General features: G+C 39.9%; 8 protein-coding genes and 1 non-coding gene across 25 annotated transcripts; 2 read left to right on the top strand and 7 right to left on the bottom strand.

Annotated features, from left to right (window-relative positions):
* Window positions 1–12,974: 12,974 nt before the first annotated feature.
* Window positions 12,975–33,706, bottom strand: LOC147330738 (inter-alpha-trypsin inhibitor heavy chain H3-like). Its single transcript, XM_086292505.1, has 20 exons — window positions 33,497–33,706; window positions 32,973–33,133; window positions 32,739–32,843; window positions 30,645–30,807; window positions 30,440–30,550; window positions 29,223–29,351; window positions 28,991–29,107; window positions 28,728–28,896; window positions 28,524–28,634; window positions 28,188–28,369; window positions 27,904–28,083; window positions 27,691–27,812; window positions 26,525–26,769; window positions 26,004–26,060; window positions 25,833–25,874; window positions 25,239–25,349; window positions 24,982–25,159; window positions 18,308–18,456; window positions 18,024–18,108; window positions 12,975–17,932 (listed from the first exon to the last, which is right to left on the bottom strand). Exons 1-20 carry the CDS (start codon window positions 33,566–33,568, stop codon window positions 17,818–17,820), a joined length of 2,604 nt encoding a protein of 867 aa, XP_086148631.1. The 5' UTR covers window positions 33,569–33,706; the 3' UTR covers window positions 12,975–17,817.
* Window positions 33,707–39,614: 5,908 nt separating this feature from the next.
* Window positions 39,615–51,133, bottom strand: LOC147330737 (inter-alpha-trypsin inhibitor heavy chain H3-like). Of its 4 annotated transcripts, none has more exons than XM_086292501.1 (22): window positions 50,971–51,133; window positions 49,996–50,156; window positions 49,760–49,864; window positions 49,342–49,504; window positions 49,136–49,246; window positions 47,199–47,327; window positions 46,966–47,082; window positions 46,703–46,871; window positions 46,499–46,609; window positions 46,163–46,344; window positions 45,880–46,059; window positions 45,671–45,792; window positions 44,948–45,096; window positions 44,549–44,593; window positions 44,251–44,337; window positions 43,837–43,893; window positions 43,292–43,360; window positions 42,808–42,915; window positions 42,484–42,652; window positions 40,156–40,304; window positions 39,876–39,960; window positions 39,615–39,786 (listed from the first exon to the last, which is right to left on the bottom strand). In XM_086292501.1, exons 1-22 carry the CDS (start codon window positions 51,040–51,042, stop codon window positions 39,672–39,674), a joined length of 2,655 nt encoding a protein of 884 aa, XP_086148627.1. In that variant the 5' UTR covers window positions 51,043–51,133; the 3' UTR covers window positions 39,615–39,671. The 4 variants fall into 4 exon arrangements, with proteins under 4 accessions (XP_086148627.1, XP_086148626.1, XP_086148628.1 ...); XM_086292500.1 differs by having other exon boundaries at window positions 44,915–45,096; window positions 50,971–51,132; XM_086292502.1 differs by lacking the exon at window positions 44,251–44,337 and having other exon boundaries at window positions 44,915–45,096.
* A 3,941-nt stretch (window positions 51,134–55,074) lies between these two features.
* On the bottom strand, window positions 55,075–77,896 carry wnk2 (WNK lysine deficient protein kinase 2). 11 transcript variants are annotated; one of them, XM_086292497.1, is made up of 30 exons: window positions 76,310–77,896; window positions 71,337–71,509; window positions 70,634–70,854; window positions 69,748–69,905; window positions 69,050–69,138; window positions 68,619–68,838; window positions 67,508–67,778; window positions 66,383–66,663; window positions 65,381–66,271; window positions 64,863–64,976; window positions 64,410–64,442; window positions 64,099–64,215; window positions 63,537–63,947; window positions 62,673–63,365; window positions 61,482–61,531; window positions 61,181–61,343; window positions 60,972–61,088; window positions 60,708–60,878; window positions 60,586–60,628; window positions 60,330–60,485; window positions 59,270–60,126; window positions 59,009–59,066; window positions 58,834–58,898; window positions 58,131–58,714; window positions 57,794–58,020; window positions 57,467–57,697; window positions 57,221–57,319; window positions 56,473–56,517; window positions 56,035–56,357; window positions 55,075–55,651 (listed from the first exon to the last, which is right to left on the bottom strand). In XM_086292497.1, the coding sequence occupies exons 1-30, from the start codon at window positions 76,973–76,975 to the stop codon at window positions 55,349–55,351; spliced, it is 7,830 nt and encodes a 2,609-aa protein (XP_086148623.1). In that variant the 5' UTR covers window positions 76,976–77,896; the 3' UTR covers window positions 55,075–55,348. The 11 variants fall into 11 exon arrangements, with proteins under 11 accessions (XP_086148623.1, XP_086148614.1, XP_086148613.1 ...); XM_086292488.1 differs by lacking the exon at window positions 64,099–64,215; XM_086292487.1 differs by lacking the exon at window positions 64,410–64,442.
* Window positions 77,897–80,881: 2,985 nt separating this feature from the next.
* On the top strand, window positions 80,882–91,233 carry ninj1 (ninjurin 1). Its single transcript, XM_086292486.1, has 3 exons — window positions 80,882–81,193; window positions 85,591–85,828; window positions 87,945–91,233. The coding sequence occupies exons 1-3, from the start codon at window positions 81,137–81,139 to the stop codon at window positions 88,085–88,087; spliced, it is 438 nt and encodes a 145-aa protein (XP_086148612.1). The 5' UTR covers window positions 80,882–81,136; the 3' UTR covers window positions 88,088–91,233.
* Window positions 91,234–91,245: 12 nt separating this feature from the next.
* Window positions 91,246–95,362, bottom strand: card19 (caspase recruitment domain family, member 19). The gene is made up of 6 exons (XM_086292485.1): window positions 95,280–95,362; window positions 94,758–94,897; window positions 93,692–93,848; window positions 93,498–93,560; window positions 93,175–93,240; window positions 91,246–93,039 (listed from the first exon to the last, which is right to left on the bottom strand). Exons 1-6 carry the CDS (start codon window positions 95,284–95,286, stop codon window positions 92,930–92,932), a joined length of 543 nt encoding a protein of 180 aa, XP_086148611.1. The 5' UTR covers window positions 95,287–95,362; the 3' UTR covers window positions 91,246–92,929.
* On the bottom strand, window positions 91,927–92,054 carry LOC147330734 (U6atac minor spliceosomal RNA). Its single transcript, XR_015129323.1, has one exon. It is a non-coding gene; the product is annotated as a U6atac minor spliceosomal RNA (small nuclear RNA).
* A 774-nt stretch (window positions 95,363–96,136) lies between the features above and the next one.
* LOC147330732 (protein bicaudal D homolog 2-like) lies at window positions 96,137–105,295 on the bottom strand. Its single transcript, XM_086292478.1, has 8 exons — window positions 104,763–105,295; window positions 101,897–102,109; window positions 101,170–101,322; window positions 100,391–100,855; window positions 98,735–99,736; window positions 98,447–98,598; window positions 97,744–97,975; window positions 96,137–97,389 (listed from the first exon to the last, which is right to left on the bottom strand). The coding sequence occupies exons 1-8, from the start codon at window positions 105,000–105,002 to the stop codon at window positions 97,387–97,389; spliced, it is 2,460 nt and encodes an 819-aa protein (XP_086148604.1). The 5' UTR covers window positions 105,003–105,295; the 3' UTR covers window positions 96,137–97,386.
* LOC147330731 (uncharacterized) lies at window positions 104,665–111,810 on the top strand. Of its 4 annotated transcripts, none has more exons than XM_086292481.1 (8): window positions 104,665–107,031; window positions 107,252–107,291; window positions 107,392–107,463; window positions 107,562–107,630; window positions 107,770–107,820; window positions 107,917–107,979; window positions 108,085–108,160; window positions 110,573–111,810. In XM_086292481.1, the coding sequence occupies exons 1-8, from the start codon at window positions 107,029–107,031 to the stop codon at window positions 110,604–110,606; spliced, it is 408 nt and encodes a 135-aa protein (XP_086148607.1). In that variant the 5' UTR covers window positions 104,665–107,028; the 3' UTR covers window positions 110,607–111,810. The 4 variants fall into 4 exon arrangements, with proteins under 4 accessions (XP_086148607.1, XP_086148609.1, XP_086148606.1 ...); XM_086292483.1 differs by having other exon boundaries at window positions 108,567–111,810; XM_086292480.1 differs by lacking the exon at window positions 110,573–111,810 and having other exon boundaries at window positions 108,085–108,557.
* LOC147330730 (transketolase-like) lies at window positions 110,940–122,388 on the bottom strand. The gene is made up of 14 exons (XM_086292479.1): window positions 121,259–122,388; window positions 119,716–119,833; window positions 119,511–119,624; window positions 119,314–119,411; window positions 118,388–118,579; window positions 118,078–118,196; window positions 117,723–117,919; window positions 115,979–116,143; window positions 114,462–114,618; window positions 113,842–113,972; window positions 113,672–113,755; window positions 113,445–113,538; window positions 113,003–113,125; window positions 110,940–112,082 (listed from the first exon to the last, which is right to left on the bottom strand). Exons 1-14 carry the CDS (start codon window positions 121,363–121,365, stop codon window positions 111,895–111,897), a joined length of 1,887 nt encoding a protein of 628 aa, XP_086148605.1. The 5' UTR covers window positions 121,366–122,388; the 3' UTR covers window positions 110,940–111,894.
* Between the last annotated feature and the right edge of the window lie 4,124 nt (window positions 122,389–126,512).

Here is a 126,512-nt window from a genome sequence, read left to right as displayed (position 1 = left end):
TAAATAACAATTAGCTAATGTTGTTCATGAGACTAAAGTCATATCACTTTGGTAATGTAAATATAATATGGCCAATATTATAGTTATTATATTAATCATTATTAGCTATTACAGCAGTGAACATGAACTCTGTGTCAAATACTGAGCCTCAGTACAGATTCAAGTTGCAGTTATTTATATGTCTTATCACCTTAAATCTTCACTCAAAGACAAGTATCTTTGACAGTGCATATATAGGTGTATCATATATATGAGACAAATGTTGTTCCTTCAGTGTGTTGGCATTACTAAATTTGGCTCATTGCTTACATATATTTATAAAAAGAAAATGTACGAGCTGTGATAACTGTTTCTGATAAAATGAAGAGTAGACTGATATATTGAATATTCCTTCATTGGGTGAGAAAATCAGACCATGTCATAACTGCTTTAAGTCATACAGAATAGATATCAGAGCCTTAAACAGGCTGACTTCTGCTAAATGGGTCAAACTGGGCAGAAAGTATACAAACACATAACATCCTTATAGAATATGATGTAACACTATAGATCAGCTTACCTCAGAATATATAAAGCATATAAACAATTACAGCAATATGATGCAACAAACACAGAAGTGCTACTAATCCAAAATACTCAAAGCTTCATAGAACTGAAACAAACATTTATTTTTAGCTCCATTCTGCTGCTGATACATACTTTAGGTTTCTGAATATTACACTTGTTGCTGCCTTTCATAGTGTGTAACTTGAAGGCCCTGAGTACTTTCTCCCACACTGAAAACACTGGAATGATAAAATTATTTGAACATTACCTAATAAGACTGATTCAGGACAGACAATTAGTTATGTTAAACTTTCCTAGCAGTCCTTCAAAAACAGGGAACAGTCTGTCTATTCTCTCCATCTGTCAGCTGCTGCTGGCTCTTCCTCCTCCTCTTCCACACACACTGCTGAGTTTGTCCTGGTGGATCATCAGGGGTGCAAAGCCTCACAGATGATGGTAAATGGTAAATGGCCTGCATTTGTATAGCGCTTTTCTAGTCCATAGGACCCCAAAGCGCTTTACACTACATTCAGTCATTCACCCATTCACACACACATTCACACACTGGCGATAGCAAGCTACATTGTAGCCACAGCCACCCTGGGGCGCACTGACAGAGGCGAGGCTGCCGGACACTGGCGCCACCAGGCCCTCTGACCACCACCAGTAGGCAAACATGGGGTTAGTATCTTGCCCAAGGACATTTGGCATGCAGCCAGGAGGCAGCCTGGGATCGAACCACCGCCCTTCTGATTAGTGGCTGACCTGCTCTGCCACCTGAGCTACAGCCACCCGTGGTTGCAGTAGCTGGGTCCCTCAGTCTGTCCTCACTCTGGACACGTGCAGTTGTCACACATGGAAATCAAATGTGTGATAAGCTGCAGGATTCAAACACAAGTGTAACTTATAAATGAATGTTCATACTTTTATTACACAATCAGAGAGAAAGAAAAAGAGAGAGAGTGCAGGACAGACAGACAGGTGACAGTCTCAGGTGTACACACTAGAGATGGCACGATACCACTTTTTTATGTCCGATACCGATACCGATATCATAAATTTGGATATCTGCCGATACCGATATGAATCCGATATAGTGTTTGATGCAGTGTGGGAAAAAAAATGCACAGAAATCAATTATTTTTCAAGAAATATTAAATAGATTCAACATCTTTCTTCAACAAAATTGCAGACTGCACAGATGGTACCTTCACAAAGGAAAAAGTACTATAGCTTACTAGGGTATATATATATATATATATTAGACTTAATAGTTACTATATACAGTAATGGACTTCTATTCATTTTGCATCAAATTAAAACTTTGGCTGTCAGATAATTATTTATTAAAAGCTAGACATTTTAAATGAGAATAAGAAAGAAAAGTATGTCTTTGTGCCCCCTTTTCCCTGTTAATGCCCTATCGGCCCCCCTGGCTAAACTTTGCTAGATCCGCCCCTGCACAGTTACCAGCCGTCAGCTACGTAGAAAAAGATCCTCGAGTAGAAAGTAATAATAAATAAATTCTAACAACAGCTGATCAAGCTTAAACGTGCTGCTGTTGTTCAGCCGCTGGTTTCCTCTTTCTGGTGCAAAGTGGGCCAAAAGCAAACAAGAGAGACGTACTCCCGACAGAAAAGCCAATCAGCTGATCGTTAAGCAGTTTCATGATTGAAGTAGCAGCAAGAACAGGCAGTCGTTTGTTAAGCTTAACGCAGGAATGCTTTACAAACATTCAGAGATGGACTTACACACTTGCTTTACTTCTCTCGGGATAACTTTGTCAGAGATGAAATGCCGGGTTGCTAGCGAAGCTCCACATGCTATCCAGACCACCGACAGGTCCCGCATGCCACAGCCGCTCTATCACGTGATGCATACTGCTCCGACGTGCTAACGTTCTGAGGTGAGTTACGGCGTGTTGCAAGTTTTGTGAGGTGCTTTCGTGATATTTAATGGATCGGATTACATTTTTTATTTTTCTCCGATATCCGATCCAGTAATTTAGGTCAGTATCGGACCGATACCGATACGTAATATCGGATCGGTCCATCTCTAGTACACACTGCTACAAAACAGCACAAAAGAAGGAGGATTGTGTTATTACGAAACAAGAAGAGTTCCCAGATGGTACAGTGGACACATGTGTGACTCCTGTGATTAAAGCATCTTTCTTTCAGCTTAACGAGTGAACCGTCAGCTCATTCAAACACACGTTAAAGTCCGTTTGGCTCGACACCACCGAACAGAGGCAGCAATATAACATAGCTAACATTAACAGTGCAGTGGATCCTGCTTATGCTGTGATATTCAGGACTGCAAACCGAGCAGCATTATATGGAGCGCCAGGACTGCCATAATGAATTAATTAAATACACCATTAAATAATTATTTAAATGTGGCAATAATTAATTAAAATTGGAATTAATTAATTAAATAAATAGTTATGACACATGTAATTAATTAATTATTGACACATTTAATTAATTATTGATACATTTAATTAATTAATTATTGACACAATTAATAATAAATAATTAATAAACTCAGGGGGCGGGGTTAACGCTGCCCATGCAGCTTCTCTAACATTTGATTGGTTGCCGTGCAAAGTAAGTCAAAACAGGTCGATCCTAGATAATCGATTGCTTGTGTAGACTTGGGGCAGCCAGGTATCCCAGAATGCAGATCAAATCACAGGCAGCAACGGTGGTGGTGTAGTTTTAAAATGCCCCGTTTTTCTGTCACCAACTACACTTTTAACAGTGTTTTAGCCGCGAATGTCGCGCCGTATGTCTGGTCAGGTTGTCAACATAGAACATGTTTGCAAAAGTGCTCAGATGTTTTCAGAGATTTCACTAGCTCTGCTAACAGTTAGCATGCAGAGCGCACCGAGGGGGTACATTAACCGGTTTGTTTACATATTCCACTCTCCGTGTTCCACATGTTGCATTCGCAGATTCTCATTTTCACCGAACGATCGTCTCTTTCCGCCTGGTCTTGTGTCTCTGTGCTTCTGTAACATAAAGAACGAGCTGACATTTTTCTCACGAAACCAGCGATCAGCTCAACAGACCCTCATCTGCATCCTCCTCCTCATCTGTCAGCTGTTTAACACCTGCTGCTAATTCAAGAAACACGCCTACGTTACCTGGTGATAGTCACAGTTTAACTGGGCAGCCGGTGCTCGATATAAAGCAATGTCAGCGCATTTTTCTGCACAAGATCAGTAAATATAGTGTTTTCCCCGAGCGCAGAGCTGCTGGAGCTTGTTTCCTTACAGAGCACTTTATAGGCGAACCAGCTTCATCAGCGGCTGATGTCCAATCACCGGCACACAGCTTTGAAACCTCACCTTAGTTTTAGCTCTCAGTGGTTAATCGCTGGACTTCATTCACTCAGGTTCTGTCTGTCGGGTCACATTTACTTCACTGTTTTATTTACAACTGAGCAAATCGGTTTGGCTGAGGTTAAAGTTACGTTTCATAACTGCATAGTTTCACAGACGTTTAATGGTTCACTGGCACATGTGTTAGACTGAACTATTCGCTTTTCTTTATCTGGTGTGTTTTGGATTTAACAGTTACGGTTGCCCCTAGAGACAATGCACGTACAAACTCCAAAACACTTGCAAACTCCAAAACACTTGCAAACTCCAAAACACATGCAAACCCCAAAACACTTGCAAACCCCAAAACACTTGCAAACCCCAAAACACATGCAAACTCCAAAACACAACGGAAGTGCTCCAGGACGCTAGGGGCAGTGTTGAGCTTTTGTTACCTAATAACTACACAAGCCAGGAAGTACCAATGACCGGATTTGGGCTGTATCCCAATTCAGGGTCTGCAGCCTTAAAGCCCGCATTTTAAGGCCGATTACGTCACAGCGACACGACGGAGGCTCTCCCAATTCAAAGGCTGCTCGAAATGCGGTCCTCAAATGCGTCCTTAATTTCCCTGAATTTTAAGGATGGGTCGGTGTAGCCTTCATGGCCCAACATATCCGAGATTTCATAGCGCGGCGGTGGTGTGGATAATTTTGCCGAAAAAACGGCGGAAGCGGAGCCGCCGAAGAGTAAACTTTCAGAAGTAAGTACTGAATATTATGTCACATATTTATGCGCAAATGTTTTTATATTGAAGAACATTAAAACATTACTGTTGGTCACATGTCAGGAAAGTTATGTGACATTAGCGATGTTTGTACTAACTTGGTTTTAAAGCCTTTACTTAAAAATATACGCCGTTCAATAGTTGACTTTAATCTTACAGAGAATGTGATGAATTTATGGATAATTAAAGTCAGTCATATATCCACAAACACAACAAGCTGAAAGTCAGTGATGCTATGGAGCGCCAGGACTGCCATAATGAATTAATTAAATACACCATTAAATAATTAATTAAATGTGGCAATAATTAATTAAAATTGGAATTAATTAAATAAATGTAATTAATTAATTATTGACACATTTAATTAATTATTGATATATTTAATTAATTATTTAATGATATATTTATTTATTTCATTTTGGCATCTCTCATCATGAAATAATTTTATCTGTCAGCCTCACCCATCAAACTCAGGGGGCGGGGTTAACGCTGATCGAGTCAAAACCATTGCTTTGGCCTGGTGGCCATTGTTTCGAGCACACAACAACCGGCATGTGGAAGCTAACAGAACTGAACTTTGAAAAACCCTGTTTGTGTGTCACCAAATACCGTTTTAATATTTTTTAGCCGAGAATGTAGTGGTTTAATCTTCATGTGTCTGGTCGGTTTGTCAAGATACAGCCTCTTTACAAAAGTGCTTCGATGATTTCGGAGATGTCTGCCCAGTCTCACGGCAAAGCGTGGGATAGACCCGCTCGCCTCGCAAGCAATCCCACCGACAAAGCGCAGGCCCCGGTACACAGCTGTAGTAACCCCCGCTGACTTCTTGTACTGAGGTTATATTTATCGTGTTTTATTTCCTCATGTTCTTATGTGTCCTACGTGTTTCAGTCGCCAATTCTGAATTATAACTAACATTAAAAACATGTTTAAGGAGGAGAGACAGCAAATAAATCTGTTTAACATCTGATCTTTGGGTTTTTGTTCAGTAATCAGCGTGACCTGTGTATAAACGCATAAAAGAGATAACGTTGGTGTTTCTGTCATGTAGTAACTGCTGGCTTTAACTGTACAAAGGTTGTTCGACACTATGAAACACATACAGACTTCATGATGTTCGGCTAATATTTTTATAGTGAATATTAATCATGAGGGTAAACGGCCCTGTACACCACGGAGCGAGGTCAGCATATCCACGATATCCTCAGCTCCATGAGTTAACACAGAGTTTCCCAGCTGACTATCTAACTGCCAACTATTCCAGAGACGTGAAAATATACAGCATAAAGAAAAGTGTAAGAGACCCAGCAGCAGATTAGAATAACAGTTATACATTTAATAAATCACCAAATGAATCCAAGAACCGAGCAAACCTGTTCCGACAATTTGAGTTTGTATTCCCTCTGCACAGCTGCAGACTCGCTGCTGTTTAAATGTTTGAAAAGGAAGATTAGATATAAACAAACGTCAAACATAGACTCAGTCTGCCTTCACATTTGATATGAGGCCAGCACGTATAGTGGCTGTGTCCTGTTTTAAGATCATATACAGTGGGGCAAAAAAGTATTTAGTCAGCCACCGATTGTGCAAGTTCCCCACTTAAAATGATGACAGAGGTCAGTAATTTGCACCAGAGGTACACGTCAACTGTGAGAGACAGAATGTGAAAAATAAATCCATGAATCCACATGGTAGGATTTGTAAAGAATTTATTCGTAAATCAGGGTGGAAAATAAGTATTTGGTCAATAACAAAAATACAACTCAATACTTTGTAACATAACCTTTGTTGGCAATAACAGAGGTCAAACGTTTACTATAGGTCTTTACCAGGTTTGCACACACAGTAGCTGGTATTTTGGCCCATTCCTCCATGCAGATCTTCTCGAGAGCAGTGATGTTTTGGGGCTGTCGCCGAGCAACACGGACTTTCAACTCCCGCCACAGATTTTCTATGGGGTTGAGGTCTGGAGACTGGCTAGGCCACTCCAGGACTTTCAAATGCTTCTTACGGAGCCACTCCTTTGTTGCCCGGGCGGTGTGTTTTGGATCATTGTCATGTTGGAAGACCCAGCCTCGTTTCATCTTCAAAGTTCTCACTGATGGAAGGAGGTTTTGGCTCAAAATCTCACGATACATGGCCCCATTCATTCTGTCCTTAACACGGATCAGTCGTCCTGTCCCCTTGGCAGAAAAACAGCCCCATAGCATGATGTTTCCACCCCCATGCTTCACAGTAGGTATGGTGTTCTTGGGATGCAACTCAGTATTCTTCTTCCTCCAAACACGACGAGTTGAGTTTATACCAAAAAGTTCTACTTTGGTTTCATCTGACCACATGATATTCTCCCAATCCTCTGCTGTATCATCCATGTGCTCTCTGGCAAACTTCAGACGGGCCTGGACATGCACTGGCTTCAGCAGTGGAACACGTCTGGCACTGCGGGATTTGATTCCCTGCCGTTGTAGTGTGTTACTGATGGTGACCTTTGTTACTTTGGTCCCAGCTCTCTGCAGGTGGTTCTGGGATCTTTGCTCACCGTTCTCATGATCATTTTGACCCCACGGGATGAGATCTTGCGTGGAGCCCCAGATCGTGGGAGATTATCTGTGGTCTTGTATGTCTTCCATTTTCTGATGATTGCTCCCACAGTTGATTTCTTCACACCAAGCTGCTTGCCTATTGTAGATTCACTCTTCCCAGTCTGGTGCAGGTCTACAATACTTTTCCTGGTGTCCTTCGAAAGCTCTTTGGTCTTGGCCATGGCGGAGTTTGGAGTCTGACTGTTTGAGGCTGTGGACAGGTGTCTTTTATACAGATGATGAGTTCAAACAGGTGCCATTCATACAGGTAACGAGTGGGGGACAGAAAAGCTTCTTACAGAAGACATTACAGGTCTGTGAGAGCCAGAGATTTTCCTTGTTTGAGGTGACCAAATACTTATTTTCCACCCTGATTTACGAATGAATTCTTTACAAATCCTACCATGTGAATTCATGGATTTTTTTTTCACATTCTGTCTCTCACAGTTGAAGTGTACCTCTGGTGCAAATTACTGACCTCTGTCATCATTTTAAGTGGGGGAACTTGCACAATCGGTGGCTGACTAAATACTTTTTTGCCCCACTGTATGTAAAATTGTTGTCTGACCTCCGTCGATCCAGCCGCTCAGAGTCCGTGGTTACCATGGTTACTGCATAAGCAGCTATAATGTTAACAGCTGGCACTGAGGAAACCTACCGGCAGCATGGGTGTTTATGTTTGTCATTGCAAAAGAACTGTCTGAATGGTTAACTGAAGTTAGCTTGGATAAATTATAGTTAAGGAGTATCACAGATAATGCCTACGTGAGCTGTGCGACTGTTCACCACACTGAAATCAGCAGGCTATTACTGAAATACACGTGCTATATCATAAACTATGATATAAATAGGGAGGTCCTATTAACATGTTTAGTTTTAAAGGACACCTTCCTGCCTTTAGTCTCCTTCATGAGCAGTATTAGTTTTCTTCTAACATCCAGAAGTCTGAACGATGTGTTTCATAGTTTGTAACAAGCCTTTGACAGGTAAACATAACATGACCGAAAAAGCAAAAAAAAAAAAAGAGAGAGAGAGAGAGTGTTGACATAAGAAGAGAAAATGCTCTCAATTATGGAGACAGGCAAATGGTTCATTTATGTTTGATGTGTGTTTATTCCTCCCTAAATATCGTCGGTGAAGTTTGCCATGCACGTCAGATTTTCCTGCGCATTTTTTATGCCTCTGCCAACAGAGAGAGAAAAAAAATCACATTCTAACAGACAGCTGGTGCTTAGAATACAGTTGAATAACTATTAAAAAACAGTTGATATAATATTTCTGTCCAGGTTGCAGACTTTATGATGAACATGCTGTTGCAAACCCTGCTCCTCTCGGTGGAAATGCGCCTTCTCTTTCCTCTTTGTATAAAAACATTTTAAAAGTCAGTTTAATCTCAAAATTCACTGTTTACGGTGGCCCCTAGAGACAAGGCACATACAAACTTCAAATCACGTACGAACTCTGAAGCATACAAACTCCAAAACACGTACAAACTCCGAAGCACGTAAAAACTCAGAAGCACATAAAAACTCAAAACACGTACAAAAGACAACAGAAGTGCTCCAGGATGCTAGGTGCAGTGTTGAGGTTTTGTTATCTTGTGGCTACACAAGCCAGCAAGTACCAACGACCGGATTTGGTGTGTGGTAGTAACAGGTAAATGAACTTTTTTTTTTAAATTATTTGAATATATATGAGTGCCTGTGTATAATTACACAAACAATACACACATGCTTTCAATTGTGTAATTTAAGTGATCTAGTAGCTCTGCTTTGGAAGTTCAGTTCATGCTAGAAATGTGTTTTGGAGTTTGTACGTGTTTTGTCTCTAGGGGCCACCGCATATATTTATATATAAACATATATAAATAAAATCACTTTTTTTAACGTTAGTAATTCCTTTTGTGCATAATTTTATATTATTGTTAATAATAAATTAATTAAAGCAACAAAACAACCTGAAGAGCCGGTTCAGAGCCGAAAGAGCCAGCTCTTTTTAGTGAGCTGAACCGAAAGAGCTAGTGATGTTCGATTCGTGAACGAATCGTTCAATACTCGAGAATCACTTTACTGACTTGTGAATCATGATTCACAAGCCCAACTGACTCACTGACTCATCCCTGTTGCTGTTAGCAAACTAATTCCATTAGTAGAAATATATCTAGCTTATATTAAAATTGTGGGGGGAAAACAACAGTCAGTTTCGTAACAAAAGCATTTCTGCTCTGAACTGGAAGAAAAAACCCTGAGTAGAAGCTCACATCAAGAAAATAGCTCCTCGGTTCAGAGTAGGGGTGGGTTCTTATAATCGATTCATCGATTAAAATCGATTCTGGCTTGGATAACGTAAAATCGATTCATTAAAATCCTGAATCGATTTTTTAATATAAATTTATTTTGCCCAAAATGCCAGAATCTCAGGTGAAATCTCACAAAATTTCAAGAACCACCAAACAGTTAAGACAGTAAATGAGAGCAGGAACACGGATTCTGCACAAAGACTTAAACACACAGCGCGACCCGCGGATCAGAATCAGTTAGATGTCGCCTTTCTCACGGTCGGGGCTGAAAGCCGACAGCTCGCTGACTCTGATCTGTCGGCGGGTCTGCGCATTGTGTGCACGCCCTTTATGCGCCGATTCTAAAGCTGTTAGTTTGATCTCTCTCCAAACAATATTGACCGAACCAGCAGCAAAAGAAGATCCAAACGCTTCACATAAACATCGTCATGAATTCACTCAGACTTTTACTGTTTTGCTTCCACTGCGATGCACAGCTCTCTCTCTGTACTTCAAGAACAGTTTCCCTTTCTTCATTATTCGCTTGCTTGTTACGCACAAGTCTACTGTTGTTTACAGGCTGTCGGCCGCTGTTTTTTCCCTTTTACATTCTTCCGAAAAGAAAACCTCATTTCTGCTGTTCAATACTGAACAAATTTAAACTTTTTAAAATTATTCAAAATGCAAAACGCTGTGTCTGTAATAAAACCGCTGTAACTTCAGAGGTGATGTTCATATGTTGATTAATGGTTTTCTTTCGTTTTTGATGTACTGCAGAATATTTTTATAAAATCCCAGGCCAGGAAAACCACCTTCATGTTTTTCTGTGTTTTATCCTACTTTGACACAAAGGCCTCTGCTGTGATGCTCACACCTGTGATAAAGTCTTGCGTGTGTCAGCTTCCTTTTTATTGATACAAAAATATGTAAATGTACTGATCTGAATTATAATATTTCTGACTGTCAAAATTTCCCAGATTTAAATCGAATCGAATTAAATCGAATCGTGGATCGAATCGATTCGGGGCCTTGTGAATCGGAATTGAATCGATTCTAGAAATCAGTGACGATACCCAGCCCTAGTTCAGAGTAGCATCGCGCTGCTAACATGCTAACAACACATTTGAGCTACTCACCCCCTCGCTTCCTGTGCTGAATCATAAGCGAATAACTCAAGACTCGCTCACCCCTCCCTCCTGTGCTGAATCAAAGAGCGAGCGAACGAATCACTCACTCACCCCCTCCCTCCTGGCTCACAGCTTCTTCTTCTTCTTGGTTGGCCACCAATGTTAAGGCGCATTACCGCCCCCTGCCTCACAGCGCAGTGGACATTTAGATGAGAAAATATATATTTGACACACTTAAGGAAAATACTAATACAATACAAATAAACAAAATAAATGTTTATTAAGCAATTTTGATAGGAAGTTGCTTAATTTTAGAAATGTTTTTGCTCTTTTTTCTCTATAAAATCATTCATCTTAGCAGTGGGATTTACATGAAAAGGGAAACAAATTAAGTTTGAGTGAAAATGTAAAATTTTTGCACTCTCTGGTCAACTGACTCAGTGAATCAAATGACTAAAAAATCCGATTCACTTTGGTGAGGGACTCATTAACACTCGATTCAGTAAAAAGAATCAAATTTACCATCACTAGAAAGAGCCGAATCTCTAAAAAGATCCGGAAATCCCATCACTACTACACAGTAGGGAAACCACAGAAGCAATCGCAGCAGCAGCAGCAGCAGCAGCAATTATAATAATATTTTTTTTACCAGTTTATGAAAGAATTTCCAAAACCAGATTTGTGGAAAGTGGCAAAATTTCCAGTTAACTCTGTCAAACGCTGTTTCTACATCTAGAGACAATATTGTGGTTTCAGTGCTTTTACTACATTAATAGTCTATTAAATTACGTAATCTACGTATTTTTGTTTATGAGTACCTCCCTTTCATGAAACCAGTTAGCTTAGGATGTATTATTTTTGTCTTCTCTTTGAGAGAACTTTGCGGATTATTTTGAAATCTACATTAATAATGAAATATAGGGTCTTTGCCTGGTCTTAGCAGGAGACTAATGTCAGCAAAATTCATATTTGGTGGTAGTTTGTCATTTTCTGCAACATTCTGTAGAATACTGGTGCCAGAATTGTCCTGAATTCTTTACAGAATTCTGCTGGAAATCCATCTGAACCTGGAGCCTTATAATTGGGCATACTTTTCAGCGCTTCCTGAAATCACTAGATGTTAGCGGTGAATCCAGTGCAATTGCTTGACTGTCTGGTAACTTTGGAAGGGTTACATTGTCAAGAAGTGGATCAGTTTCATTTTTAGATGTGTTTATGAATATAAAGGTGAATAGAACGTTTTATACAAATCCCTAAAAATATTTTCTATTCTTTCAGGCTAATATACTGTGTGCCCAGATAAGTATTTAACATCACATAGAGTTCTTTCTTTATTTTTAACTGGTTAGGTAGAAGTCATTACCATGTTCAAAAAATTTTTACTGAGAATTGTGGGTTTTTTTTAATGAATAATTTCATTTAATTCTAGTTTTGTTTTATGTATTTTGCTACGTATTTCCTGTTCCTAGCCGGACACGTAGGCTTCTTCTAAGGATTTTGTGTTTTTTTCAAATTCCAGACTATTTTTGTGTTCTCCTTTCTTCTTATGGAATGAGAGATAAATTTTTTTATCTATCATCACAGCTTTCCCTGCTTACCAGAGAACAGATGCCGATGTTCGAAGCAGGTCATTATAGTCTAAATGTAAAGTCTACCCCTTTAAAAAAAAAAAAAAAAAAAAATTAATAAATTCTTCGTCTTTGAGCAATGAGGCATTAAATCTCCAGTTTTTACTTGGCGGAATGTTCTTCTTATGTATTAGTATTAAAGATACAGGAGCATGATAGCTGACAGCTGTAGGATGCATCTCAGTGTCTGAAATGTTGCAGTAAAAAAAAGTGTGGAAGAATGAGGGGTCATCAACATTATGGCCATATATACTTAAAATACATTTTTTTTTTTGTTAAGTATTGATAATTTAATGATTAGAAATTTACCCTCTGGATCTATAACTGTATTGAGTACTATTTACTATGTCTAGAGTTCTAGCAGGCTGAGAACACATTAGGAAATGTAGGTGTTTTAAGTTAATTTGTAGCTGTGACAGGTCTATGAGTCTCTTGTAATAAAATGGCATCTGCCTGTAGTTTTTTAAGCTGGTTAAATATTTTTAACCTCTTTTCTCTAGAGGCAGCTCTATGCCAGCTGATGTGCACCATATCAACCGGGATGACATCTCGGGAGCCTCCTTGGATGTGTAAACAAACTTATATCTTTAAAAGAACAATATGCTGTCCTCACTAAAGTTTGTTGCAGGCAACGTAATTTCAGCTAGCTTAACATTCTTTATTCCCAGCACTTCATCCTACAAGAACAAGAAACAGGCTGCTTGTTGTGTTTGGCAGGATTTAATGATGAAAATAAATTCTCTCTCTCTCTCTCTTTTTTGTAAAACTGTACAAAGAAAAGGAATATAAAATACACAATGAAGACATGTTCCATTACACTGGGAGACTATCATTGCTCTAGTGAAAGATACATGACCACAGATGAAGCATCTGCTGAAAAAATACAAGCATCTACCAGCCTTCATATGCTTTAACTCAAAATAGTGTCAAAACTTACTAATACACATTAAATGTATAGGAACTTATGGATGAAGTCGATATTGTGCCCATATGGAAAAGATATATATAAATCTTGTAAAGTTTGTATCTGTCTTGTGTGAAACTTGAAAAGCATATAAGAGTGAAAACAGATATAAGATCCCTTGAAAAATTATATAATGAAACTTGTATGTTTTGGATACTTACTAAAACAATGTATGAAAGTAATGAGAAAGTGGCCACTTTCATGAGTAAATCATGTAAGCCTTATATGATTTAGTAATCACATGTAAGTTTTTACTATTTCTTTTCCATATGGGTGGACTTTAACACCAGGATTGCAGAGATTGCCATCAGATTACAAATTTATGAAGGGGACGACTTGTGATGACAGTGGTGGCATAGCAACTGGTCACTGCGGATTTTATGTGAAAGCTGTAGATGTCCCAGTCATCCTGAGAAAAAACGACAGGCTTAACCAATCTCATTGACTGGTTTCAGTGGAATTTCATTGGTCTCACTGCAAAAACCTTCAAATTATTTTTCATCTAGTCTTCATGGCACACACGCAAAAGAGCATGACACTCACTTACATTTATTTGCTGAAGACCAACTTTTTATGCATCATAAGGGGAGTTATTAGAAACATCCAACACATGTTTCCATAGTTCAAACAACCAAACAAGCCAAATTTACTTTAACCAATCAACACCATCATCAAATAACAAGCCTGAACAATTAAAATGAGATCTGTGATTGTGGATGCACAGAAAGGATAATGAAGACATACAAACACATACAGTTAGAAATTCTTCACTTCATGGGACATTACATTATTTCATATTGCTTAGCAGAATACTTCATCTTACCCCAATCCTTCTTTTTATCTCCAAACTAATGCACAACTGCCAGTGTTAATGTGTCAGCTGACTTGTACACAAACACCACACATGAACAACATGATATAATCCTGAGAATAGTCATGAGAACCTTCAACCCCCACAGAGTTTGGTGTTGAACTGACAGAAAGATGCTGAGACGCAAAATATTCAATCACACACCTCAGATATCTCATTATTTGTGAAATATGAATTGCAGAGGTACATAAAAAGTTTGTTTTGTTTTCTTTTGTTTTTGGCTTTTAAACTATTTATTTAACTCTTTATATTTAATTTTTAATTATGGATCCTTAAAGTGGTGCTATGGCCATTTATGTATTTTGACCCTGTTTGGCAGTGTGGAAGCCAAAGCCAGCTGCAGCCCAATGAGAGTGAACTGCACCACAGTTCTCCCCATGATGCCTCCTAGCAGAGCACAAACACAGATGAAACTGTATTTTGAAGTCAAACAAGGACAAGATTATTGTGTACATAATTTTTTTTAACGGGCAAACTTTCTCTCCCTCTTCTTTCACCTCCCACCCACGCAAGATACTCCCCCAAAGCAGTTATTTACCAGAAATCCAGCAGTTTCGGTAAACTTTATTGTTGACACTGAGGGTCAAACCAGTGCACATCACAAGGACTTTGTGGCAACAAAGTCCTTGTGATGTGCACAGTTTTTTGTTGTTGTTTTTTTTTCATAAAGAAAACATTTTCTTAAATAAAATAATTACAGTCCAATCTCAAACCAAATCAAATAATATCAAATAAGTAAATATATATATATATATATTGTGTTGTGACTATATATATCTTTGTTACGGTAAACTAGGGGACTCAAGCGCGGGACTCCGTTGCTTAAAGAAAGAAAGAGGAATTCATTTACAAATGCCAGATGATATGTACAACAATGAATAAGGTGCTATGTACAATAGTGCAAGAGTTGGGTCTCCAGGGGATCCAAGGGACAGGAATGGGGAAAACACTCTCACTTCTGTTCTGTCACACACAACGTTTTGCGAGCCACTCTGCTCTCATTCACACTCAAGTATCCACAAGGAATAGGAACAGGTCCAGGGTGTCTAAACACAACGAGAAGGCAAATTAGAACAAATGCACAATCCAAGAGAGTGATGCAAGCAGTCTCAAAGCCGGGGTTTCACTGACACAAGTCAAACAATGATTCAGCAATGAGTAGCCTCGCTTCTTCCCTTTAAGTAGTGGCAGGTTAATGACACGCCGGTGTTTATCATCCTACAGGTGTGTAGGCCAAAGGCAGAAACCCATAATGAGTTCTGCCCAGGCGACAGTGGGAGAGAGAGAACGAAGGAGAGAGAACAAGAGAGAAAGCAAAACAACAACAAAGCCCATTTGCTGCTGAATATTCCTCAGGCTGGTCTGCCGGGCCGTGACAAGTACTCTGTCGAACATGATAAAGCCCAAATAGCAAAGAGAAATTAAAATGCATGCCACGAAAGAGTTCGGGTCTTAGGACATTAATTAACACAATATCTGAATTAATATGATCTGGTACACCCAGTGTCCTCCTTTAGACTCACCCCTGTTCCCTTCAGCAGTCTGGTATCAGACTAAGTTAACAGTTCATCTGAATATTTTAATACAACTTCTGGAGGCTTACTGAAGCTTTTTTGCTGTGTAAAAAAAACCAAAAAACAGCATTGGATGGAGTTCGCTTTCCATCATGTTGGAGTTTGTGGATCGGGTCCTTTGATGAAGAACTCCCAGCTTTAATGTGAATTTACATCAAAAAGTAAAAACCCATATTACAGGTGATATAGTCAAAACTTTCAAAGAGATAGTTGTAATTATAAGCCCAGTTAATAGTTTTACAACATTATATTGACTTTGACTGATGTATCATTTTATTCGAGTAAAAATGCATTACATGTACTTTTAGCACAAAATTAATAAAACCTAACAAACAACAATATTTTTCTGCAATTTTAAACCTCATTGTTTTAACTATTTACCGATACACTGTAAATAAAACACTGATTTACAGCAGTGTTTGACAATATTGATAGGTCATTTTACTGTTTTTATTCAGGTAAAGTCTGTCAAATCTGTTGTGTAATGTATCCTGTGGCTATAGAAATGGCTTTTAACGTTTGAAAAAAGTAACACTGATAATCTCAAAGATGATCATGCGTTGCATTATATGAAATGTAGGCATCTGTATTTCTTTCACATTTTAGAAATATATCATAAACTGAAGTTTGAAATACATGTCTTTATGTGTTTGACCCTGAAATCCTTTGAAAAATCCCTAAAGTGTATAAAGGACAAGTTTTAAAGAGTTTTGGTGAACTGACAAAAAAATCTTGTTAAACGTAAAGGTTTAACAAGATTTAAACTTTGGGAAATGAGGACACACAAACAGTATATAAATGCAACTGTTTGCTTAAGTTCACAAACTGCACTGATCAGTTTATTTAAGGGTGTTTTCTCAAGAAATATAAGTACTGTTTTGACTAAAACAGTCATACTTGTTGGACATCCTTGAATCAAGTATGCTTTAATATTTTGTATTTGCAGTATGAGGCAAACGATATGAGGCCAGCAGCTAATAAGTGTTGTAAGACGATTTCTCTGTTAATGATATTTAACCAAGATTTAAAATGATTTGAATTTGTGATTGATATGCAAACGTTCTACAGCAGAGGTGGGCAAACTACGGCCTGCAGGACACATCTGGCCTTTTGGTCTTTTTAGTCTGGCCTGCCAAAGATTGCTACAGAATTGCCCAAATCAAATAATATAATAATTATGACTACATTCATTTGACTGACATTCCACCAGGTGATGCATTAGGCAGAGTTGCAATTGGAACTGATTGATCTCCAATGTGACATTGCCTTAGGAGAAGTTCAACTTTCTTAAACTGGATGAGTTTTATACTTTATTAAGACCAACAAAATCTACAAAAATCCAGAAGCTGACACGGAGGATGCTGATGTTTTTGGCGCTACGTGTGTGTGTTTGTGAACAGTCTTTTAGTGTGATGAACACCAACAAAAGAACCCCACAGGTCCCATTTGAGTGATGAACACCTCCGATCTGTTCTGAGAATTGCCACAACAAAACTAACGCCAGACTTTGATGCACTGGCAAAAAAGGTTGATCAACCACACTGTTACCACTAAAAGTAAATGTAAGTATTAACACTGAAATTCCTTTGTAAACAATGAATGGCGAACCCGACCACATTGTCATACTTTCCAGCACAGTGTAGCCCCTGAGTTTGCACAACCCTTTTCTACAGTATAACTCTCTTTCAGACAAATCACCCAGCAAAGCATATTTCATTTAACTAAAATAATCTAATTAGTTTTAACTTTCTGTTTAACAACAAAGTGTAGAATAAATGCCTATTAATCTCTTAATAGTAATCTCTTAATCTCTAACCTCTTACTCTATCTATTGTCATTTATTAGATTTGGGTCAGATTAGAAACTTCACTGAAGTAACACAGTGGATTTTTTCTGTGTAATCGTTTCATTAGAATTCACATGGTTAGATGTATTATTTTGGCACCACAATCTCCAAATCCATATTTCTTTATTTTCTTTCTTTCTTTAATAAAATTATGTAGACATGAGCCATTTTGCAATCTGGGATACTTTATTTGTTCATTTGAACAGGTGGAAGGACATTTTCCACAGTAAGAAAATGTTTTCTCTACTTTTAAACCAAATATTTTCTAGTAATTCAGCATAGTTCACACTTAAAGTTGTGCCACGAAAAAACCTGCCAGTGGCCTCTGCAGGGCAGAATCAGCAGACATAAGCCAGCAGTTCTTTGTGACAGGAGGGTCGACACTGTAGTCAGTAGCGTTGTCACTACAAAAGCAAAACAAGCTCATGTCTTGGTGGAATCTTAAACAGTTTTATGTTTTGAATGAATAAACTGTAAACATTACAAAAAATTTACCTTGTAACATCTATCTCTTGGTTTTTAATCTTTAGTTTTGTGACAGGAACTTGCTGCACCACCTCATACACTGCTGGCTTTACAGCTGGAAAAAGGGAGTAAAACAATGAAACAAGAACTGACACTGAAAACCAGATACTAAAACAGACACAGCAACAAGGTACTTTTACAGAAACCACTTATGCTCAGTGCAAACTTTGTTAATATTCTTAACATGACACTGACAAATTCATTTATTTCTTAAGCAATGAACAAAGTATGTGCATGCATGTCGTTTCACTCACCTAAAAGTCCTTCGATGTCGTTGGTTGAGGGTTGCTGTCTTAAAACAGGCCAAAGGAGTCTTTGGCCATTTTTCTCATGTTGTGAGATGACCAGGAGAATGTCATCAGATGCAATGTGAATTTCAGTGTCGCGCACAATCACTGTCACACTGGAAAAATATGGACTTTATATGAATATTTTAAAGCTCTTTGAAGATTTTAAAAACCTTTACAGATCATTTCACTAGTCTTGGCTGACTACTGTCCGACTGAGGGCTGTAATAGACATTTCACAATGTCACAACTCCATGTAATCCAACAAACTTGCTTCTACCTGGAAGGTACAACAAGGCAATGATACGGTAATAGAAACTTTTCTAAGCTTGACAAAAGCTAGTGTCATTGAAAATAAGTCAAGTCACTTTTTGTGGTTCACCATGAGTGTGCAGGGCCTTTGATTCAAGCATTGGTTGTAAAAAAAAAATTCATGAAATTAATGAAAACTTTATAAATATTACAATCCCAAAATATCAGCACACACCTTTGGATTTCCTGCTACTCGATCGAAGATTGATAATCGTCACTTATGTATCTTCACTTGGGTGTTTCTGTATAGATCTGCATACATGCATGCATCCCTGACAGTGTTTTGATGATTGTCCTACAGGCCTGTCCTCCAAGCCTCTGGGAAATCTGGATGTGCATGTGCTCTAGTGCAGCTGCCAGGCATCTCGATACCTGGTGGTGTGTCAAGTTGTATCTTCTATGTGTCAGACTGGTATTACAAGCAATCAGTAGCTGTGTCCCAATACAGGGGCTGCATCCTTCGGAGGCCGCATTTGAAGGCCGATTATGTCCCAGCCAGGTGACGAAGGCTGTCCCAATTCGAGGGCTGCTCCAAATGCGGCCCACAAATGTGTCCTCCTATTCCCCCGATTTGAAGGATGGGTCAAGTGGTCAGGCCCAGCATATCCCAGGATTCATAGCACAGCGGTGGATAGTTTTTGTTTGGTTTTTTTTGAAAAAAATGGCCAATGGCTGAAGGGGGGCAGCCGAAGAGTACATATTTAAAATTAAGTATTGAATTTTATATCACTTATTTATGTGGCGATGCAAATGTTTTAATTAGAGATGGCACGATACCACTTTTTTATGTCCGATACCGATATCATAAATTTGGATATCTGCCGATACCAATATGAATCCGATATAGTGTTTTTTAATCAACAAAACTGTTTTTTAAAATATCTTGCTGCATTTTGTATAAGTTCATACTCAAGTTTAAAACAACAACTACACTAAAGCTATTCTGTTATACCTGTATGCAAAAAAAAAAATTTCATAGTTCAGCAATACTGATCAATCTAATAAACTTAAACCTACACCATCCTCCCTATTCTGGCATTTTAAAGAGTACTTAGCGTAAATATTAAGCAACCTAACTAATAGGGTTCCAACTCCCAGCAACAACAAAAATAAATAAATAAAAAATGGGGAACCACCCCTCATGCTCCACCTCATGATGCTTAATCGACGTAATCAACCTTAATTTGATGCAGTGTGAAAAAAAATGCACAGAAATCAATTATTTTTCAAGAAATATTAAATAGATTCAACATCTTTCTTCAACAAAATTGCAGACTGCACAGGTGGTACCTTCCCAAAGGAAAATGTACTATAGCTTACTAGGGTATATATATTAGACTTAATAGTTACTATATACAGTAATGGACTTCTATTCATTTTGCATCAAATTAAAACTTTGGGTGTCAGATAATTATTTATTAAAAGCTAGACATTTTAAATGAGAATAAGAAAGAAAAGTATGTCTTTGTGCCCCCTTTTCCCTGTTAATGTCCTATCGGCCCCCCTGGCTAAACTTTGCTAGATCCGCCCCTGCACAGTTACCAGCCGTCAGCTACATAGAAAAAGATCCTCGAGTAGAAAGTAATATTAAATAAATTCTAACAACAGCTGATCAAGCTTAAACGTGCTGCTGTTGTTTATCCACTGGTTTCCTCTTTCTGGTGCAAAGTGGGCCAAAAACAAACAAGAGAGACCGACTCGCGACAGAAAAGCCGATCAGCTGATCATTAAGCAGTTTCATGATTGAAGTAGCAGCAAGAAGAGGCAGTCGCTTGTTAAGCTTAACGCAGGAATGCTTTACATTCAGAGATGGACTTACACACTTTCTTTACTTCTCTCGGGGATAACTTTGTCAGAGATGAAATGCCGGGTTGCTAGCGAAGCTCCACATGCTATCCAGACCACCGACAGGTCCCGCATGCCACAGCCGCTCTATCACGTGATGCATACTGCTCCGACGTGCTAACGTTCTGAGGTGAGTTACGGCGTGTTGCAAGTTTTGTGAGGTGCTTTCGTGATATTTAATGGATCGGATTACATTTTTTATTTTTCTCCGATATCCGATCCAGTAATTTAGGTCAGTATCGGACCGATACCGATACGTAATATCGGATCGGTCCATCTCTAGTTTTAATAACAAAGAACATTAAAACATTAAAACATTACTGTTGGCCACATGGTGGCAACGTCACGTGACATTAGTGATGTTAGTGCCAACGGTTCACTTGTTAAGCTAAAAAAAAGGTGCTTTAGTCATAGGAGCCAAACATGTGGCCAATGTACCGACTGGGCCGGCAGCCTTAACATGAAATTTCCCCTTGTGGGACTAATAAAGGTATCTTATCTTATTTAGTACTCCTTATATAACAAACAGAAAATACTCATTCTCTGTTGCTGTTTTTAGTAGTGTTTGCCACCTGAGACTTTCACCTTTCTGTCTGTCCTGCACTTTTCCCTTCTCTCTCTTTTTCTTTCTCTCTGATTGTTAAATAAAAGAATAAGCATAAGTTACAAGTGTGTTTGAATCCTACAGCTTATTGCACATTTGATTTCCATGTTTGAGAACTGCAAGTCGCCAGAGTGAGGACAGACTAAGGAACCCGCTGCTGCAGATCATCTGTGAGGTTTTGCACCCCTGATGACCCACCAGGACAAACTAAGCAGAGTCTGAGGAAGAGGTAAATGGTAAATGGCCTGTATTTGTATAGTTCTTTACTTAGTCCCTAAGGACCCCAAAGAGGAGGAGGAAGAGCCAGCACCAGCTGAGAGAGAGTGTTCCCTCTTTGTGAAGGACTGCTAGAAATGTTTAAAATAACCAATTGTCTGTCCTAATTATCAGTCTTATTAGGTAATGTTAAAATGAGTTTATCATTCAACTGTTTTTAGAGTCAGAAAAAGTATTCAAGGCCTTCAAGTTAAAAACTATGAAGGCAGTAAAACATGTTTATATTAGGGAATATTTAATATATTAGTCTACATTTTCATTTTTCATTTTATCACAAACAGACAGTTATCCCAGCTCATAGATTTTCTTTTTACCCATATATGTAAGCATTCAGACAAATTTAATAATGCCAACATATTTACAAAACAATATTTATCTCTCTTATATACAATACATCTATATTTACACTATAAAAGATGTACTGTGTTTGAGATGAAGATATAAAGTGATAGGAATAAATAAATGCAACTTGAATCTTTATTAAAGCTCAGTATTTGAAACACAGTTCAAGTTCAGTGCTGTATGTTTTTAATTTAATACAATAAATTTAATATTGACCATATCATATTTACATGACCAAAATGAGATGGCACAAGTCTCATGAACAACATTAGTTGTTATTACTAATTGTTACTAATTGTTATTTATTACCTAATCTTAAAATTATTGTTTGGTATAGAAATGAAGCCCAACAATCATGTTTTTAAAGTCCTGTGGTCTCAGCCTCAGATACTTAACAAATAAAAAAAACCTCATGAAACAAGAAAAAGATGATTTTTTTTGCCTTCATTCTGTCAAACCATCCTCTATAAAACGTTTCTAGCGGCTAGAAGCATGGTTGCTGGGCAACCTGAGCAGTGCGACTAAGGCTAGACAATCCCATTTAACAGCCTCAGACTTCTGGCCTTCTCAGCCTTCGAAGGACCCAGCTTACGTAGACAGCGGAGGCTGAATCCTTCGAAAGATGCGATTCCTGAATTGGGACACAGCTAATACGTGCTTGAGACTGACTGGAACTGAACAGTGGGGACAGGATGGGACAGGTGATGGAAGGATATCATATGTTGTATGGCTAAAGAAGCTTATCCCATTTGTCTCCGCAGGCCATTTTAAGATGATGCTTCGATCAGTGGTTGTTGATCAATGGTCAGGACAATTTGCATATCAATGGCCAAGAAACTGACCTCACAGCCCATTGTTCATTCAGTGCTAGTTTCAGTCATTGTGCAAATGTACTGTTTATAAGGTTTGGGAAACTTGCAGTCAACTGAGACTGGAAAGGTCACTTGGATGAGTGACAAATTTCTGCCACTGAAAACGCTGATGATGAAAAGAATCTATTATTGCTGTATAAATTGAATTGAATTGGATGAACAGAATTAATTTTTTGGCCTTTCTGCAAGGTGTTCCTAGCTTTTCCCATCCAAAACCTTTTTTGTCCTGGTATATTTGCCTTACAATATTCCAATATTGAAGAGTTGCTGTTGCATCCAGAAATTATTTTGTTGGATTCTTTTTCTTTCCTGTTACTAAAGAGTGAGACCTCTCACCACCATGTTCTTGGTTTCTCTGGGTATCTCAGCTTGAGAGCTTGTGTGTTGGATGGTTAAAGCAAATGACATAATTTGAGCCTTTTAAAAAATATAAAGTAAATATTGTGCTACAAAGCTTATACACTGCTACTGATGTGTTTGTAGTTGTGATAGAAATTAACCTTTTATTTTAATTTTATGGCAGACATGTTTAAATTAGTGAGATTTGGCCAAATCTCACAAAATACTCCGTACAAAAAAGTGTAGAATCAAAATAATAAACGGCCCAAACTGCCCTTTTAAGGTTTCATTTCCCAGCAAATGTTTTGTCATATATATAACTGACATCAGAGATGTATATACTGATTGCCTCATGTAAATCCTGGGAAAAGAACTGAATAAGGGCACACATCTGTAAACAATACTGTGAGAACATACGTTTTGACCATTACAGTGGAGCAAAAAAGTATTTAGTCAGCCACTGATTGTGCAAGTTCCCCCACCTAAAATGATGACAGAGGTCAGTAATTTGCACCAGAGGTACACTTCAACTGTGAGAGACAGAATGTGAAAACTAAATCCATGAATCCACATGGTAGGATTTGTAAAGAATTTATTCGTAAATCAGGGTGGAAAATAAGAATTTGGTCAATAACAAAAATACAACTCAATACTTTGTAACATAACCTTTGTTGGCAATAACAGAGGTCAAACGTTTACTATAGGTCTTTACCAGGTTTGCACAAACAGTAGCTGGTGTTTTGGCCCATTCCTCCATGCAGATCTTCTCGAGAGCAGTGATGTTTTGGGGCTGTCGCCGAGCAACACGGACTTTCAACTCCCGCCACAGATTTTCTATGGGGTTGAGGTCTGGAGACTGGCTAGGCCACTCCAGGACTTTCAAATGCTTCTTACGGAGCCACTCCTTTGTTGCCCGGGCGGTGTGTTTTGGATCATTGTCATGTTGGAAGACCCAGCCTCGTTTCATCTTCAAAGTTCTCACTGATGGAAGGAGGTTTTGGCTCAAAATCTCACGATACATGGCCCCATTCATTCTGTCCTTAACACGGATCAGTCGTCCTGTCCCCTTGGCAGAAAAACAGCCCCATAGCATGATGTTTCCACCCCCATGCTTCACAGTAGGTATGGTGTTCTTGGGATGCAACTCAGTATTCTTCTTCCTCCAAACACGACGAGTTGAGTTTATACCAAAAAGTTCTACTTTGGTTTCATCTGACCACATGACATTCTCCCAATCCTCTGCTGTATCATCCATGTGCTCTCTGGCAAACTTCAGACGGGCCTGGACATGCACTGGCTTCAGCAGCGGAACACGTCTGGCACTGCGGGATTTGATTCCCTGCCGTTGTAGTGTGTTACTGATGGTGACCTTTGTTACTTTGGTCCCAGCTCTCTGCAGGTCATTCACCAGGTCCCCCCGTGTGCTTCTGGGATCTTTGCTCACCGTTCTCATCATCATTTTGACCCCACGGGATGAGATCTTGCGTGGAGCCCCAGATCGTGGGAGATTATCAGTGGTCTTGTATGTCTTCCATTTTCTGATGATTGCTCCCACAGTTGATTTTTTCACACCAAGCTGCTTGCCTATTGTAGATTCACTCTTCCCAGTCTGGTGCAGGTCTACAATACTTTTCCTGGTGTCCTTCGAAAGCTCTTTGGTCTTGGCCATGGCGGAGTTTGGAGTCTGACTGTTTGAGGCTGTGGACAGGTGTCTTTTATACAGATGATGAGTTCAAACAGGTGCCATTCATACAGGTAACGAGTGGGGGACAGAAAAGCGTCTTACAGAAGACGTTACAGGTCTGTGAGAGCCAGAGATTTTCCTTGTTTGAGGTGACCAAATACTTATTTTCCACCCTGATTTACGGATAAATTCTTTACAAATCCTACCATGTGAATTCATGGATTTTTTTTTTCACATTCTGTCTCTCACAGTTGAAGTGTACCTCTGGTGCAAATTACTGACCTCTGTCATCATTTTAAGTGGGGGAACTTGCACAATCGGTGGCTGACTAAATACTTTTTTGCCCCACTGTATATTGCAAAATCACCTGCCAACTGTTGAGGGATCCTGTCCAGCAGCTTGATATGTCACCGTCTGTCCATCTCGTACAGTGACTCTCTGTGATTCAGCATCAACCTCAACATGCTGATGAGTTTTGAGGTGTATAAAAATTTTGCTGAAACCTCCAGTTGCAATTGAATCTAGCTCACCATTAACAGACAGGTCTAGAACAAAAGAGAAATGCTGCTGTTTAACCACTAGGGGAGAAATATGAAAATACTCACAAGAAAGACTACTACTGACCTCTGCTGGGGTGGTGAAATAGTTTAAGGATTATAGCTCCACTGAAGTCAAAGCAAAGTGGAACAGTCTGATTCCCAGTTGAGTTGAGCAAAAACCTGTGGAGAAGAGGAGCTGGAGGTATAGAGACAAAAAGTTAGACTGGAATCTGAAAATAAAGACCTGTGCAATCAACACCTACTCAACTCTTTTAATGCATTGGGCATTTTTGAATTTTTTTTTCAGAGTTTTGGAAAAGTAAACATAAAACACTTCTTTAATTTTACATACTTTGTCTATTTCACAATTCTGAAAATGAATCAATTTTTATATTAAAAAAAAAAAAGTTTCCCATGCAGTCATAGAATGTTAGAAAACTTGCCTTAAGTTAAGAAAGTGTCATGGTGATATAGATTTTTTTAAATTTTCACCTATAAATACAAGTTTTCCAATAAAAGTGTAAGAGACTTTATCATGCATAGCACTAAAGACCATTTTATCCAAAAATTGTTTTTCCCCTTTTCTTTTTTTTTTGAGGATTTTTTTTTCCAAAGTCCCCTCTTTAAAGTCTTTGATTTTCTTAGAAAAAAAAAGTATTCCATCTATGCAATACAGTACCGTCAGTTACTTCAATTGGGATATGGGTAGCCTTTAAATAACCTGCAAATAATTTAAACAGCACTAGTTACATAGCAGAAAATTTCAGATCTCTGGTTGACATTGCATGACAATAAAAAATCTTTGACTGTCTTAGAACAAAAAAAGTATTCCATGTATGCAATACAGTACCTGCATCTACATAGAGCACGTCATCGTAGGAGCTAAACCCATAATGTAAATCAGCAGCTGTAAAAAACATTTACACACATTACATAAAGTTAATATTGCTAGAGGCAATGCAGGGGACATAATAATAAATAAGGATAACTAATTCATTTATAATTGAGTTTAATTAATGCTTTTACTAACATCCATGCCCTGACACTAAAGTTCTTAACTAAATCTTTAAATAGCTCACTCACTCACACACACACACACACACACACACACACACACCTTTAGTGGTGTCTCCCATGGGGATTTCTAATCCTATGCGGCAGGTGTTCCTGTACACTAACCTAGCCACTTGTACCACCCAATTTAAGCTGCCTCAGCTTGCATCTTACATCCTGCTTCTGTCTGACTCACATCTATTTGACTCAGTCTATTTCATACTCCCTTTCTTTCATTCACAGAACATCTCTGTACTGTAAGCAATCGTCTCCTCAGCTGAACTGATGAATGTTGTTGTATTGGTTTGATTTGCTCACCAGAATGAACCCGCCCACTAGAACCCCCACTAGCAGGAGTAAAGTGTGCTAAATTGGGTTGACCTCCTGGCGACTGCCATCTCCGTGATGTTTCACCTTCCTTTGGTTTATGAAGCACATCTGTGTTTTCTCCTGGAGGCTTTGTGACCACCATAGATGTGAGAGGGGTCACAAAACTGTACTTCAGTGACAGCTCCATAGCTTCCTTCTTCACTTTCTCTTTCTCAGGTCCAGATAATTGAAGCCTGTGTGACAAAGTGTAAAATGGTTTTGTATGTAACTTCACACATTACAGGTTTTAAGCTGAATCCATGTCCTAAAATATGTATCTAAGAGATTTTCTTCACTGAAAGTCAATTCAGCAAAGTTCATAAAAAAACACACAATCTATTGTTTGTTACAGGCAAAATACAGTCTTGCCAAATCATAGAGATCCATTACCAGACCATAGACAGCTTTGCTGTCTATATTGTCCAAATCCTTAGCTTCTGAGAAACATACTTGTATGATTAAGTGTAAAAACTCTGCCTTTAAAAAGATGTGAAAAACATTGTTTTTGAAATTTAAGGAGATGAGTGATGATGAACAAACATAATTGTACTAATATAATTTTATGTGGGAGATGTACATGACTATTTAATAGAAAGGTAAGAAATGGAGATGTTGATGTCAAACTATTCAACACTGAAGAGAACACAGTTTATTACTGCAGGCATATTATCTGATGTCCCTTTAACAGACTTCTACTTGGAATTTTGGGACTTAATTTCAACCTGCTGCCCTGATCTAACAAACTTAAAACATATTGTGTTACTGCAGTTCACCTGTCTTTCTGACACCTTGTATATTCAAATTTCATTCTATACATTCAAGTTTCAGTCTGTATGTTTACATTTAATTCTATATATTCAGACATCCATTCAATATATCCAGACTTTTCTTATAATGTATATATAATGTGATCCTAAACAGCATTCAATGATTATATATGCTTAAAATATCAGAAAAATAAACAAAGAAAAGTATAAAATAAATACAGTTTTATATTTTTTTTTTATTTTATAGTGTTTTGAAGACACTGATGTAGAGGTAGAAATTTTAAAGACATAACAGCTGATAACACATTTCAGAGTCATACAAGGAAAGATGCTGTAAGTCAAACTCACTCTTTGTCCAGAAGCTGTTTAACTGTGAGGTACGCCCAAACCCTCTGGATACGGTCATCAGACACTGTTTGAGTGGATTCCACGGTTTCATTTGGATTAGAGAATATTATTCTTCTATTACTCTGTAATAATTTAAATGCAATGTAATGTCAGTCAACAGGGAAAACGGTTTAAGAAGAGTACTCCTGATGAGTCCTGTGGATTGATTCTTACCGAAATGGCCACAACTTGAGGGGTGAAGGTTTCAATATTATTATCTGTGATCTGTCCGGTCACCACAATCTCAGAACCATTATAATACTGACTGAACTTAGTCTGGGTTAGATTGGTCGCACCCACATAGATCATTGTCACATCTGTCAGTAGAGGTGTGGCCACCTCTTCATAGAAACCCTGTTGACATACAGTGTGGAAGTGATACAAATCATGCTTTTTTCTTCTTTCAATTCTCAGGGGTTTCAAATCACATAAAAGAAGAGCATGCATAATTTAAATACCTTCAGCTGTAAATCAGCATCAGAGTCTTCATAAATCCGTCGTGCCACACCGTTATTTTGCAGCGACATTTTCTCAAGGAAATTGAAATTAACATCAAAACCGAAACCGAGACAGTACAGTGGGAATTTGCCTGCAATAGCCTGTCTTACATTTGACTGGATTTTCTCCAGATTTGTCACCCCTGAAAAGAGACGAGACATACCCAGTTCAGCTCAGAAACAATGTAGTCTCATAATTCATAATAAATCAGGACTTTTAACCACAATAAGCTCATAAAGATCTCGGTTTCATGAAATATTTGTGTACATTTGTTTACAGATGTGTTTTATTACAACCTGAGGTTGGGTCTCCATCTGTGAGAAGTATAAGGATAGATGCTGAACCTTCTCTGTTATGTGCATTCAGCATACGTGCTCCTTGCAGCACTGCTTCATTTATGTCTGTGGCTGAAATGCAACAACAACAAATGCATTTTCAGTACTGCTATTCTCCTCCCAACTGTTGATATTCCAAAATGTGTATTTACTGCAACTTCTCACATCCTCTGTCTTGAATATTGCGTGCAAAGTTTTTGGCACTTTCCAGGTTTTTGCTGTTGGCCTGAACGAGTTCTCGCTTCCAGTAAGAAATTCTGTCATCAAAAGTGATCAGACCAAAGTGATCATCTTCTGCCAGATCATTCAGAATGTGGATTAATGCGGTCCTAGTCTGGGTAAGAAAACATAATTCATGGCTACATATTGTTTTTCTTTTCATTAAAAATGTAAAATAATATCAGAAACTGACCCTTCAAATACTTTACCTGCTCAATTTTTCTGCCCCCCATTGAGCCACTTTGATCAATAACAAAGACGACATTTTTTGGTATCCGTGGAAGATCAGATGGTGCAAAATGATGAACAAAGTACCCGTCAGATTTCTAAGGCGGCGTTATGAAAAAAAACAAAAAACAAAACTTGATTGGTTATAGGATTATTCAAGAAGCTTTTTAGCCCAAGTCATACGGTTTGTGTTGCTAAAAGACCAGGGTTTACCTTGATGTGTCCCAGTCCATTATCCCTGTTAACGTCATAAACAATAACCAAATCTCCATTCATACCCTGATCTCCACAGCTGTCACACATTTTCTGTTGGTCGACTGTTGGATAGAAATACACCCACGCCTGGAAACAGAGTGAATCAGAGTTTAGGAACTTGGTAGAGAGAGATGTCAGTGATTTTATTTTCTGTTTTCCTTTTTGGGCTGATATTTGTATTGTTAAAAATCCTAAATGAAACATTGTCAGAATTACTACTTTGTCTCAAATTAACGCAACATGACTTTACATACAAAGAGTGTTGGAGAAGCCCAACCTTTAGAAGAAAATGGAATGAGAATGTATTCAAGGATCAAAACATTAAACCAGATGTCATTAACAGGTGGACCATGGTCCAGGTTTTGAAAAAGCATTGGATGTGAGTTTAGCCATCCCATTACTACTCAGCCAATCAACTCTGTGGATTCCAGGTGATAAACACTGGTCTCTACAGTGCCAATAGTTGAGATGTAGTAAGTTGAAAGGATAGTATAAGAAGAAAAGATACAACACATGCAGTTTTACCTGCGCTTTAGGCAATTATAAACTGCCTGAAAGAGCAGTTTGTAAGAACTGATCTTTCCACTCTCTGGATTCAAATGGTTCCTGGGACAACTTTTTCAGGTTTAAGGAAAGTAGCCTTATGTATCCTGACAATGTTTGGCTCCACACACAAAAGCAAGGCAGTTTTGTCCAAAGTGAACATAATCAAACTAATCATCAGTGTGCACCTCCACAGGTGTATGAGAATTTTAAGCAATGTTCAGTTCTATGCTGTGTGACCAATAATCATTTTGGAATTATTTTTCAAATTATTTGTCAAAAGGTTTTGCAATTGTACTGATTTCATTTGATTTGACAGTCTAAAATCGCAAACGAAATAATTTCACATTATGATAATCCGGATCTTTGCTTAAAGAAATGTTAGCTGAATACCCCTGCTTTCAACCCAATTCTTCTGTACAATGATGAGAAATGAGCTATAATTTTGGAAGAAATATCATCATTACCGTAATGGTTATTTGTGCATTTTGATCATTTTATAATCATACATTTTACACTCTGAGATTAAGCTGCGTCTTACTGCAAATTAATAATGATCTGTTAGTACCTCACACTGTCTATTAGAAAGCTGATAATTGTTTTACTGTTCTACAACAAAAAGATTTCAGTACCTGTTTATCTGCATGTGTTTTGGTGATGGCATTAGCGAGGGCGTTGGTGCTCAGGCCTCCTTTCACATCGATGAAACTGATGCCGGCTTCTTCATGAATGTACACATCCACCTGGTAATAAATACAATAAAGTAAAATAAAAGATCTCATCATGTGTGCTGTTATCTCAGCATTTTCCACTAATAGATACCAAAAAGACAGTCACCTTGAAGTCTCTGACAGGCTGCATGGGTCGAGCATGAATTTGCAGCTCGTATTTGCCATGTGTGCGTTTCATCAGTTCCTCATATGTGAGTTCAAAAGTGACCTTTTTGTGAGCAGCCACAGTTACAGAGGTCTTAAATTCCTCCAGTGTCCTCCCTACAGAACTAAAGCAGAAACAATAATCATTTTACTAAATTGTAATTATGGCTGTAGTTTGAACTTGAAAAGGGAATAAGATTAACTCAAATTATGTTTTCCTATTCACAATTAACATTATTTTAGAAAAAAAAGAAAGAAGAGAAACCAGAACAGAACAAGCTAATTTTGAATGACAGTTCCTTGATCATTAATATTAAATTGTCATGACCATTGATTAACAACCACTGATCAAAGTCCATGGATCAAAGACCACTGATCAATGGCCATGAGTACCATTCACAGAGAGTTGGGGAATGGCTGCAATTACACCATTGTAAGATGGCAAAAGATGTAACCTTAGCCCCCCAGGGAACTTGATCCTTGGGGTGGACCAATTTTTGGTGCAGCGTGCTTTGGGGTTTAAAAGCCACAAAGATGGGATGTTTAGAAAAAATGTGTTTTAACTATTCTGATACTCCTGACACACACGGGATCACCAACGGTTTTCACTTAGGCAGCAGTTGTCCTTCTCTCCTGGATCAGCTGGAGCTTTCTTTAGGCGCCTTCCCAGCTTTAGCAAATGTCCAGCTGGGATAGCCACATTTACTCAGGGCCTTCTTGATGTGATGCTCTTCTGCTTCCCTGGCTGCTGTATCTGTGGGGATAGTGTTTGCTCTGTGTTGTAGCATCCCGATAACACCCAGTTTGTGCTCCAGTGGATGATGAGAGTCAAACCTAGTGATTATAGTGTACACTGCTAAGTGCCATGAGGATTGCCATGATTTATACATCGGGGAAACTAAACAACTTCTGGCGAAGCGAATGGCACAAAGCAGAAGGTGAGGATGTAAAAATTCTGGACAAGGAGAAAAGCTGGTTTGAGTGAGGAGTCAAGGAGGCCATTCACGTGAAAAGGGAAAGACCATCTCTGAATTGAGGCGAGGGCCTAAGGGTACATCTTTCGCCATCTTACAATGCTGTGATTGCAGCCATTTCCCAACTCTCTGTGAATGGTACTCATGGGCCTTGATCAGTGGTTGTGGATCAATGGTCATGACAATTTGCATATTAATGATCAAGGAACTGACCTCACAGCCCATTGTTCATTCAGTGGGCTAGTTTTATTGTGCAAATGTACTGTTTATAAGATTGCGGATAAGTGACGAAATATTTCTCCCACTGAAAATGTTACGTCCAAATGAACAGAATCAACCTTTTGGGCGTATTTTGTGTCATGGTCCAGGTGTGTGCCACTGTGTCTCCCTCCGAGCCGGCATCTCCACCCCTGGGAGGGGCCTCAGTGTTCTGCTGATTGCTCACACCTGTGGGTAATTTAGCCGGGGACTTCTCAGCTAACCCTACCACACCAAGCTGCCAAACACTAATCTCTGCCGAAGAGCTCCAACCCAGACGCTGGACCACCTGACAGTCCCATGGGCTGTTCACCCGAACCACCTGCCTGCCTCCCTGCCTCTACGCCAGGAATTTCGGACCACACACCCGGACCACTCACCCCTGCACGTCACCACCGACCACCCGCGGCAAGTACGCAGTACGAAGGAAGATTCAGAACAAACAGCTTATCCATATTTCTCCTGAACCATACCTGAACGTCTGTACTCTATTTACAGTGACTCTGACCCTTTCCCTGGACCCAGTGTGTGACTCTCCCTCCAGCCCAATCCCTGGAACGGCTGTTTCCACTGACCAAGACCAGATTGACCCCTTTAATTCAGTTGTGGCACTTCGCACTTGTTAACCTCACTTTCCAGTTTATGAACACTTACTGAGTAAATAAACGTCGTCTCTAAAACTACTTACGTGCTGTTCGGCGTCCAGCATTTGAGTCCTTTCACTTTTGAGGCGGCCTCGGCCGTGACAATTTTGCTTCTTTTTTATCCAAAAGAGCACTCAGTGTATTTGTACAATATGTATAATTTAATCATTTAGTTAATACCTGACAAGTCCAGCACTTTCACCACGGGACACAGCTTCAGTGTACTGCTGCTGAGCTTGCTCCTTAGCTTTCACAACACCATCATAAACCTGGCCATCAATAAACCTGAAGAGGACCAAGAAAAGATCTTGTGTGAATACACACTACTGAGTATCCTGTACTTTGTTCTTTAGTGTAGAATTCTTTATTTGCAAATGTCTCTGGATCGTTACAGATCCTTTTAACTTCACACACATTCGAAATTTACTGATGAAGGCATTCTTGGGAATCCGAACATGGAATTCAATTTCCTTTGACTCGTTCATACGATTGGCCACACGGCTTGTGATGACAGTGGTGGCATAACGACTGGTCACTGTGGAGTTGAAGTGAAAGCTGTAGATGTCCCAGTCATCCTGAGCAAACACAGGGGGCACATTTCACAGAAAACCTAACTCTCTCCAGGTCTTTCCAATGTCCAAATAACATGACAGTATTACAAGTTATAAAAAAACCCACATGTATATGAATAAATCACTTAATCAAATAATCAGAAAGGCCAATTTATCCTTAACCTAGCACTGACCAACACCTTTATTAAATGCCAAGCTCTAAACATTAAAATAAATTAATAGACCACTTTTTACCCTGATCTCAGACAAAGGATAAAGTAAACATGTGCACACAGTCAGTATTTCTTCACTTCAAAGGATATTACATTATCTTCTATTCTGTTCCCTTGAAGTGCTCTTTTGGTCCTTTGGGTCTACTGAACTTACCTTGTTTGGCAGCGTGGAAGCCAAAGCAAAAAGGAGTCCTATGAGTGTGATTTTCACCACAGTTCTCCCCATGATGCCTCTAACCAAAATACCAGCAAAGCAGCTGATACGCTCTTTTAACCTTAAACAAGGACACTGTTATTATGCACAAAGTTTTTTTAAAGGGCAAACTCACTCGCTTACACAAACATCCCCTCACACAAACATTCCCCGTAAACAGTAATTTACTGCTTACCCAGCACTTTATTAGACCTTTAATGTTTACATTGAGGGTCAAACCTGTGCACTTGAGCCAAACGAGGCCAAACTTTGATCCCACAGCTGTCTTTTTCATTTGTGATAAGCAATAGCACTCTGACAAATCAAAGTGAAAGATATATAGTAACAATCTAGCTTTTCACTATTGGTGAATTTGAGTAATATTATTGTCTCAGAACAAAAAAAGTTTATTTGCAAGTATGAACAGTTTTTTTAAAACAGTATGAATGTGACAAGGACTGGAGTACGGAGCCACACAAGGGACAGAAAAAAAAATTAAGATGAACTTTTGCGAGTGCTCACAAAACTTCTGCAAGATCTCGCAAATGTTTTGGGCGCACCCTTCAGAGGCCACCGGCTCGTCGACCAGGAGGTCGAGGCACAATGTGCCGGGAGTGCGGTGTTCCCCCTGGTTGTAATGAGCCTAGCTTTTTTAAAATATGTGATGTCTTGATGAACCGAGCAGATTTTTTTTTTCTTTTGGGGGGGGGTATATATATATATATATATATACACCCAGCACGCCCCTGCGGGCGGTTTTATCCTTCAAGCTCCTCTACCAGAGGCCTGGGAGCTTGAGGGTCCTGCGCAGTATCTTAGCTGTTCCCAGGACTGCGCTCTTCTGGACAGAGATCTCCGATGTTATTCCCGGGATCTGCTGGAGCCACTCGCCTAGCTTGGGAGTCACCGCACCTAGTGCTCCGATTACCACGGGGACCACCGTTACCTTCACCCTCCACATCCTCTCGAGCTCTTCTCTGAGCCCTTGGTATTTCTCCAGCTTCTCGTGTTCCTTCTTCCTGATATTGCTGTCATTCGGAACCGCTACATCGATCACTACGGCCGTCTTCTTCTGTTTGTCTACCACCACTATGTCCGGTTGGTTAGCCACCACCATTTTGTCCGTCTGTATCTGGAAGTCCCACAGGATCTTAGCTCGGTCATTCTCCACCACCCTTGGGGGCATCTCCCATTTTGACCTCGGGACTTCCAGATTATACTCGGCACAGATGTTCCTGTACACTATGCCGGCCACTTGGTTATGGCGTTCCATGTATGCCTTGCCTGCTAGCATCTTGCACCCTGCTGTTATGTGCTGGATTGTCTCTGGGGCATCTTTACACAGCCTGCACCTGGGGTCTTGCCTGGTGTGATAGACCCCAGCCTCTATGGATCTTGTGCTCAGAGCTTGTTCTTGTGCTGCCATGATTAGTGCCTCTGTGCTGTCTTTCAGTCCAGCTTTGTCCAGCCACTGGTAGGATTTCTGGATATCAGCCACCTCCTCTACCTGCCGGTGATACATACCGTGCAGGGGCCTGTCCTTCCATGATGGTTCCTCGTCTCCCTCCTCTTTCTTGGGTTTCTGCTGCCTGAGGTATTCACTGAGCACTCGGTCAGTTGGGGCCATCTTCCCAATGTATTCTTGGATGTTCGTTGTCTCATCCTGGACTGTGGTGCTGACACTCACCAGTCCCCGGCCCCCTTCCTTCCGCTTAGCGTACAGCCTCAGGGTGCTGGACTTGGGGTGAAACCCTCCATGCATGGTAAGGAGCTTTCTTGTCTTTATGTCAGTGGCTTCTATCTCCTCCTTTGGCCAGCCTATTACCCCAGCAGGGTACCTGATCACGGGCAGGGCGTACGTGTTGATGGCCCGGATCTTGTTCTTACCATTCAGCTGACTCCTCAGGACTTGCCTGACCCTCTGCAGGTACTTGGTGGTTGCAGCTTTTCTAGCGGCCTCTTCATGGTTCCCATTCGCCTGCGGGATCCCCAGGTACTTGTAACTGTCCTCTATGTCTGCAATGTTGCCTTCTGGTAGTTCAATCCCCTCAGTTCTGACTACCTTCCCTCTCTTTGTTACCATCCGACTACACTTCTCCAGTCCGAATGACATTCCAATGTCATTGCTGTATAGCCTGGTAGTGTGGATCAGTGAATCAATGTCTCGTTCACTCTTGGCATACAGCTTGATGTCATCCATGTACAGGAGGTGGCTGACAACTGCTCCGTTCCGTAGTCGGTATCCGTAGCCAGTCTTGTTAATGATCTCACTGAGGTGACTGTTCTGTCTACCAGTAGCTGGTGTTTTGCGCCTCTGGTATTCTTGCCAATTCCTTTCTGTGTCCCGCTCATGTATTGACCCATGTGCCTGTTCATCTTAGCCGATATGATGCCTGACAGGAGCTTCCATGTAGTACTGAGGCAGGTTATTGGTCGGCAGTTGGAGGGGACCGGTCCCTTCTTGGGGTCCTTGGGGATCAGGACCGTCCGACCTTCGGTTAGCCATTCCGGGTGTCTCTCGTTAACTAGCAGCTGGTTCATTTGTGCTGCCAGACGCTCGTGGAGTGCAGTCAGCTTCTTTAGCCAGTAGGCGTGAACCATGTCGGGCCCTGGTGCTGTCCAACTCTTCATACTGGAGACCCTTTCTTGGATATCTGCCACTGTGATGGTTACTGGACCCTGTTCAGGGAGGTCGCTGTGGTCTGCCCTCAGATCCTCTAGCCACTGAGAATTGCCGTTATGGGTTGCGTCCTTCTCCCATATGCCCTTCCAGTATTGCTCCGTCTCCAGCCTTGGTGGTGCTGTTCTCTTATTGTTCCCTTGCCACTGAGAGTACACCTTTACTGGTTCTGTGGAGAACAGCTGGTTTATTCTCCTGCCTTCTATCTCTCTGGTGTACCTCCTCAAGCGGCTGGCCAAGGCTGTGAGTCTTTGCTTGGCAGTTTCCAAGGCCTCAGGTATGGACAGCTTGCTGTATTTCTTATGCACCTTCTTTGTCGCACCTTTCTGCAACTCCGTTAGTTGGCTAACCTCCCTCCGTGCTACTTTGATCTTGTCCTCTAGCCTCCTTCTCCATGGAGGGTACTGCCCCTTGTGGCTGTTCAACTTGTAGCCAAGCATCTCACTGATCACTGCTGCCGTATATATATATATATATATATATATATATATATATATATATATATATATATATAGATAGATATATATAGATAGATATAGATATATATATATATATACCCCCAAACTATTATGTCTCAACCAAGTGCTGTATGTTTTTTATATTTTCGGTAGTGTGTCACACAAACAGCAAATGTTGTCAAAAAAGTAAGAAATCTTTGGGGGTGCTTTGATTCATTTTGGGCTAAAGACGGCCCTGCCTGAAAATATAATAAAAGTTTATTTTGCGACCCAGAAAGAGTAATATTAAAACTAAGTAGCTGCCGCCATTGTTGGAAACTGGAACTGGCTGGGCCACGCTATGAATTCTGCGATATGGTTTTTCAATTTTGTTGTCCGGGTGGAAAATCGGGAGAAATTCGGGAGAATGGTGGCTCCGGGAGATTTTTGGGAGGAGCACTGAAATTCGGGATTCTCCCGGAAAAATCGGGAGGGCTGGCATGTATGTACTGGAGACGTCTGGGAAAGCATGAAAAAAAGAGAGATGTGATGTAAATTTTTGTCAAAAATGTCATTTATGACCGGCACCTACCAAGTGATTTGCTATGGGAGGTAATAAAATCTATTACAATTATAAATGTTATCACATTTAATTCAATTCAATCTTATTTATATAGCGCCAAATCACAACAACAGTTGCCTCAAGGCGCTTTATATTATACAGTAGATCCTACAATAATAGATACTGAGAAAACCCCAAAAATCATATGATAGGGGATCATAGTGGGAAGGAAAAACTCCCTTTTAACAGGAAGTTTTGGGCACACGTTATTTTCATAACTGCTTTTGTGTGTGTGTGTGTGTGTGTGTGTGTGTGTGTGTGTGTGTGTGTGTGTGTGTGTGTGTGTGTGTGTAAACAATATTTAACTTTTCACCATTGTGCCCATGAGGCCCTGCAACATTTTGCTGCTCAGCCAGACACCCAACACAAACAACAGGGCATTTACAATGGTACCAGTGCAGCTTTGGATATATGTTTGCAGAGTCCATAAAACAGCTGAAAAAACTCTGGAAGAACAATGGGCTTTAAATTCTGCCCCAGAACTGAAGCTCTACCGGTTAAAAGTCGTGAAGTTTCTAAACTGCTAACAACCAGAGTCACTTTGACAACCTCTGACTGGGCAGTATTGATTTTGACTGTCACCCCCAAGATTAATACGAGCCTGAGAGAGATGCATCAATAAGGAGCGGCCCAGACCAGAGATGAGCAGATAGATAAAAAAAAAAGACATCATCAAAAACTGTCAGTACCAGGCTCTAATCCAGAGTCCAAACTTTTTCTATCAGTGTCTTTGGAAAAAGTAATGGCTATTTCCTTGGTTTCTTTGGTTACTTTTCCTCGTAAAATAAAAAGACAAAGCTGCTTTTCAGGCAATATCCCCACTCTGGGCAGGTTGGTGTGAGGTCTATCAATAAATAGCCATGCGGTTCTTTGGTGGTGTCTTCAAAACTCTCCAAGAAGAAATGTTGGAGTCCAGGAAATATTTAACAAGCTAACGTATTAATCTGTTATTAAATGTGGAGGTTTTGAATAACAGTACGTAAGTACTGTTCATCCTGATGGTTTTGCTGTGTTTACCTTGCAAAAATACAAAACGACTGAGCATCATGACACTAATGTTTTTATGATGTCTGTAATGTGTAAAAATACAGACCACCTTTGGTTGATTTAAGTTTGACAAATGACATTGCCCAAAAAACCAAAATGATCCTGGTGCGAGGGAAACAAACTTTCATCTTCAAACAAATTAGGCAAGCCTTTAATGAATTTAATCCTGGCCATCTTGGCCATGAAACGTGAACATGAAGAAACCATAGATGACCTGGACAGTGTTGGAGTCATCATCAAAGGTGTAAGTGCTTTACAACCTTGTTAGCATTGCACATGCCCTTACCATTTTATTTGGCCACATGTATTCATTGGACTTACCCAATGAATACATGTGGCCACAAATGTTTGTGGTTGAAGAAATTCTGGAACATTCCTGGATGGGATCTGGCCTTAACAAAGGCTCAAAACTAAACGAAAACAATTTGAGGGAATGTGTAGACAAGATATGGTAAGTAGACTGTGGAGGATTAAAGACCTTCTGTAAACCTTGTCATACAAACTCCCAGTCAGAATATCATGCAGGGACCACCAGAGTCCAGAATAAACCGGATAAGAGGTCAGTATCACCAAACCTTTATACAATTTTATGACTAAAAAGGATTTGCAATAAAATGTGACTATCACAGTGAAAGGCCACTAATGATTTACAGAGTACTTTTAATGGTGCAACCTGCCAGCAATGTAGCATCACCTAATAACTCAATCTAGCCAGCAGAAAAATTATGGGTGCTTTTCTTTAACCAAATCCACCCTAAATAAATGCGATCCCATGGGGACACTTATTACATCCACTAAGTGCTTTGCTAAGGAAATAATTGGTGGCACATTGCTGTGAGGTGTTTGGACATTTCTTAATTAATATTGCAGCAGGTCCAGTTTACATAAAGACAAAACCAAGGAAAAAAGAATCAGTTTTAAAATACGACCCTCACTCTAAAACAAACTAGAGAGAAGAAAAACAGTGGCACAATCACATGTGCAGCCCATCCTCCAACTGACTATGCTTGCTGCACAACATGATTAATGTCCTTTCACTCATTACTTGAATCATACTGAAGGGCAGTATTATCGCAAAGTGCTTGAATGACAACGCGATCTACTCAGCATGGACTTCAAAACATTGTAACATCCCAAAACCACAATTTTCAACAACTACACATCTAAACAGAAGAAGACACTTTCTGCTACTTCCTCTTTTATTACCTTCCTTTGATGCCCTGGGTCCTAAAGCCTTTCCCATTACATAGACATACATTCTGAGACCAACACTGAATAAGTTTCAAAATGCTCTTTTTTTAAACTGATACTTTTTATTTCTTCATGTTTGTAATTCAGCACAGTTCACACTTAAAGTTGTGCCACGGAAAAATCTGCCAGTGGCCTCTGCAGGGCAGAGTCAGCAGACATAAGCCAGCAGTTCTTTGTGACAGGAGGGTCGATGCTGTAATCAGTAGCGTTGTCACTACAAAAGGAGAAAAAAAGATTATAGGTGGAATCTTAAACGGCTTTCTGTTTTGAATGAAGAAACTGAAAACATTACAAAAAACATACCTTGTAACATCTATCTCTTGGTTTTTAATCTTTAGTTTTGTGACAGGAACTTGCTGCACCACCTCATACACTGCAGGCTTTACAGCTGGAAAAAAGGGAGTAAAACAATAAAATAGGACCTGACATTTAGAATCAGATACTAAAACAGACACAGCATCAAGATATTTTTACAGAAAACACCACTGCTGGTTGTAAACGGGTTTTTCTTAACTACTGTATATACACAATTTTCCAGCTCATGCAGTGAATATTCACACATACACAAAAACCTTCCACTCACCTAAAAGTCCTTCAGAGTCGTTGGCCGAGCGATGCTTTTTTAAAACTGGCCAAAGGAATTTGTTGCCATTCTTCTCATGAACTAAGATCACCAGGCGCATCTTTCCAGCTGTAACATGTATTTTCTTGTTGTGCACAACCACTGTCACACTGCAAGGATATGGAGTTTATTTGAACTTTTTAAAGCTCTGTAAAGTTTCTGAGCATTTCACATATTTTGGCAGATTTTTGTTCTGCACATAATACAATAATAATGAAACTTCTGTAATATGAGAGGGTGCACAGGCTGACTATCATGCCTAAGAGCAAATTCATCTTGAAACTTGAAAGGTTTGCTAGTCTCACAAGATCCCTTTAGTTACACCAGTCAAGACATACTATAGGCCTATTTTTCCACAGGCAACACGTTCAAAGATGCACAGCATCATATCGTTGAATGAGGCAAGTTGTATAGTTTTGTGTGCTGCATTAGAGTAGAAAAGTGCTGTGTAAAAACTGGTCCATTTATCATTGGCTAATGAGTTATCAGTTAAAAGTCATTTGCCAGTAAGTGTGTGGTTTCCCAGTCAGGCCTACCCCTCCTTATCACATCTCGTCTTTCCAACTAAATTCCAGGCTTTAAAACAAAATTTCAGAAATTAACAGGTGACATAATTTGATGCTATATCGCCAAAGAAAAAAATAGTTACTCTCAATCGTTTCATATTTATCATAACGTCCTAAATCGTAATTTGCTTAGATAAGTAGCAATAGGAATAATATTGTTTTAAAAATTTACCACCTTTTTTAAATCTTTTTTTCTGCAATTAGCAGGCACTGCTGTGATGCCTGCCAAATGCTGCAGTGGGCTCCTGACAGCCTTGTGTTCAGATTACACTTCCAAAACTATTAAAGGCATTACAAAGGGCCACAATTTTATGGATTATAATGAAATGAAAGATGAAAATTGTTTCCCAAAACAAAGCTAAGGAGAAAGTGACCAAGATGTACAAACACGAACACCAACAAAGACGAATCTTGTAATTCTGAAGATGAGAAGAGTTTCTGTCACTGACAAAAAAAATTGTTCCACTTTTGTGGGTGTACAGAACCTTTAATGTAAGCATGAGTTTTAAAAAGCATTATAAGAATAATGTTGTGCAGCCAATTTGCTCTGCATTTATAAACTACTAACCTTGTTGAAGGGTCTGCTTACCAAACTAGATCTCACTAAAAACATTTCATATGTTTAATCGGTACAAATAAAAATCTGTGATAACTCCATTTGTTGCGTGTTTATTCTCTTGTTCAGTCTGAAAAGTCTGAAAACTCTTGTTCAGTAAGAAAAGAAGACCAGACACCAGCGAGGGAGGATAAGAAGGACAGACGCAACAACATTGTCATCCCCTATGTAGCCGGTGTATCAGAGAAACTCAGGAGAGTTTTCTCCAAGCATGACATCCCGGTGTATTTCAGACCCAGTAACACGCTCAGACAGAAACTGGTTCACCCGAAAGACAAAACGCCAAAACACAAACTTAACAATGTGGTGTATGCTGTACAGTGCAGCGAGGAATGCCCAGACCTCTACATTGGAGAGACCAAACAGCCACTTCACAAGCGCATGGCACAACACAGAAGAGCCACCTCCACAGGACAAGACTCAGCAGTCCATCTGCATCTTAAGGATAAAGGACACTCTTTCGAGGATGCCAATGTTCACATTTTGGACAGAGAGGACAGATGGTTTGAAAGAGGAGTGAAAGAAGCCATCTATGTCCACTGTGAGCGACCATCTTTGAACAGAGGCGGGGGTTTACGACACCAACTCTCTGCCATCTATAATCCAGTTTTGAGATCCCTTCCCAGACGCCTTAACGCCCACTCACATCCTGGGCCATGTGACCTCAGGAATTCGCATGATAAGGTGGGGCCAGGTTTCACAATGAACACACCCGAAACTCTGGCTGATTGGGACCCACACCCAGTTTCCCACCTTGGCTCAGGCGATTAGAGGATCATCAGGGGGTCCTTTTGTCCCTCTGTGGGGGGATACTCCCACTAGGTTTATATCTGGGACTCTCCACTATTTGACCTTAGAACTGAAGAAGCTTCTCGGATGAGAGGTGAAACGTCTTCAAGCAACTTAAAGAAGTCCAGACGCTTTTCTTTGCAAGCTCCTTTGACTACGATGACCTGGATGACTGAGAACCTTCACAGACATATTCAGTCTGAAACATGTAAGCTAATTTAGGATTCGTCATCTCCTATACTTCTTGGAAAAAGTGAAGTTACATATCTGTATACAATACTGAGAACATGAGTTTGTACCATTATATTGCAAGATTACCTCCCAGCTGTGATGGTATCCTGTCCAGTGTGATGTGCCACAGTCTGTCCTTCTCGTACAGTCACGCCCCTGGAGTCAATCTCAACATGATGGTCAGTTTGGAAGTGTATAAAAATACTGTTGAAGCCTCCATTCACAACTGAATCAAGCTCACCATTCACAAACAGCTCTGGAACAAAAGAGAAATGCAGCTCTTAACACACTTCACAAATTGGGGATTATATTAAAATGCTAATGAGAAATTAGAATAGTAAGATTTTATTATGCATGAAAAGAAAAAATATATCAGGGTTCATTAAATTAGGAAAAGTTAACACTACTGACCCTCACTGGGATGGTGAAGTAGTTTAAGTTGTAGTGAGCCACTGACATCAAAGCACAATGGAACAGTCTGATTCTCAGTGTTTATTAAAAACCTGTGAAGAAGAGGAACTAGATACACATAGACACACTGAGTCAGTATATAGAAACTCTGTTCCTCAAAATAAAAAGCTTAACATTCAACACCAACTTTACTGTTTTCACATATTAGTCACTTTACTTCTTTTGGGTAGTAAACATTGAAAAAACAAATTCAGGTTTTTTTAAACATGGAAATTAATTTTTATAAATCTATAAAAGAACAACACCTCATGCCACAGATACACAGTTTTAGAAAATAGACTAAATACAAATAATTTTCTTTGTTTAAGTAATCATGTGAGGAAGTATCGTGATGATATGTTTTTGTTTACATTTTAACCTGTAGATGCCATTTACAAAATCCTCTCTGAGGATCTATCTTTATACTATCAATAAAATACAATACCATCAGTTGCCTGTGGGACATTGGCAGCTATAGAGAAGAACGGGACCACATGGACACGGGGAACAGGACCTACAAACAAATTTAGACAATAGTTACGCACAGTAATATTGCAAAGCTCTGATGGATATTGTATGACTTTGGACAAAACATGTATGTTCTTATATTAAACATCAAGCAATAAATACACACTTTGTTCTATGGCAAATATTTACATTAACAAAAACAATTTCCTTTGTTTAAGTCAGTGGTGTCCAAATCCAGGCCTCAAGGGCTGGTGTCTTGCAGGGTTTAGATGTGTCCTTGATCTGACACAGCTGATTTAAGTCCTCAACATGTCTTGAAGTTCAGGTGTGTAGACCCAGGGTGAGATCTAAAACCTGCAGGACACCGGCCCTCAAAGCCTGGAGTTGGCCAAGCCTGCTTTAAGTCATCAGTTGGGGAAGTATCATGAGTTTAACCTGGAGATGCCATGTATAAAATCCCCTGTAAAATCTTTAATTCTATCAAAAGAAAAAAGAAAGTATGCCATCCATGCAATACTATACCTTTAGGTGCCAGTGGAAAATCACTAGAAGTGTCTAGAAGTCCACTCCTGAGTGTAACTACAAAAAAATTCAGACAACATTAGTTACGCACAAGAATTTTGTAAAGCTCTGGTGAATTTTGTATAACTTCAGACATCACTGTTTTCATATTCAACCTCAAACAAAAAACACACTTAATGTGATTCTAATGATTTCTATTATTTGATAACATCTTGTAACTGCTCTATATAGCTGAAAATTAAGATGTGCACACACAAAAAAGAGAAATGAAAGAAGTAAGGAGTGGATTTTAATTGAAGGAGCCAGACATAGTTTGGACCTCTAAAACATAAAAAGGAAAAAAAGTCATACAAATCCTATTCATATGAAAGACACGTCTTGTATTTTCAGTATGTCATCCATGCAATACTATACCACGAGTGTTTTTCTTTAAAACACGAACAGGGGCCTGATGCCTGGGGGGGTTAACAGGAGCATGTTTGAACTTGGCCATACCAGTACCTACAAAAAAATTCAGACAACATTAGTTACATACAAGAATATCACAAAAGTCTGGTGAATACTGTATGGCTTCAGACAATACATCACTAAAAGCTCAAAAGGAAAAATAATAATAATAAAAACCAAATCGTGTAAAAAAGAACAAAAAAAAAAACTTCTTGTATTTTCAATATACCATCCATGCAATACAATGTAAAAATACGCTTTATACCTTGAACAGGAACATGTTGGATCCTGGTCATGCGGTTAACAGGAACTACAAAAAATTCAGACAAGAATATTGCAAAGTTCTGGCAAATATTGTATGATTTCAGGCAAGGCATCACTATTCTCATATTTAATCACCAACAAAACACTAAATAGAAACTTTACTTGTAATAATTTCTATTATTACAAGTAATAATAAAAATTAATAATTTATATTATTACATAACTGTTTAGTTTTCAATTTTTCTACATTTTCTAGTAGTTAAATTATAAATACTCAATGGTTCTCTTTTATGTGACAGAGAAACAACAAATAATTAAGTGAATTGATCCAAATTAAATACTTGAATTTTAATAATCTTTTAATAACCTCCAGTGAAATGCCTTCTCTGTGGTGTTTCACCTTCCTTGGGTTTATGAAGCACATCTGTGTTCTCTCCGGGAGGCTTTGTAACCACCATGGATGTGAGAGGGGTCACAAAACTGTACCTCAGTGACAGCTCCAAAGCCTCCTTCTTCACTTTCTCTTTCTCAGTTTCAGATAACTGAAGCCTGTGTCACAAAGGATTAAACGAATAAGGGGTTTGACACAGAAATCAAATGTAATTAAGTAATTAAAAAAAAATGTTTCCATGTCCAAAGATAATCCAGTGTTTTGAAAATATTGATATAGGGTTACAAACCTGAAAGGCTGTTTGAATTATGAACATGGATAAATTAATATACTACTTCCTTCAAGAAGGATTTGCAGCTGTATCGCAACAGCTGTGACACCCCAGAGTTAAAGAAATAAATTTACTTTGGAAACCAGCCTTTAGTCCAGAGTCAACCGGTTAAAAAGTACACAAATAAATTAAATAGAATATGGTGGTAAGATTGTTACCATCTCATATCACCATTAAAACTGGAAAGTGTGCAGTATTTTCCTAACAAATATATAAAGGTGTGTAAAACAGAATCTTTTGGGCCTTGGACTGAACAAACCATTTCTTCTTCAGGCTCAGGTAAATTATGATGAGCCTTACCCGAAATCTCAGCTTTGCTGTGCCAATCAACAACTACCCTTTAAAATAAGCTCATCACCTGAAAAGAAAAAAAGTGGAAAGATGTTGTAAGTCAAACTCACTCTTTGTCCAGAAGCTGTTTAACTGTGAGGTACGCCCAAACCCTCTGGATACGGTCATCAGACACTGTTCCAGTGGATTCCACGGTTTCATTTGGGTTAGAGAACATTATTCTTCTATTACTCTGTAATAAATTAATTGTAACGTCAGTCTATCACAAAAAAGGTTTTGAGAAGAGTTCTGCTGATGAGTCCTGTGGATTGATTCTTACTGAAATAGCCACAACTTGAGGGGTGAAGGTTTCAATGTTATTATCTGTGATCTCACCGGCCACCACAATCTCAGAACCATTATAATACTGACTGAAGTTAGTCTGGGTTAGATTGGTCGCACCCACATAGATCATTGTCACATCTGTCAGTAGAGGTGTGGCCACCTCTTCATAGAAACCCTGTTGACATACAGTGTGGAAGTGATACAAATCATGCTTTTTTTTCTTTCAATTCTCAGGGGTTTCAAATCACATAAAAGAAGAGCATGCATAATTTAAATACCTTCAGCTGTAAATCAGCATCAGAGTCTTCATAAATCCGCCGTGCCACACCGTTATTTTGCAGCGACATTTTCTCAAGGAAATTAAAATCAACATCAAAACCGAAACCGAGACAGTACAGTGGGAATTTGCCTGCAATAGCCTGTCTTACATTTGACTGGATTTTCTCCAGATTTGTCACCCCTGAAAAGAGACGAGACATACCCAGTTCAGCTCAGAAACAATGTAGTCTCATAAGTCATAATAAATCAGGACTTTTAACCACAATAAGCTCATAAAGATCTCGGTTTCATGAAATATTTGTGTACATTTGTTTACAGATGTGTTTTATTACAACCTGAGGTTGGGTCTCCATCTGTGAGAAGTATAAGGATAGATGCTGAACCTTCTCTGTTATGTGCATTCAGCATACGTGCTCCTTGCAGCACTGCTTCATTTATGTTTGTGGCTGAAATGCAACAACAACAAATGCATTTTCAGTACTGCTATTCTCCTCCCAACTGTTGATATTCCAAAATGTGTATTTACTGCAACTTCTCACATCCTCTGTCTTGAATATTGCGTGCAAAGTTTTTGGCACTTTCCAGGTTTTTGCTGTTGGCCTGAACGAGTTCTCGCTTCCAGTAAGAAATTATGCCATCAAAAGTGATCAGACCAAAGTGATCATCTTCTGCCAGATCATTCAGAATGTGGATTAATGCGGTCCTAGTCTGGGTAAGAAAACATAATTCATGGCTACATATTGTTTTTCTTTTCATTAAAAATGTAAAATAATATCAGAAACTGACCCTTCAAATACTTTACCTGCTCAATTTTTCTGCCCCCCATTGAGCCACTTTGATCAATAACAAAGACGACATTTTTTGGTATCCGTGGAAGATCAGATGGTGCAAAATGATGAACAAAGTATCCGTCAGATTTCTAAGGCGGCGTTATGAAAAAAAAACAAAAAACAAAACTTGATTGGTTATAGGATTATTCAAGAAGCTTTTTAGCCCAAGTCATACGGTTTGTGTTGCTAAAAGACCAGGGTTTACCTTGATGTGTCCCAGTCCATTATCCCTGTTAACGTCGTAAACTATAACCAAATCTCCATTCATACCCTGATCTCCACAGCTGTCACACATTTTCTGTTGGTCGACTGTTGGATAGAAATACACCCACGCCTGGAAACAGAGTGAATCACAGAGTTTAGGAACTTGAAAGAGAGAGATGTCAGTGATTTTATTTTCTGTATACATGGTCTGCTGAAAATGTAAATGCAAACAGAATTAAATGATTAGTAAACTACTGAAATTATGTTTTTGAATTGTGAATTTGTGAATTATAAGGACCCAAGATGCGGCAGCAGTGGTGCAAGTGACTTTATTTACCAACAGTGGATACAACAGAGATGGCGAGGGTGAAACATGAAACTAAGAAAACCTAAACTGGAAAAACTAACTGAAACTAACCGGAAAGAGATATGCAGGGAGGCACAGGAAAATACACAGGAAGACGGACGGAGAGAAGCAGACGACCCAGCAACGAGGACGAGGGAACACACACTTACACACACCAGTAATCAGGGCATGGGAAACAGGAGGGAAACACACTTGGGAGACATAACTGCTGACGAGGCAGGGGAAACGTAAACAGAACACACTGACATCAGACAGAGACCTTCAAAGTAAAACAGGAAACACACCGACTGAACACGACACACACCAACTAAACACAGACTGGAGGACACCGACATAGGAACATGAAATGTGAAACAGAAGAGTACAAAAACCCAAGATAACCAAAACCACAGAATAATAATAAACTTAACATAAACACGGAGTCACAGACTCCGGACCATGACAATATGTATTTGAACCACTGCATCGTGAATACTTCAGAAAACCAAAAACACTTCACTGCTGCAAAGACAAATGTGGGTTAAAACTTAGCCATGTACAGAAAAAAACATATTAAGAAGATTTAGAAACCAGCCTCTTTTCTAGTCTCTTTGGGCTGTTTTTTCTCTGCTTTGTGTTCATCTGTAAACACTAAAAGCAAGACTGTCTTCATCCGCAATATGATAGGGATCTGTGTTTGTGTGTGGGACTGTAGCCTCAGGTTTCTGTTGTTTTCTGGTAATTATGTAACTGTTTCAGGTCATTTTATGGAGTGATGATAACGTAATTTAACAAGTAATGTAACAAGTAATGTAACAAATTACCTTCTCCTGCAAGTAAGAAAGTAATGTTCTACATTACTGTTTTTTTGTTAAGTATTGTGTGATAGTTGATTTTTCTTGAGTAATGACCCAAACACTGGTGCTGACAGCATTTTTCTAGTCCAATCATTTTCTTCCAAACCTTTTATGAGCCAATCAGACTTTGTTTGGTGTGTTTTAAAATCTCAGTTCTCTTCTGCCATTCATTCATCCAGCCTGTCTCATCACCATGTCCACCTCCGACTGATCATTCAGAGGCGCATCCATGTCTCCATCTTCACCTTCACCTTCACTGGCATCTAGAATCCATGGGGATCCTGCCCTTATGCCTATCATTGCTGGGACCTCATTATACTATGATGGTTCATCAGAATCTAATCGCCAAATAATTATTAATCCAATTCTGTATCTCATGTAAATTCTGTAAATCATGTTCAGTTCTTCCAAGTGATCTCTAGTTAATAAACTGCTGTAGGATTTTTACGATTTGGAAGCACGATGTGCTGCCATCTACATTACGCCAGACATCAGAACTTTGCTAGCATTTGTGTTGTGTACAAGGATGAGAAATGAGCCATAATGTTGGAAGAAATATCATTGTTACCATAATGGTTATTTGTGCATTTTACTCATTTTATAGTCATTCATTTTACACTGAGATCAAGCTCCCTCTTACTGCAAATGAATAACAACCTGTTAGTACCTCAAACTGTCTCTTGTTAGAAAGCTCGTGTTTTTTTTACTGTTCTGCAACAAAAAAGATTTCAGTACCTGTTTATCTGCATGTGTTTTGGTGATGGCATTAGCGAGGTCTTTGGTGCTCAGGCCTCCTTTCACATTGATGAAACTGATGCCAGCTTCCTCGTGAATGTACACATCCACCTGGTAATAAATACAATATAATAAAAATAAAAGATCTCATCATGTGTGATGTTATCTCAGCATTTTCCACTAATAGATACCAATAAGACAGTCACCTTGAAGTCACTGACAGGCTGTGTGGGTCGAGCATGAATTTGCAGCTCGTACTTGCCATGTGTGCGTTTCATTAATTCCTCATATGTGAGTTCAAAAGTGACCTTTTTGTGAGCAGCCACAGTTACAGAGGTCTTAAATTCCTCCAGTGTCCTCCCTACAGAACTAAAGCAGAAAAAAATGATCTCACTAAATTGCGATTATGGCTGTAGTTTGGACCTGAGCAGAGAATAAGATTAACTAAATATATTTTCCTATTCGCATTAACATTATTTTAGAGAAATGAAGAAAGAAGAGAAAACACAAGAACAGACCAAACTAATTTTGAATGACAGAAATATTTTCTTTTTCTTCTTCTTTATCCAAAGGAACACTCAGTGTATTTGTACAATACCTATCATTTAATCATTTAGTTAATACCTGACAAGTCCAGCACTTTCACCACGGGACACAGCTTCAGTGTACTGCTGCTGAGCTTGCTCCTTAGCTTTCACAACACCATCATAAACCTGGCCATCGATAAACCTGAAAAGGACCAAGAAAAGCCCTTGTGTAAATGCACACACTACTGAGTATCCTGTCATTTATTCTTCACTGTAGAATTCATTATTTGCAAATATCTCTGGATGGTTACACATTATTTTAACTTCACACACATTCGAAATTTACTGATGAAGGCATTCTTGGGAATCTGAACATGAAATTCAATTTCCTTTGACTCGTTCATACGATTGGCCACACGGCTTGTGATGACAGTGGTGGCATAACGACTGGTCACTGTGGAGTTGATGTGAAAGCTGTAGATGTCCCAGTCATCCTGAGCAAACACAGGGGGCACATTTCACCGAAAACATAATGGTTAACTGAGCTTAGCAGCTGACCAAAGGTCAAATTTAGCAGAAAAATAATTTGTTTTTGGATGATATCATCGCCATGAGGGAAATAGATACACATCCACACCATAAATGTGACTGGTTATGTGCTGAAAAACATCAACACATGGAAATAAATGAATTAATAGAATCACCAGCTGACACACTGCAGCTGCTGGGTGCAATAAATTATCAAATATTTATTGCAACCTGATAAATGCCAACAGTTCACCAGGATGCAGTAAATACATGGAAACAGAGTTTTACACTGTGCTATGTGTTGATTTTTGTTTTGTTTTGTTTTGTTTTGTTTTTGTGGATGATGATAAATCGCTTAATCTAGCACTAACCATCACTGTTATTAAATGTATATCTTTAAACATTAAAATGAGCTAATAGACTACTTTATACTCTGACTCTAGACAAAGGATACAGTAAACATGCACACATTCAGGATTTCTTCACTTCAGGTGATTACATTATCTTCTATCTGTTACTTAAAGGCTTAAGCTTATTCCAGTCCTTATGTTAAATTATTATCATGTAATAGGACCAACATGAAGTAACCCTGGAGGAAGAAGTCAAAAGGACCTTCACCCTGCAAAGTTCAGTGTATTTCACCTGACTGAAAGACGCCAAGAGAGATAAAAATCAATGTACCTCATAAATCTCTTGTTATCTGTGAAGTATAAATAGCACTTTTTAAGGATTTTGTTACATTGAAATACTGTTGCTGCCCTTTATGTGTACTGAACTTACCTTGTTTGGCTGTGTGGAAGCCAAAACCAGCAGGAATATGATGAAGGTGATTTGCACCACGGTTCTCCCCATGACGCCTCCAACCAAAATGCCAGCAAAACAGCCAAAACACTCTTTTGAACTCAAACAAGGACAGCGTTATTGTGTACCTATTTTTTTAAAGTTCAAACTCTGTTTTCCCTATCTCCAGTTTCAACAACTGTCTGTGACAAAAACACCCACTCGCATAAGTAAATCAGTAATTTACCAGAAGTCCAGCAGTTTCTGTGGGAGTTCATGTTTACATTGAGGGTCAAACCTTTGCACTTTACCAGGACTTTGGTCCCACGGCTGTCTTTTCATTAGTGACAGGAAATTCTGTTTCCTGTCTTGGCAATAATTTGTCTTTCCATTACTAGTGACTGTAACTAATAATGTTTTGTTTAGGGCAAAATATATATTTATGACTTAAAGTATGTAGTTGAGACTGTGCCATTCTGAAACCATCTGAAAGGTGCTGGGAAAAACAGCCTTGAAGGTTTCATTGCAAGCATTAGATAAAGCATTCATCACTGGCATGAATATCATGGTTATTTGGGGCTTTTAATGATTTACTTGAAAAGTTCTTTTTCCAAGGTTGAATACAGCATTCATCTTTAACGACTTTAAAAAGCATGAATTGGATTATTTTTTAAATTTATTTTAAATTTTATCTAATCCACACAGTGTCAAATCTATACATACACCATCATTAATATTTGGTTTAAAGTCGTTTCGCAAATTGAACCCAAGCCAAATGCTTTTGGTAGCAATTAACAAGCTTCTGGCATAATTTGGCTGGATATTTAACCACTCTTCTTGGCATAATTGGCATAACTGAGTTCATTTAAATTAGTTTCTTTGCATAGAGCCAGCTTTTAAGTGTTGTCCACATAGGATTAAGGCTGAAGCTTTGGCCATTGCAGATGTTTGCTTTCTTTATCCAAAACTGTAATTGGCGTGTGCTTCAGATTAGCATTCTGTTGGAACACCCAGCTGTGTCCAAATCACCTCCAAGTCAACATATGTGGAGTCCTCCTGCTCCTGCTTCATTATTTCATCCACCTTGTGCAGTGTTGCAGTACCACTAGCAACAAAACAGCTCCAGACCACGACACTACCACCACCATGCTTGACTGCGGGTACAGAGTTTTCAGGTTTCTTAGCCTCACCTTTACTCCTCCAAACATACCTCTTGTCATTGTGGCCAAGTAGCTCAATCTTTTCTCCATCTGTCCAAAACATTTTTTCTAGAAGCCAGTTTGCTTGCCCATGTGGGCAGCTGCAGGTTTCAATCAATATTAAATCTGTGGAATTTGGAGCAGGGGTTTCTTTCTTGGTCAACATGTCTTGGTCGATGATGAAACCAGTTTCCAGTTGGTAGCGTACTTGAACATTGGTAGATCCAGTGTTGTTCCTGAACATCACTAATTTCCTCACATCTGAGGGTGGCTGCTGGCCTTCTTTAAGACCTTGGCAATGTGGTGACACATCCAGATTGACTTGTGTATATACACAACTGTTTAAACTAGCAATCTTGGAATCTCCAGTTATTTAGAAATGCTTCCAAGACACCTTGACAATTTGTGTAATTCTGGAGTTCTACTTTTTAGATTTCCTTGGACAATAATAATAATAACGGATTGCATTTATATAGCGCTTTTTGGGGCCCTCAAAGCGCTTTACAATTCCATTATTCATTCACACACTGGTGGAGGCAAGCTACAGTTGTAGCCACAGCTGCCTTGGGGCAGACTGACAGAGGCGGTAGGTGAAGTGTCTTGCCCAAGGACACAACGACTGAGACTGTCCGAGCCGGGGCTCAAACCGGCAACCTTCCGGTTACAAGACGAACTGCCAACTCTTTGAGCCACAATCAAGATCAGGATGAGCTTCAAACTGCAGTGTCAAGTGTATTATGCCTGACAGAAAGATACTAATACACAAAAACTTTAAGTAAACACCTCAGAAATCTCCTATTATCAGTGAAATACAAATACCAGTGGTGAAATGTGGATTTTAACATAGATTTTAGCCTCTGTTTGGTGAAATATAGAGTGATAACTTTCCCAGAACTGCATTTGCAAAACTGTCTTTTCATTTGTAATAAGCAATACTGTTTTGGCGAATCAGAGTGGAGAAGAGTAAAGACCCAGAGACAATTTGGCTTGTGACTACTAATGAAAGCAGTATGTGACTAATATTGTGTGGTGTCAAGCAAAAATGAATTTATTTATGTCTTCAAGTATGTACAGCTTTTTTTTGAGAAGGTATCAATCTGACAAGGTCAGGAAACTGCTGGGAAAACAGGTGATATAGCAGGCAAAAGCAATCATACATCTAGCTGTCATTGCAAGCATTAGATTTAAAGACAGAAGTTACAGTGGAAAGCACAAAGAAAACTACTGCATAGGAGATTAAAAAAAATATCTAGGTCATTATTAAAGATCTACCTTATAGACAAATAATCCATTTTCAATTACTCTCTAATGTGCAAAAGTGAAACAATTTTAAAGGGTCATGCCAATGATTTTACATTTAAGGTTCAGTTTATGATGTGTTATACTCAGTCTGCGTAATGTGTTTTGTGAATTTGAAATTATTTTTTTAAATGTTGAAAGATAACAACCCTGATGATGTAAAGATGCTAGCGTGTTGCATTATGGGAAATCTAGCGTCCTCTAATTCTGCAAATATAGAACATTTCTGTTTTGGTTCCCCAAAAGTGTTTATTGTGCCTTTACAGAACTGCTTGGCTTACCATACTGACTGTGTAGTTTTACACGGGGAAACAAGGGACCACATTTATAAAAGCAAGTGTTTTCTTAAGATGACTGTGCCATTTGCACTCAAAAATACACAAAATGACTTATGCAACCCCAGAACTCTTGTAAGGGAGTAAATGATTTATGCAAGAGATGTATTAAAGTATTGTTTTTGACTAAAATAGTGAAAGCACTATATTTTTTGGAAATCCTTGAATCATTTTAGCCTTAATACGTATAAGCATGAGCTAAAAGGCCAGCATCTAATATACAATTTTGAAAACCTATGCCTATTACGCAAACATCAAACAGTTGTGGCTTTTCGGTAATTCACATTCATCATATGCCCCCCTAATATTATTACATCAACAGCATTTATCAAACGAAAACCATCCACGCAGTAATCTCTTAAAAACCACAAGGCAACAATATGTAAAGCTACAGATTGCATTAGTAGAGGTATGGGATGATTATGATTTTGACTCGTGTGTTGAGTCCTTCAGCCCTCCTTATGTATGATTTCAATCGCTTTCTCTGAACAACATCCACTCTAAACACAGAACACCACTCAGTGGGGATTCAGAGAACATCCGTGTGGTCATGCAGGCTGCTGTGCAGGTGCTAAAGCAATCCCACAAGAACATGACTTCAGTGAATAAGGAAACTTACACAAGTATATGCTAACCTAATGCAGCTTTGGATATTCATTAATCTTTTTACAATCTCTGATATTTAATGTACCGCAACACCGGATTGTAGTGTTTAGCTGTGTTTTGTTGCTAAATTAAACATGTTTTAATCCACATTCATTATTCAAATCACATAATTTACCTGTGAAGGTGAAAGCTTATATAGAATATATCTAGAGTATGCTTTGAATCTAAATGCTTTTCTTCAAAAAACAGAAACTGCATTTCAAGGCACTCTCACAGGTGTTTTTTTTTTCCACCTGAAGATAAAGTTCAAGTTCATTCAAATCTCTTAAGGATGTTTCAAGCGCTTGTGCTGGAAGCATTTCATCGATGAAGAATGAAACCTATCCTTGGACTGAGAGAGAGTAAAGCGACTGGCCTTAGTGACCAGGATGTCAAGTCTTCACAGTGATGGCATGATGGTGGCAAATAAGGTGTTGCATTAAGACACGTAACTGCAGCACCAACCTACAGATTATCTAATGGTAACTGTACAAACACAGGAGCTATTTACAGACTGACGATAATTCATATATACACTCGGCAGCTTATATATATATGAGTGAGATGAGCAACACAAACATCAGCTGTTTAACTGAAAACACAATATGAATGAGAAATACAGTATGTACATTCAATGCACATACAGAAAAAGAAATCTGCACTTTAATGCACGATTCAGCTAATTACAAGTGGACTGCACTCAAGGATTATGCATTGTAATACGGACATGAGGTATGTTGATGCAAAATGACACAAATAACAAAAAGACTAAGGATGAGTATGTACATATGATTACATACGTGCTGGTTATATATATTTACACTATTATGTACAGATTGACTAGAACTACAATGAGATATATTTTTGGTAACGGAGTTGGAAGACACAATGCTACAGAGATTAGAGAGTCCTCGCCTTGGGGTCAGTTGGCTGATATGATGGTGCTGGAATGGAGCTGTGGGTATCCTGAGCTGAGGCCACAGCAGGAAAGGCAAAGACTCCTGGAGGAAGGGGAAAGAAAAACCCAGGCCACTGGCTAATAGAGAGAGGTGAGGGCAAGGCCCTGAATGGAGCAGGAGAGTGATGCTGATAAGAGGGATGTGCCCCCGCCGGCGGGGTAGCGATCATTGTTGACCCAGGGGCATCAGGCCAGGACAGTGGCAGACTACAGGCCTCTGGTCCTGAAGCTGTCCATGGCGATAACTAAAAGGGTTACATAGTTAAAAGCAAATAGTAAACATAGCTCTTTTGCATATTAAAACAATAATAGCTACACTAACATGTAGACATGCAGGATACAGTACTGCAATACTAGCATGGCAATAACCTCTAGTAATCTTAACGAATGCCCCAGCATGCATTAGGAAATGAAATACAATAATCAAGTCAGAGTACAAGTCATGATAAAATGAAAGCGTATTACTGTATTCTGTAATGAACTCTTCTAATTAATGAGTCCCTACAACATTAAGGCATTTTGAAGTTATAGCCATTAGAGTAGTTTTATACACTTCAGGCCTCATGATCTAAACACTGTATATTTGCAATATCTCTTTTATAGAATAGATAATAACCATAGCACTCACATCTGAAGCCCTAGCAAGCTGTTCACTTGTTTGAAGTGGATCCTGATCCCAAAGCTGGGGTCGAGTTATACTCAAAGAGTTAGTGCGAGGCCGGTGGGTGACAATCAGAACCTCCTGGGCCCAGTCATCCATTAGTCGTTGTAAGTCTTCAGGCAGGTTGCTATCATGGGCACTCGCAGATGTGCTACTGTATGTGCCTGTTTTGTTGTTGCTGTTATTGGCTTGAGCTTGGGCCAATCCTATCACCGGCTGATGTGGAGGAGGTGTGACACCCCCAGGCAGCTGCTGTGACTGATTGGAAGCCCCTGCTGAAGCTCCAGACCCTAAAAAAGACACACACACATATAAACACCTGGTTTAATACCCTGATTACAACATGAAACAAACAACTTGACTTATAGAAAAACAAATTCTTAATGAGACTGTAATTTTACATACTGCTACCACGCTCTTTACCAAGACAAAGTCGCTTCAGTGTCGCCCCTACAGAACAAAAAAAGATTAATGCAAATCGCTGCTTTCATCAGCAGGTTATAATGGTCAATAACGGGGAACGGTGCAAAACAAAGCTACAGAGCACTGCAAAACAAGGGAATAAAGTCACACTAACAAATGGATAAACAAGGCAATCATTCCCCTTAAATGAGACAATCCGTATAGTTAGCAAATCATGCAGATGACCCATGTTTAAGGCATTACAAAGTGCAGGATATCAAAGTGACAGATAACAAACAGGTAATACAGGGTTAGAAAGAAGCATGACGAGAAAATCTATTGTAGTTTGGGATGCATGAGACATGCAAGAGTCTATTTCCTAGGAATACAAAGTTGATAAGTGCTTATTGCACACAGACAGAGAGCAGAAGAATTAGTGAGACACGTGAAACGTGAGGTAAAACTCAATACTTATAAAAATACGTTGAATAATAAATAAATAAAAACAGTTTTTAAACATGACTGATAGCTATTGGGTAAAATTCTCAGCTTCTCTTTCAGGGAATTTGTGTAAACTGCTGAATAAAATAAAATCATCTCTGAAATGAAATAATACAATAAAATACCAACTAATAACAATGAGGCAGGGAAAAAAATAGCACATAAAAAACCCTGTGAACTAAAAGGAGTTTTACTGAAAATATGGAAACCAGAAAATATGAAGCTATGCAGGAAGAGAAGAGATACAAACAGATAGATAAAGACACAGGCCCACTGAGAAATCTAGCTCGTGGCTTGCTACTCGATTTATAGGTCACTCTCTCAGATGGTTGAGGGTAATTAGACCAGCCTGTAGAGGAGCATAATCAAGGGGAAAAGACAACAGGGTAAGAAGAATAAACACTCCATTGCCAACATTATTAAACAAAGCAACAACACAAATAATGGTTTTATTAATACTCTTTTATTAATACTGTTGAATCAGGGTGTGTGGTACCTTGCCCCGGTGGCACTTGTGTGCCAGTTCCATCTCCGTGTAGTCCAGCATAAATATTATCAGAAGATAAAGAGCCTTTAAGGGAGCAGGGCTGCTGAGTCTGCACAGGCTCCGAGGTTGAGCTGGGAAGGTGGCTGGTGCATGACCGGGCCCTGCTGTGAGTGGGGAAAGACCCTTTAGCTGGAGACCCATTTAAACTAACTGTGTTGTCACCCGTACCTGCAGCAGCACCTAAAGACACACAAATGCAAGAGGATAACATCGATAAATAGTCTTTCAGTACATATTCTTAACTTTTAGTACTTGGATTTCTGCAAAGCCACTCACTGGATCTGCTAGAGTCACCAGTTTTGGTTGTGACATTTCTAAACTGTTGAACCAGAGGGCTGAGAAGTTTGCCTGGCTTCAGCCTGTGCTTGCTGGACCTCTTTCTACGGCTGGCATGTGGTGCAGCAACTCCCAGGCCAGGAGGAGGAACTTTACCAAGTCTTCGATACAGGAGCTCCACTTCCCCTCGCTGATGGGCCTGCAGCTCAGAGATTTCCTTCAGATGTCTGAGGAAACCCAGGAGAGAAAAATAATAATGACTTACAAGCTAAATGACAAAATATCTTCATATACAAACATGCTGCATGACAGAAAGCAAACCAAAAGCGATGCTTACTTCTCCCTGAGTCTTTGTAGTTCTCTCTTTATGTCTGAATCCTCCATCTCGGAGTCATTATCGCTGCTGCCATAGGCAGAGCCGTGCACCCCACCATGCCTGCTCGGTGAGTCAGAGCTCTGCACGCTGCTGCTGCGACCAGAACGACGGAGAAAGGCCACTGCCCTTTTCATGAGGTCACTTCCTCTGCGCTCAGAGCGGGAGTGTTGCAACGGGGTGGCAGGAGTCAGCTTTGCAGGGCTGCTCTCTGCCCCTGAATCTGAGGAGAGGAAGCGAGCGTGGACCGTGACATCCACAGGGACGGATGTCATTGCACGAGGTAAAGAGCCCCGCTTGGCGTTAGAAGGAGGCGTGTCCAGATAGAAATCAGGCGGTGCAGAGTAACGGCTACAACGTGTCCTCTGTGTAATGTCATCTTCAGTGCTCACCACAGAGAAACGGCCAATTGTGGTGGAGGTAGCCATGGCATCAAACTGACCATGGTCCCTAATGTATCCCACAGGGTGCGCCGGTGAGGCAGCGCTGCTCCAGCTCCTTTGCTTCACATCTCGTCTGTTGGCCACTTCAGGGGCAACAGGAGTGATCTGCCAAAAGCACAGAAGAAGAATTCGTATGACATCATGAATGGTGTGAAAGAAGAAAATGGTGCTGAATACACAGCTCTACCTTCACTTTAAATGTGTGAACATACTCTAGAACATACCTTAAATCGACCTCTTGCTCCAGAGCATGAAGCAGAGTGAGGAACGTGTCTTCTTGACAGGGATGCTGGAAGGAAAATATCCACAATACTAAAACTGTAGCACTGCAGGAATTAACTCGCATCTCATTTTACTTAGGAGATAATGATGCCGATTATGTTGCGATGTTTGACGTACCACACACAGCTGAATCACTCAGTGCGCTCAAACTGTCCATTCTCTCTGGAATTTGAGGCTTATAGAGGGCAGAGGATACAAACTATTACTCGTTGTCCTTTAAAATACTTGATGAGGAACAGCTAAATAATATTTGTCATTCTCTCTTAGATCAGTTTAGCTGTGCTCCTTTTCTTGAACTCCATTAAAACACTAAAATATATTAAACAGTTAAATTAATATTATTTGGATACAGTACAACACAGTACAAAACATACTTACCAGCTGTTCACCTCCTCTGTAGCGTCCCTCCCCTATTGGCCCTGGGGTGCTGTTTCCTGAGCCTCCTGTGGCGCTGTCTGGACCAGGAGGAGACTGGATGTACTCTGTGCCAGACCCTGGTGTCTCTGCAGCGCTGCCTGATGGATACATGGGAGCATACTCCTGGTAGAGCAAATTCCGTAGTTTCTCATCCAGGGTTTTAATGGTGCTGTCCACAAAGCCGCTACGAGCCAGTCTTCCTTCACCATCGGACTCACTGGGACCTGCACCATGCTGGGATGGTGCTGGACTCTGTGGTAGTGAGGACACTTTGGTCCCTCCAACAGTGGCAAAAGGCTGATGCAGCACCACAGGTTGCTGTGGTCGCTCGCTCCGTGCAGCAGGGGCGTAGGAGACAGCCGGTGCCTCTTTGACTGATCCTGGCTCCTGGAGCGGAAGAGTAAGCGGAGATCCAACCTGTGAAGTGCTCACATCGAGAGAGAGGGGCATGACCAGAGGGCAGCAGGGCACGTCGTCAGCAATAGAAACCGGGCATGTCATATCAGGCAACTTCTGAGATGCATGGATTGGTGAGATGGAGCCGAGAGGGGATCCCTGCGAATCTTCCACAGGGAAAGCAGCATGCGGGGATGATGTTTGTGTTCTGGCTGTCTGGGCTTGCATGCTGTGTTGCATTGAACTGCCTGCTGGCTCCACTGATGGCACTGACTGGAGAGTCGGAGGTGCAGACACAGGAGGTGACAGGGTGGCCAGGAGGAGCGGGTCTGTGTTGGACATTATTGGAGGACTGCAGAATCCGTACACGTCGTAAGAGAAACCTCCACTTCCCCCAGACATTGTGGAAGATGAACCCTCTTCTGCAAAAGGTTTTTAAAAAGGTAGAATCAAAATTACACAGAATTGTGATATTTATTTATTTATTTTAAAAAAAGGTCTACTTTATTTATTGTGAAATCAGTTTTTGCCCATCTGAGCTGCAGGATGCCTGTCATTGTACTGCAACAAGGTGGTGCTCTTGCTCCTTGAAGCTGCTGGATATTATTGGAAAATTTGCAGTCACCTCTGGAGGGCTTTGCAGTGGTGCTGTCAGCAGGGTGCATAGCGGCTGAGCTCCCAGGTGACTGCGTAGTGGTCCCGTCAGAGGGGGTCTCCTGACTGGATGTAGGTATCTCCTCTACAGGGCAGATTATGAACCATCTCTTTCCTGTATGAAGAACTGGGAAGAATTTAAAAAAAAAAAAAAGTTATAGTGACGAGGAAAAAGGATTTACCAGACATGCATATGGGTAAATGTTTTTCTAAGAAAAGTGTTATACCATTTTGCTGATAGACTGGTTGAGATCCTCCAGGCTGCTGACTCTACAAAGAAATGTACAGATGAAAGCTAAGTCAGTCTGCTAATTGCTAATTTCAAGCAATGAGTGTATTTGTTTCTTACCTCTCCTACTAATGCTTCAAATGGCTGGACTTGTAAAGGACTGCAACTCAAAGCTGTGTCCCTTTCACCCTCCATGTCTTCATTCAGCATGTCTTCAGCTTTATCCACAATATCCTTCAGCTGGTCAATAAAGATTTCCTTCTCTAACATCAAGATGAAGCCATTCTCTACCTGTAGATATGCAGTTGTTAAGATGTTAAACAATAATGTAAATATTAAGAAATGATTAAACACAAAGTCTAGATTGTACAAGTCTGGATTAACCATGTAAGTAGCGATTTCCTCGGGAGCGTCTCCATCCAGATCAAATTTAAATGTCACCATTTTGTGGTTGTGAGTCTCCAGCTGGCATTCGACCATTTTATCACCAGTGTTGCAAACCTGTGGGAGCAGTGCTTACACTTTACAAACTGAAAAATAAAAGATTTCAAGAAACTGTACATTCTGACACCACGAATGTCACCAAGACTCACATTGAGCATGCTCAGCTTTGGTTTGCTGGTCTTTTCCTGCCTGGAACGGGTGCGGGCAGACTTGCGGTGATGTTTCCTCGGTTTCCCATCTCCCTTTCCCACACTAGCAAAGCTTTCATAGCCATCACTTGTTTCCTTACCAGATGGTATATCAGACTTGAGACTAAAACGAAAAAGAACATTTTAAGACAGTTTAGCAATTCACGGCCAAGTGGCACATTTTCCTCACACAAAATTGTAAAAACTACAGAATCTGAAAAGACATAAAATATATTTTTAAAAAAAAATAACAGATACACACCTGTCAAATTCATAACTGGGTAAAGATATTGGTTTTTCCTGAAGCACCTCCTGAAAATAGAAAAATGGGAGTGTAAGAGGACCTCGATGAAGGACCTATAATGGATCACTGGGGGACTAAGCCTTACTGTGGTTAATGTATAATGTAATATGGTTAATGTGTGTTGTTACTTCTCAGCATGTTAAACTAAGATTCAGAAGCTGGTGTCATGATGGGACTGATGTATAAAATTTATGTTAATGTAATTTGAAATGAATCCTGCAGTTTGAACGTTCTTTCTGACCAGCGGATACTTTAATACAGTCATGTGAAAAAGAAAGTTTTTACAGAGCTACAGTATGAGCCATCATTTGTGGAAGTAGTAATAATGTGAAGTAATTGGTTTCTGTATCCCTTGCTGAGGTTTGCTGGCATTCATTTATGCACGGCTCTCTTCAGGTCCTGCCACAGCATTTCAGTCAGGTTGAGGTCTGCACTTTGGACCAGTGACACATCTTGTCTCTTTCAGCCATTCTGTTGTAGAATTGCTGCTGCATTTGGGATCAATTTCAGCCAGTCTTGAGCTGTCAGGCATACGGCCTCAAATGTGACTCTAGATTACTTTAATATACAGTGGAGTCCGTGGTCAACTCAATGAATGCTCTGGTTTTGTAGCTGCAAAACAAGCACAAATAATCACCCTCCTCAACCATGCTTGACACAGCTGCTATGAATTGCACTGATGTGCTGGCGTATTGTAATCTAAACGAACCTAAGCTGTGGAGCCATGTTCTTTCATGAACTTTAACACCTGACATGGTTAATAAAGCCTCTGGAGTCTGAGAAGCGTTTTTTTCCCCCCCCACAGTTTCTTGGAGCATCGTAAGGTCTGATCTTGGGCTGAATTTTCAGAGACGTTAAAAACTGGTAAGACTGTGGCGTTGAGTTACCCCCACACCTAACTGCCTAAACCTCTGCTTTCACAAGTGCTGATGATCAGTTAATCAAGTTTTCTTTAGAAGCACCTGGCTGGTGTACTTACTTTTTCATGGATCTCCAAAGAGTTCTGTGAAGAACTTTCTTTTTCACATGACTTTATTTGTCATTTGCAGAGACAATTTTAATCAAGCACAGGTAAAGCTTATAGAATTTACATAAGTGTATAAACTGGTATTGTTCTCAAATATTCACAGACATTGGATTCATCACTACCTCTGCACAGGGCTCTTGATGAGGGGTGCTGGATGCAGATGCCATGTCTGCAGTTTGCTGAGTTGCAGGCAGGCTGGAACACTCGGGTATTGAGACTGTTGTCTGGGTGCCAGGAGGCTGCAGAACTGGAGCTGGGACTGAAGTTGTGACAGAAGCTGGAGCGGGAACAGGAGCTGCAGACTGAACTGGTGCTGGCAGGGTGTTTGGGCCTGAAACCAAGCCTGGGACTGACATTTCGGGTTTGGATGAAAGTATGCTCACAGAGGAGACTTCTGTTTGCTCCAAAATGGGACCCGATGCTGATACTAGTGGTTGAGCTGGGGCTGAGACTGCAGCTTGAATTGCTGTTGGAACTTGTATTGGGATTGAAGTGGGGGATTTAAGAAGGGTTGTGGTTTGAGGCATAGCTGCGGCCTGAGCTGATACTGGGACTTGAAGTTGGTTTTGTGCTCCCACCACAGCCAGAATTTGTGCTGGAGGTTGAGTAACAACATTAGCTGGGATTGGGATTGACGCTGGGGCTGGGACTGGGGCTGAAATTGTAGAAGCTCCTGCTAAGTCAAGGCCAGCTCCACTAGTTTCTGAATCTGTTCCCCTTCCCCAGAGAGAAGTCTGAACAGCAGGCAAAACTGAGTGAACCGCACCCAAATGCTGAAAGTCTCCCAGAGTGCCATGCGGAGTGAGTGACTGTATCTGAAAGAAAACAAGCACATTTAAAGAATTGTTCATCAGTTAGTTCAAGTACTCTGTGTCTTCGAGTCGCTAAACCCATGCCCAGCAAGCATCACACCCATTCCACCTTAGCATTACAGATTTCCTATGATCCAACCAACCATTACAGTGAGAACTGAGTGAAATATTCACCTGGACAGGCTGCTCAGCCAGACCGTGCTCAGGATTGGGGGCAGGGTATGGGGTGGGTTGTACCTGAGAGAGAGGTAAGGGATGGGTGGAATGGAAACTTAGGTTTGGTTGAGATGTGGAGGGGCTGCCCTGCTGCTGTGGCACTGCTGAGGACACGGCCATGGCAAAAAATGGGAGGGGGAATGCCACACTGGCTACATGCTGAGGTGTGGACAGAGGAGTGCCAAGAGTAGACATAGATGGCATGGCAGAATGAGGAATCAGAGGCAGAGAGGGACGGTGGGGTGAACGTGAGTAATAGGTGCTAGACATAGTGGATTCACTGCTGCTGTAGACAGATGGCAGAGGAGCTGGCGAGACGGGGGAAGGCTTGTGGCCCCCTGTTTGAATAACTGCATATGGTGAGGAAAACTGGGAAAGAAAAAGGGAAAATGATATAAAATGAACAAAGATAACCAATAGAAATAACATTCACACAGGGCCCTTATTTATTACTCTACCCTGCCACCTATTATATCATTTTATAGGAAGATTTGTTGTTGTCTTCTCTAACACAACACACCTGCATGCTGATCTGCAGGGGTAGAAGTGGGGAAGGAGCACTGGAGACTAACTGTGGAAAACTGGTAGCGGTGTCAGGATGACTCAGGTGGGAAGCAGGCTGCTCTGCAGATAACAGCTAAGGAAGGAAATGACATGTTTGGGGTTTTGTCTTTCTTCTTTTCTTTTTTTACTTATTTAGTTTTTTTTACAGTATGAATCTGAAACTGAGAATTCAAACTAATAATTAAACAGTTTAACAGCTTCACTTTATTACAAGTGAGCTGCAGGGCGGGCAGACTTGTGATTCAGTTATTCTGCATGCTGCTCTACCTTTGGCAGGATAGCAGCTGGTTGGAGATGGTACTACAGTGAGGAGAGATAAATGTGAAGGAGACACAAACCACATGAACAGCTATTCACATCACACACATAAACACAGATATACAGTACAGTGCACATTGGCTATTAAAGGGAAAATCAGATACACTTTTCACCCACCTCACACACAGCACTAGACCTACTTGACTTAAAATGGCCAGCACCACTAAATCAAATGGCAGATTAACTTCCATTATATTGCATGTTTCAGTTTATGATTTAAAAGTTGAAATTGTATTTTTTATATTACATGTCAAATGACGAGACCCTGCGAGTCAAGCACGCTAGGACAGGCAGCTGGGTGGGCTCCAATGAGCGACTTTCAAACCGTCGCTTCATAATTCAGATTTTTGGGTCTCACTACAGATGTTGCCAGGGTATTTTAGAGTCAGATGTATGCAGTACCTGCTCCTGGTTGGGCTGGGCAGTGTTCTGTGTCTGTAGAGTTGGGCCTGCAGCTGGAAAGCACTGTCTGCTCTGGTTAGCAGCAGTGGCTGGCGTAGCTGGAGCAGGAGCTGTCTGTCAGAAACACATAATGGGAGACCTTCTTTAGGGATAGTAGAACTGTATAATATGTGCTTGTATTTAATACAACAAATGTGGCTCACACTTTAGTTTGTCAAAGCATTTGTGGTCACTTGCAAGAAAATGGAGAGGGGTGTTTTTTAGCAGCTGGAATTGTTCATCAAGGGCAATTAAAATGGAAATGGGAAGCGGCAGCATTTATCTATCATTGCCCATCCAACATGTTAAGAGAAGCACTTTGAGCGAGTAATTCAGCACTTAATGTTGATTAAGCAGGAGCAAAAACAGGCTGCTAACATACTGGGCAGGGGAGAGAGGCAACTTGCAGGATCAGGAAAGATACAGCAGGCTGCTGCTATGGCATTTCAGGCTATGCAAAGTCTTCTTCTCTAACCCACCAGAGAATTGGCTCTGTCTTTGCTGTGATGTGATGATAACTGCAGGTTCCTAACCACATTTGGAGAACAGTAGAACGGAGCATCCAGGCTCTGGCTCTTGTCTTTATGCTCACGTACTGAAGAACAACAAACCCCAGTTTGGTTGTGTAGTGGATGATTAACACCTCTATCAGAGAGGGTGGGGGAGCTGGTCCTGCGACTGACAATGTGATGGAGACAGTAGTTGAGGAGCGTGAGATCTCCACCTTCATACAAACTCCGTGGGAACACATTTTGTGAAGGTGGAGAAAGATGTGAAGGAGAAGCTGCCACGACGGGCTGACAATTTGATGATGTGGTAGTGGGCAGAGAGGGAGGAGACCTTGGCTGATGAAGAGATGTGGGCGAGCTTGGCTTGGAGACTGGAGCAAACTGGGTGGATGTGGTGTCAGTGCGTTTGTGTGTGTGTCCCAGTGATCCACCTCCTTTTGTCCTGTCCTTGCAGAGGAGAGACATGCAAGCTTTGCAGTGATGGTGAGGCCCTGGGCTGCGTGGGACACATGGAGGCAGCTCTGCAGGAGGTTGTAAATTAAGGGGAAGGTGAGGTGAATCGAAATGACTTGCTGAGTCATGATGAGAGTGTTGATGGGGGAGCAAGAAAGGCGATAACAATGACGGCTTCTGGGCAGAGTTAGCATACAGGCAGTTTGTATCGTGCACTCGACTCTCTGTGCTATTTGCCGGAGACACTTCCTGTAACGGACACAAGCAGGGGAGTGGAGTTGTCTTAGTTAGCGATTGCATCCTACACTGTACCATCTCAACCATTGAGGCACTGCCACGCCTAAGACACATAGTACTTTCAGTGATGAGCAGGTTCTCATGGCAAACAAAGGGATCACTGTAGTGACGCTGATGACGTATCATTCCGAAAAAGAAAATAACATTTTCGTTATTTCAGAAAAATATCATTAAGGATATCAGAAAGAGAAAATGAAAATAACATGAAATGCTTTTACTCACTGTTTGACACTGATAAGGCCCCTGGTGCAGTTGTGATGCAGGTTGTTGAAAGGTCCCAGGGTGCAGCTGGCCTGCGGTTTGCTGGTACGCTCCTTGGTGTAACTGCACGGACTGTGCAGTGGACTGCTGGTAAGGCCCCTGGTGCAGCTGAGGGTCAGTCTGTGCAGGAGGACTGTAGATAATCTGAGTTGTGGTAACAGGTTCTTGAAACGTTGGGTAGGGGCCATTCTGCTGATTGTTTTGCTCATCTAATTGCATGGTGGAGCTCACTCCACTGCCAGCTGTAATAAGAGAGCATGTAAAAGATTATGATTCACCGTGATGCTTTTTGTCCATATGCAGGAAGGACAGACACTCAAAAAGAGAGATGGGGTGTGGGAGACAGTGGAGTAGAATCTTAATAAAATTCAAATGCTAAATGATGTCACGTAATTTGGCATCACTCAGACACTGCAGCAGCCATATGTCTGATTCTCGCTTAGGTTCACTGAAACTATTTTAGCAACAGTCTGTGTCGTGTGTTTTAACCAGTGTTTGATTCTGTTGACCAAGATGATAACAAATGCACAAGGAGAAAAACTATCATGACATGTGTTGATACTTTTGTCAGCACATTTCATATGAGCGAGATGAAGACGTTCTGGAAATACGAGATCCAAACAGAGCTAATTACGTTGTGTAGATAGGTAGGATCCAATCAGAAGTAATCTCCTTGTGCAGTAAGGTTAGATACACACATTTAATCTGAAAAACACGCAGGGAGGGCAGGCTCAGCTATGCTTTCTCACGATAACACAACAAAATATCTCTTAGCAGGAAAAGCAGCAGCATTTCATATTTGATGTCATGGAAAATAAAATGCTTTGTAAACCACGTGGAGCAACTCTCACTGGTAAAAACATGACAAACTTTTACACTTTATATTTTAGTGAACTGAATCACTTCAGATTTAGTTTGTGATGCTCTTGCGATATTGAATCAACTAAAACTAAAAGAGCTTAGATGTTTAAATTCTTAATAAAATTAAAACTGGTCAAAATTGGCTCTTAAAATCAACACTGGTTTTAACTTCAGGTTTTGTGTTAATGCACACATTCACATAATATTCTAATTCCAGTTTCTTACATGTGGTAGATGTGGCAGCGGGGACGGTGCAGATCAGAGTCTGCTGCTCTGACTCTTGGTCTTCATAATCTGTAGTAGCTAATGCAGCTCCCTGTGGCATCCCTGTACTGGGAACCTGTAGGAGGTTCTGCTGAGTTTTCTTCACGGGTGTCTCGCTGTTTCCATTTGGTGAGACAGTCCGCTCCCTCCTCCATTTGATTAGAGCTACACGATCTCTGATGGACTTCCCAACGATCTTCACATCACAATCCAGAAAGAAACCTGAATCCACCTATGGAGGCACAGGCAAGATACTCACTGCAGCTCAGAACTACCCATCCTGCATTAACAGAAGTTTGCATGAAGAGCGAAAGGTCAAGTGATCAGTTGCCCTAGTTCAGGAGCGTCAAACTCACTTTTTACACCAAGTGCATGTAAAGACTTTTAACTAAACAATTAATAATTACTGTTATGTAATATAAATGCCCAGATGGAGCTCTTTACCAACAGGAAAAACTCTAAAATTGATTAAAATACAATTGAAAATCGAAAATATATGCCCTCCTTTTCCCAAAGCTCTCTAGTGGGCCCGACTGTCTTTGCCGAGCTGATTCTTTCCCCCGTGCCTTATGTTTGACACCCCTGCTCTAGTGTCTATGTAGACATAGTCCTGTGGTATCTGAAGCACTTCGCAGTACTGCAAACCAGTAACGCACTCCTTACATCAGACCTACATCAGAAGATGTGTTCCAATGTAATGACTTCCATAACATTATTAGACACTTTGTATATCATTATGCTGATAGCCCAACTACCTCATAACAGGAAATAACAGAAACTGAATTGAAATAGCAAACCACAAAAAAAACAAAACTACTTTTGTTATGGTTAGAGTTTAAATTCATTTCCCCTCTATCAGTCCATAAACCTAATCTCACTGACTGGCTGTAGGAAGAAGCCAGAGTACCCAGACACAGGGAGAACATACAAACTCTAGACAGAAAGGCTCCGGCCAGATGATGGATTCAAACCCAGGTGTTTGTTGCGAGGCAACATTTTAACAGACACCAATAAGAAACATGAACTGGCAAAGCACTGAGAAACAGTGCTTTTTGAAAAAAAATTTCCTTACCATTTCTTGGGCAACAACTTCTGGGACCTCATGCACCAAATCAAAGGTAAACTCAATGGCACCAGTGTCTTTGTATTTTCCCTTCAGTTTTTTAGGATCTTCGACCCACAGCTTTAGAGCGATGGATGCTTTTTTCCCATCATCTTCTTCATTGAGCTCCACCCTCACACCCGTGTCCTCTGCAAAGAAGGCGTGATTCAGGAGGTCCTTGATGGAGTACCTGCAAGAAATACACAAACACTACAGACCTGCACTACATGTCACTGGCACAGTAAAACACAGAGGAGCACAAACTATGTCAGAGTCAAATAGTGGTATTGACGTCTCTTTGCAGGAGGAGAAACAAAACAACGCAGTGCTAATATAAGAGTCAATCTCTACCCACACAACAATGCGTCATAAGCTAGAGATAGAGGTTCTGGTCCAATTACCTTTCTTCCCATCTGTGACAGATGCACTCCCCGATTATTTCCTTAATTTCTGGGTCGCGGACTTTGCTGTAGCTGGCAGGTTTCACCCCCTAAAAAAATGTAATCCATGTCTTAGCTTACCAAATGACAGATTTTAAACAGAAGTACTTGGAGAAATAACAGAAGAAACTTCTGTCTGCATTGTATAAAATCCTTAAATACAGAGTCTGTTAAACACATTGTCTTTCAGACATATGAGCCCTGGGAATAAAGGTTTTCAAAAGAAATAGGACCGTTCTCATCTGCCAAATTAAAAGTGTCAGCATTAGCTACATTAGGTAGATACTGTTGTCTGTTATAACAGTAATTTAACTAAATTAGTCCGAGGTTTGCCCATGCTCTCAGGGTCCTGTGTTCCAAGCGCTGCAGAACCAGCTAGATGCTTTATTTTTTTCTTCCAAGTTTGACCTGGAACACCACAAGAATACAACAGTGCATCTGTGCAGGCAAAAAAACTCCAACAAAATAAGCAAACCTACATGTAAATTTGACTGTCTTTTGATCACTGCAAATGTGCAGAACAAATCGGATATTGTGGCAGGCTTATAATGAACCCTTCATTCTAAATAAGAACCAAAAAATTGAGATATAGCTTGGCTTTGTTGTAATCATAGATTGAAAGTTATTATAGCAGTGGCAGGATTTGAACGTGAACTCACGCTGGTCACTTTGCGGTAGATCTGAGCAGCATTTTGACATTCAGAGTAGGGATATTCAGATGTTGCCATCTCCAGCATACACATCCCAAAGGCGTAGACATCCACGGCCTCGTCATAGTGCTCCTCATACATCTCTGGAGCCATGAACTCTGGAGTGCCTGGAAAATTAATGCAAGAGAAGATGATAAATTGCAAACTTACTGATGGTTTAATTGAACTCCAGTGGCATCAACAGCAGAAACTGATCAGGCCTGATAAATCATGAAGAATTTTCTAAACATGACAGTAAAATATAGCAACTTTAAGGTGGTCAAAAAGCTAATAATAAGCCCAAACAGTCTCGGTAACTCTACACCAAGTAGGGTTAATGTTTTTTTAAAAGTGGCCAATGATTCAAAACACTCATTGTGTCACAGCTGGTCGGATCCAGTGACACATAGATGTTGAGCTTTTAATGTAATTCTACACTTCACAGAATTTTTTGTTTTGTTACATAAAAAACATAACAGGCACAAAATCCCACACTTAGAAGGAACAAGTTCCCTTATTTTGGTTATGCAGTACACAGATTTACTGTTTTCGTTTACTCCCACAGTGATCGTCAGTGTCATTTTTGGTACTGAACACTACCTGCAGCAACAAATAACCCGCTGACACATTTTAGTGTGGGATTGGTGAGTGCAGTGAAATATTTTGCCAAAGATAAAAACAGAGCCAAGAATTAAAAGCAAAACTAGAGCGAATGTTTGACTTTGATGCATCAGGTAAAATAATCTCGACCCCTAACGGTGTCTAACAGTGTCTGCACTGCGTTTAGTTTCTTTCTGCACTGTGAAAATTCCCAAATCATTAAAACAGCATTTTTTCCAACTGCATGGTAACTAACCAATAACACTTTTAGCAAAAGAGGCTCTCTTTAGAGTCGCCAGGCCCAGGTCTCCGATTTTGACAGAGCCCGTAGGACCAGTGATGAAGATGTTGTCACACTTAAGGTCTCTGTGGATGATCGGAGGAGTTCTAGTGTGGAGGAAGTGGAGGCCTTTGAGAATTTGTCTGCACCAGCTTCTAAGAACTTTAGGCTTCATGACCTTAAAGCGCTTCAGATACCTGTTGGAAGATAAAGAATGTATATATTATTGTGGTGATAGAGAATTTCCAGTTGACAACAAGTAAAAACTGGCTTTTCAAACATGCTGAATGATAGTTGCTGAAATCACATTTAGAGATCTATCCCCAAGTAACCTCTGCATTTATAAAATATATCCAGTTAGCTGTTCTTCTCTTGCTAATTGTTATAGCCTTCTCTAATGATTGTTCTTTTCTCAAACCAATTTCCTAATTGTGACTGCCTGAAAATCTTTTTCTATTCTGTCCTACCCTCTATTTGGTATTCATTTATTTTGCTAATTACTCTTTACGAAGAAAATCCACCCCCTTATTCACATAAATATATCTTTCAGCTTTTGGTTGGATTTCAGCCATAGAATGACTAAAATTATGCCATTCAACAGCTTTGGGGAGCAAATTAAAATATAGCAAAAAAGACAAACAAAGGTTATGACAGGAAATATTTTTCTTTTGCCGCTCACGTTTTTAGTGTTCCTGAGGTCATCAGCTCTGTCACCAGAACAATACACTTTTTCCCTTTGACGGGTGATTCCCAGAAGTCATAAAATCGCACAATGTTGGGATGCTGGAGAGCCTTTAGCATTTCTGCTTCCTCTTTGAATCTCTGTCTCTCTGCTTTGGACAGTTTCCGTTCCTGGAAAAATGAAGAAAGAAAATGTTTTTTTGTTTTTTTTACTATTATTTATGCATCTACTTCTATAGAGTATAAAGAAACAGTATTAGTCTCTCTGTGTTTCTCTACCCACCTCATTTCTTTATATTTTGCTTCCAACAAGCCAGACTTCTATCTTTTCAAAGTGGTCTCAAATAATAGTTCTCCACGTTTTCTGAGGGATTTTCAGCCCAGTCCTTTTTTCATAGGAATGTTTGCTTGTTTGTTTGTTAAGCCATGTAACACTGACCTATGAAGCATTTAATCATAAAAAGGCAACTCAGGGGACTAACTGGTAATGGGTCTACACATAGAAGACAACTTAGCAAAAAAACAATTTTAACTCGTGTCTTTAGGCACTTTACTAGCAGCCTGGGACTGAAATACCTATTTTGGGCCCATTTCTTTAGTCAAATCTACAAAATAAATAACTAAAAAGATTGCCAAAGGTAACACAGTTTGACAGACAAAAAATAGTATCTTTTCTATTAGGTGAAAACTTTGCGTATCTCAGCATGTTGTGCAGTGTTTTCTTTACTTTACTTCACTGACAAGTGGAGAATAAAAGAAGTTGCAGGTCTCAAAACCTATCTGCAACAGATGAACAATGTCTGAAAGTCCTGTCTTTAAGAAATGGGAAAAAAGGCAGCAAAGACCTGACACAGGCCCTGAGAGATGCATCTTCATTTGATTCATGGACTGTTCACAGATTCCTGAGCAAAAATGGCCTCAGTGGAAGGCCAGGAAATGGAGAGGAGAGGCCAGGAGAAAAGGCTGAGGTATGCCAAATTACACAAGAACTGATGAATGATGATGAAGAAGGAGAGCCATCTGTGAAACACAGTGGAGGCTCTGTTATGGTTTGGGGCTGCATTTCAGCCAGTGGGGTTGGCGATCCTGTCAAAACTGATGGAATTTCTGTACCATCAGATTTTCTCCATCATGCAATATCACCTGGAATGCATCTGATTAGAAACAGCTTTAGTTTCAACATGACAACTATTTCTTTGAAAGCAAACACATATATAGAAATGCATATATTGAAGCAGTGTGGGATCGTGTTGACAGAACAGAACAAAAGGCAGAAACATCCAAAGAAGAGCTTTGAATGTCCTTCAAGAAGCCTGGAGAGCTATACCTGAAGACTGCTTAAAGAAAATACAAGAACACTTGCCTAATATAGTTCAGACGGTGCTGCAGAATAAAGGTGAACATACCAAACACTGACTTTCAAGCTCATTAGTTTTGTACAGCCTCTGTGTTTGCCTTCTATAATGTATTTCCACTTCTGTTTGCAAATGTTTCAATAAGTCGCTGCACCTGTTTCTCATTTAGGACAGATATGCATTCTTCTCAGTTAGAGATGGTAATGGAACAAATATGATTCCTTTGAATATTCCCATTGCTTTATGATGGGACTCTGCTGCCTGTGGCTCATGTTTATAGTGAAAGCAGCTTTGGCATTTTGAGTGGGTATACATGGGGGTCTGAACCAATTACTCTCTTTATTACCACTGTGTAGAAAACACAAAGCACTACAGCATTCGTGAAATCACATTTTCAAAAGACAGATGAGTAGAAGTCTTGTTTAATCTGTTGCTGTGATACAGAGACAGACACATCTGTCATGGCAGATAAACGTGAGCTTTAATCACATTTTTAATCATAAATGTCAAACATGCCTCTGGTAAATAATGGAACAAAAAAAAATTCCATTAAGACTTTATAACAGCGAGCTAGGATTTCTTTTTATTTTCCTTTCAATCACAAAGCCACAAAGCATAATGAAAATCCTTGATTTAGGAATTAAATTGCACAAATTTTGAATTCTACATCTTTACTTATACAAGCCTGAGTGGGTTTGTGTATAATGGATCAATATTTTGTCCCCTTTCTTCCCTGAACTGTTGTATAAATAGTAAAACAGCTGACAGCAAACACCCTCCGCATTTCAGTTTCTCTCTTGTCAGCACAACACATCCAACTCAAAGACTATGACAACGCCAAAAACTGCATGACCTCCAGGGTTTCTTTAGAGCCGTCTCCATAGACACGTTTCAGCAGAAACCATTCGGGTGCAGTTGATGTTTCAAAGGCCAGGGGGTCCACAATAACCTGATGTACATTTCATGCTATTGATTATCGACAAATACCTGAGAATCAGATTTCCTGCAAAGCTCATAGTGATCTATACAGTGCTCAGTCTGAGGTGTCTTATATTACATGCAACACTGTGAAGGATACAGATCCGACTTTCTTTCATAACTCTGATTCTTATGGTGTACAAATATATTACAGTTTGCCTCATCCCCATATCTTCATTGTCCTTTTTTAAAAGCAATTTTCATACAAATTATTAGAAGACGCTTTGAGGGATAAGATCTCAGCAGGGTGTGGCACCAGGATTGTCTTTACTGAGACATAATTGTGCACAATGAAAAACTAAATAATAAATAATATTAGAAATAAAATAGAATGTTGTGGACACAAATCTGGAAATAATATAAACATACAGAACTCTTGGTTTACTGTGTATCAAATACTTCGTATACTATAAACTGTCCTTAGATGAACCCAGCCTTTCCCGTTTCTACTCTCATGGTGCAGAAGGCTGCATCAGCAAGACTCACTCTCCAGACACATCTGTGTGGTAACAGCACAAGGGTATAAATCGCTGTTTGATATTTATTACTAAGCCATCAGACAAAATGTACAACTGTGAGACACTTCTCAGTGTGGTAAAGTGCTTTGGCATTTTACTAAATTGTGTTAGGCGATTTGCTAATTTCGGGTAAACAACTCAGTCAGCAAACGTTTGATCGCATTTTTGCAGGCAAGTAAGTAGCAAAACTGGCAGCCTGGTTTGCTCAACACCAGGAAAAAAGCTCCACTTCAAATACAATTCATTTCTGATTTCTATGAGCATCTATGTTTTCTGCTGTCTCATTCTTAGTTCTACCTCCGTACGCACACAGTGTACAAACCACACAGGGCATCTGAGTTACAGCAGCTTTTTTTGTGAGTGAGTTACACAGACAGAGACACTCCGAAGGGCAAGGCCTCATCTCGAGGGACAGAATGGTTGAATCATCACTAGATCTCCCCTAAGAACCTGCTCAGACACCACGCAGATGCAAACACACACGCATAATGCACAAATACACTTACTGTAGAGCTCATCAAACGTGACACACATTCAAAAAGCACACTCTGCTGTGAAATCCAGTTAATTATGTGTTTAAGTGCTTAAAAATATGCCCAGTGGTTGGATTCTCTTCTAACAGACAAGAATGAGCACTGAAGATATGGATAGGTGTACTGATGAGGATCAGAAAACCAAATGCAATAAAGTAATAAAGTTAATCTTAAACAGTAGTGACGCATTGTGGTACAGCCTTGGACAATCGCCGTTCTCACTCTTCAAATGAGATGAAGACACGCTGAATGGGCTACATCAGAACTTCATTTTCATCTACTGAATGCAAATAGAAGCACAATGTAACTACCACTTAATTCTATGAACCTTACAGAGCTAGGCTGTGATTTTTTCATTAGGGAGAAATTCAGTGATTCGTTGGGCCAGACTTGCTGAGATGCCTTCCTACACTTTCTGCAAGAGTATGAGGTGAAATGTTTTTCATCTTATATGAAATAATTGTAATTATGATCAGTTAAAGCACACGAAAGGTTTCTAAGATTACGATGAGATGGTGACTCATCATTTTGTGCACTGGCCCCAACGTCTAAGTCCGCGTGTAACGTGAAAGCCAATTCAGTGACTAAGCATACACCAAGAAGTAGTAGCTATTTAAGTTTAATGAAAAAGATCTGCTGGGAAAAACAAAGACGCTTCTGCTTGTGTTTTGATGCAGAATGTCTTAATACTTAATTTTTAAAATTCTATTCTTATGCCTGCTCATAAATCTGCAGACTGAAAAAGCTTAGCACAATTTGAGCCCTTAAAGGGCAGCCACTGTCTACAGGTCTGTCTGCAGACTAATCTGTATATCACATGGGCAGCATCTAAACTAATCATTAGATTACCACATACACAGATTAGTGATACAGCAAGCTGTCACTCATATGAAACACTGCATCACCCCTTGCTAAAATATAGCCTATAAGCAAATCTGACTAATTAAAGTGCCATTTCAGTTCATCTGCTGACATGGCTGAGTAGGTACAGATGAAATTCAATTCACTTAAGAGTCAATAATGTGCGCAGGGGACAAGGAGGATGCAGATTTCCTTTAAATGACATCTTTGTAATCTACTGAATCAGAAATGTGCTGTTACTTCAACTTGGTTTGGAAATAGCAACATCTACATCTAGGCTAAGAATTATAAAAATAAAAGCTTGTAAACTGATTGCTGAATTTTAAAAAAGTGAAAAAGTGAAGTTTCTTGTAATACATATATATGTGTGCGTGTGTTCACACATAAATCCTGTCATATGTATTGTAAATGCTTGTAACTTCAGCTTGTTTAATCAATCCCAGCTATATACAGAACCATGGCTGTGACCTGGCTGAGCTAATGAGGGAAAGAACCAAAGACAACAATGTAACACAGCATCCACTGACCCTGCCTGAGAGTTTGGTACATGACTGGCATGTATATGGGTATTTATGTGTAATATAAAGATCTTTATTATTGTCTTGCTTTTTATTTTTAACCTTCAAATGAGCGAATGAAAAACAATCAATGATGCTGTAGAGCTCTTGTAGTCAGCTAATTTGTGTTGGCTGATTGATGTTGGACCTCAGTGATTAGCGAACCCACCTGAAGCTCACACCAGGCCACTTCGACCCAGGTGTCGGTGTCGAGACCTTTATAGACAGTTTTGAAAGACCCTCTCCCCAGCTCGATGTCAAACTTGAGGAAGCGCCCTCCGGGCGAGGTGGCCACAGCCTTCATTCCGGGCTCCTCTTCGTTTTCGTCACTTCCTGCTTTACCTGTGACATCGGAGGGCACGACCTCTGCCTTGGGCTCGCTTTCGCTCCTGCCTCCCTTCTCCTCGTCCGCGTTCACGCTCTCTGTGGCCATGTCTTTCAGGCCCACCTGGCTCTCCGTGCTCGAGGTCTCCTGGAGGCGGGTCGCGTGCAGAACCCGCGCCCGACTCCTGTCAACGATGGTTCGCAGGTCGATGTTGAGTGCCGGGCTGCTGTTGGCGAACTCCGGTGTGTCCACCGGCGGCTCTTCGGAGTCTGACAACCACTGGCTCCGCCGAATAAACCTGTGGCGGACCGGCACCTGGTAGTCTGTGGAGGGGTATGAGCTGGGGTCACTTGCTCCACGCAGGGCTGTGTTTTGTATGTTGACATTGTGGTCTGTACCATTCTCATACACAGGCCTGCAAGCATTTGCATTAATGTCCGAGTCCAGATTAGGTGCTGAGGAAAACGTGGATCCCAGTGGCGGATCTTTGCTTGAATCCACCGAATCCATCCCGGTTACGCTGTTAAACACTCACCGGCGACATTGTTTCTGGAGGATGATGAGCCGCTCTCTCGTAGCGGTGGAAGAGTTCGCTGCTTACCTGCAACACTCCAACACGGTGACGCAGTTCGCCAGTTTAGGGTGTATGGCCTTGGGTTTTTTGTTTGTTCGGGACACAAAACATCCCCCAAAAAATGTCCAGCGGGGAGGATGCGTGCATTGCTCCTTGCCACCTCACGCCCCGGTGGTCCACCTTGCTGCAGTACAGCACAGAGCAAGGCGACCTAAGCCTGGTGTCGCTGTCAGTTTAACCTATGAGCTCACGAAATCCGTTTCGACCACATTGCATAAGATCCTGCGCCTACTATAAAACTGTGATTTGTTCCGCAGACAAATAGCTGTTCTATAGGCCTACAGTGGACAGGCGGGGATGTTTAGACCGTGGCACGCACCGGCTCCTCCAAAGACACATCACGGGACAAGCAAGTGCGCGTCAGTCATCGAGACGGACTCCGGTGGATGCAAATATACAGCAGGTGTTCCGGGTGAAAGTGTGAATCAGCTCCGAGAAGTGTGACCTCAGCATAATTCCATCTATCCTCACACTCCGCATATACTTTTTCCTCTCCTGCGTCGTCCTGAAGCCGAGTGCAGGATGGACACAAGCGCTTATCAGATTATGCTCACTGCGGCACAGCTTGCCCCACGTCGTCGGAGCACACAGCTCTCAGCGCATCTGTCGTTCCAGATGATAATGCTGTTTTCTTCTTCAATTTCATCTCTTTCAGGTTTGGGGAAACTAGAACATTTCACGGCACAACCCACGCCCCTAGCAACAACACGTATCCAATAACTCGGCACGCTTTTAGGCGGCACCTTTACCCTCCCCGGACACAGGCTGTGTGGTCCACACTGCTGTCCGCCCTCATCGTGACGCGCTAAGCCTCCAATGGGAAGATGACTGAAAGCCTACCAACCAAGAGGCACGCTGTGGGTTACCGGATAACACGCACCGGACCCTGTCTTAACAGTAGACTCATCCGGATGGATGACGTGCAGACAGACCGACACATGAGAACATCTGGTGTATTTCTCGAAGAGCTATCATAGGTTTTAGTCCCCTTAGACATTTTATTTGTGCTTACAGGATTTATTAAACATTTATTAAACAGGGTTAAACGGGGTCTTTGTATCCATATCGTAAAACAAAAACAAACAAATTATAAAAATTAAGTTGGAATTAAGTCAGAAAGGTAGCATATATTAATACATATTTAACATATTTTCATATTATCTCTGTGACAAATATTATTTTCATTATATTAATAAACTACGAAGATCTGATAACAGTCTACATCACATATCTTTAAAGTATTTAAACACTTTTTATGGTGATCTGAAAGATGTACGAAATATGTTATTATCTTTATTTTAAAAATAATATAATATATTTATAATTTTAATCAGGGCATTTGGTATCAGCAAAATTAGTGGAAAAAATGTTGTCAGCACCTGGGGTACTGACTTTTTGTTTTATACTTTGTGAAGCACTTTGTGATCTTTTTATCTAGAAATGTGCTATATAAATAAAATTTTACTTACTTACTTACCAGAAGCTCAAAACAGAAGTCAGTATTGGATAAGCTGTTTGGCATTGGCAGGGAAGATTTGACAAGTTTATAAGGGCCCAGCCCACACACTCAACTCGCTGCTCAATCCACAAATGCATTTTCCTTACAAGTGTGGCACCATTTAAGGGGAAATAAACAGGCTTTCTAACACTATGAGATTTATTTCCAAAAAGCATTGTTACAACAAAGAAATAATTGACCAAAATAAAACAAGTGGAAGCTCAGAGGAGGACATAACCAGTTTTTGAGACACCTGATCTGGGGCAAAATGATGACCCCAATATCAATTATGGATACCAAGTATTGTGTAAGGCAGGGCTCTGAAGATGTGGAGCTCTGAGGTTTGGTTTCTCAACTGCTATCTTTTCCCCCTCATTTGTTTCTGTGATGGACTAATCTTGAAGAATCTGTCCTGATTTATTGGTTTGGCAATAACTAGGAACCACTAAATATGGATCTAATGTTATCCGAGTCATGCTGTGAACACAGATATGCTGATGAATGTTTGCAGTTTTAAGGCCATATTCGGAGATGAAGCACCTCCGTTTGGCTTGTGACATTTTTTCTACTCTAAAATCTGGTTTCCTATTTTCTGTGTGATGTAATCAGAGGACCAACTGTCTTGGTGTATGTGGGCAGCATTGTCATTTTTTCACCCAATTTCTGTATCATCTAAATTGAATTGATAAAGACAGGAAAGGTACGGTGTAATGCACTTTTAGAATAAATACTATAAATACTAATACTGTCAAACTTTAAGCTGATGCTTGTGCTTCTCATCTCCTGACAGCTCTAGGTCTGACTCCTTGTCCACGATTGTGAGGAAAATCGTTTCTGCCTCAGGCTGCCCTCTGCTTCCTATAATTTGAACACAAAATGCGAGGTCCCTACAAAGGACACTGATTAAAAGTAAAGAGGTAAAAAATAAATAAATAAATAACTAAAAAGGTAAAATTGACATACATCTCTTAAATCCTAAAGCTAGGAGTCTCAAACTGAAGAAAACAATTTGATTTTAAGCAACAGAATCAAAATATTTGCAATATTATCACTTACCCTCCCTTTTGGCCATAAAATGTGGAAACTGCCATTCCCCTCATTTAGAGCCCAACAATCTAGCACACAGTATAGTATCAAGGTTTCTTTCTTTCTTTCTTTCTTTCTTTCTTTCTTTCTTTCTTTCTTTCTTTCTTTCTTTCTTTCTTTCTTTCTTTCTTTCTTTCTTTCTAAGACTATACTGTGAAAGTATTTTTACATTCTCCACACCTGTCAACAGGAAAGTTGAGTTTAACATTTTCTTTTTTTATATAGTGTCGACTTTGTGAGACAAAGATCACCAGGGTAACGCAGGGAGCAATGGGAATCAGTTGGTGGGTGGTTACAGGCGCTCTAAAGGCCCATAAAAACAATTATTAAACAGTCCTGTCATCCTCACTGTGCCTTATGTAGCACTCACACATCACCTAAAGTATGTTCGACATTTCAGCTGAAAGATCTGACTTGCTTTTTCGTACTTAATTTGATACTTGACTTGTAGTAGAAAGCAATCTTGTAAAACGTAATCATCATCCACTGGTGACAAATATATGATGCTATGACATCATGTAGTGGGTGGTTTAGGAACTGTTTATTCCTGGAGTTTTACATACATACATATACATATATATATACATATATATATATATATATATATATATATATATATATATATATATATATATATATATATATATATTTCTTTTTCTTTTTTTTTTTACTTTGGTCGACTACAGGTAAAGTTATATCTAAGACAGTGTAGCACATTCAAAAACCAAAAAATAAAAATAGTTCACATGTCAAACGCTAATTTTTTAAATAAATTCTTTGTCTCTTTTCCTTATATAATCATATGAATTCAACTTGTTGTGCTCCACATATACGACTGGTCTCTCACAGGTTCTGTGCCCCACAGACTGACAGCCCAGGTATACAATGCTCTCCAACACCTCAAACTATTGTACCAGATTACGTTATTTATCCTTACATTTTATTGGCAGTTTGCACATCATTTACACTTTTTTACTTTTGTTTTGGTTCAAAAGAGAGTGAGCTCCTCTCAGTGGACAGCCTTGGATATAAATACAATGTGAGTGCAAAAAAGAGTCAGTTCATTTATTCCAATTCTGGTTTTTGTTTTAAGGGCAATACAGTGTTACCACACTAGATGGCAGTAAAGTCATTCTTCAACCGTCTGTCAGCGAATAAGTGTGACAATTATCCAAATAAAATTCCATTTATGTGTATTTGTTACTATAAGTGTGTCGTACTAACCCCATATATATAGTATAGTGATACCCAGCCCTCCTCGCAGTTCTGCTATCAGTCCCCCGCTTTTCTGAGGACAGCCGCCCTCATGTTTTAGGGGCGGTAGTCTGAAGCTATTCGTCCTTCTTCCTCACATATTCATTGTACAAGCCTGTAAGGACCGACTACAGCCGCGGCTTCCCAGAGACCCACGGCGGAGCTACATGAACATCCTCTTCGACAAACATTGACAATAATGGCTACTGAAAACTTCGAACTGACCGGCGATGCGGACAAAAACGGCGAGGCAGAGGTAAGGACTGCCAACAAATTCTTGTTTAGCAATATTAAGCCCCCACTAACATCCTGCTCAGGCTCAGCCAAGCGCACATTCCCACAGAAATAATTCCCAGTTTGTGGCAGTGTGGGATATTCCCGGTTTACACGGGGTTTTTTCCCCCCCATTTCTCTCATCTGTTCACTCCTCCTCATAATGTCGCTTGATGTAGACCAGAGTGACTGAACTTGTGTCATTCAAAGTATTAGACATGTAGTGAGCTAACTGTAGCCAGTTAGCTGGGGTTTGCTTTAATTTGCCTCAAATTCCAAGGCTAATTTGAACATTTTCTGACATTTTCCACTTGGTTTTGTGGTGTGAGAGAGAGCTCATCTGCTGTTGTCCAAAGGCTCAGTTTACTTCATGATACATGAGGACGGAGTTTAAGCATTGTTCTGTGGAGGATCAGGTGGATCAGGTGGACCAGCTCACCCAAAATCAGTGATAACATGTAACTAAGTGGTTTGTTCAAATAGTACACCTTTGACATGCCTTTGTGTCCGTAGTCTGAGATCAGTAGGAGCTTTATTTATATGAGATGTTTAGAGTTATCTATGACATTAAAGTAACAATGACATTTTGTGTTTTATCAAAACGTCCAAGGTGTCACTTGCATGAGAATACACTGCATGCTGACCTTAGCAGATGAGTGCAGTGGAAAGCTACAATAAAGTGTTGTGGGGTACACTGCTTATTCTGCGATAGTAGTCCACAGGAAAGACTCTGAAGTATGCAATGGGTAATCCAAACCCAAGGCAGAGAAACCCAGTCATTAATGATTGACAGGCTCATTTGAGTTGTATCAAAATTATTAGGTTACTTGATTAAGTGAATCTTATAATCAGTTTGTTACTACCACTATTAAATAGCTATTAGTTATGAATTTGATTAGTCATAATTTGAGTCGCATTAGTTGCATTCCCGATATGTCAGTAATAATTAAAAGTAATAATGATCAAGTCAGTGTGAGAGACATACACCAAGTTCTCACCTCAGAGTTCCTGTGCTCCTTAGACTGCGTAGTACATTCAGCTTGATTTAATATTAACCACAGACATTATATAAAACAGGAATGGCAGCCAAAGGTCACTCATTCCCATAGTAGTTTGGGTTATGGTGGCCTTTGGTTAGCTACACAATGAAAACCACATCACACATGAGCAACAGTCAAAGACTAAACGCAGTATTACAAGCTGATCATCCAGATTGCCCCATTAATGTTAGTGTTATGATTTCTAATCTTTACTAGTAATAGGCTTTCTTTTGATATGTAAAATAAAATAATACTGCTGATAGATGATGTGATCACATAAATAATGCAGCCCTGAGTCCAAAAAATTGAAACAGAGGAATTTTTTTTTGCTCATTCTGTTTACCACTGTGTTGTCATAGCTCTTGTTGCAGCACAGTTGTTGGTAGATGTTGATAGAAAACCAAAAGCCAATTCAGAAGTACCTCAAAAAATTCTATCTGAAGATGGTTAAAGCTGTGGTTGTAAAAACACTTCCTGTCCTATAGAAACAGCTCTCTCTCTCTTGACCTCTGTAAAGACTTCCCTGCTGAGTTTGTGAGGTCAGTCCCTCGAGTTGGGTCAGAATGAGTTAAAAAGGTTGCTCATTGGCTAATGAGTTGTTAATCAGAAGTCATCACTCACCAGCCAGCGAGCATATATTGGATTTTTACATCACTATATATCAGTATTGATCTTAAAAATTGTAAATTGGTGTGGCCTTACTCTCTGACAATGTTTGAATCGAGGAAATCAGTTGTTGCACTAGAAAGCAAAGTATGTTCCCATTGCCCTTTTTACCCAACAGTTTGTTGTTTGACTCTTTTTGTTTTTTTGAGTAATGTGGGGTCAGGACATAATTCCTTTACTATTGATTGATTGATTGAATCTTTATTTTGAACATGTTGAAAAAGTATAAAAAAAAAAAATAGAATTAAAAGAGACAAATGAACAAAGCAAACAAAAGGAAAACGAGCAACCACAACTCCAAATAACGTCCATGTTCAAAAAGGAGCAGGAAGAAGCATAAGCTTATTTAATCCCACCCCTTTTCCACTATCTAGTATCAATAGACTACAGAAATACCTCCTTGTAATTACATTATATGTTATGTGTAATTTTTTTTTTTTTTAATATATACACATATATCTATCCATACCTACGTATATACACACATACGCACATATACACATTTTCAATAACCCCATTAACACCTGAAGGATACACAACCTACAATTTTATATATATTTAATATATATATATATATATATATATATATATACATATACATATATATATATACACACATACATACACACACATACACATATATATATATATATATATACATACACATATACATACATATATATATATATATACTATAAACCCACGCTGCTGGAATGTGTTTGAAATTAGCAAGAATGCTGCTAGTGCAGTTTCATCTGAAGATCAGGGCCATTCAACTGTTTGTCAGATAGTACTGCAAGTGTCAAACAGAGACTAAAATATGCAGATGCTTTGATGATATTAATAACAATAATGGATTGCATTTATATAGCGCTTTTCGAGACCCTCAAAGCGCTTTACAATTCCACTATTCATTCACACACTGGTGGAGGTAAGCTACAGTTGTAGCCACAGCTGCCTTGGGGCAGACTGACAGAAGTGAGGCTGCCAAATCACACCATCTGGCCAACACCAGTAGGTGAAGTGTCTTGCCCAAGGACACAACGACCAAGACAGACAGAGCAAGGGATCAAACCGGTAACCTTCCGGTTACAAGATGAGCTTCCCGACCCCCTGAACCACGGTCGGCCGTAACCGTGGTTTCATCCATTAATGATATTTAATGGATGGAATCCCCAAAAGTTCTTTGCAGTTTTATATTTACGATAGGTGTTCTAACCGTTTTGGAAATAGGACTGTAATTAGTTGCCAGCCTACTTGTATCCCTTGAAGGAAGATGATTATCACATGTGGTGAACTATCTAGAAAACTTCAGCTAAAAATAGCAAAGACTAAACAAAGAAAAAGTAGCTCAGAGAGAGAGAGCACCAGTTAGGAGTTTAAGTATATAGTGAGTGAAAGCTGGTGACTCTCAATTCTACCTCATAAGTATCTTTTTCTCCCTCTGTGGCCTGGCAGGCTTTCATGGCTGCAGTCAGAGTCAGACCTCAGCCTATAATGTTGCCAACCGGTGCACACGGTTGGTGTTGTTGGGCAATTAAACTTCCACCCAGCTGAAACTTTGAGCAATTTGTATGAGAATCTCATTAGGAGAAACTGGGGTTTCACCAGTGACCATAGTTTCCTGTGACGAAAAGTTTTAATTTTTTTTTTTTTGTTAGTTCCAGTTAACTTGGAATAGAAACTGAAGATAACTACTACTTTTTTTTTCTCTTTTAGTGCTTTCTGTTCAGTATTGAATAAATAATCTTGAGTATCTCGCAGTAATCAAACATGTAACCCTGATAGTGGGATAAGTGTGGTGATTTCACCCTGTATGATGTCAAATGTATGCTCTAACAAATACTTATTCATGAGATGTTAATAAGCGTCTTCACTCACTTTCCCCTGTGTTTGGATAGAGGTCATTTTGGGGTTTTTGTGACCTGGTCACTTGGGAAAAAAAAGAAATAAGAGGATGTGTGTTATTTATGACATTTGGCCCAAATCGAACTCCTTCTCCTTCTACTTGATGAGAGTTGCTGTTCAGTTTAAAAAAATACTTTCACTTCCATTAATATCGTCCACATCGCTTCTCAGGTTCAGCATGTGACATGTTGAAACAACACCCAGACATGGACAATGCACCATATTGCTAAAGACATTCAGTGAGATTTGAGAAGTCATGTGTTGACTAAAGCAGGCGATAAACAAACTCTGGGCTGTTTGTCTTACGTGAAGCTTAGTCAAAAAATATCCTGTTTCTGCTGCATTATTTTTGTCATTTATAGTTCGGAGCCGACGAAAGCTGAATACAAAAGAAAGTCATTCTTAATCATGACATGTTGTTCTAGGGAAACCAAAACTGTAAAGTCAGCCAGTTACATTTTGAAATAAATTCCATTATGATGGCAGCAGCAGAGGACTTCTCCCTCTTCTGTATATTAAAGTAACCTTGTAAATACCCCAGTTTATGCAACAGAACAAGATCGCTGTGCTTTTTAGTTAAATTGTGCAAAACAAGTACTACATTCAAGTGTGTTTATTGTGATTTAATTTAATAATTACTAAACCGGTAACTTACCTGAATGTATTAATGTTTTGAGCTTTATCGAGAGTAGAGCTGTTAAATGTGATTGTGTGTAATATTCACTGTCTTTGTTATACTTATGTTGGGGTTTGTGTTTGTGTTCAGACCCCGCGGTGGGGCCATGAGAGGCGGCTACAGAGATCCCTGAATATGAACCACTATGCCAATAAGAAGAGTGCAGCAGAAAGCATGTTGGATGTAGCTCTGCTCATGGCTAATGCCTCCCAGCTGAAGGCAGTGATGCAGCAAGGACCAAGCTTCACCTTTTACGTGCCCCTCATTATTCTCATTAGCATCTCTCTCACTCTGCAAATCCTAGTCGGAGTTCTGCTCATTTTCATAGGTAAGTCTGGAGGTTGTTGCCAGATTTCCATTTGCTTAACTTTGTTACAATTTTCTTGGTATTTTTGGCTTGAAACCTTTAAAAAAATCAAAACATGAGCCTATAGAATTTTTTTTAATTCAGTGTAAACCATAATGTTATTATCTTTACTACTTTAATTTATAAAGTGATAAATAGGTATTATTCATAAATGTGTTCATAAATGCAATTTAAAAGTTGTTTTTTTCTAGTCGCTGTCTAGGGATGGGTATTGATAAGATTTTCACGATTCCGATTCCAGTTTCGATTCTGTTTAACGAGTCGATTCTTTATCGATTCTCTTATCGATTGCAAAAATGGCAAATATTCATTGTCAGCTATGTGAAGTCTAAGTTTAAAGCATGTACTATAACGTGAAGGAAGATTGTTAAGCCTTTTAACCAAAATTCTCAGCAAAATTCTCAACTTTAAAAGTAAGTAAAAGAATTTTAAAATTAATACGATATTTGACAGGAAGCCAGCGTAAATTTGCTAAAACTGGAGTGATGTGTTCATTCATTTTAACACCTGTTAAAAGACGGGCAGCAGCATTTTGGACTAACTGCAAGCGATGGAGAGATGAGTGTTGAAGACCCAAATAGAGAGAATTGCAGTAGTCTGTTGCGGACACTTGCTTCTCTAATTTAAAAGAGCTACCTGAAAACACTCCGAGATTCCTTACAGTTTGAGAAAGATGAGAAGCAAGAGGACCAAGGGTAGTTAGCTTAGTCAGTTAGCTTATCAAAAAGGACATGACTTCCAAAAACCATAACTTCAGTCTTATTTTCATTTAGTGTGAGAAAATTCTGAGTTAACCAGTCTTTAACATCATGTAGACAGTTTAGCAAAGCCTGCAGGGGGACAGAGACATCCAGATTCAAGGGAAAGTAAATTTGGATGTCATCAGCATAACAATGAAAGGGGATGTTGTATTTCCTAAAAATAGACCCCATGTATAGGGAGAACAGAATTGGACCCAAAACAGACCCCTGTGGCACACCACAACACAACGCAGAGGAAGAGGAGTATTGCCCAATAGTAACAGAAAAAGAACAACAACGTGTTCAAGTCTTGATAAAAGAATTTTATCATCAACTGTGTCAAAGGTGGCAGTCAAATCTAAAAGGACAAAAACAATAGAACAACCTGAGTCGACTGTTAAAAGATCATTAAAAACTCTTAAAAGCGCACTCTCAGTACAGTAATGTAAAAACAAAGAATTACCCGATTTTTTTTTTTTACCTGATTTTTGTTTCTAAGAAAAATGAGAGCCACATATGAGGATATTCGTTTAAAGAAGAATTTCGATAGAACAGTGGCAGTATAATGTCCTCGTAAGTGGATATCAGGCCCTTGTAGAGAAAAATTGAGTATTTTGGTCTAAATAACCCAAAATGTGATGTCCCCATATGTGGACGCCAGGTCCTAGGAGGCTAACGCAGAAAAATTCACTGGCTCAAACTGCTGAAAAACAGCTGAGCATTTAGAAAGTGAATCTAGGTCTAACACTGCCTGTGAATGCAGGGACCTTAAAGCAGAGATTTTTTCAGTGAAATGTTTCAAAAAGTTTTCACAGTGCAAAGGAAGCTACACTAGGAACAGTGGCACAGGGGTTAACCACAGAATAAAAATATTAAAAAGAAATCTGGGCTTGTGACTACTGGTAGAAATTACACTGGATAGGAAAGCAGATTTTGCAGCTTTATCAGTTTTCTGATATTTTGTTAAGCGGTCATGCAGGATGCTTTTTCCATTTTCTCTCTGCACGTCGTGTCTGAGAGCACGGGTGGTTTCATTCAGCCAAGGTTGACGTGAAGATTTGGTGCATTTAGATAGCATGTATCACTTGATTATAAACAGACCCATAAACATTGCCTTGTTATGTAGTGTCTCACTGAAGGAAAGAACTAATTATACATCTGAGGGCAGCAGCTGTCGGCTAATTCATATCTTATCTTTCAGTATTGATGTGACAGAAAACGGTATTGCCCCCATGTGAGGAAATGAGGTAGTTCCTAGTGACTGTGCACATACAGTAATGATGACTAATGTTTCCATTCCTCTATACTCACGATTATGTTTTTCTTCTTCTGTTTAGTTAAGTGGAATCTAAATGATGAAAGAAATCACTACAGATTGGACATCTTGGAGAATGTGACCACAGCTTTCGTCTTTATCATAGTGGTTATCAACGTCTTCATTACGGCCTTCGGTGTCCAGCAGCCCAGCTCGAGCGGTTGATTGTGTTTTAAATAGTTTTCAATCCCTACTGATCAATTTAGTAAAGGCAGGACATCCAGACAGGGAGAGACAAGACAAGATATTTATTCACCAAACTGGCTGGCATGCAGGTGTATTTGCTTTTCTGTAATTCTCAGGAGAACCAGTGAACTCAGAGAATCAAGTTACATTATATTGTCTCCTGTGTGTGTGTTTCTGAGTAAAAGGAGTTCCTCAGACCATGGCCAGTCATGTAGGGGAGACCGGGGATAGTTGTAAAATTTTTGACATTTCTGTCTGTAAATTGGAGCTCGTTGAAGGTAGTGGATTCAAAATGTAATGCAAAGTATTTACATGTCTCTGCTATTAAATAGTGCAGCTATTTTCTCTGCAGCACAATTACCCATTGCATGGTATGGCTTCAAACACGAATAGTGAAATGTTACAATTAACCCCATCGTCTGGGTTAGTTGTAACATATCCTGGGGTAAAATGTAACACAATGAAATAAGGGTACTAACAAAACATTAACATGTAATCTTTGTTTATTCAACACATGAATGCACTTAGAGCCATTTATGTAGCTGTGTGTGTGTGTGACAGAATGCAGAAATCTAGCTTTTGAACATATTCCAACCCCCCAAAAAAGACAAATTATGGAATTTTCTGCAACTGAATATTTCATTCATTTTGGTTGGTCTTCCTTGAGTTTGGCCTCATTGGCTCAGTGGGCATTATAACCTACAACTCTTGCACCAATTTTGAACATAACAATGAAGCTGAAAAAATGTAGTTGTTCACCAGCATCGCAATTCCATTACTTTTTATCATGGCTTACCTTGGTGTGGTTTGCAAAGTGCTTCAGAAAGATGAGGAAATCTGTTTCTTGCACCCATCCTGACTTATTTCCACTACCAGTACTTCCTACTGGTCCATCTCTGACACAGAGGTCTGCATAATGTATGTGTTGGAACACAAACAGTGGAGGAATTGTGTTGCCAATGGCATTAACCGCATATACTAAAGCGACCAGTGAACCTCTCTCTGCTGATGTCGTTGCCCCAACTTGTTTAATATAAGTTAAAGTAATAGTGTGGTAAGTTGCAACATCTGCATTATTGTTACAACTAACCCAGACTGTTGCTGTTACAACTGACCCAGACTCCTATAGCCATGAACTAGCTAACATTACAGCCAATGGCTAAAACATTAGCACTAAAGACCTACACAGAATATATCCCCATAGACATACAAATAACATAATTTAAGTTTGATGAGTTTAACTGCAAAGCAGATAATGCTATTACAAATTGAAATAAAATAGAAAAACTTACTTTTTGGCATACAAATTACTTTTTTTCATGTTAAACTGTCTGTGTTTGACAAAATGTGCTGATTTTTCACATGTGATAGCAGAACTGAATTGGGCATGCACAGGATGTGTCATGGCTACTGAACGGACCCACGCGCAGACAGTTCTTTCAAGGAAACAAAAGGGGATTTATTTACAATAGGGATCACCTTAGTGCAAAATATATGTACAGTGAGTTGGGAGGGGGTCCAGGGCTCCAGGGAGAGAAGGGGGGGGGAATCCACACACACGCTTCCTCTTCCACTCAGTCACCGCCACCGCTCCTCCGCACACACGCACTCCTCTTCAGCCGCACTCGCTCCAACACTCCACACACTGCCCCACTTGGACAGGTCCGGTGATTCGGTCCAGAATTCAGGTGGTTCGACGTTCCAGCGGTGAGCTGCTCTGTGCCACTGCCTTAAATAGCAGCTGGGGAAATCAGCCAGATCAGCCGCAGGTGGACACCATCCACAGGGGTGCGTGGGCCAAGAGTGAGAGCCCGTAATGAGCTCCACCCAGGCAGAGAGGAGGAGGAGAGACAAAAAACTAAAACTAACAACAACAAAACCTGTAGCCAGCGTGGGCCAACCAGAGAGACACGGGGACCGTGACAGGATGAGTCACATCATTTGAAACTTAGCCCTGATTGGAGAAATTGGAAGTGTTACAACTGACCCACATTACAACTATCCCCAGTCTCCCCTACATGTGTTGATCAGTTCTTATTTCATGTGGCTATTAACTAGTCTGTTACCTCAGATCTTATAATGCTCAGGTTACTGATGCAAATAAGTAATTGTCTGTATGCAGAAAACAAACATCAGGAGCAATAGTCACAATCACTGTGAAGGTTTCCCAAACAACAGCTAAAGAAGACCACCTGCTTTTATTTTGAAGTTCTTAAACAGGTTAGTATGCCACAGTTACTACCACAGAATCCAAAGAAAATTAACAATGGTGAGTGCATCATGATTCATTCTGTCTTGCTGCTGTAAGAGGTGTTATATGTGTAACAGCTTTACCATTCTAATAATGTTTACAGTGGGCCTTAACTGCTTTATTTTTTAAAGAGCTATGCAAAATCTGTCTAAAGAAAATTTCAACCTCCTAGCATACACCAGCTCATTGTTGACCCACCTATGGTTAAGAGTTTTTGGTTTGGTTAATGTCCACCACGTTTCTTGGTCGTGGCTCAAAAGTTGGGAGGTCGCCTTGCAATCGGAAGGTTGCTGGTTCGAGCCCCGGCTTGGACAGTCTCAGTCGTTGTGTCCTTGGGGACGACACTTCACCCGTTGCCTACTGGTGGTGGTCAGAGGGCCCGGTGGCGCCAGTGTCCGGCAGCCTCGCCTCTGTCAGTGCGCCCCAGTGGTGGCTGTGGCTACAATGTAGCTTGCCATCACCAGTGTGTGAATGGGTGGGTGACTGGATGTGTAAAGCGCTTTGGGGTCCTTAAGGACTAGTAAAGCGCTATATAAATACAGGCCATTTACCATTTTTATAGAATTTTCACCTGAATGGGAAACCCCAAATGAACCAAAAAGAAATGTATTACACCTCATCAACGGTGGTTGAAATAAAACCAAACCCTAACTCATGATGGATTACCGGTGACCTGGTGGATGTTAACAGGTTAAACTTTTTTCCTTGCTTTACGAATTTGTTTGTTTTTCTGTTTGTTTATTGTGAATTATATGGTTACTTTTAGACTTTTTTAAATGCATTTTTAAGGATCACTGTCTTTATCCTTTAATAATCTCCTGTTACACACTGCCTATTTTTAAACAATTTGTTATACAAAATAAAACTACATAACCATCAAGTTGAGTGTTTTTGTTGTTGTTACTGGTTTATTGTGCGAAGACAAGTCAGTTTTACAAAATAGCATCCCCACATGTAAGGCACAGGACACACAAATCATGACAAACTGGCTTTATGTTAACTAATTTTCACCACAAGTCAAATTTTTATGTTTAGAGGTTGTTGATTACAAGGCACAAACACAAAAATAATTTAAACTACAATTTGCCACAATATTAGCATCTGACATCCTGAGAATTAACCTTCAAACCATGAAGAAGGTTTAAGCACCATTACTAGTATATCTTGTGTGCGTTTTTACAGAAAATACTATGAAGTTGTATTTGTTTCAACATTTGGTGCAAGTTAATTTATTGCTAGACAGTATTTAAAATAGGCAGGAGAGGCACAGTATGAACAACAAGACAAAAATATCCATACTATATGATACAATATGGATTTATAACTGTAGCAAACTAAATGTAACTACTTCAGTGAGAAGTTTGACGCTGGGTTTTCAGTGCATTCAGTGGTAAGCCAAACGAGGACATTAACAAACATTAACGTCCTGCTCGAAACAGCGGAAGCAAAGAGTATGATAGATTTCCGTTCTTCAGCTGCTCGGTGGAAAAACAGGGCGCGGTAAGTGACACAGAGTCAGCTAAACAGTAACGGGGAAGGTCAAGGAACGGTTAAAAACAATTTAAAAAAAAAAACATGGTTAGAGATGCCACGAAGTAGGTGGCAATGCCTTAACCGTATGTGTGTTGCAGGCCACTAGGGCCAATTCCATCCTTGTCAAGGGGAGTGCTAACCTTCTCTCCTTTCATACAACACAACCTCCCTAAAGCAGGACGTCGTCATATATACCCGCGAGGACACAGCTTGGTTTCACTCACGGTGTCACTTCCAAACTTTAGTCTAATTGAAAAGGTCGAACATTTGTGGTTTTCTTCAAACGAGTGGTTCACTATTTATGTCTTCTCTGTTTTCAGTTACATTCGATATTTATGTTTTCAATTGGTTGCAACTCTACCCACACTGCACTGCGGTAGGAAGCCGTCCCCGCATTGGTAGATGCAGTCACGTGATTGTAACATTCGCTATAAAGACATTTAAAGCATTACTTTTATGGATTTGGCTTGCCCCATGTGGCACTGGATTGTTCACACGTTTAATATCCTTTTTGTATTGTGAGAGGCGGAATTTGGGGAAGTTCTTATGAAACAGACGTAAATTTAGTGATGTAGCTCCTCTTTTAACCACAAGATGGCAGCCAGGGGCTGTTCTTGACCTAACTGAAGAGCTTAAAACTAGTTCTTAAAAAAAAAAAAAAAAAAAAATTGTTCTTAACAAATCATAGATTAAAGTCAAGAACCACCCCATTATTTAGTTTTCAAATTTCTCAGTTTGAAAAAAGTAATAAAGTTGGATGTTAGGGAAAAAAAGTTTTAAACTAGTTTTGTGGAAGCATTCCACAGCACAAATCCTCCATTTCATTTCCCTACACCAGTTTTAACCTCAACTGTATTAATCCCTCAAAACCATTTAAATGGGATACTTTCAATTGCGAAGTACCAAATGCAAACAAGCAAAATAAGCGTATATATCATTTGCACTGTGTACATGATTACCTTAAAACCCTTGAAAATATATAGTGTGTTGTGCTTTGGTAAAAGCAGCAAGAGCAGAACAACTGAAGAAGACTCCCTTTACTTTATGAGGCTTTCCTCAGTGTACCATATAAGAACTTCTTGAGCTTTTCTTTTCAGTCCAAGAGCAGCCATCCCAAGTGCCCGGCTTCCTCCAGTCACTTTAGCTTCTACACAATAAGAAAGAAATAAAAATTACCTCTGGAAAAGTGAAAATTGTTTTCACACTATTAAAATGAGCATTTATATAATCCTGACAATATAAAATGAAGTCATGTGAAAAATTTGGGAGAAAAAAAGTTTACCACTGTAGTAATAGAAGAAAGCCATTCCCACTACAAAAGTGAAACAGCCCATAAAGAAGAGGGGACCTGCAAAACAGGAAGCACATAAAAAATTAGGCATCATGTCAGTGCTAAATAATTAGATACAAGTTTTGCCTTGAATAGTTTTGTCACAGTTTTGAAAGTTATTTTTTAAACATGTGTAAAGCCCTCATAGCTTAAAAGCAGCATCACTGTTTATGTTTTATAGTTTTGTTTCTTAGTTATATACATAAATAAATTACACTGTATATTACATGGCACACATGCTGGCACTAATTCTTTACTCTCCCTCCAAATCTTACCTCTGTCATTAAAAGCATGTCTCTGTTTGATGACCCGTGGAAGTTTGAGCGGATCCAAGGAATCTGGAAGCAGGATGGAATAAAATGTAAAATATGCCTACATATATAACCACAATTACTCCCCATAACCTCCAAAAAAAACTGATATGTATGAAAGTGGTATGATATGAGTATAAGCCATTTCAGAGACGAACCTCTGAGGTGAAGCCTTGTAGGCAAACTGTAGTAGACCTCCTCAACATGCAAGTGAAGCGCCCTGTAAAATTCCCTGCATGCTTCCTCTCCTTTCCCTTGTAGGTGTGTCAAGAGCTCACCCAGTCGAACACTTGTGGGTACATCCAAGTTTCGGAACTGGACAACAGTTAACAACAGATATTATTTGTTAATCTTACACTGAAATCATTCACTATGGTGTTTTAACCTCAAGATTTTCAGAACCGTGAATGCTTTCCAGGTGTCTGTATAGGAATATTTTCACTTGAAGCGATGGGACATAAATAAATACATTTATTACTGGAATTTAAACTAGTTTATGTAAGCGTGCCTGCTGAAATACAATGTTAAAGGCACCTGACGATGCTTGAGCATTTTAATTTTATGCAGCTTCACGCTTTTCTTTCTTTACTCCTGCTATCCTGTTGACTATGGTTCCATTTTCAGAATGAGGTTCTGAAAATCTGCAATCACTACAATTATAACAACTCTCCAAACCCACTTTTTCTTCTTCTTTTTAAACCACAGACCTGACAACTTTCCTATTACTGAACATGAACAAAAAACATCCGTTATTGTGATGTATTTCCAATCAGCGCACACTTTAATGATCTTTGAACACAGCAGCTTTAACCAGACATTAACACCTCCACGTATATATCACAGTAAGGAAAGATGAAACTGTGATACAGGTATGCAGATGTTTCAATAGTGGTTTTGGTCTGGGTTTCTAGATTGCTACACCCCTAGCAACCACTGCATAAACCATAGCAGCTACCATAAACAGCTATAGCGAAACCAAATGCTGCATGCAAGTGATCAAACTAGTAATAACAGCATAGTTTATACAGCTTGTGAGCTCATGGCCATTCTGTTGCTGTTTGACTGGTTTTATTATGCACTTGCAACTACACTAATAAACACCGCAGTGTATTTCTAGAGCAGTACAACTTCGATTTTTTTAACATTGTTTTACTTGAATGTTATTCCGTTGCACCACTGTCAGTATGCGACAGAGACAGTAAAAGGCTGCTGAGGAGGACTCACTTTGGTTGCCTCCTTGTCAGTGAGGATCTGCGGGTAGATTCTGTTGAGCTGCAGGATGAGTTTATCCACGACTTCTGTGTCCAGTCTCGGGTCATGTTTGAGGAAGGTGCTGTCCTCTGTGAGCTGCTCACAAAAACTGTCTGTCGGTGTAAACGGAGGCGTTAAAGCCATTCGTTATATGGGCAGTTGTTTGTCAACAGGCTAGCATTTTTCTTTGGAAGGGTACGTAAGTAGGCAGTGGTTTACTCATAGAAAAGAAACGTTAAAGCCAGTTATTTTTTCTCTCTCGAAACTTTAGCAAGAGTGGAGTATGAGGCGTGGCGAAGTTAAGAAACTTCAAAGTCCCGAACATGACTTGGAATGAGACGTTACATTATCTTTGGCAAAGCGCAAACTTCAGCTTGCCACTGCTGTCGTAATATTGGTCACTCCAAGCTAATCGGGTCATATTATAGCAAAACTGAGGGCTAGATAATGTAGAATAAGCGTTATTTGTTATTTTAGGTAAAGAAATACACAAACCTCCCATTGCAGAGTCCCCCTGTGCCCTCTGTTGGACACGCCCGCTGACGTCATGCCGCCGGCAGGGATGGGCTTACGTCAACGTCTCCCATTAAGGAAAAAGAACCTTTTTCAGCGCAAAGACTTTATACAATGCAGCTTTTGCTGTAACTAATTAGAACTGTAACAACTTTATTTGGATCTATTTGTATCATAATTGATGTATATTTTTTATGTCTATACACATAAGTGCAAAATGAGAGCTCTATGTAAAACCACCTAGTTTCACTTAATGTTAATAGCGTAAATAATGTTGCTAATGTTAGATGTGATATAGTCCATCACTGACCAATGAGTCATTCAAGCATAAAATGGGTATCCGAACTCAAGGGAGGAAGCAGCATTGTGTTTACACTAACATGTCAAATAACCAATTTTAAATAGTATTTTCAGGTACTTTGCTACTAGCTGGAAAAACACGTTTTTTTTCCATTTCTTTTAATAAATATAAGAAAAATGCAGAAGATAACATAGTTTGACAACCACAAAATACCATTTTGCACCAACATGTGATTCCCACAGAGCTATTAGCTTATTAGATCTGAGGACGCTGGGCAAAGTGAGGAAAAACTATTTACAGCAGATGAACAGTATCTTGAAGTCATGTCCTTAGGAATTTGGGAAAAATCCAGCAGAGACCTGACACAGGACCTGAGAGCTACACCTGGCCCTTCAGTTTATTCTTCTGCTGTTCACTGAAGCCTCAATTGCATGAGAGCTCATTTTGCCTTATATACTTATATTTACATGTATGTTTGCAGATGTTTCCTTGAAAAATATAAAGACATGAGTTAAAAAGATAAAAATAAAAAACCATCAGAATTGTAAAAGTTAGATTTATTTCTTCACCAGACATACTGTAGCAGGAAGCAGTGACAGGATCTTACAATTAGGATTTTTGCTTGTGTTTTTTTTTTTTCCATTTCAGTACTTTTTTTAAGCCTCAACCTGCCAGCTAAATGCACACTCCCTTATGAAATAAAAAGGATTTCAAATCCTGTAGTCTGAATGAACTGAGACAAATAAATACAATTACAGTTATAGCAAAAACTGCAATCAATTAGGACCAATAATGTGAGCAACAAGATGTAAAATATTATTATATAGCACAAACACTTAGGGTTCTCTTTTGTTGTCATGTCTGAATGTGGCACTTGTATAAAGAAAAAAAAACACACAATGGCACTGCAGACTTATTTGAAAAGCTTTACAAAAAAAATTGTATTAAAACAGTAACTTTAAAAATTCTTTATCATGAATAGAGTTTATGAATACTATACATCTGACCTTAACTTATAAATCCTTAAATAAGATTTGCATTTTTATTCTTTTTCCAGACATAACGAGCATACTTTTAATTTGTAACCGCTCTGCTTTATCTGTTAGGAACATAGTGATACACAATGTAGTTAAGATCCCGTATTTGAAGCTTCATATTTCCAGGATCATAGAGTTATGACAATACAGCACGACAGAAGACACGGTTGTCAAGAATTCTGGCTGTCAGTATGTGTCAAATACTAAATCTAAGGCCAACAGACATCAAAATCAGAGACTTACTTCTGGCTTTAAAAGCAATCTGTGACTTTGTTGCTATGAAATAAATAAGGTTAAAGGTATGTTGGAAGACAAGCATGCACACAGAGTACAAACATTACACAATACTTGAAACAGTTAGCATCATTTTAGAAAGTGGAATAAGCTTGGAGCAAATACGTGAAACAGAAAAGTGCTAAGTCAGTCAGGCGTTAAGTAACCAACCAAACACCCATTGTGACTATTCCACCGGTTGAGTAATCATAGTGGTTCATATTTTGGAAGACTGATGGACTGCACCGGGTAGCTGGTGTGTTATTTTCTGCAGTTTTCATAGAATTTGATGCCATTTTAAATAGCTGTTCTGGCACTCTAAAACAAGGCTCTTGGCTAATACTGTTTGATATATTCTCGTCTTAGTAGTGACACGATATGGCGTGTGATTGAGAGTGGAGAAACCAGGAGAGCAGACAACTGGCCACCGACGTGCATAACCTGACGGAGCTCGTTAAGGACACTTGGCTTCATGAGTTTACTGCAAAGACAAAAGAGAAAAAAAATAAAATTAATTTCAGTTTCTCCTGCATTAAGTGAGATGCACAACAAAGGTGTTGGGTGTGCTTTGCATGCAGGGTTCAGACATGAATCACCAATAGACTTTTAGGCTACTACAGGGGACAAGTTCTTCCTCTTTCCACATTACACCTGCTTATACTTCGTCAAAACAAACAAATAACTCAATGCTGAATATCGAGACCTACCAGTAAAAGAAAGAGTTATTCTGACCCAAATTATTATTTTTTTTACATTTTGAAAACATCTAGAAGAGCTGGCCTTCACTGAAATTTTGTGCCTTAGAGGTCGTTCTGCATTACAGCTCGTGACTTACACTGCGGCTGGAAGAGGCTCCCTTGCCCTTCGTTTTGGCCTTGCCTCCCACTGTTGTGGCGCTGTTGCGGCGTGCTTGTTCGTGGTCAAACTCCAAATCCTCTAGGCGCTGAGTTAATGCGAGTTTTTGCTGAATGGCCATACGTAACAAAGAGTTCAGCGTCTTCTTTTCATCCTCAGCAGCAGCCAGCTGCCTCTGCATGTCATCCAGCTGTGTAACATACTCATCACACCTGAGAAGAGAAGAGAAGAGAAGAGAAGAGAAGAGAAGAGAAGAGAAGAGAAGAGAAGAGAAGAGAAGAGAAGAGAAGAGAAGAGAAGAGAAGAGAAGAGAAGAGAGTAAACTTTACTGCCAGCAGGTGGAGCAATTTGCCTCAAACTACTGCGGCTGTCATGATTCCCCAGACTGCATTTTCCAGATGGGAGTATGATTACCACGCTAACTGACTGCACAAGTATTACATCAGACTGCTCCCACAATGCTTTGCATCTTTCTCAGAGAAATACACAGAAACGCAAAATATTTTCTCTCGAGTGAAAAAGCAGAAATATTACAAATCTATATCAATGTTCTTTTTAATGTCTCCTGTAACCGAGAAGGATTCGTTTGGTCTGAGCCACCTGATTTATTTATTTATTTTTAAATTATATTTGCCCAATTTATGTACATAATGGCTGATTTACATTGAAAGTATGTGTCGTACCTTGTAGCAAACATGGCCCGGAGAGATGAGAACGTAGCTGCGTCCTCTTTCAAAGCCTTGAGCTCATTACGGAGCTTCATCATAGTCTCGGTCACCATGGTCTTCTCACTGTCATACTTACTCTTGAGGTTGGCCAGAGCAACCTCAGCTGTCTGAAGGGAACAACATAAAAAGATTAATGTAAAGTTCTGCAGTTTTTAAATTCTGTGGTTTTTGCATCGCTATTCTATTCTATGTGTGCATTAATAAACATCGTTCCCCTGACACATACACAAACCATCCTCCCACCTGTTTGTTGGCCTTGAGAACAGCTCTGAGAGTGGCAATCTGCTCCCTTTTGGTACTAAGCAGGGATTTCAGTTTGAGAATCTCCTCCATGCACGCTTCTTTGTCTTTGTCAGCCACTGCGCTCAGCTCCAGGTTGGCAAGTCTCTGACGTGACAGCTCTGTGGTGCGGTCCACCGCTTGCTGCAGGTGGCGGATCTGGTCCCTGATAATAGCAACAAGGTTATAGATGTTCATGGGTTCCGGCCGGTGCTCGTGTGCTGGAGCTGCAGTAACTGCTGCGCTGGCGGAGTCTGACTTTCCAGATTCAGTCTCACCGATTAACCCGTTAGTGAGAAGTACTGACTGGTGATCCTTTGCTTCTTGCCCCTTTCTTACGATGGCCTTACCTTCCTTGTAATAGTCGAGCATGACGCGGTTAGGGGTTTCATTGTTGCACATGCACACGTGGTTGTAGAGATTGGCCAGCTCTTCACTGAAGGCTACGAGCTCATCCTGCGCCACATTAAGGCTGCCAAGCGACTCTCCTGCAGCTTCGCTGGCCAGACGGAGCTCCCTCTCCAGACGTGACATCGCTGCTTTATCTGCTTGGCTAATTTTCTCCAAGGACGACAGCTTTGACCTCAAGTCCTGGACGTCGCTCTCCAGCCGCGCTCGCTCATCTTCATATTGGGTTCGACACTCCTCGTATTGCACCCTTAGTGTTTTCAGCTCTTGCCTCAGTTCTCCAGCTTCAGACACTGCAACGGTGTATTTACACTGCAGAATCTCAGGCCCGTTAATGTCCAGTTCATAGTAGTCTCCGTCGTCATGGCTGTCCCTGTCTTTCTCACTGTCGAGGGCAGACTGCCGCTCCTTACTGGCCTGAAGTTTCCTCATTGCACTTAGATTTTCAGTCAACCTGTTGACCGTTTCCTTTTGCTCGGACACAGTCCCATAGGCCTGTTCCAGCTGCTTCTGGCTCTCCTGCAGAGAGTTGATCAGGGCAACTTTTTCCCTCTCAACCTACAGAAATACAGACAAAGAGTTCATTAGTCAGCTAGGCAACTTTATAGAAAAAAAAAAAGAGAAAGAACAAAACAGGAACGGCCTTTTTGGCCAGGTGACAGAGTGCAATTAAAGTTTCTTAACAACCTTTCAGGAACTTTTGAGTGACTCAGTTAAAGGTGTACCCAATAATACCTATCTCAGTGTGACCTGCCAATCCTGATGATTACTAGTAATTTAGTATCACTACATTACAGATTTAGTTCAGCTACTTAGTTAGTTCTCTAATTTTCTAGTACATTTGTATAAACCCCACACAGTTTGTGGTGTTCTGTGGTATACAAACTGAGTTACTGCACACATGGGTGACATTTGTCCATGCTGGTTTAGCCCAGTTTCCCTTTTTACGCTCTAGATCCACAGAATACACAGCGACAGATAAAGTTAGGGATGCATTAGACTGACAGCATTTCCTGTTTTCTCAAAACTCCTGTGATAAGATCTTAAATTCTTTTGGCCACGATAATCATCTAGCGAAAATAGCATGGCAGCCTTTCTATGACATCTACAGTAGAACTTGAGCTTTTTACTGAATGTGAAATCATGGCATCAGGTATGCTGCAGTCAGATAATGATGGCTCTTGATCCAAGTGCATCTGATGGATCTCATACCTGCACCAGCTGTTGTTTCAGTTTCTGTATCTCTGATATGTTGAGCTCACTCAGCAGGTCGTCCACCAAGCTAGGGACTGGTTTGAAGCCCTCTCCTCTCTTGTTCACTGCAGTTCTATTGTCTTCATCACTTTCACTCAATTTAACCAAGCCGTTCTCAAAGCCTCTTATTAGATCATCATTGTCCGGTTCATTGATGGCCGAAGGATCCTCGTGGAGTTTGGGGTTATCGATGGAAATATTGAAAGAGCTACTGTACACAGAGCCGCCGATGGTCATATAGTGGGAAAGCTCTTTGCGCAGCGAGGCCTTCTGCTCACGCTCTGTCTTGATGGTCTCTAAAGCTTCCGTCAGCTGCCGCTCGGCAATTTCTCTCAGGCGCATTGCTTCCTCCAGCTGGCTGTGCAGACACTGGCTGTCTTCCTCCAGGCGGCGGATCTCATGCTTTAGACCTTCAAATTCCACCTGTAGAGACAGCCAAAAATATAAATAACACAGCTAATACTTTTACACCAGTAGGCAGCATTTGTTATAATTTGTGAAACAGGCATGAGTGCATCGTGGTTGGCCAAAATATTATACACAGACCCATTTTTTGAATGTAAAATTTGGTGCGTGCTCATATTTTTAAATTGTAAGGAAATGACATAATGACTGTGTAGTGATATTAGAACCAAAATGATAATATGGTTAGTCTGACTCATAAAAACATGAACAACACAGCTATTTCTGAATGATTTCCACCCACTACAAAACTTGAGTTTTATGGCCAGTCTCACCTGGTTCTGTTTCAACACAGACACTTGTTTCTGAAGTGAGATGTTCTCCTCCTCCAACTCACTGTAGTCCTGCAGCAGTCGAGCCTCCCGAACCTTGTACTCTCTGATGTCGTCTCGCAGCTGACTGCGCTGCAGCTCTGCCAGCTCTGAATTCTGCACACAAGAACGGGGACAACGGGAGAATAACTGGATGACCTTTCATTTAAACCTATGTTCACCATTAGCAAATGCAGTGTAAACCACAAACTACACGCTTGCAATAGTTCAGCAAATAAGTTAAAATAAGGGCAAGAGTGCTTCACATGCCACAAGTCTTTGGCAGCCATGTGCAATGACGGAAGGAGGACATGGTCCACTTACCAATTCATTCTACAGAGAGCCGCGGTGGAGGACATCCTTTGTGTCACTCACTGCGGACCATTACATCATCTTTCCTGCTGGGCTCAGTGCAAACTGGCCCTCCCGCATGATAAGAAGCAGCTCTCTCACAACCAACACTGGCAACTTTTCGTAGTCTACAAGTCAACTTCAGTTAGCATTACAAGCTTTCATTGATTTCCCAATCGTGCTGCAAATAGCAGATCTCCGATGATGACACATAAAAGACGCCGATTCAAACTTTGGCCGACCATATACTATGATAAGAAAATGCTCAACAGGAGTTAAAGTGAGCATTTGAGTGTAAATTGTGAGAAGAAATTCATATTGCAGCACTCTCAATACCTACCTCTCTCATTTCCAGGGCAATGGATGACAGGCGGTCATTTTCAGCTTGTGCACTGGTGAGGGAAGCTTTGGACTGTCGGAGCTCATTCTGTAACTCCAGGACCTTCTGCTGGTAGAGAGCCTCCTTACTGGCAGACTCCAGTATCAAAGACTCTTCCCTGCTCTCCCCATCTGCTGCCACCTTTCTGTGGGTTGAGTAAGCATGTCCAAAGGCCTAAAGACAGACAGAAAAAACAATAGAACAAACATGTTTGATTAAGGATTTGTTACAAACCTGCTTTAAGACACATGCACACAACCACGAGCATGGCCAACATAACTAGTTAGAGACTTCAGTTAAATAAAGATCTACCATTTCAGAAAATATCACAAATGTGTGTGTATGGGGTACTGGACAGCTCTTTCTAATAACAATGACCTAAGTAAAATTCTCCATCTCAAGAGAAGAAATGAAACCACAGATAAGGAAATATACACGAGTATCAGTTCTTAGTCATCACTCTAAATAAAATTGTAGTTAAATTGGCGATGCATTTTTACATGCTACATTCACTGCGTTTATTTCTTTGGTTTTTATGAAGAGTTTTGCTGCAAACACAGATTACATTTGAAACTTATTCATACAACAATTTTGGCCAAACTGATTTTTTAATGATAAAATGTTTCCTAACATGAATTTATTTCTCTATTTAATGACGATGATGTCAGCGCCTTTATGGATGTAGACATTCATTAGCACAAAAAACATCAAACATGATACTGAAACTAGCAGAGACAACAATTATACTGTAACAGAACAGTACAATCTGCATAATAATCACAAAGATAGACTAAAAAAAAGTGGATGTGACAATAATTAAAGCACATAGGCCATAAACAAAAAACTAACTGCCTTCAAGTGTATTTGTAAATGCTTGAAGCCCAGTAATACATGAAACCATGACTAATAAAAATAGAGCACTGCAGCATATCTGTCATAAATAAATGATAGAATATTATTTTAAAATATAGAATCTTAAAAAAAGTATCCAGTATAAAATAAAATACTCTGGCTTCATACATGACTCCCACTTGGTAAAACAGTTCAGTCCCTTGAGGATTACAGAAGAACTCAAATGTACATTTCAAAATGTGTCAGAAATTTTAATTTTATTGACATTTTGACAGGTCAGTGTTTTTCTGCAATTAAAAAAAAAACACTGTTCAAATAATCATCAAACACAAATCTGTATAGATATTGCTTTGATATTATAAAATAAATATTTATCTACTTTAAAACAGATTGGATAAATGGCTAGCAATATTCCCAAAGCTGCAGCATGTGTTTTACTTTCAATGTTTAACCAGCTACTAGGAACAGTCTTTTTGCAAAATGTCAGTTGAATGGTTTTACTAAGCAGGTGAACTAATTTTCAGAATAGCAGTAAATTGATGAATAATTTGATGCCATATCTGCACAGTTACGAACTAAACAGCTAAACACACATTAAGTCAACAGTTACTAAGTGGGGATGTGAGAGCAAATGGACCTCACTGTAGAGCTAGATGTCTTTTTCTGGCCAATTCTCAGTCAGACAAACAGATCTGTGTAACTAGGATCATAGTCATGGTCAGTCATGATGATGTGAATCAATAGGAGGCTGATAGAGGACGAGGATGGATGATTCCTTTACCTTACATCACTCTCAGCGATGTACTGTAGTAAGGAGAAACTGTCACAATCATGAGATACTAAGTAAATGTCCCCAACAATTAGTCACTTCGTGATGCAACTATAATCTATAAACCAGAAAATTACTGGTAGTGGCAAAAATCTCACATCCTCCTTTTTAATTTACATTTCATGATATTAGACTAGATTTCCAGTATAAAGGTATTAATAAGACTGCGACCCATTTAAGCCCAGCCTACACACAATGACCTATCGCCATTTCATGTGAACACAACCACTGAAGGACACTAATAATAGAAATTGGACATTTAGACATACAGCTGACAGACAGCAATGTGGAAATGCTTTAGGATGCACTTCCTCTACTGACTGATAGACTGGATGTGACAACAGTCTTAAGACTGAACTGAAGGGAAGTTCCCGACCACCCCCAACACACACACACTTCTTTATTCTCTAATGAAATACAGACAGATTTTCCCACATGTTAGGATCTCAGTGGCTGGCGGTGCATCTCATGAGTTGCTGTGAAAAAGTGTTGCCAAGTTATCTTTGTTCAGCTTAATGTTTACTAGATTGATAGATGCCTTCACCTGTCATATTTAGCTGTAGAGGTTATTCCTCTACTGTGAGACTGAAGGGCCTTGGGGTTGGCTGACACTGTGGGTTAATAATGTCTCAACAGACAAGCTATTAGGAGATGAAAAGAAACGCAGCTATTCAGGGCTGTTAACTTTTTTTTAATGATTTCACCACTGGAAAAACTTATTTTTAAACAGGTTAAAAGCAAATTGGCCAAACAGGCTTAAATGTGACATAAGCCACTGCAGCTACAGTCTGATTTCAAGGCCTCAGCCTTTGGAGCAAGTAAAGGCAAGTAATCAAAACTAATGACAGTTTTCATCCTTTAAGGCGAGGCAACATTAGGTAACACTGCAATATTTCTGCTTGGAGGTGGTTATGCATATTTCAAACTTCATATAATATTTGAGGAGGCAGGAGGGATATAAATAGACATGGCTGGGGCTCAGGGGAAGCAAACCCCACTACCGACTGCTTCCAGTTTGATCCCCGATGTCACTCTAAATTCCCACCGTGCTGCTATTATAACATGCACTAAGTTGCTCTCCTCGCCTTCACATACTGACTGATGCCAGGACTTATATCTGGCTGCGTGGCGGTGACCTCGGGTTACCTCCTTCAGCTGATCCAGTTCCTGTCGGACCGTCTCGTAGTCCGTCTCCAACTCATCAAATCGCTGCTTGAGCTGCTGTTTCTCCTCCAGCACCGCCAGCCCATACTCAGCCGCCTGGATCTTCTCCTGGGTCGTTTCGCGAAGCTCCCGGGTCAGACGCTCCACTTCGACTTGGAGCCACTGCGGCCCGGCTTCTGTCACCAGTACCGCCTCAGGATATTCCTGCTCCTCCATAGACATCTTGGCGAGCCGCCGACTCCCAACCGTAACGGGACCCAGCCCTAACTAGCGGGAGCAGCGGAGCAAACCACCAAGACCGCAAATCACTGCCTTCTTTGTTTGGGGCGCATTGTTGGGCTTAAACTGTGTTTAGCTTCCCGGCCTTTCACTCACTGCGGACCTCGACGGAGCTCAAACTGGACAACAGTTTGCTCATTCTCGATATTTTTCTGCCTCTTCTTGAAGCTGACAGAGGAAACTTCAGTTGAGCTCATCGATTAGAAAAAAACGCTCCCCCTACACGGCATTCAAATCAGCGTGACTACGAAGGGAAATGTAGTTTTCAGTGAGGCGCGCTACCTCAAGGACTCCTTGCTTCTGAAGCCGCGTTGACTTCAAGTACCAGAATGCATTGCGTCTGCCGAGACATGACCCCACAGTTTATTGAAACGCCATCTAGAGAATCAACTGTGAAACTGCAACTATAATTACATTGCATATTTATTAGGATCTTTATTAGAGTTTATGGGTATTTTTGTTATACTCACTTGTCGAATGAACAGTAGATTAGTTAATTATAGAAATATGATCTTCAGTCACTTTATTTATTAGGTACACCTGTTCAACTGCTCGTAAGCGCAAATATCAAATCAGCCAATCACATGGCAGCAATTTAATGCATCCAGGCATGTAGACATGGCCAATATTATCTGCTGAAGTTCAAACTGAGCATCAGAATGTGGAAGAAAGGTGAGTTAGGTGACTTTCATTTAAGTTTTATGATTGATGGTGTCAGGCAGGCTGGTTTGAGTATTTTACTGCTGCTCGACTGAGATTATTGCAGACAACCATCTTTAGGATTTACAGAGAAAATATCCTGTGAGCATGGTTGATGTCTGCTTCAAGCTCATAGGAAGGCAACAGTAACTCAAATGGCAATTCACCACAACTAAGATGTGCAGAACAGCATCTCTAAATGCACAACTCGTGCAACGTTGAAGAACATTAGCTACAGTATCAGAAGACCACAGCGGGTTCCATACAAGTGGCAGCTAAGAACAGGAAATTGGACAATAGACGATTGTGGGGGAAAAAAACATTGCATGATCTGATAAGTCTTCATTTCTGCTGAAACATTCTGATGGTAGGGACAGAATTTGTTATAAGATGAAAGCATGGATCCATCTTGCCTTGTATCAGCTGGTCATGCTAATGCTGATGGCGCAATGGTGTGAGAGATATTTTCTTTGGAACACTTTGGGGTTCTTAGTACTAACTGAGCATCATTTAAATGCCACAGTCTACCTGAATTCTGCTGTTAGCCATGTCCATCTGTTTACACTGTGGCTATCTTCTATTGACTGTTTCCAGCTGGATAACTGTCTTCAAATGATCTCAAACTGGTTTCTTGTACATGTTCACTGTACTCAAATGACCTCCACAGTCATCAGATATCAATCCAATAGAGCACCCTTGGGATGTGATACAATGGGAGATTTGGGTCATGGATGTGCAGCTGACAAATCTGCAACTATCTGTAACTAAAAAAGGGGGCTAATGAATATAAATATATTTTAAAAAATCACAAAAAATATTTAATATTTTGTTTATGTTCTTCTTTATTAGAGAATGGAAAACGTTTATTATAAAAGTAGCTGGCAATTAAGTACTTTTAGAAGTCTTGTTAAATGGTCAAAAGGTATCTGTCATAAATCTGCTCATGAACTACGTTGACTGACACCAAGTTGTGGTCATGTGATCAAAGAGTGCAAAGAGTGTCGGTTTTTTTGTGTAAAAATTTGAATGCCAAACAACTGAGGACCTGATTCAAATCTAGTACTTCACAAGGTGACAGAGCACTGTCTTATTGTTTTTAACCTTTGACACACGTGAATGTGAAAGAAAAACTGTGTCAGCGGGACTTCCATTCAGTGGTAATTCTTGGTACTGACAGTCCTTGGCAGCAGTTTGAGGAAGTTGTCTACTGAATGCTGTTTGTTTTGTTCAGCTACACCTGCCTGGGGACTTCAGGAGCAGCTGAGCTGAAATGGTGTGTACACCTGCGTTTCTGCCTTTCGCTGAGGTTTTCTATCTACGATTGTAGCTCTTGCTCTGTGTAGACACATTGTGTTATAAATATAACAATGTGTCTACACAGTGTGTCTATTGCTGCTTTCACTTTCTCTCACATGCTTTTTTTTCTTATTTCCTATCAAGCAGCAGTATGTTGTATTTTTTATCCATCAAGCTACTGATCATTTCTTTTTCAGGAGTACAAAAGGAATTTAATTTTTGACTTTTATCAACACTGTATGTATATCTATTATGTTTATTTATTATCAGCAGATTTGGCAGAAATGTTCCTTTATGTAGAATATTCATTTGAAACCTATTATTCTGAACATTTCAGATAAATATTACCATTTCTATTCAATCTGCTTTGGACTGGGATGTGGAATGGCTTTCTATAGGCCATTTCGAAGTAAGTTACACTTTTTAAGCCGCTGTTCAAAGTAATTAACCCCTGGCTGAGCCAAGATTGATTAACGACCCATTTATTATTTTTGCTTTCACTTTCAGCACTCTCAGTTCCAGTATGTCTTGGTATATTTTGCACCATAGCGTTTGAGATTCTGGGCATGTTTACTGGTAAGTAGAATTTTTTTATAAAATTCACAAAAAAATTTTAAGCGAAATTTTTTTTCCAAAAAGAAAAATGTAATTTTACATAATGCACTGCAGGTTTTGCTTGTCACAATGTCTGTGTTGACTTTTCTACCCTGCTCAGGCCTGCCTGCCCATACTAAAAGATGTAAAGGTGCGCCCTACAACAAAGGAGGTACTTCCTGCTGCTATATCAAAGTCAGAATCCTAATTTTACATCCATATTTAGGTTTTGTATAAAAGCTAAACATTACCATCAAACTCTCCTTAGATACCTACTGGGGATTTGCTGTTGCACTATTTGTTGCTTTGTTGCACCTCCACTCATATCATGGTAAGACCACAATACTTTAAATATAAGACTTTATAGAATACATGGAATATTCAGATACTCAGGGGATATACTGTTTTAACTGTGGTTAAATATTGTGTATTTCAGTTTACACACTATCGTATGGATGTGGAATCATAACGTTTGCTCTTAGAGGAGCAAAACGGAAATACAGCTCTCTGAGGTTTGTCCTCTTTACAAACTATTTTTGCACATTCCTGTAGAACACAGACTGTATAAAGAGCAGTGCTTATCAAAGTTTAGGGTGAAGAGTGTAGAAGGCCAGTGGGAAATATGGAGAGGAAATATGTTCAGTCAAAATGCTCGATCTACAAGCAAACACGGGTTTTCTTATATTATGGCACTGATCTTCATTTAACTAAACTTTAAACTCTTTTTCTTAATCGATTATGACTGATATGAATTGTGTGGTGGTGGATGTCATTATTTCTTTTTCTTTATTCGCTCCTGTAGGGGGCATGCTAGTACAAGTTTTAGGAGCACTTCTTCAGAATTCATTCAATGTTTTAAAATATTTCTGAAAGTTGGGAATTGTATGACCCAAAAAATGCATTTGTTTGTTTTGACAGTTGACAGGCTAACAAACCCTCCTGTGTCAGTGGCAGCTGAACTTCATTCGACCATGGCCTGCAATGACTTTGCCAAATTCTTCACTGAAAAAATCCAAAAAATTAGACAAGCAATTGGTACATCAACAGCAGATCCAGGATATGTACTGTGTCCACCAAAAAACTGTTTAAACACCATGAAACAGTTTCAACCTATTAACAGCAAAGACCTGGAGGACATCTTAGGTCAACTGAACTCCTCCTCCTGCTGTTTAGATGTCCTGCCAACAAGTTTTTTCAAAAAGGTCTCAAAGACTTTAGAGTCAGACCTGTTACAGATCGTCAACTTTTCTTTATTATCAGGTGTGTTTCCAGAATCACTAAAAACTGCTGTAATCAAACCTATACTGAAAAAGGACAATCTTGACAAGACACAAATGAACAACTACAGGCCGATCTCAAATCTCCCGTTTTTAAGTAAGATCATTGAAAAAGCAGTTTCCCAACAGCTCAGTTACTTCTTAAAACAGAATAATTGCTACGATGCCTTCCAGTCAGGTTTTAGACAGAACCACAGCACTGAAACCGCTCTGACAAAAGTGTTTAATGACATATGTCTGAATACAGACAGTGGAAAAATGTCAGTCCTAGTTTTACTGGATCTCAGTGCAGCATTTGATACAGTTGACCACAACATATTACTCAAACGACTGGAGAACTGGACAGGTCTTTCAGGAACTGTACTAAACTGGTTCAAAACATACGTAGAAAACAGGAAATACTTTGTATCAATAGGTAACTTCACATCTGAGCAGACAAGTATCACATGTGGAGTTCCCCAAGGTTCCATCTTGGAACCCCTTCTGTTTAACATCTACATGCTCCCACTGGCACAGATTATAAACAACAACAAAATAAACTATCACAGCTATGCAGATGACACACAAATATATATCACAATGTCACCAGGAGACCGAGGCCCTGTACAGGCTCTTTGCATTGAGGAAATCAATGACTGGTTGTGCCACAATTTTCTCCAGCTAAACAAAAACAAAACTGAGGTAATAGTCTTTGGCGCCAAAGAAAAACGATTACAGGTCACCAGAGAACTTCAATCTATACATCTAAAAACCACAAACCAGGCGAGAAATTTGGGTGTAGTGATGGATGCAGACCTAAACTTAGAAAAACACATTAAGACAATAACAAAGTCAGCTTACTATCACCTCAAGAATATATCAAGGATAAAGGATCTGATGTCTCAACAGGACCTGGAAAAACTAGTCCATGCATTCATCTTTAGTAGGCTTGACTACTGTAACAGCATCTTTACAGGTCTACCTAAAAAATCAGTCAGACAACTACAGCTCATTCAGAACTCTGCTGCTCGAGTCCTCACTAAGACCAAAAAAGTGGACCACATCAGTCCAGCTCTGAGGTCCTTACACTGGCTGCCTGTCCGTCAGAGGATAGACTTTAAAGTTCTGATGCTGGCCTATAAAGCTCTGAATGGTTTAGGACCAAAATACATCAATGACCTCCTGACCCAGTATGAACCATCCAGATCCCTCAGGTCATCTGGATCCGGTCTTTTATCAGTTCCCAGAGTCAGAACCAGACACGGAGAAGCTGCATTCAGCTTTTATGCTCCTTATATCTGGAACAAACTCCCAGAAAGCCTCAGATCAGCTGAAACACTCAGTTTATTTAAATCCAGGTTGAAGACTCACCTGTTCTCAGCTGCATTTGAATAAAGCACCAAATCCACACTTTAAGCTTAAATTTCAAAACTTACATTTAACTACTGATTTTATCTACTGTTCTGATTTTATCTGTTTTGATTTTATATACTGTTGTTTGTTTGTTTGTTAATTAGTTAGTTAGTTTATTTGCTTGTTTTATTCAATTTTAAATCATGCTTTTTATTTGTTCTTGTTTCTAATGTCTCTGTAAAGCACTTTGAATCACCTTGTTGTTGAATTGTGCTATACAAATAAACTTGCCTTGCCTTGCCTTGCCTTGAACAGGAAGCTGAGAGAGAGAACGAGAACCTGGTGGTAGTGATTTTAAAATTACAGTGGGGGGATTTACAGGAAGCTATTTAAGTGGTATTTAAGATGACGAGATGGCGACGTTTTATGTCACTGTAGAAACAAACACTGTAGTTTCCTCTTTTTTTCCACTATAAATGTCTCTGCAATCTTGTGAATGTATGTTATACCAATACACTGAAGTTCATCTGACTTTCATAAGATGGGCCTGTCTCATACCAATGCATGCTGAAGCTGATGGCTGTTCATAAATTTCATAGATACTTTCCCATTATAGTTGCAGATTGCTGTTTATGAGCAGTGCTTAAATAACACACGTCAACACAAAGGCGAATAGAAACTATTGTAAATGGTCAAAGTCAAATGCAGAGGGCTTTATTACATGAAAGTATGGTACATACAAAATTTCAAGTAACAAAGAAAGTGTTCTTAGGCTGACACGCTGGACGTAACTAGCTATTCAACATCACAGCCCACTATACCCCCTATCAGCACCGGGTGGCTCTTCTTTGCTCGACGTTGTGTAAAGATTACACTGCTGTTGAGGTCCAAAAGCAGTGCTAGAGCACAAATGAACACTGAGGTGTGTTGGTTTACGGTAACTGAAATTTCAATAACAAAAGACAATGGTGAATAGAAATAAATTTAAGAACTACAAAAATGAAAGTGAAATCATCTGAATGTTTAAATTCTGGCTCTGCATGACTGCTCTTTATGACATGTACACATTTCTTTCACTTTGTTTCCTATTGTCTTTCACAACAACAACTCACTAAGTTTCTGTCTGACACACACACTCTATGATAAACACCGACTTGAAAACTATGCCCCACTCAGTATTACAAGCTATAGCAAAACAATATAAAACCACTGTCAGTTGAATGAATCCAAGAGCATTAAGAACACATTAGAGCATCACACAGCAGACATGTAATACCGGATTATTATTATTATTTTTTAATAGTGAGCATCAACCAATGAAAATGTCAGTTATGTCCACATCTCTGTCATTGAAATGGGTCTATAACAACGCTGGTATTATCAGTGAGGATATGCATGTTGCATGAATTTGTGTGTCTCAGTTTTTGGTGATAAATACACAAAAAGGAAGGCAAACGTGGAACTCTACTTTAATGTGTACAGCACAAAATCACATTACTTTAGTAGCCTACACACTTAGGGGTATTCACTGTGAACAAAATCAAAGAGTTGGGTGCCATGGGAATCGAAAACATACTTGACTACTAGCCTTATCTTCAGGGGTGTAATTGGATAGGTAGGTGGTTGCAGGGAGAAAGTTACTTGGCATTGGTAGAGCTGCTGACCATCTTGCGAATGGCCTGAGAAATAGCATCACGGTCGATACCGTAGATCTTCAGCAGCTCGTGGGGTTTTCCACTGCGAGGAATGTGGGACACAGCGAGACGGTGCAGACTGAAGCCAGACTCATTGACCATTGCTGAAGACACTGCTTCGCCAAGACCACCTGTAGAAAAACAGCAAAGGAATATATAAAAGACAAATGTGAAAGACAAATCCACTTAAATGCATTTTTAACTGTCTGGTTAATGTGATGTCTTAAGGATGGGACATTTCTAACATGGTCATCTCAGGCTGTGTGTGTAAAGTCCTAAATTCAGAAGTAAATAAAAAAATGAAATAAAGGTAGCTATATAGAAAAATTATGCCTTTGAATGATATTGTTTTACATTATTTCTTATAGATGTAATAATGTAGCAAGTACTGTATTTGTAATTTTGAAGTACTGCCCAATTGTGTCCAAGAATAAAAACATGGAGCGGGAAGTTCAAGCATATTTGGCTCCCATTACAGTATCCAAAAACACTGAGCCTCTGTGCACACATTACATAAAGGGATAACAAAAAAATCATTACAGCTAAGTGTAAAAATGATCCCCTTGAACGTTGCACCACAACTGTTCCAGATGTACAATGAATGAGATGCACAACATCAGACAAATTACAGTTGTTAGATTTCCTTTGTCCAGCCTCATCCATGCCATCACCCATCCCCTTTCTCTTAGTAGGCACAGGCCAGAGCTGTCTGTGTTATCTAGGTCACAGTCAGCCCCATGGGCACCCGCTTAGCTAAGGAAATCTGACAGCACTCTGCCTCCATGGCTGTCGCACTTACAAAATGCACCACAGTACCAATACCTTGCCTGCAATGAAGGCACGCGACAGGCGGTCTCAGCCCTCAGCCAATAAGCAATTGCCAGCACAACCCGTCTACATCAGTGAACCAATGGAAACATGCCACCACAACACTCCCAAGGATATGCGCCAATGACGAGGCGCAGCCGCATTATGCTACTGAGCTTGTTGCTGCTTGGTTGGCGATAGGCATGCAATATGCAAAATCCAAGCAACTTCTATATAAACCTACCTTCGTAGTAGTGGTCCTCGACAGTGAGGATCCTTCCCCTGGTAGCACGTGTGTGGTCGATGATCGTTTTGACATCCAAAGGTTTGAGTGTGAAGGGGTCAATCACTCGGACAGAGATCCTCTCTGGAAGATGAAAAATACAATGCATAAAGATACATCATACGGTTAACCGAACCACAGCGATTGAATATAGGATAATATAGCAGTTCTGCCAACCTGATAAAGAAAGCATAGTTTGTGCAAGAAACACAAAAACTAAGATCAGGCTAACATTTAAATGACAAACTGAACACAGAACCATTCAAAACCTATTCTAAGGAACAGCAATGGTCTAACAGATACATTCTAAAAAAAAATAGAGATATAAATCTGACCAGCTAGCAGCGGATTACAATGTTTTTCTTGTAATTGTTCTGGATGTGTCAGCACATATCTTGCGGACCTTTCTTTAGATGTTCAGCTGCAGCAAGGGCCTCGTGCAAAGTCACTCCAGCTGCCACCACAGTGACCTGGTCGTCCTTGCTTTGGTACACCACCTGTCAAAGAGAAGGAAATGTACCCTCTATAAGCTGTAGTGTTTCGAGTGATTATTTTGGAACAATAATCTGCCATTTCTGCCTCATGTGTTTATCTCTCACTGTCTTAAGAGAAGCACAAATAGTGTCTCACCTTTGCCTGTCCAACATGGAAGTCCTCATTGCTGTTGTAGATGATAGCACAGTCTTGGCGGCTGGTTCGGATGTAGCAAACACCCTAAATGAAAAGGAAAATGAAAAGATCATTACTGCAATAGATGATCATGTAGGGGAGCTGTAACGCTGCCATTTTTGTTTAAGTACCTTTGTGGTTGCAGCCAGTTCCACAGCCTTCTCTGTAGACACACCATCACAGGGATAGAAAATGGTTGCTGTGGGAAGGGCCCTGAACATAGCTACGTCCTCCAGACCCATCAGGGCAGGGCCCTCCTCTCCTGCAACATACACATTTATAGTTGATTTTATGCATTCAACACTGAGGAAATCTTCAAAAGTTATCTACTTGTTAGGTGAGCTGAAGCATGCAGGTGCACAAGCATAAAGTTCGGCTGCATGCAGTGTACCTGCACTAACAGAGGGACACTTGGTTCCCTGTTGACAGCTTCCAGGGCAGACACGAAAGGAGAAAAGGGGGAAGTTTGAGTAATAGCTGTAAGGTCAAGGAGGGTAAATGGCAAGGAAAACACAGCATTAGAGGGGAAAAATAGAAAGGATTGAAACAACTCACAAACTGACACAGACTTCTTTGTATACACTTGTGCATTTATTAAGGAGGCTGTGGATATATTCTGAGGAACTGGGTGCTCTGAAGTGGTTGGATTCAGTGTAAGAGGGGATGAGGGTGAATTTGTGAAGGTGTGAGTTTGGTGACATGTATGAGAAGGGTTTTTATGTGAATTGCTCATTGGCAGCAGTCTACTGACCGGTGGACAGACCGCAGTGAGAGCCGCACAGATTGATGTTGCTTTCTGAGATCGCTGCCATACGAAGCTGGTCATAGGCGCGAGTGAAAAAGGAAGCAAGAGTGCTGGCAAATACCACATTCCTCTCTCGGGCAGCACATCCCATCGCAACGCTGACCTGGGAAATGAAATCATTATTTCTTAGTACCTTTGCGAGCGAGGAAACCTTCATGTGCCAAACTAAAGAGACACAGGCTGCAAGAACGTCACCACAAAAAGATCACCCAGAGGGTAAAATATCTGTAGTGCAAACCATATTTGAAAGCCTCTTTGAACTAAAGACCACAGTAAGCAGAAAGTTTTGCAAAAATCTCTGAAGCTTATTTTACCATATGGACAGGATCAGTGGCATACCTCCTCTTACAAATAATTTCCTTTGTCCTGTCTCCAAACCTTTCCACAGTCCCACATCTTCTCTTCTTTCTCAAAAGTAACATCTGACGCTACATAAATGAATTCAACGAAACTCCATTTGTTTTTGTTTGTAACTAATTAAGTTTTTGTACACTGAAAAACAGAACATGTTGGATTTACTTAATTCAATTGTGGACATTGGTTGCACACAATTGTTTTGCTTTGGCAGACAATTAAACAACTGAGTTAAAAGAAGTAACAGTGCTAACCACCACACCACAAAGCTGTCCTTCCAGGCTTAACAAAAGTAGGAAAGCTATGATTACAAGGCTTGAAACAGAATTTTCTGTTTGTCCTTGACATGTCATCTCAACAAGAACAAATGAAGTTGTTGAATTTCAAACAGATCCAACATGTTTTAATTACATTCACCATAGAAACATGAAATTATTTTGCTCAAATTACAAGTTAGACTTTTGTAAATGCAACAACCAACCAATTTCCTTTTTTTCAGTGTAGGTGAGTCTTGCATATTTTTTTAATTTCATCTCGATTGTACCCTTGAACTTTTGACTTTTCTCATGCATTCAGCCAGATGGTCCCACCCTCTGTAGTGATTAATATTTTACTTCTGAATACACTTGTCATAACTGCTTATCATCATGGAAATGCCTGACCTACATTGAAGCAGGCTGCTGCTGGGGACATGAAAAGACAAGAAATTAGAATTCGATTGTCTCTCTTCAAATTAGGATCTGATAAAATGTTGACCGAAGCAAAATAAAGGGGTTTTCTAACCACTGGTGTCAGCAGCTGCCACATTGATGTAAAAGGAGGAACTTGAGTTTTTTATGTGACTATCCTTATATTACAGGGCAGGTACAGACAAGCCATCTATAATTTAATAACATAAGCTCAGCTCAGCAGCTATGGCAAGCTAGGTTGTGCAGACAGCAAACGAAGAGCAGTTTACGGAGAAGAATCGCTATTAAAAAGCAACTCTGTTACATCTAAAATGAAATTATAGCATTAAACTAAAAGTGACAGAATGATAGGATTCACATCTGTTTTTGAAGAAATATTTTTTATCAAGAAAAAGGCGTAAATTTGACCAAAGATCATACCATGTTTTGCTGAGCAATGTAGCACTCAACAAAACGGTTGGGATGCTCATTCTTAAAGATCTCTGAGTAGGTGAGGTTATTGGTATCTCCATCAAGGGCCACAACACGTTCATTGTAGCGTCCCAGCTTGGCCAGTGCCATTCCGTAAGCCTTCCGTGTGGCAATCTGCAGAGAAAAGGAGGCCAAATTCATCAATCTTTTTACAACCTGCAAAGGTTGGATGCTGCAAAAGGAAAAACAGAACACAATGATTTACAAATCCTTTAAACGCCTGTGGTGATCAGGCCTAACCTCCTCTTTAGTTGTACTGAACTGTACTGTTGTACTGAATTCAATTAAAAGTATTCCGATCAACAATTTTTAATAACTGAATTCATGTTAATGTATTAACTGTGAAAATTGTGATAGTTAATTTGTGACAATTTGTTTTATTTGTTTTTTTTCCCTTTATTTTAATATATATCCCAAATTGGCTCTTTACTTCTGTGGAGTGTTTTGCATGCCTAAGTGATCCCAGGAGCTATGTTTTCGAGGCATTTTGCCCTGGTTGGGTCTTCCAAGGCAGTTTAGTTCTGGGTGATGGACCAGATCAAGAGCACCTCTGTGTAGAAAAATCTAGACACAGATGAGCCCCGTTCCCCAAAAGCCAGGCTTGCCGAGCACCTGGTTCCCAGGCCTTAGTCCATGGGGCCTGGATCAGCCACATGGGTCCACCCTCCTGTGGGCAGACCACCTGCAGAAGGGGCTGCAGGAAACCTGTGCTTTGTATATTGGGAGGCAGTTGAAACCACAAGCTTTTGAAGGGGGTGTGAATAATATGGACTTTAGGCAACACTGTTTAAAACCAGGACTCTCAATGATGAACACAAACCACATTTTACTGTTCTTATATGAACAAAAGTTGGTTTGGTTAACATTGTCTATGCTTTCATTTTTAATGAATCAGGCTTTCGCTTTTGTGAAAAATCTATTGTGTTTGCTTTGAGTAAATGCAAATTCAAAACATTTGCTACAATCAAACATGATATATTTATATACCAATTGGTTTTAATTGCTACTTCATAGACGCACAAGTTCAAGTATGATTGCTTTTGAATTCTTGTCTTGATTGATCATACACATCTTACACATATTTATTCTTTTATTTATACTTAAATTTATGCTCTAACATATCCTTTTGCTTATGTAGATTCCCACAGAGTGGTGATCATGTCTAACCTCCCCTTTTGTTGTCCCTGCACTGAATTAGTTTCCATAATTAAATGTTAAATGGACTGATTCTTATATAGTGCTTTACTACTCTCCCAGAGCCCTCAAAGCACTTTATAAGACATGCTTTAGTCACACCTATCATACAAGCACCTTTTTCTATGCTTAAGTGCTTTCCATCTAACATTCCTACTCTGATGGATGCATCGGTTAGTATCTTGCCCAAGGATATTTGGCATGCAGACTGGAGCATGCAGGGATCAAACCACCAATCTTCCGATTAGTAGATGGCCTGCTCTACTTCCTGAGCTACAGCCACCCCATACTTGGCTCAAACTTCACAGTTTCTGTGCATTTCTTTGTAATATTTTCAGTTAACCACAGAGTTTGTATGATTTGCAAATGTCTGATCTAAACTTATTTACATTTCATACAACATTCCAACTTTTTTGTAGACACGGTTGTTTGGGATTCATTCATTCATTCATTGCTACCTGGAGAATAAAGTATTTGTATTCATGTCCACTTTACAGACCTTTTCTCCAGCCTTGTAGCTGGGTGCGCTTGGCATCCTGATGTTTCTTAGGCTGACAGGTGGGGAGTCCTCAATAGGAGCAGGTGGGTACAGGTGCTTGCTGCTACTCATGATACGGCTCTGCAGATCCTTCATGACCATGTCAGCCATGTCTTTGGGCAGAGTTTTGGCGTGCCAACCCAGCTTATCCTCTGCAGCTGAAAACACAAAAAAATGCTCTTATGTTCATTTAATTCATATGCACACATACATTACTCGGTAGGTGCCATTCAAACTGCAAAACTGCAGTGTACTTTTGAATATCATTTATTTTAAAATGAGTGCAAAGGGTGCAAAGATGAAAGACAATATTTACCTGGAATGCCTTTGCCCTTAATGGTTTTGGCTATGATGGCAGTGGGTTGGTGGCATGGCTGGCTCAGAGCCTTGCAAAGCTCCTCTACGCTGTGTCCGTCGACAATGATAGCATGCCAGCTATAGACACACACATGAAAAGGCTTTCGGTATGTCTCACACATATTTATGTGAAATATAGGAAATAAGAAATACGTAAATATGTGAAATACAGAAAATATAGGAAAATACAGTCTTCCTTCAGAGCTTATACCATAAACGGATGCTAACCAGCCTCTAAATCAGTATGGATTTCTCATATGCAATTTTACCCAAAGGCTTCACAACGCTTCTGATATTTTTCTACGTGATGCTGCAAGGGTGCAGGGTCACTCTGGCCAAGACGGTTGATGTCCATAATGGCCACCAGGTTGTCAAGCTGGTAGTAGGAGGCAAATGACATGGCCTCCCAGACAGCCCCCTCTGACATCTCACCATCCCCCAGCAGACAGAAGACACGGTAACTGGAGAACAAGCCAAGATTACATGATTATACTGTGCATACTGTATTTGTGTTTTATGTTTGTGTAGATGAGGGTGATGTGTTGTGGATGTGAGAAAAAAAAAGTCATATCTGAGGAAAACGCCTTTCCAGTCAGGCTTGTTTTATCGCCATTATCTGACACCTGGATGGGTAATCAGCTGTGACGTGTTTAAGCTTCCTGAGGGCTGAGATGTGACTACTTAATTTCACACCTACCTTTGTAACTTACTTTGCCATAAGAGCCAAATAGTGTTTAACTAAGACCATTTTTTGTACTGTTATTCACCTATTAATCACACACGGTCTGAAATATTAGCAGATGAATCAAATGTCATCAAAGTAGCTGCTTATACAAAGGAATATTAAAATATGACAGCGTTCCACTTTTGTGGCAACTTAAAACAAATAAACAGTCTACGGCATAATATCTGGATTTTACTCCAAAATGAAATCTGCTTGGGTGGTAAAAATATCTCAGGCGTGACTGCTGCGCCTGTGATTATTAGAGCAGAAGAATTGTTAGAGCAGATCATGTAGCTGCAGTATACACCCACAGAATGACAGAAAATCCTAATTCAAAGCACTACAAAAAAAAATACGATGCAACGCTGTGTCAATAATTTAAACAACTGAGTTGATATTTTCATGTAAAGCTGCAAAAACACCTTTTTTTCCCATAGGTGTTTTGTGTATTGCGTGTGGACAAGGAATTACCTGGATTTGTCAAAATATTTCCCAGTGTAAGCCATTCCACAGGCCACACCAAGACCCTGCCCCAGCGATCCAGTGGCGACATCCACAAATTGTTGTTTCTGAAATGTACACAGATCAAATAAATCAATAAACTCTGAGTAGAGTTTGTGCTCTTTGAGTCCTGAGGTGTGTTATAGGTACAGTATGTGGCGGCTTACGGGGGTTGGGTGCCCCTCCAGGGTAGAGTCAACCTGGCATAAACTGAGCAATTCGCTCTCCTTGAGAAAACCTGTTTCAACCCATATGGAGTACAACGCAGGAGCAGCATGACCCTGAGATAGACATGAAAAGAAGCAAGGCATTACAATTACAAAAGGAACAGAGGCTCTCATATTCAGACCAGCGGAGCTTACTGACTCTTACCTTAGACAGGATAAAGCGGTCGTTGTTGAAGTTTCTTGGGTCTTCAGGGCGGTACTTCATAGTGTGGAAGAAAAGCACAGACATGATTTCTGCCACACTGCAGCATGACGTGGGATATCTGCACAGTGTATGAGAGGGTGCTATTAAAATGAATCCAAATAAACAGCAAACTCAAAAACACAGAAAATACAGGTTAAACTTTAATATGTTTATTATTAGTAGCCTACTGTATTTGCATAAAATCCACTATAGCTATACATTTATGGTACTGTCCCAAAAGGCTGCAGTATCACTCTAGGTAAAGCTATCACAAAGCACACTTAATTAGCTAAAATTTCAGCTTGAGATGCCAAATGAAGATTCTATTCAAAAGAGTGCAACACAAAAAAGTCAAAAACACCACTTCAAAAAAACAAAACAAAAAAAAAAAAACAAAAAAAAAACCACCACTTCAAATTGCTTTTGCAAAGACAATCACACAGAGACCCGTAAACTGTTAGTATATGCTGCCCAAAATTAATTGTAGCATTAAAATATGTTGCATCTATAAATAATTGGCATTAATGCATTATATTAAACCGCCAACTTCTGTCACAAAGAAATCACAAATTCCAGCTCCATGGAGTCTGAAGGCAAGTATTTTGCTGTGTTCAGCTCGTTGCTATCCTTTCCATCTTTCCAAGCATTCAAGATCAATAAGTCATTAATTCTAATAAGTCTTGGAATATTTTAAGTCAAGTAATATTTCTCGGTGCTCAGTGTTTTTCTTTTCATATCACTGTAGGCTTAACACTGCAGAATTGTGCAATGTGGAGTTAGGCTCCGATAAAATAATTTTCTTGCTATTCAAAATTAGACATTCATAATCAATAAGAGCTCGAAGGAGAAATTATATTAAAGATTACAGGCAGCTTTTCATTGAAATTTCCATTGAAGAGGATCGCATGATTGCAGCGGCCACACAGTACTCGAGTCTATTGCTACGTACAGTTCACCCACCATTATACTATACAGGGTAGTCTGCTCTGTTGAATTGTTCATAGGGGTATATCTAGTAAAATAGATGATTATAGACAATTATTATCTTGTAACCAAAGTAAATGTAAAAAAAAATCAAATAACCTAAATTCTGTTGATGTCACCCTGATCTGTTCATGTTTTTCATTCATTTCTGCTTGCACATCAAAGATTTGGAATTTTTTTTAAACAATTGTGTATCTCTAATATGCTATAAATAAAGTATAATTACACGGAAATAACACAATGTAGATATTTACATTTTCTGAAATAAAATGCTAAAATTATTTCAGCCAAATCTAAATTTGTCAAAGGAGGAGAACAAAAGCAGAACACATTGTTCCTTACATCCTAATCTGTTCATGCATAGTTCATTGGGTGTGACTATTTCTGTTGATGAGTGCACGATGCAAAGGAAAACTAGGTTTTGCATTATGTTATGCACACATTTCTTATGTTTATATGTGCAGTTCATTTACAATCTTACAGCAAAGCTCGTGTGCAAGAATCAGTAAATGCAACTTACCCGCTGCCCGCTCCAGTTGTTGCCTTGATCGAGTTGATTCGGAGGCGGTTGGCGATGTTCCTCAGTGCTTGCACTGTCTGCTGGTCAGGTTTGTGGTAATCCTCCATGAAGGCGATATATTGAGTTTTAAAGCACCAGAAAAATGGACCAACTACAATCCTCTGTTGAATTTGTGTGGTTTTAATATGTGTGTGTGCGTGTGTGTGTGTGTGTGTGTTGCCAAAGAGCAAAGCTAGTGTGAGTGTGTGAGTTATAGAGGCAGGCAGAAAGAGAGATAGAAACGAGGAGAAACTGGATTTAACCTACCAGGCATGTACACACATGGATGCACAGGGACACACACACATACACACACACACACGCTGACAGACACAAAGGAGGAGGAACCCAGTGACGTGCACTGGGCGTTACTGCTAAAATACAACGGCATACACCAAAACTATATACCTTTTACCAGACTATGTTTTGACAGCTAAGGTCACAAAAGGTTGTGAAAGATCCCAGAGGGTAATTTTAAAAAAATGTGTCTGTGTTACAGTTCAATTCTATCCCTCCTACAAATCATAGAGCTGTGTTTAACCACATGTCCTGCCTATTTAGTTATGGGTGAGTGCATGCAGTCTATCAGTGTGATAAGGTTAAGAAAAACAAAACAAAAAACTCTTGTCTTAGAGTGTGAATAAATACATTAACAAGGAAGAGGAGCGCCTAAAAATCAAAATGATGCCTTCCTCGTCCTTGGTTTGTGACACGACTGATGATGTACTGAGAAACTTTACCTCGGGAAGGCTGTGATATTTCTCTGCCATATCTAGTTGCTACCAACAGAGTCTCTTCTAGATGAGTGGTGCTCAGAGTCTTGTCCAATGAGTGGAAGATGGGGAAACATGTCCAAGGGGGATTCTGTCTGTACCTGGTGGGTGAGACTCTGGGAAGAGGTCTTTTGTGATTGGGTAGTGTTAAAACTTACCTCATTTGGAGTGGTTAAGCGATTTGTGGATAAAGAAAAAGAGGACATAACTGTGTCTGTTAACATCCGAGATTGTGTACCTTCACTAGCAACTTAGAGCTCTTTGGAAGGAAGATGGCAGGGATAGCTCAGTAGGTAGAGTGATCAGAAGAATCCACTGAACGGCTACCCTGAGGTACCCCTGAGCAAGGTACCGTCCCTACACACTGCTCCCCGGGCGCTGGATTGGTGCCTGCCCACTGCTTCACTGAGTGAATTGGTTAAATGCAGAGAAGTAATTTCCCTACGCAGATTAATAAAGTATACATTACATTCATAGTGCTAAAAATGTTTCTTATTTTATATTCAAAAACACTTCCCCAGGCCGATGGCTTCCATCCAAGCCAAAGATGTGAGTCTGTCGAGGAGACTGCCTCAGAGTACTTTGCTCTGGAGTGTTTCATCAGACTGCAAGGTGTTCAAGACTATGTTAATCATGCTGGTGGATGCTTGAGTCAGGAAGGTGGAGGAAGTTGGTGGAAATATCACTTCACTCTTCTAAAGATGTCACAATTGAAATTAGACAGTAATGGTGACAAAACATTTTTTTCCTACAGAATCATCATCAGTGTTGGTCAAGTTACTTGAAAAAAGTAATCAGTAACTAATTACTGATTACTTCCCCAAAAAAGTAATCCCATTACTTTACTGATTACTTATTTTCAAAAGTAATTAATTACTTAGTTACTTAGTTACTTTTTAAAAACACGATTTACAACCTTAAGAGGTGATAAAGCGATAGATCTTTCAGCCCAATTCTACTTTTTCTACATAATCCATCATACAAAATGTAATCAAATGGAAAAGTCTCTTTTTTTAACTTGTTTTATCAGTTTTAATCTTTTAACTTTATGCATCAAGCAAAAATGTAATTATATGCAACATTCTCTGACTTGAATAAATTAGTTTAACATTTAAACCTATTTTCTGCACATTCCAGGACATAAAATAAAATATTTTTTGTGTTTACACTCACTCTTTCAAATAGATGCAAGTAAAACACAGCAGAAAATAAATAAAGTCAAAGACTCAGCGGTCCTGTTGCTCTATTTTCACCTGTAAAGCAGGACTGCGGTAGGCGGAGGTTTACCCTGGTGCAGGTGTGCCGCGGTCAGTTGAAGAATCCGCGAGTTTCTCTGTGAGTTTCCCATTACGTCGTTGCGCACTCGGTGCTTGCTTGGAAGTTTAGGGGTTTTTTTCGCTGTAAAAAGCAGTTTTCTTCCCACGATGGACACTAATGTTTTTGTCACTTTTTATGGAATCAAACTCAAAGTAAGGTCAGTACTTCCACGCTTTAAACGCTGCATGCTCATACGCTCTCCCACAATCGATATGATCTGCACACAGCTGTTGTCACTAACGGCGCACTCGCTTACGTCACTGTCGTGAAACATTCTCGCAAAAAATCACGGTTTTAGTAACGCAGTAACGCAGCGTTCCTACGGGAAAGTAACGGTAATCTAATTACCGTTTTTGCAATAGTAATCCCTTACTTTACTCGTTACTTGAAAAAAGTAATCAGATTACAGTAACGCGTTACCATCTCTGATCATCATACATCTTCAGCACCTGCTAAAGCATTAATAAGGAAACATCTTTGAAGGTGGTTACATCAAGACAGAAGCTTACACCTTTTCACTTTCCAGCTAGCCATCCAGATATTAATGATGCTGAAAAGAATGATGGGGATTAACTGTATCATCTGCAGGAAAACTCTGATAGACCACTGGAGGAACTGCGGGGAGCCAGCTAAATTTTCATCTGCAAATTCTGACACCTCCCTCCAGCCCTACAGCTTCATTCTCAAACTCTATCCACCCAAAAGCAATTTAACCTTACCGTTATTCCTCTCCACCTCTGCCAGACTCTGATAATACAATGGAGGACTCTCAGCTACCTTCAGGTCAAGGTTCCTCACCTCTGTTTACAGATCTACCAGCTCATCCACTTCATCGTTTTTATTTTACTGTGGTAAAAGAGGAAGATCCGTGTAGCTCCACAGTGTAGAGATTTACATATTTCTCTTACAGTTTGTTCCTGGGAGGAGGCACCAATTCATTTGGAGTTGTGAGAAGGGAATCCAGTGTAAAAACTCTCGTGGAGCTACATGGTGTGGTGACCCATTGTGAAAACTACAAATCCCTTTTTCTTCTTGAAGAGGAAGATCCTGCTGAAGGATTTACTGGAGGTTTTGATACTTTGTGCACTGTATAAAGGCTGCATGTGGTGATAAAAAAACAAAAACAAGATCAAAACTCTTGAAGCATTAAACCAAACATTTGTATTATTATAACAACCTGACTTATTGTGTTGTTCAGAAAGCTAATTTTGGGAAAAGAGGAAGACCAAAGAGAAGATTCATGGATGTGGTGAAGAAGGGTTATAGAGTTGGTGTGACAAAAGAGGAGGCTAGGGATAGGGTGGTAGTACCACAGTTCCTCTCTTGGTCTTCTATCAAATGCTTTCTCTAGATCCACAAAGACCTTCTCTGTACTTCTCCATCAACACTCAAAGCAAACATCACCTATGTAATGCTCTTAAAGCCACTCTGCTGCTTGCTGATTGTCACCTCTTTTCTTAACTTACCTTCAACAGCTCTTTCCCACAATTTATGGTATGCCTAATCAGCTCTATCCTCCTGTAGTTACTAACGTTCTGCACATCACCCTCGTTCTTGAAAATCAGTATACTTGTTCTCCATTCCTCTCACTCCCCAAAACTGTGCTAAACCTGGTCAAAAAGTCCTCTTTCTTAAACTTGTTCAACAGGTCTTATGCCTCTTTCTTTGAACACTTTCCTGTACTTCTTCATTCCACCACCAAGTCCTTGTTCTCCTGTCCACAGGATGTAACACTTACTTGGAAGTTTCCCACAACTGTACTACAGGCAAGATAAACTTTACTCGTCACGATGAGACTTCTTCCCCTTCTCTGTCAGTCCCTGCATCCTGACATGTCTCCAGTTGTCCCAAGTTCCCTCTGACTGTCTCCTTGGTGCATTTAAACCCCTGTTCCTCCCTGTCCCTGAGATTCACTTTTAATGTGTATGTATAATACAATACAGATAAATGAAAATAGAGTCCTTGAAATGTACAAAATATTGATAAAAACAATTATCAAAATGGAGGCAACTTTGCCTGTGGTACAATGTATACTATGTATGAAAAGACCTTTACTACAGATACTACTATGGCTCTGCAGATTTTTTATTTTATTTTAACCTGTGTCGCCTCACCTTGAGGTTGGCAAATCTGTCTATCACTTTTTGGTGATCAACTCTCTCAAGCAGTTTAACAGTTTCTGTTGTGCCTGTCACTGTTCCCGGTCTGTTTTCTTACCTGGTTCTTCCTGACCTTGTACTTTCTCCTCACGTTCCCCTCTTTCCTCTCTCCTTCTTTGGACTGACAATCATACACATATAGATTGTATTCAATTAGATGAAAAAATTACATCAATATGAAAAAAATATATTATTAAGATCACTAATAAAAAAAAAAAAGTCCTCTCTCAGTGTACTTTCAACCAAAAGGCAAATAACCAAACCACATGTACATCTAATAAAAGATATAAATATTGAAACACTGATCCAACATTATTCTTGATTGACGGATCATTTGCTCTTACAGTTTTACCTGAATGTTGTTCCTGGGTTTAATATGGGCACATGCACATATGACAAAATAACCAACTTCTCTCATTCCATTTCAAACAGGACAGTATCAACAACAGTAAGCTACAGACAATTTAAAGTTTTAGATTTTAAATAGGCTGTATAAATTTCGATGGGAGCAACATGTCGATGGTCAAATGTGGCTGATTTTACTACAGAGCAGGACGGACTGTAGGGTAGCAAACATTGTTGGAAAACACGTTTCCAACACTGCAGGGTACCTGGTGTAATGTTTTTCAGCTAAAAAGAAACATGGTCTGACTCCTACCTAACTATATAAAGAGTAACTGAAGGTTAAATGCAGCTAATATGTCCTGTTTTAAGCCAGGCTCCGCTGTCTCAGCCACCAAAGGGCGCTGGAGCCAGAGTAGGGGAGAGGCGAGCTGGAACAAACCATTTTGGGAGGGGGGGGGGGATATCTATACTTTTGTTGTTAAAATGTTACGTCACAACCAAATACTGAATGCTTTTTTATATTTTTAGTAGTGTGTCACACAAACAGCAAATATTGTAAAAAAAAAAAAAGAAGAAAAAAAAAGAGTAAGAAATCTTTGGGGGTGCTTTGATTCTTTTATT

Source organism: Aulonocara sp. 'chitande type north' Nkhata Bay, linkage group LG5 (genome assembly GCF_057382095.1).
Source record: "Aulonocara sp. 'chitande type north' Nkhata Bay isolate Kocher_YH1m ecotype deep benthic linkage group LG5, A_spYH_male_GT1.1, whole genome shotgun sequence".
NCBI lineage: Eukaryota > Metazoa > Chordata > Actinopteri > Cichliformes > Cichlidae > Aulonocara > Aulonocara sp. 'chitande type north' Nkhata Bay.
The sequence above is the reverse complement of the archived record's forward strand: the minus strand, read 5'-3'. Positions and strand labels throughout refer to the sequence as shown.

Bases quoted from the DNA above. Each gene is read 5' to 3' on its own strand.
- LOC147330732 (XM_086292478.1), bottom strand. From the start codon at position 105,002: ATGTCTATGGAGGAGCAGGAATATCCTGAGGCGGTACTGGTGACAGAA. The intron at 102,110-104,762 runs GTAACCCGAGGT...GTCTGTCTTTAG, and splicing joins AACTGGATCAGCTGAAGGAG to GCCTTTGGACATGCTTACTC. The intron at 99,737-100,390 runs GTATGAGATCCA...GTATTTCTGTAG, and splicing joins TGAAACAACAGCTGGTGCAG to GTTGAGAGGGAAAAAGTTGC.
- wnk2 (XM_086292497.1), bottom strand. From the start codon at position 76,975: ATGGATTCGGTGGATTCAAGCAAAGATCCGCCACTGGGATCCACGTTT. The intron at 66,664-67,507 runs GTAAGAAACTGG...CTCTTATTACAG, and splicing joins CGCTGCCACATCTACCACAT to CTGGCAGTGGAGTGAGCTCC. The intron at 58,899-59,008 runs GTACGTCAAACA...TTTTCCTTCCAG, and splicing joins GAGTGATTCAGCTGTGTGTG to CATCCCTGTCAAGAAGACAC.
- LOC147330737 (XM_086292500.1), bottom strand. From the start codon at position 51,042: ATGGGGAGAACCGTGGTGCAAATCACCTTCATCATATTCCTGCTGGTT. The intron at 43,894-44,250 runs GTATAGTATTGC...ATTTTTTTGTAG, and splicing joins TTTAAAGAAAAACACTCGTG to TTACACTCAGGAGTGGACTT. The intron at 39,787-39,875 runs GTATGTTTTTTG...CTCCTTTTGTAG, and splicing joins CAAGAGATAGATGTTACAAG to TGACAACGCTACTGATTACA.
- LOC147330731 (XM_086292480.1), top strand. The intron at 107,292-107,391 runs GTATGTATATCT...TGAACATTTCAG, and splicing joins TTTTGACTTTTATCAACACT to ATAAATATTACCATTTCTAT. The intron at 107,631-107,769 runs GTAAGTAGAATT...TACCCTGCTCAG, and splicing joins GATTCTGGGCATGTTTACTG to GCCTGCCTGCCCATACTAAA.
- LOC147330738 (XM_086292505.1), bottom strand. From the start codon at position 33,568: ATGGGGAGAACTGTGGTGAAAATCACACTCATAGGACTCCTTTTTGCT. The intron at 33,134-33,496 runs GTAAGTTCAGTA...GTGTTTGCTCAG, and splicing joins CTTCCACGCTGCCAAACAAG to GATGACTGGGACATCTACAG. The intron at 28,084-28,187 runs GTATTTAAATTA...GTATGTCAACAG, and splicing joins ATGCTGATTTACAGCTGAAG to GGTTTCTATGAAGAGGTGGC.
- LOC147330730 (XM_086292479.1), bottom strand. From the start codon at position 121,365: ATGGAGGATTACCACAAACCTGACCAGCAGACAGTGCAAGCACTGAGG. The intron at 117,920-118,077 runs GTAAATATTGTC...TTGTGTTTTCAG, and splicing joins TAAGGGCAAAGGCATTCCAG to CTGCAGAGGATAAGCTGGGT. The intron at 112,083-113,002 runs GTAGGTTTATAT...GTTTTTCTACAG, and splicing joins CGAGGACCACTACTACGAAG to GTGGTCTTGGCGAAGCAGTG.
- card19 (XM_086292485.1), bottom strand. The intron at 93,849-94,757 runs GTGAGTCCTCCT...ACTGTTGTCCAG, and splicing joins CTGACAAGGAGGCAACCAAA to TTCCGAAACTTGGATGTACC. The intron at 93,241-93,497 runs GTAAGATTTGGA...CCTGTTTTGCAG, and splicing joins ACATGCTTTTAATGACAGAG to GTCCCCTCTTCTTTATGGGC.
- ninj1 (XM_086292486.1), top strand. From the start codon at position 81,137: ATGGCTACTGAAAACTTCGAACTGACCGGCGATGCGGACAAAAACGGC. The intron at 81,194-85,590 runs GTAAGGACTGCC...GTTTGTGTTCAG, and splicing joins ACAAAAACGGCGAGGCAGAG to ACCCCGCGGTGGGGCCATGA. The intron at 85,829-87,944 runs GTAAGTCTGGAG...TCTTCTGTTTAG, and splicing joins AGTTCTGCTCATTTTCATAG to TTAAGTGGAATCTAAATGAT.